This window comes from Durio zibethinus, chromosome 8 (genome assembly GCF_047325235.1).
Source record: "Durio zibethinus cultivar Kanyao isolate XHJ-2024 chromosome 8, ASM4732523v1, whole genome shotgun sequence".
Taxonomy (NCBI): domain Eukaryota; kingdom Viridiplantae; phylum Streptophyta; class Magnoliopsida; order Malvales; family Malvaceae; genus Durio; species Durio zibethinus.
Window position 1 is genome coordinate 29,945,219 of NC_143169.1, and position 144,179 is coordinate 30,089,397.

The 144,179-nt window shown below is 26.3% G+C and overlaps 3 non-coding genes and 8 pseudogenes across 3 annotated transcripts; all 11 read right to left on the reverse strand.

Moving 5' to 3' along the window:
• Positions 1 to 59,208: 59,208 nt before the first annotated feature.
• LOC149517940 (25S ribosomal RNA) lies at positions 59,209 to 62,585 on the reverse strand. The gene has a single exon (XR_016344424.1). It is a non-coding gene; the product is annotated as a 25S ribosomal RNA (ribosomal RNA).
• Positions 62,586 to 62,814: 229 nt separating this feature from the next.
• Positions 62,815 to 62,970, reverse strand: LOC149517941 (5.8S ribosomal RNA). Its single transcript, XR_016344384.1, has one exon. It is a non-coding gene; the product is annotated as a 5.8S ribosomal RNA (ribosomal RNA).
• A 290-nt stretch (positions 62,971 to 63,260) lies between these two features.
• On the reverse strand, positions 63,261 to 65,057 carry LOC149517942 (18S ribosomal RNA; annotated as a pseudogene).
• A 7,140-nt stretch (positions 65,058 to 72,197) lies between these two features.
• On the reverse strand, positions 72,198 to 73,902 carry LOC149517943 (25S ribosomal RNA; annotated as a pseudogene).
• A 254-nt stretch (positions 73,903 to 74,156) lies between these two features.
• On the reverse strand, positions 74,157 to 74,311 carry LOC149517944 (5.8S ribosomal RNA; annotated as a pseudogene).
• Positions 74,312 to 74,610: 299 nt separating this feature from the next.
• On the reverse strand, positions 74,611 to 75,275 carry LOC149517945 (18S ribosomal RNA; annotated as a pseudogene; the record flags this gene model as incomplete).
• A 1,209-nt stretch (positions 75,276 to 76,484) lies between these two features.
• On the reverse strand, positions 76,485 to 77,588 carry LOC149517946 (18S ribosomal RNA; annotated as a pseudogene).
• A 4,523-nt stretch (positions 77,589 to 82,111) lies between these two features.
• On the reverse strand, positions 82,112 to 90,629 carry LOC149517947 (25S ribosomal RNA; annotated as a pseudogene).
• A 233-nt stretch (positions 90,630 to 90,862) lies between these two features.
• LOC149517948 (5.8S ribosomal RNA) lies at positions 90,863 to 91,017 on the reverse strand. The gene has a single exon (XR_016344363.1). It is a non-coding gene; the product is annotated as a 5.8S ribosomal RNA (ribosomal RNA).
• Positions 91,018 to 91,305: 288 nt separating this feature from the next.
• LOC149517949 (18S ribosomal RNA) lies at positions 91,306 to 93,108 on the reverse strand (annotated as a pseudogene).
• Positions 93,109 to 99,460: 6,352 nt separating this feature from the next.
• Positions 99,461 to 101,891, reverse strand: LOC149517950 (25S ribosomal RNA; annotated as a pseudogene).
• Between the last annotated feature and the right edge of the window lie 42,288 nt (positions 101,892 to 144,179).

Sequence of the window (144,179 nt, forward strand, 5' to 3'; positions counted from 1 at the left end):
AAGGGGAGTTTTTCCATGCAATATTTAAGGGAGAGTTTTCCAAAATGTCTTTCAAAATCTTAAATGTTTCAAAGAAAGTTTTTCATCAAGCAAATTTATCTTTAAGTTTTGTCATATCAAAAAGGGGGAGATTGTTAGCCTTGAATTGATCCTTATTTTGAAATGACAAAACATTAAGCTAAATAAGCTTGATCAAGATTTTGAAAAAGATTTATTTAGTATATGTTTTTAAGTTTTATATTTTGGTACTAAATAAATAATATGATTTTCAAAGCTTAAACAAGCCTTTCTTTGTTTTCATATTTCTCAAACCAAATCTACCTTTAAAGATTATTTATTTGAGCTTATATGAAAGTCCAATTGTTTTTTTTAAAGTGAATTTATTCAATTGGACTTAATACAATTTTAATAATATTGGTTTTGAGAAATAGATTAACTTAAGAAAGTTGTTTTACAAGAACAAAGTTTTCCAACATTGAATTTGTTTCATTTTTTTGTATTAATTCACATAGTTTTAATATTTGAATTTTATACGGTTGGAAAGTTCTTTGAGTCTACTTTCTAATGGATCAAACAAAATCAAAATCCAAATTTTCTAAGAAAAGATTTTGAATTTTTACTAGACACTCTATAGTTGTCTAAAAACTACATAAGGGGTAAATTTGAAAATTCACTATAATTCGTACATAGTGAATTAGGTGATAAACTTTATACGAATAGAAAGCACTTTAATATAGTTTCTAAATCTTCAAACAGTTTGTAATTTGGATTTGTATAACTAAAGATATGATCAAATTAGTGAGTAGAGTGCAAAATAGGAGACAACCAGTTAGCCATTGATAGGATCGATCCCCTCATGAAAGGGATTTATTGGGTTGTTCTTTTTAAGCATGAAATGGCATGAAACTTGAACCAATTGATGCCTTCAAGGAAGGGATAGATCGGGTATGGGTAGAATCACACCAACAGCTATTTTTTCATGCTTTCAATAGCCATTTTCTTCTCCCAAGCATCCCCAACGGCTACTCCTTCAATTTCTCTATAAATTGGGCACTCCAACACACCAAGAAGAATGATGAATCAAAAGAACAAGAGCCAATAAGCCATATTTTCATTCTCTCAAAGAATCAAGAGTTTTTAGAGCTTCAAAGTGCTTATCTTTGTATTTATTGTATCCAAATTATTTTTGTTGTTCATTCATCATTTTCTTGTACTTAAACTTAGCAAACACTTAACCTTAGAGAGTGTGTTCTATTGTTTGCAAAATTACCTTTGATATACAAAGGTGAAAGAGAACAGGAGGTGAGGTATCATCTTGAGAGCTTTGTAGTGAGATTGGGTAAAATACTACAAATGGTAGAGGTTTTTATCTTAAGCCTTAGAAAGAAAAAGATAGGTTGTATTTTCAATTCAAGAATAGTGGATTAAAGCCTTGGTGTGGACAACCAAGAAGAGATGATGTAGGTGCCTTGTAGAGAATGACCGAACCTCTATAAATCATTGTGTTTGATTTCTCTATCCCAATCTCCTTACAATTTATTGTTGTTTATATTTGATTTTAGGTTCATTAATTGTTATTGCTTGCATTATATTTTCATGAAAGTGCTTATTGTTTTAATTTCCATTCAACTATATTGAAATCATTGTTTGGGAAGAATTTGGAGAAATCCAATTCACCCCCTCTCTTGGATCACCATCTCACCTAAAAAGCTAACACTTAATAATTTTCAAAATATTAATAAATTAATGTTATTTTATTCTAAACAAACTTATATGAAGAAAAGCATTTGTTTTATGACAAAACAAAAGGTCATAACGATTTGAAATAGATAATTATTCATACAGCCTTTACTATTTGAACAGGTTTGGCAAACAAATTTATTTTTAGAATCTCTTAGTTATTAATTTTCATAATATTATTAGATTAGTATTATTTTATTTCGAATAAGCTTGTATGAACATAAATAAATGTTTTATGACAAAACAAAAGGTTATAATGATTTAAAATATATAATTGTTCAAATAGTCATAACTATTTGAACTAGTTTGCTAAACAGATTTATTTTTTAAATCTCTTACTCATTAATTTTTGAAATATTATTAAATTAGTATCATTTTATTTTGAATAGGCTTATATGATGAAAAACAATTGTTTAATGACAAAACAAAAGTTCATAACATTTTGAAATAGATAATTGTTCAAATGGCCACAATTATTTGAACTGATTCAATAAATTGATTTATTTTTTAAATCTCCAACTTCTCAATTTTTAAAATATTAATAAAGTAATATTATTTTATTTTGAATAAGCTTTTATGAACTAAAACATTTGTTTTATTATAAAATAAAATGTCATAATGATTTTAAATAGATAACTGTTCAAATAGTCATAACTATTTGAATTTGTTCAGTAAGCATATTTATTTTTTAAAATTTCTTGCTTATTAGTTTTTTGAATGTTAATAAAATAATATTATTTTATTTCAAATAAGCATTTACGAACTGAAACAATTATTTTATAACTAAACAAAAAGTGAAAATGATTTGAAATAGATAACTATTTTAATATTCTTAACTATTTGAACTGGTTCAACAAACACATTTACTTTTTAAATCTATTACTTATTAATTTTAGAATATTATTATTTTAGCAATATTTTTCTTCGAATAAGCTTGTATGAATAGAAACAATTATTTTATGACAAAACAAAGATCATAATGATTTGAGATAGATAATTTTTCAAATAATCATACCAATTTGAACTAGTTTGGTCAATAGATTTAGTTTTTAAATCATTTATTAATTTTTGAAATATTAATAAATTAGCATTATTTTATTTTGAATAATTTTGTATGAATAAAAATAATTTTTTTACGATAAAACAAAATGTCATAACGATTTAAAATAGATAATAATTCAAATGGATGTGACTATTTGAATTTGTTTGGTAAATAGATTAATTTCTTAAGTCTCCAACTCATTAATTTTATTATATTAATAAATTGGTATTGTTTTATTCCAAATAAACTTGTATGAATAGAAACAACTATTTTATGACAAAAATAAAAGTTTATAATGATTTGAAATAAATAATTGTTCAAATAGTTATAACTATTTAAACTCACTCGGTAAATAGATTTATTTTTTAAATCTTTTACTTATTAACTTTTGGAATTTTAATAAATTAGTGTTATTTTATTACGAATAGAAACAATTGGTTTATGACAAACAAAAGGTCATATCTGTTCATTAAAAATTATTTAGACTAAAATAATACTGATCTATTAATATTTTAGAAACTCATAAGAGATTTAAAAATTAAATTTGTTCACAAAAGTTTAAATAGTTATGACTATTTGAATAATTACCTATCTCAAATCGTTATGATCTTTATTTTGTCATAAAACAATTGTTTCTTTTCATACAAGCTTATTCAAATTAAAATAATACTAATTTAATAATTTTCCAAAAATTAATAAGAGATTAAAAATAATAAGTGTTTGTTGAATTAGTTCAAATAGTTAAGACTATTAAAACAATTTTCTATTTTAAATCATTCTAACCTTCTTTTTAGTCATAAAACAATTATTTCAGTTTATGCAAGCTTATTTAAAATATAATAATACTAATTTATTAACATTTGAAAAATTAATGAGCAAGAGATTTAAAAACATAAATCTATTTACTGAACAAGTTCAAATAGATTTGACTATTTGAATAATTTTCTCTTTAAAGACATTACGAACTTTTGTTTTGTTAAAAAATAATTGTTTCAGTTCATAAAAAATTATTCAAAATAAAATAATACTACTTTACTAATATTTCAAAAATTAATAAGCAAGAGATTTAAAAACTAAATCTGTTTATGAAACTAGTTCAAATAGTTATGATTATTTAAATAATTATCTATCTCAAATCGTTATGATCTTTGTTTTGTCATAGAACAATTGTTTCCATCCATACAAGCTTATTTGGAGTAAAATATTGCTAAACTAATAATATTCTAAAATTAATAAGTAAGAGATTAAAAAAATAAATGTTTTTGCCGAACTCGTCTAAATAGTTAAGACCATTAGAACAATTATCTATTTCAAATTGTTCTAACCTTTTATTTAATCATAAAATAATTGTTTTAGTTCATACAAGCTTATTTGAACTAAAATAATACTATTTTATTAACATTTAGAAAACTAATAAGCAAGAAATTTAAAAAAATAAATCTATTTACCAAACAAATTCAAATAGTTATGACTATTTGAAAAATTATCTATTTAAAATCATTATGACCTTTTGTTTTATAATAAAACAATTGTTTAAGTTTTTAAAAGTTTATCCAAAATAACATAATATTAATTTATTAATATTTCAAAAATTGAGAAGTTAGAGATTTAAAAAATAAATCAATTTATCAAATCAGTTCAAATAATTATGACAATTTAAACAATTATCTATTTCAAATCGTTATGAACATTTATTCTGCCATAAAACAATTGTTTTTCATTATAAAGCCTATTTGGAATAAAATAATACTAATTTATTAATATTTCATATTAATATTTCAAAAATTAATGAGTAAGAGATTTAAAAAATAAATCTGTTTATCAAACTAGCTAAAATAGTTATGACTATTTGAACTATTATATATTTCAAATCGTTATAACCTTTTATTTTGTCATAAAACAATTATTTATGTTCATACAAGCTTATTCGGAATAAAATAATACTAATCTAAAAATATTATGAAAAGTAGTATCTAAGAGATTTAAAAAATAAATTTGTTTGCCGAACTAGTTCAAATAGTTAAGGCTATATGAATAATTATCTATTTCAAATCATTATGACATTTTGCTTTGTCATAAAACAAATGTTTTTGTTCATATAAGTTTGTTCAGAATAAAATAATATTAATTTATTAATATTTTAAAAATTAATGAGAGATTTAAAAAATAAATCTATTTACTAAACCAGTTCAATTAGTTATAACAATTTTGAACAGTTATTTATTGCAAATCATTATGACCATTTGTTTCGTCATAAAATAATTTTTTCTATTAATACAATCTCATTCAGAATAAAGTAATGCTAATTAATTAATATTCTAAAAATTAATAAGTAACAGATTTAAAAAATTAATCTGTTGGCTTGACCAGTGCAAATAGTTTTGATTGTTTGAACAATTATCTATTTCAAATCATTATGACCTTTTGTTTTGTCACAACAATTGTTTCTATTCCTATAAGCTTATTCGGAATAACATAATTCTAATTTATTAATATTCTAAAAATTAATAAGAGATTTAAAAACTGAATTTGTTTATTGAATAAGTCCAAATAGTTATGACTATTTGAGTGATTACCTATTTTAAATTGCTATAACCTTTGGTTTTGCCATAAAATAATTTTTTTCTATTCATACAAGCTTATTTTAATTAAAACAATACAAATTTATTAATAGTCAGACAATTAATAAGTAAAAGATTTAAAAAACAACTCTATTTACTGAATAAATTCAAATAGTTATGACTATTTGAACAATTATTTATTTCAAATCATTATGACTTTTCGTTTTGTCAAAAAACAAATTTTTTTGTTCATAGAAGCTTATTTGGATTAAAATAATATTATTTATTAATATTTCAACAATTAATGAGTAAAAGATTTTAAAAATAAATATGTTTACTGTACAAGTTCAAATAGTCATAACTATTTGAATAATTATCTATTTCAAATCGTTATGACATTTTGTTTCATCATAAAAACAATTATATCTATTAATATAGGCTTATTCAAAATAAAAAAAATACTAATTTATTAATATTCCAAAAATTAATGAGCAAGAGATTTAAAAAATGAATCTATTTTCTAAAAAGTTTGAATAGTTATGACTATTTGAACAATTTTTTATTTCAAATCATTATGACATTTTGTTTTGTCATAAAATAATTGTTTCTGTTCATATAAGCTTATTCCAAATAAAATAATATAAATTTATTAATATTCCAAAAAATTAATAAGTAAAAATTTTAAAAATAAATCTATTTTCTGAACACATTCAAATAGTTATGACTGTTTGAACAATTATCTATTTCAAATAGTTATGAGCTTTTGTTTTGTCATAAGCCAATTGTTTCTATTCATACAAGCATATTTGAAATAAAATAATACTAGTTTATTAATATTTCAAAAATTAATAAGATTTAAAAAAATAAATCTATTTACTGAGCAAGTTTAAATAGTTATTATGCCTATTTGAACAATTATTTATTTCAAATAGTTATGATCTTTTGTTTTGTCATAAAATAATTGTTTCTATCCATATAAGTTTATTTGAAATAAAATAATACTAATTTATTAATATTCTAAAAATTAATAGGTAGGAGATTTAAAAGTAAATCTACTTACCAAACAAATTCAAATAGTCATGTCCATTTGAATAATTATTTATTTCAAATCTTTATGACCTTTTGTTTTTTAATAAAACAATTGTTTCTGTTCATGCAAAATTATTCACAACAAAATAATACTGATCTATTAAAATTTTGAAAATTAACAAGAGATTTAAAAACTAAATTTGTTTACAGAAATAGTTTAAATAGTTATGACTATATTAACAATTGTCTATCTTAAATCATTATGATCTTTATTTCATCATAAAACAATTGTTTCTTTTCATATAAGCTTATTCGGATTAAAATAATACTAATTTAATAATATTCCAAAAATTAATAAGAGATTTAAAAAATAAATGTATTTATCGAACCGATTCAAATAGCTAGGACTATTAGAACAATTATCTACTTCAAATCGTTTTGACCTGTTGTTTAGTTATAAAACAATTATTTTAATTCATACAATCCTATTTAGAATGAAATAATACTAATTTAATAACATTCAAAAAATTAATGAGCAAGAGATTTAAAAAAAAATCTATTTATCGAACAAGTTCAAATAGATTTAACTATTTGAACAATTATCTATTTAAAGTCATTAGACCTTTTGTTTTATCATAAAACAATTATTTCAGTTCATAAAAACTTATCTAAAATAAAATAATACTACTTTATTAATTTTCAAAAATTAAAAAGCAAGTTATGACTATTTGAATAAATATCAATCTTAAATCATTATGATCTTTGTTTTCTCATAAAATAATTATTTTTGATCATACAAGCTTATTCAGATAAAAATAATACTAATTTATTAGTATTCTAAAACTTAGTAAGAGACTTAAAAAAATAAATGTGTTTGTTGAACCAGTTCGAATAGTTAAGACTATTAGAATAATTTTTAATTTCAAATCATTTTAACATTTTGTTTAGTCATACAATAATTGTTTTAGTTCATACAAGCTTACTTGAAATAAAATAATACTAATTTATTAACATTCAAAAAATTAAAAAGCAAGAGATTTGAAAAAATAAATTTGTTTATTAAACAAATTTGAATAGTTATGATGATTTGAACAATTATCAATTTAAAATCATTATGACTTTTTGTTTTGCCGTAAACAATTGTTTTAGTTCATAAAAGCTTATTCAAAATAAAATAATACTATTGTATTAATATTTCAAAAGTTAATAAGACATTTAAAAAATAAATCAATTCAAATAATTATGGCCATTTAAACAACTATCTATTTCAAATTGTTATTACTTTTGGTTTTCTCCTAAAACAATTGCTTTTCAATATAGAAGCCTATTCAAAATAAAATAATACTAATTTAATAATATTTCAAGAATTAATAATAGATTTAAAAAATAAATCTGTTTACCAAACCAGTTCAAATAGTTATGACTATCTGAACAATATCTATTTCAAATTGTTATAACCTTTTGTTCTATCATAAAACAATTGTTTTTGTTCATATAAGCATATTCGGAATAAAGTAATACTAATTTAGTAATATTCTAAAAATTAATAACTAAGGAATTTAAAAAATAAATCTATTTGCTAAACTAGTTCAAATAGTTAAGACTACATGAACAATTATTTATTTCAAATTGTTATGACCTTTTGTTTTCTCATAAAGCAATTGTCTTCATTAATATAAGTTTATTCGAAAAAAAATAATACTAATTTATTAATATTTTATAAAATTAATCAGTAAGAGATTTAAAAGTAAATCTATTTACTAAACCACTTCAAATAGTTTTGACTATTTGAATAACTATCTATATCTAATCATTTTAACTTCTTATTTTGTCATCAAACAATTGGTCCTGTTCATACTATTTTATTTAAAATAAAATAATACTAATTTAAGAATATTCTAAAAGTAATAACCAAGAAAATTAAAAAATAAATCTAATTGTCAAACCAGTTCAAATAGTTAAAACTATATGAACAATTATCTGTTTCAAAGTGTTTGACCTTTTTTCTTTTGTCGTAAAACAATTGTTTTATTCATACAACCTTTTTTTTATTAAATTAATGCAAATTTAATAATATTTTGAAAATTAATAAATAAGATATTTAAAAAATAAATTTTTTTGTCAAATCAATTGAAATGGTTAAGATTATTAGAACAATTATCTATTTGAAATCATTCTAACATTTTGTTTTGTCATAAAACAATTGTTCAGTTCAACAAGCCTATTTAGAATAAATTAATACTAATTTATTAACATTCAAAAATTAATAAGAAAGAGATTTAAAAAATAAATCTATTTAACGAACAAGTTCAAATAGTTATTACTATTTGAACAAATGTCTATTTAAAATCGTTATAACTTTTTCATTAGTCATAAAACAATTGTTTTAGTTAATACAAGCTTAGATGGAATAAAATAATACTAATTTATTAATACTTACTAAAATAATAAGTAAGAAATTTAAAAAATAAATCTGTTTACCGAATTAGTTAAATAGTTGTTTGAATGATTATCTATTTTAAATCATTATGACCTTTTGTTTTGTCATAAAACAATTGTTTTTGATCATACAAGATTATATGAAATAAAATAATACTAATTTATTAAAATTTCAAAAATTAATAAGTAAAAGATTTAAAAAATAAAAATATTTATTGAACCAGTTTAAATAGTTATGACTATTTGAACAATTATTAATCTCAAGTCGTTAAGATATTTGTTTTGTCAAAAACAATTGATTTTTATCATAGAAGCTTATTTGGTTAAAAATAATACTAATTTAAGAATATTTCAAAGATTAATAAGAAATTTACAAAATAAATGTGTTTATTGAGCTAATTCAAATAGTTAAAGCTATTAGAATAATTATTAATTTCGAATCATTTTGACCTTTTGTGTAGTCATAAAATATTTGTTTCATATCTTACAAGCTTATTCGAAATAAAATAATCTAAATTTATTAATATTCAAAAAATAAAAAAGGAAATGATTTGGAAAAATAAATCTGTTTATCAAACAAGTTCAAATAGTGATGACTATTTGAACAATTATTTATTTAAAATCATTATGACCTTTTGTGTTGACATAAAACAATTGTTTCAGTTCATAAAAGCTTATCTAAAATAAAATAATACTAATTTATTAATAATTCAAAAATTAATAAGCAAGGGTTTAAAATAAATTTGTTTACTAAACAAATTCAAATTGTTATGACTATTTGAACAATTGTCTATTTAAATCGTTATGACCTTTTATTTTGTGATAAAATAATTATCTGAATCCATACAAGCTTAGTCAAAATAAAATAATACTATTTTATCAACATTCCAAAAATTAATAAGTAAGTGATTTAAAAAGTGAATATGTTTACTGAATCAGTTCAAATAATTAATGTCATTTCAACAATTATCAATTTCAAATTGTTTGTTTGGTCATATAACAATTGTTTTTTATTATATATTTTTATTTGAAATAAAATAATAATAATTTATTAATCTTTCAAAAATTAATAAGTAAGAGATTTAAAAATTAAATTTGTTTATCGAACCAGTTTAAATAGTTATGACTATTTGAATAATTGCATACTAAAAATCATTATAACCTTTTGTTCTAGCATAAAACAATTATTTTTGTTCATATAAGTTTATTCGAAATAAAATAATATTAATATAAAAATATTCCAAAAATTAATAATTAAGAGATTTAAAAAACAAATTTGTTTGCCAAACTAGTTTAAATAATTAAGACTATATGAACAATTATCTATTTCAAATTGTTTTTGTTTTGTCATAAAGCAATTTTTTCAATTCATACTAGCTTATTCAGAATAAAATAAAATGAATTTATTAATATTTCAAAAATTAATATGTAAGAGATTTAAAAAATAATTCTGTTTGCCTAACTAGTTCAAATAATTATGACTATTTGAGCAATTTTCTATTTCAAATCACTATGACCTTTTGTTTTGTCATAAAACAAATGTTTTTGTCCATATAAGTTTGTTCAAAATAAAATAAAACTAATCCATTAATATTTCAAAAATCACTAATAGATTTAAAAAATAAATATGCTTATCAAACTAGTTCAAAAAGTTATAACTATTTGAGCAATTATTTATTTCAAATTGTTATTATTTTTTCTTTTGTTACAAAACAATAATTTATGTTCATAAAAACGTTTTCAAATTAAAGTAATACTATTTTATTAATATTTTGATAATTAATAAGTAAAAAGTTTAAAAAATAAATATGTTTACTGAATTAGATCAAATAGTCATGCTTATTTGTAAAAGTATTTATTTAAAATCATTATAACCTTTTTTTCTTATAAAAAAATTATTTTAGTTCATATCAGCCTATTCAAAATCTATAATAAGTTATTAATATTCTAAAAATTAATGATTAAGAGATTTAAAAAATGAATCTATTTATCAAACAAGCTTAAATAATTATGACTATTTGAACAATTATCTATTTCAAATTGCTATAACCTTTTGTTTTATTGCCAAATGATCTTTTCTGTTCATATAAGCTTACTTCAAATAAAATAATACAATTTATTAATATTAAGACAATTAATAGGTAAAAGATTTAAAAAATAAATATGTTTTTCGAACACGTTCAAATATTTGTTACTATTTGAATAATTATCTATTTCAAATAATTACGATTTTTTGTTTTGTCATAAACTAATTGTTTTTGTTCGTAAAAGCTTATTCAAAATAAAATAATACTAATTTATTAAAATTCCAAAAATTAATAAGTAAAAGATTTAAAAAAAATAAATTTATTTACCGAGTGAGTTCAAGTAGTTATGACTCTTTGAACAATTATTTATTTCAAATCGTTATGATCTTTTGTTTTGTTATAAAAAAATTATTTCTATTTATGCAATTTTATTTGAGATAAAATAACACTAATTTATTAATATTCCAAAAATTAATAAGTTGGAGATTTAAAAAATAAATCTATTCACCGAACAAGTTCAAATAGTCATGTCCATTTGAGCTATTATCTATTTCAAATGGTTATAACATTTTGTTTTGTCATAAAATAATTATTTATATTTATACAAAATTATTCAAAATAAAATAATACTAATTTATTAATATTTCAAAAGTTAATAAGAGATTTAAAAATTAAATCTATTTATTAAACCAGTTCAAATAGTTATGACTACTTCAACAATTATCTATCTCAAATTGTTATGATCTTTGTTTTGTCATAAAACAATTGTTTCGAAGTAAAATATTGCTAAATTAATAATATTCTAAAAATTAATAAGTAAGAGATTTAAAAAATAAATGTGTTTGTCGAGCTAGTTCAAATAGTTAAGACTATTAGAATAATTATCTATTTCAAAATGTTCTAACATTTTGTTTAGTCATAAAATAATTTTTTCAGTTCATACATGCTTATTTGAAGTAAAATAATACTAATTTATTAACATTCAAAAAATTAATAAACAAAAAATTTTAAAAAATAAATCTGTTTACAAAAAAGTTCAAATAGTTATGACTATTTGAACAATTATATATTTATAAGAAGTATGACCTTTTGTTTTGTCATAGAACGATTGTTTCAGTTCATAAAAGCTTATGTGAAATAAAATAATATTGCTTTATTAATGTTTCAAAAATTGAAAAGATAAAGATTTAAAAAATAAGTTAGTTTATCGAATCGCTTCAAATAATTATGGCCATTTAAACAATTATCTATTTCAAATCGTTATAAACTTTTATTTTGTCCTAAAACAATTGTTTTTCATCATACAAGCCTATTCAGAATTAAATAATAATAATTTATTAATATTTCAAAAATTAATAAGTAAGAGATTTAATAAATAAATCTATTTATTGAACCAATTTTTATTTAAACAATTATCTATTTCAAATCATTATAACCTTTTGTTCTGTTATAAAATAATTGTTTTAGTTCATATAAGCTTTTTTGGAATAAAATAATACTAATTTAATAATATTCCAAAAATTGATAATTAAGAGATTTAAAAAACAAATCTGTTTGTCGAAGTGGTTCAAATAATTAAGACTATATGAATAATTATCTATTTATCAAAAATTATGGCCTTTTGTTTGGTCATATAACAACCTTTTTTTATCATTCAAGCCTATTTGGAATAAAATAATACTAATTTATTAATCTTTAAAAAATTAATAAGTAAGAGATTTAAAAAATAAATCTGTTTACCAAACTAGTTTAAATACGTAACTATTTGAACAACTGTAAACTTCAAATCATTATAATCTTTTGTTCTATCATAAAACAATTATTTTTGTTCGTATAATCTTATTCAAAATAAAATAATACTAATCTAATAATATTCTGAAAATTAATAACTAAGAGAATTAAAAAATAAATTTCTTTGTCGAACGAGTTTAAATATTTAAAACTATATGAACAATTATCTATTTCAAATCATTATGACCTTTTGTTTTAGCATAACATAAGTTTTTTTGAATTTATACTAGCTTATTTGGAATAAAATCAAATGAATTTATTAATATTTTAAAAATTAACAAGAGATTTAAAAAATAATTCTATTTACCTAACCAGTTCAAATAACTATGACTATTTGAACAATTATCTATTTCAAATAGTTATATCTTTTGTTTTGTCATAAAACAAATAATTTTGTTCATATAAGTTTGTTTGGAATAAAATAATACTAATCTATTAATATTTTAAAAATTAATAAGAGATTTAAAAAATAAATCTATTTATGAAATGAGTTGAAATAGTTATGACTATTTGAGCAATTATTTATTTTAAATAGTTATGACTATTGTTTTGTTATAAAACAACTATTTCTATTCATACAAGCTTATTCAGAATAATACTAATTTATTAATATTTCAATAATTAATAAGTAAGAAATTTAAAAAATAAATATGTTTATTGAACTAAATTAAATAGTAATGACTATTTGAATAATTATTTATTTCAAATTATTATGACCTTTTGTTTTGACATATAAGCTTATTCAAAATAAAATAATACTAAGCTATTAATATTACAAAAATTAATAAGTAAGAGATTTAAAAAATAAATCTGTTTGTCGAGCAACTTTAAATAATTATGACTTATTCCAATAATTTTCTTTTTGAAATTGCTATAACATTTTGTTTTGTCATAAAATGATTTTTTTTGTTTATATAAGTTTATTGAAAATAAAATAACAAAAATTTATTAATATAAAGATACTTAATATGTAAAACATTTAAAAAATAAATTTGTTTACCGAATAAGTTCAAATCTTATTACTATTTGAATAATTATTTATTTCAAATTCTTATGACTTTCTGTTTTGTCATAAAACAATTGTTTCTGTTCATACAAGCTTATTCAAATTACAATAATATTAATTTATTAATATTTTGACAATTAATAAGTAAAAGATTTAGGTAAAAAATATGTTTTTCAAACAAGTTCAAATAGCTCCAAATATTTGAATAATTATCTATTTAAAATCATTATGACCTTTTTTTTTTGTAATAAAACAATTATTTTATTCATATAAGCTTATTTGAAATAAAATAATACCAATTTATTAATATTCCAAAAAATAACGAGTAAGAGAATAAAAAAATGAATTTGTTTATTGAACATGTTTAAATAGTTATGACTATCTAAATAATTATATATTTCAAAACATTATGACATTTTGTTTTGTCATAAAATAATTGGTTCTATTCATGTAAGCTTATTTCAAATAAAATATTATAAATTTATTAATATTTGAAAAATCAATAAGTAAAAATTTTAAAAATAAATAAGTTTTTTTTAACACGTTCAAATAGTTATAACTATTTGAATAATTATCTATTTCAAATTGTTATGACCTTTTGTTTTGTCATAAACCAATTGTTTCTATTCATAAAAGCTTATTTGGAATACAATAATACTAATTTATTAAAATTCCAAAAATTAATAAGTAAAAGATTTAAAAAATAAATCTAGTTACCAAGCGAGTTCAAATAGTTATGACTATTTGAATAATTATTTATTTCAAATCGCTATGATCTTTTGTTTTGTCATGAAACAATTGTTTCTATTCATATAAGTTTATTCGAAACAAAATAATACTAACTTATTAATGTTCTTAAAATTAATAAGTTGGAGATTTAAAAAATAAATTTATTCACCGAAAAAGTTCAAATAGTCATATCATTTGAGCTATTATCTATTTCAAATCATTATGACATTTTGTTTTGTTGTAAAACAATTGTTTCTATTCATATAAAATTATTCAAAATAAAATAATAAAATTTATCAATATTTTGAAAATTAAGAAGAGATTTAAAAACTAAATCTATTTATCGAACCCATTCTAATAGTTATGATTATTTGAACAATTATCTATCTCAAAACGTTATGATTTTTGTTTTGTCATAAAACAATTGTTTATATTCATACAAGCTTATTTGCAGTAAATTATTGCTAAATTAATAGTATTATAAAATTAATAACAGATTTAAAAAATAAATGTGTTTGCCGAACCAATTCAAATGATTAAGACTATTAGAATAATTATCTATTTCAAATCGTTATGACCTTTTGTTTAGTCATAAAATAATTTTTTCAGTTCACACATGCTTATTCAAAATAAAATAATATTAATTTATTAACATTCAAAAATTAATAAACAACAAATTTTAAAAAATAAATTTGTTTACGAATAAGTTCAAATAGTTATGGCTATTTGAACAATTATCTATTTATTATAAATATGACCTTTTGTTTTATCATAAAACAATTGTTTCAATTCATAAATGCTTATCCAAAATAAAATAATATTACTTTATTAATATTTCAAAAATTGATAAGTTAGAGATTTAAAAAATAAGTTACTTTATTGAATTGGTTCAAATAATTTTAGCCATTTGAACAATTATCTATTTCAAATTGTAACAAACTTTTGTTTTGTTATAAAATAATTGTTTTTCATCATACAAGCCTATTCAGAACAAAATAATATTAATTTATTAATTTTCAAAAATTAAAAAGTAAGAGATTTAAAAAATAAATCTATTTACCGAACCAACTCCTATTTGAACAATTATCTATTTCAAATTGTTATAACCTTTTGTTTTGTCATAAAATAATTGTTGTAGTTCATATAAACTTATTCAGAATAAAATAATACTAATTTAATAATATTTCAAAAATTAATAACTAAGAGATTTAAAAAATTAATATGTTTATCGAAGCAATTCAAACAATTAAGACTATATGAATAGCTATCTATTTCAAATCATTAAGACCTTTTGTTTTGTCATAAAATAATTGTTTCAGTTCATACAAGCTTATTCAAAATAAAATAATAATAATTTATTAATGTTTTGAAAATTAATAAGTGATTTAAAAAGTAAACCTATTTACCGAATTAGTTCAAATAATTATAGCCATGCCAACAATTATCTATTTCAAATCGATATTACCTTTTTTTGGTCATATAACAGTTATATTTGAAAATTCAAGCTTATTTGGAATAAAATAATACAACTTTATTAATCTTTCAAAAATTAATAACTAAGAGATTTAAAAAATAAACCTATTTGCTGAACTATCTCAAATAGTTTAACTATTTGAACAATTGTAAACTTCAAATCCTTATAACCTTTTGTATTGTTATAAAACAATTATTTTTGTTCATACAACCTTATTTGAAATAAAATAATACTAATCTACCAATATTCCAAAATTTAATAACTAAGAGAATTAAAAAAAATTTGTTCTCCGAATTAGTTCAAATATTTAAGACTATATGAACAATTATCTATTTCAAATTGTTATGACCTTTTATTTTGTCATAAAATATGTTTTTTTAATTCATATTAGCTTATTTGGAATAAAATAAAATGAATTTATTAATATTTCAAAAATTAATAAGTAAGTGATTTAAAAAATAATTTTATTTACCTAACTAGTTAAATAATTATGACTATTTAAACAATTATATATTTCAAATCATTATGACCTTTTATTTTGTCATAAAGCAAATGTTTTTGTTCATATAAGTTTGTTCGAAATAAAGTAATACAATTCTATTAATATTTTGAATATTAATCAAAGATTTAAAAAATAAATCTATTTATCAAACTAGTTTAAATAGTTAAGACTATTTGAGCAATCATTTATTTCAAATTGTTATGACTTTTTGTTTTATTATAAAACAATTGTTTTTGTTTATACAAGCTTATTCAGATTAAAACAATACTAATTTATTAATATTTCAACAATTAATAAGTAAAGAATTTTAAAAATAAATATGTTTGTCGAACTAAATCAAATAATCATGATTATTTGAATAATTATTTATTTCAAATCGTTATGACATTTTATTTTGTCATAAAAAATTGTTCCAGTTCATATATGCTTATTGGGAATAAAATAATACTAATTTATTAATAATCCAAAAATTAATAATAAAGAGATTTAAAAAATAAATTTGTTTATTAAACATATTTAAATAATTATGACTATTTGAACAATTATCTATTTGAAATCGCTATAACCTTTTGTTTTGTTATAAAAGAATTTTTTTTGTTCATACAAGCTTATTTAAAAAATAATAATACAAATTTATTAATATTAAGACAATTAATAAGTAAATGATTTAAAAAATAAATTTCTTTACTGAATAAGTTCAAATCATTATGACTATATGTACAATTATTTATTTCAACTTGTTATGATTTTTTGTTTTGTCATAAAACAATTGTTTCTATTCATACAAGTTTATTCAGATTAAAATAATACTAATTTATTAATATTTCAACAATTAATAAGTAAAAGTTTTTTAAAAAATAAATATGTTTACAGAACAAATTCAAATAGTCATGACTATTTGAATAATTATCTACTTCAAATCATAATGACCTTTTTTCTTTTGTAATAAAACAATTGTTTCAGTTCATGTAAGTTTGCTTGAACTAAAATAATACTAATTTACTAATATTCCAAAAATTAATGAGTAAAAGAATTAAAAAAGAATCTATTTACTAAAAAAGTTCAAATAGTTTTGACTATCTAAACAATTATCTATTTCAAAACATTATGACTTTTTGTTTTATCATAAAACAATTGGTTTTGTTCATGCAAGCTTATTCCGAATAAAATAATTTAAATTTATCAATATTCCAAAAATTAGTAAGTAAAAATTTTAAAAATAAATCTATTTTCTGAACACATTCAAATAGTTATGATTATTTGAACAATAATCTATTTTCAAATCGTTATGACTTTTTATGTTGTCATAAAGCCATTGATCTTGTTCATAAAAGCTTATTTGGAATAAAATAATACTAATTTATTAAACTTCCAAAAAATTAATAAGTAAAAGATTTAAAAATAAATTTATTTACCGAGCGAGTTCAAATAGTTATGATTATTTAAATAATTATTTATTTCAAATTGTTATAATCTTTTGTTTTGTCATAAAATAATTGTTTCTATTCATACAAGTTTATTTGAAATAAAATAATACTAATTTATTAATGTTTTAAAAATTAGTAATTTGGAGATCTAAAAAATAAATCTATTTACCGAATAAATTTAAACAGTCATGTCCATTTGTACTATTATCTATTTGAAATCATTATGACATTTTATTTTTGCATAAAACAATTGTTTTTATTCATGCAAAATTATTCAAAATAAAATAATACTAATTTATTAATATTTCAAAAATTAAGAAGAGGTTTAAAAACTAAATTTGTATACAAAATTAGTTTAAATAGTTATGACTATTTGAACAATTATTTATCTCAAATCATTAGGATCTTTGTTTTGTTATAACATAATTGTTTCTATTCATACAAGCTTATTCAAAGTAAAATATTGCTAAACTAATAATATTTTAAAAATTAATAAGTAAGAGATTTAAAAAATCAATGTGTTTACTGAACCAATTGAAATAGTTAAGACTAATAAAACAATTATCTATTTCAAATCATTCTGACCTTTTGTTGAATCATAAAATAATTGTTTCAGTTCATACATGCTTATTCGCAACAAAATAATACTCTTGTATTAACATTCAAAAAATTAATAAGCAAGAAGTTTGAAGAAATAAATATGTTTATCAGATAAGTTCAAATAGTTATGACTATTTCAACAATTATCTATTTAAAATTGTTATAACCTTTTGTTTTATCATAAAATATTTTTTTTAATTCATAAAAGCCTATCCAAAATAAAAATAATATTACTTTATTAATATTTCAAAAATTGAGAAGTTAAAGATTTAAAAAAATAAATCAGTTTATTGAAGCAGTTCAAATAATTATTGCCATTTGAACAATTATCTATTTCCAATCTTTATGATCTTTTGTTTTGTCATAAAACAACTATTTTTTTTATCATACAAGCCTATTCTAAATAAAATAATGCTAATTTATTAATATTTCAAAAATTAATAAATAAATATGCTCACAGAACTAGTTCAAATAGCTATGACTATTTGAACAATTATATATTTCAAATGATTATAACCTTTTGTTTTGTCATAAAACAATTATCTATGTTCATACAAGTTTATTCAGAATACAATAATACTAATATAATAATATTATGAAAATTAATAACTAAGAGATTTAAAAAACAAATTTTTTTACCAAACCAATTCAAATAGTTAAGGCTATATGAATAATTATCTATTTCAAACCAATATGACCTTTTGTTTTGACTTAAAACAAATGTTTTTGCTCATATAAGTTTGTTCAAAATAAAATAATATTAATTTATTAATATTTTAAAAATTAATAAGAGATTTAAAAAGTAAATCTATTTACCAAATCAATTCAAATAGTTATAACAATTTGAACAATTATTTATTTCAAATCATTATAACCATTTTTTTGTCATAAAATAAATTTTTCTACTGATACTATCTTATTCGAAATAAAGTAATGCTAATTTATTAATATCCTAAAAATTAACAAGTAATGGATTTAAAAAATGAATCTGTTGGCCTAACCAATACAAATAGTTATAATTGTTTAAACAATTATTTGTTTCAAAGTGTTATAACCTTTTGTTTGTTACAAAACAATTGTTTTTGTTCGTACAAGCTGACTTGGAATAAAATAAATCTAATTTATTAATATTCCAAAAATTAATAAGTAAGAGATTTAAAAACTGAATCTGTTTATCGATTAAGTTCAAATAGTTATGACTCTTTGAACAATTATTTATTTCAAATTACTATAACCTTTTATTTTGTCACAAAATAATGTTTTCTATTCATACAAGCTTATTTCAATTAAAATAATACAAATTTATTAATATTTAGACAACTAATTAGTAAAAGATTTAAAAAATAAATTTGTTTACCAAATAAGTTTAAATAGTTATGACTATTTGAACAATTATTTATTTCAAATCATTATGATTTTTTGTTTTGTCATAAAACTATTGTTTTTGTTCATAGAAGCTTATTCGGATTAAAATAATATTAATTTATTAAAATTTTGCCAATTAATAAGTGAAAGATTTTAAAAATAAATATATTTACCGAATAAGTTTTAATAGTTATAACTACTTGAATAATTATCTATTTCAAATGTTATGACCTTTTGTTTCATCATAAAACAATTGTATCAATTCATATAGCCTTATTCAAAATAAAATAATTCTAATTTATTAATATTCCAAAAATTAATGAGTAAGAGATTTAAAATATGAATCTATTTACTGAATAAGCTCAAATAGTTATGATTGTTTGAACAATTATTTATTTCAAATAGTTATGATCTTCTATTTTGGCATAAAACAATTGTTTCTATTCATAAAAGTTTATTCGAAATAAAATAATACTAATTTATTAATATTCTAAAAGTTAATAGGTAGGAGACTTAAAAAATAAATATGTTTACCAAATAAATTCAAATAGTCATATTCATTTGAAAAATTATCTATTTCAAATTGTTATGACCTTTTATTTTGTCGTAAAACAATTGTTTTCATTCATACAGAATTATTCAGAATAAAATAATACCGATTCATTAAGATTTTGAAATTAATAAGATATTAAAAACTAAATTTGTTTATCGAACTAGTTCAAATAGTTCTGACTTTTTGAACAATTATATATCTCAAATCATTATGATCTTTATTTTGTCATAGAACAATTGTTTCTTTTCATATAAGCCTATTCAAATTAAGATAATACTAATTTAATAATAAAAAATAAATGAGTTTTTCCAAACCAATTCAAATAAATAAAACTATTAGAACAATTATTTATTTCAAATCGTTCTAACCTTTTGTTTAGTCAACAAAAAATTATTTCAGTTTATACAAGCCTATTTGGAATAAAATAATACTAATTTATTAAAATTCAAAAAATTGATAAGCAAGAGATTTAAAAAAAATGTTTATCAAACAAGCTTAAATAGATATGGCCATCTCAACAATTATCTGTTTCAAATTGTTATTACTTTTTGTTTAGTCATATAAGAATTGTTTTTTATTGTACAAGGTTGATCAAAATAAAAGAATACTAATTGATTAATCTTTCAAAAATTAATAAGTAAGAGATTTAAAAAATAAATCGATTTACCAAACCAGTTCAAATAGTTGAACAATTGTATACTTCAAATCAATTATTTTAAAAAATAAACCTTTTGTTTTGTCATAAAAACAATTATTTATGTTTGTACAAGCTTATTTGAAATAAAATAATAGTAATCTGATAATATTCTGAAAATTAATAACTAAGAGATTTAAAAATTAAATTTGTTTGTCGAACCAGTTTAAATAGTTAAGACTATATGAACAATTATCTATTTCAAATCATTATGACCTTTTCTTTTGTCATAAAACAATTTTTTCAATTCATAGTAACTTATTCAGAATAAAGTAAAATGAATTTATTAATATTTAAAAAATCAATAAGTAAGAGATTTAAAAAATAATTCTATTTACCTAACCAATTCTAATAATTATGACTATTTGTACACTATCACCTTTGGTTTTGTCATAAAACAAATGTTTTTATTCATATAAGTTTGTTTGGAATAAAATAATGCTAATATATTAATATTACAAAAATTAATAAGAGATTTAAAAAATAAATCTTTTTATCAAACCTGTTCAACAATTATCTATTTTAAATTGTTATGACCTTTTATTTTGTCATAAACAATTGTTTTAGTTCATAAAAGCTTATCTAAAATAAAATAAAGTTGTATTAATATTTCAAAAGTTAATAAGTAAGAGATTTAAAAAATAAATCAGTTTACTAAATTAGTTCAAATAATTATGGCCATTTAAACAACTATCTATTTCAAATTGTTGTTATCTTTTGTTTTCTCATAAAGCAATTGCTTTTCAATATAGAAGCTTATTTGAAATAAAATAATACTAATTTACTAATATTTCAATAATTAATAAGAGATTTAAAAAATAAAATATGTTTACCAAACCAGTTCAAATAGTTATGACTATTTGAACAATTCTCTATTTCAAATTGTTATAACCTTTTGTTCTATCATAAAACAATTGTTTTCTGTTTATATAAGCTTATTTGAAATAAAATAATACTAATTTAGTAATATTCTAAAAATTAATAATTAAGAGATTTAAAAAATAAATCTATTTGCTGAACTAGTTCAGATAGTTAAACTATATGAACAATTATTTATTTCAAATTGTTGTGACCTTTTGTTTTGTCATAAAACAATTGCTTTTTCTTAATATAAGTTTGTTTGAAAGAAAATAATCCTAAGTTATTAATATTTTAGAAAATTAATTAGTAAGAGATTTAAAAAGTAAATCTGTTTGCTAAGCAATTTCAAATAGTTTTGACAATTTGAATAATTATCTATTTTAAATCATTATAACTTTTTGTTTTGTCATCAAATAATTGGTCCTATTCATACTATTTTGTTTAGAATAAAATAATACTAATTTAACAATATTCCAAAACTTAATAACCAGGAAAATTAAAAAAATAAATATAATTGTTGAGCCAGTTCAAATAGTTAAGACTATATGAACAATTATCGATTCCAAATCGTTATGACCTTTTTCATTTGTCGTAAAATAATTGTTTTATTCATGCAAGCTTATTCTGATTAAAATAATGCTAATTTAATAATATTTCAAAAATTAATAACTAAGAGATTTAAAAAATAAATTTATTTACTGAATCAGTTTAATAGTTAAGATTATTAGAACAATTATCTATTTGAAATCGTTTTGATATTTTGTTTAGTCATAAAACAATTGTTTCCATTCATACAAGCTTATTCAGAATAAATTAATACTAATTTATTAACATTCAAAAAATTAATAAGAAATAGATTTAAAAAAATAAATCTGTCTATCGAACAAGTTTGAATAGTTATTACTATTTTAACAATTATTAATTTAAAATCGTTATAACTTTTTGATTTCTCATAAAACATTTGTTTCAATTAATACAAGCTTAGATGGATTAAAATAATACTAATTTATTAATACTTACAAAAATAATAAGTAAGAAACTTAAAAAATAAATCAGTTTATTGAATTAGTTAAAATAATTATAGCCATTTGAATGATTATCTATTTCAAATCGTTATGACTTTTTGTTTTTTCATAAAACAATTTTTTTATCACACAAGCTTATTCGAAATAAAATAATATTAATTTATTAATATTTCAAAAATTAATAAGTAAGAGATTTAAAAAATAAATATGTTTATCAAACCAGTTCAAATAGTTATGACTATGTAAACAATTATTAATCTCAAATCGTTAAGATCTATATTTTATCATAAAACAATTGTTTCTGATCATAGAAACTTATTTCGTTAAAAATAATACTAATCTAATAATATTTCAAAATTTAATAAGTAAGAGATTTAAAAAATAAATGTGTTTGTCGAGTCAATTCGAATAGTTAAAACTATTAGAATAATTATCTATTTTAAATAATTCTGACCTTTTTTTTAGTCATAAAAATATTTGTTTCATATTTTACAACTTTATTCGGAGTAAAATAATCTAAATTTATTAACATTCAAAAAATTAAAAAGGAAATGATATGAAAAAATAAATCTATTTACCAAACAAATTCAAATAGTGATGACTATTTAAACTATTATTTATTTAAAATCATTATGACTAGTTGTTTTAACATAAAACAATTGTTTTAGTTCATAAAAGCTTATCCAAAATAAAATAATACTAATTTTTTAATAATTCAAAAATTAATAAGCAAGAGTTTAAAATAAATTTGTTTATCGAACATATTCAAATAATTATGACTATTTGAACAATTGTCTATTTAAAATCATGATGACCTTTTGTTTTGTCATAAAACAATTGTTTGAATTTATACAAGCTTAGTTAAAATAAAATAATACTAATTTATTAATATTTCAATAATCAATAAGTAAGTGATTTAAAAAGTGAATTTGTTTACCGAATCAGGTCAAATAATTATGGCCATTTCAATAATTATCTATTTCAAATCATTATTACCTTTTATTTGGTCATATAACAATTTTTTTTAATCATATATGTTTATTCAAAATAAAATAATATTAATTTATTAATCTTTCAAAAATTAATAAGTAAGAGATTTTAAAAAATAAATCTATTTATCGAACTGGTTTAAATAGTTATGACAATTTGAACAATTGTATACTTCAAATCATTATAACCTTTTGTTCTATCATAAAACAATTATTTCTATTCATACAAGCTTATTTGAAATAAAATAATACTAATATAAAAATATTCCAAAAATTAATAACTAAGAGATTTAAAAACAAAATTTGTTTGTCAAACTAGTACAAATAGTTAAGACTATATGAACAATTATCTATTTCAAATTGTTTTTGTTTTGTCATAAAATAATTTTTTCACTTCATACTAGCTTATTCAGAATAAAATAAAATAAAGTTATTAACATTTCAAAAATTAATATGTAAGAGATTTAAAAAAAATATATATTTACCTGACCAGTTCAAATAATTATGACTATTTGAATAATTATTTATTTCAAATTGCTATGACCTTTTGTTTTGTCATAAAACAAATGTTTTTATTCATATAAGTTTGTTTAGAATAAAATAATACTAATCTATTAATATTTCAAAAATTAATAATGGATTTTAAAAATAAATCTATTTATCAAACTAGTTTAAAAAGTTATGACTATTTGAGTAATTATTTATTTAAAATTGTTTCAATTTTTTGTTCTATTACAAAAAAATAATTTCTATTCATAAAAATTTATTCATATTAAAATAATACTAATTTATTAATATTTTGACAATTAATAAGCAAAATTTTAAAAAATAAATTGTTTATCAAACTAGATCAAATAGTTATGACTATTTGAATAAGTATTTATTTCGAATCGTTATAACCTTTTGTTTTGTTATAAAAAAATTATTTTAGTTCATATCAACTTATTTGAAATAAAATAATACTAAGTTATTAATATTTTGAAAATTAATAATTAAGAGATTTTAAAAACGAATCTATTTACTGAACAAGTTTAAATAATTATGACTATTTGAATAATTATCTATTTCAAATTGCTATAACTTTTTATTTTTTCACCAAATGATTTTTTCTATTCATACAAGCTTATTATGAATAAAATAATACAATTTATTAATATTAAGACAATTAATAGGTAAAAGAGTTAAAAAATAAATTTGTTTGCTAAACAAGTTCAAATCCTTATGACTAATTGAACAATTATTTATTTCAAATTGTTATGACTTTTTGTTTTGTCATAAAACAATTTTTTTCTATTCACACAAGCTTTTTCATATTAAAATAATATTAATTTATAAATATTTCAACAACTAATAAGTAAAAGATTTAAAAAATAAATATGTTTATTGAACAAGTTCAAATAGTCTTGACTATTTGAATAATTATCTATTTCAAATCATTGTGACATTTTATTTTGTAATAAAACAATTGTTTCAGTTCATATAAGCTTATTTGAAATAAAATAATACTAATTCATGAATATTCTAAAATTAATGAGTAAGAGAATTAAAAAATTAATTTGTTTATCAAACATTTCCAAATAGTTATGACTATCTGAATAATTATCTATTTCAAAACATTATGACCTTTTGTTTTGTCATAAAACAATTGGTTCTATTCATGTAAGCTTATTTCAAATAAAATAATATAAATTTATTAATATTCCAAAAATTAATAAGTAAAATTTTAAAAAATAAATATGTTTTCTTAACACGTTCAAATAGTTATGACTATTTGAACAATTATCTATTTCAAATTGTTATGACCTTTCATTTTGTGATAAATCAATTGTTTCTATTTATAAAAGCTTATTCAGAATAAAATAATACTTATTTATTAAACTTTCAAAAATTAATAAATAAAAGATTTAAAAAAATAGTTCTGACTCTTTGAACAATTATTTATTTCAAATGTTATGATCTTTTTGTTTTGTCATAAAACAATTGTTTCTATTCATATAATTTTATTCGAAAGAAAATAATACTAATTTATTAATATTCTAAAAATTAATAAATTAGAGATTTAAAAAATAAATCTATGCACCAAACAAGTACAAATAGTCATGTCCATTTGAGTTATTATCTATTTCAAATAGTTATGATATTTTGTTTTGTCATAAAATAATTATTTCTATTTATACGAAATTATTAAGAACAAAATAGTACTAATTTATTAATATTTTAAAAATTAATGAGAGATTTAAAAACTAAATCTATTTATCAAACCAATTCAAATAGTTTGACTATTTTAATAATTATCTATCTCAAATTGTTATGATCTTCGTTTTGTCATAAAACAATTATTTCTATTCATATAAGCTTATTCGAATTAAAATATTACAAAATTAATAATATTCTAAAAATTAATAAGTAAGAGATTTAAAAAACAAATGTGTTTGTTGAACAAGTTTAAATAGTTAAGACTATTAGAATAATTACTAATTTCAAATCATTTTGACCTTTTGTTTAGTCTTAAAATAATTTTTTCAGTTCATACATGGTTATTTGAAATAAAATAATACTAATTTATTATCATTCAAAAAATTAATAAGCAAGAAATTTTAAAAAATAAATTTGTTTACTAAACAAGTTTAAATAGTTATGACTATTTGAACAATTATCTATTTATAAGAAGTATAACCTTTTATTTTATCATAAAACGATTGTTTCAATTCATAAAAGTATATCCAAAATAAAATAATATTACTTTATTAATATTTCAAAAATTAAAAAGTTAAAGATTTAAAAGTAAGTCAATTAATTGAATCGCTTCAAATAATTATTGCCATTTAAATAATTATCTATTTCAAATTGTTACAAACTTTTATTTTGTCATAAAATAATTGTTTTTCATCATACAAGCCTATTTAGAATAAAGTAATATTAATTTATTGATATTTCAAAAATTAATAAGAGATTTAAAAAATAATTTTTTTTACCGAACCAATTTTTATATGAACAATTATCTATTTTCAATCATTATAACATTTTATTCTATTATAAAATAATTGTTTCAGTTCATATAAGCTTTTTTGGAATAAAATAATACTAATTTAATAATATTCCAAAAATTGATAACTAAAAGATGTAAAAAATAAATCTATTTGCGAAAGCAGTTCAAACAATTAAGACTATATGAACAATTATCTGTTTATCAAAAATTATGGCTTTTTGTTTCATCGTATAACAATTGTTTTTGATCATTCAAGCCTATTTGAAATAAAATAATACTAATTTGTTAATCTTTCAAAAATTAATAAGTAAGAGATTTTAAAAATAAATCTGTTTACTAAACTAATTCAAATATATAACTATTTGAACAATTGTAAACTTCAAATCATTATATCCTTTTCTTCTATCACAAAACAATTATTTTTGTTCATACAAGCTTATTCAAAATAAAATAATACTAATCGAATAATATTCCAAAAATTAATAACTAAGAGAATTAAAAAACAAATTTGTTTGTAGAACCAGTTCAAACATTTAAGACTATATGAACAATTATCTATTTCAAATCATCATGACCTTTTGTTTTGTCATAAAATAAGTTTTTTTCAATTCACACTAACTTATTTGGAATAAAATAAAATGAATTTATTAATATTTCAAAAATTAATAAGAGATTTAAAAATAATTTTATTTACCTAACCAATTTAAATAATTATGACTATTTGAATGATTATCTATTCCAAATTGTTATGACCTTTTGTCTTATCATAAAACAAAATGTTTTTGTTTATATAAGTTTGTTTGGAATAAAGTAATACTAATATATTAATATTCAAAAATTAGTAAGAGATTTAAAAAATAAATCTATTTATCAAATGAGTTCAAATAGTTATGACTATTTAAGCAGTTATTTATTTCAAATCATTATGACTTTTTGTTTTGTTATAAAATAGTTGTTTCCATTCATACAAGCCTATCTAGATTAAAATAATACTAATTTATTAATATTTCACCAATTAATAAGTAGAAAAAATAAAAAATAAATATGTTCACTAAACTAGATCAAATAGTCATGACTATTTGAATAATTATTTATTTCAAATCATTATGACCTTTTGTTTTATCATAAAAAATTATTTTAGTAAATATAAGCTTATTCGAAATAAAATAATACTAAGTTATTAATATTACAAAAATTAATAATTAAAAGATTTAAAAAATGAATATGTTTGTTGAACAAGTTTGAATAATTATGACTATTTCAACAATTATCTTTTTGAAATTGCTATAACCTTTTGTTTTGTCATAAAATGATTTTTTCTATTCATACAAGCTTATTTTGAATAAAATAATACAAATTTATTAATATAAAGAAAATTAATTAAAAAACATTTAAAAAATAAATTTGTCTACTGAACAAGTTCAAATTTTATGACTATTTGAACAATTATTTACTTCAAATTCTTATGACTTCTTGTTTTGTCATAAAACAATTGTTTGTTATTCAAATTACAATAATGTTAATTTATTAATATTTTGACAATTAATAAGTAAAAGATTTAAGAAATAAATATGTTTTTTGAACAAGTTCAAATAGTCCTGACTATTTGAATAATTATCTATTTTAATCATTGTGACCTTTTGTTTTGTAATAAAACAATTGTTTCAATTCATATAAGCTTATTTGAAATAAAATAATACTAATTTATTAATATTCAAAAAATTAATGAGTAAGAGAATTAAAAAATGAATATGTTTGCTGAACATGAATATGTTTGCTGAACATGTTCAAATAGTTATGACTATCTAAACAATTATCTATTTCAAAACATTATGACATTTTGTTTTGTCATAAAAAAATTGGTTCTATTCATGCAAGCCTTTTTTGAATAAAATAATATAAATTTATTAACATTTTGAAAAATTAATAAGTAAAAATTTTAAAAATAAATATGTTTTCTAAACACGTTCAAATAGCTATGACTATTTGAACAATTATCTATTTCAAATCATTATGACTTTTTGTTTTGTTATAAACCAATTGTTTCTATTCATAAAAACTTGTTTAGAATAAAATAATACTAATTTATTAAAATTCCAAAAATTAGTAAGTAAAAGATTTAACAAAATAAATATGTTTACTAAACGAGTTCAGCTATTTATGACTATTTGAACAATTATTTATTCCAAATCACTATGATCTTTTATTTTGCCATAAAACAATTGTTTCTATTCATATAAGTTTATTCCAAAATAAAATAATACTAATTTATTAATATTCTAAAATTTATAAGTTGAAGATTTAAAAAATAAATTTGTTCACCAAACAAGTTCTAATAGTCATATCCATTTGAGCTATTATCTATTTCAAATCATTATGACAATATATTTTGTTGTAAAATAATTGTTTCTATTCATACAAAATTATTCAAAATAAAATAATACCAATTTATTAATATTTTGAAAATTGATAAGAGATTTAAAAACTAAATTTGTTTATCAAACCAGTTCTAATAGTTATGATTATGTGAACAATTATCTATCTCAAATTGTTATAATCTTTGTTTCATCATAAAACAATTGTTTATATTCATGCAAGCTTATTCAGAGTAAAATATTGCTAATTTGATGGTATTCTAAAAATTAATAAGTAAGAAATTTAAAAAATAAATATGTTTGCCGAACTAGTTCAAATAATTAAGACTATTAGAATAATTATCTGTTTCAAATTGTTCTGACCTTTTGTTTAGTCATAAAATAATTTTTTCAATTCATACATGCCTATTCAAAATAAAATAATACTAATTTATTAACATTCAAAAAATTAATAAACTACAAATTTCAAAAAATAAATCTATTTGCCTAACAAGTTCAAATAGTTATGGCTATTTGAACCATTACCTATTTAAAATAAATATGACCTTTTCTTTTATTATAAAACAATTATTTCAATTCATAAAAAGCTTATCTGAAATAAATAATATTACTTTATTAATATTTCAAAAATTGATAAGTTAGAGATTTAAATAATATGTCAATTTATCACATTGGTTCAAATAATTTTGGCCATTTGAACAATTATCTATTTCAATTCATTACAAACTTTTGCTTTATTATAAAACAATTGTTTTCCATCATACAAGCCTATTCAAAATAAAATAATATTAATTTATTAATATTTCAAAAATTAATAAATAAGAGATTTAAAAAATAAATTTGTTTACCAAACCAGTTCTTATTTGAACAATTATCAATTTCAAATTGTTATAACTTTTTGTTCTGTTATAAAATAATTATTTTAGTTCATATAAAATTATTCAAAATAAAATAAAACTAATTTAATAATATTCCAAAAATTAATAACTAAGAGATTTAAAAAATTAATCTGTTTGTCGAAGCTGTTGAAACAGTTAAGACTGTATGATTAATTATCTATTTCAAATTGTTATGACCTTTTTGTTTTGTCATAAAACAATTGTTTCAGTTCATACAAACTTATTCAAAATAAAATAATAATAATTTTTTAATATTTCAAAAAGTAAAAAGTAAGTGATTTAAAAAATAAATCTGTTTACCTAATAAGTTTAAATAATTTTAGCCATGCCAATAATTAACTATTTCAAATAGTTATTACCTTTTTGTTTGGTCATATAACAATTGTATTTGAACATTCAAGCTTATTCAGAATAAAATAATACTAATTAATCTTTCAAAAATTAATATGTAAAAGATTTAAAAATAAATCTATTTACCGAACTAGTTCAAATAGTTATGACTATTTGAACAATTGTAAACTTCAAATCCTTATAACCTTTTTGTATTGTCATAAAACAATTATTTTTGTTCATATAAGCTTATTTGGAATAAAATAATACTAATATAATAATATTCCAACAATTAATAACTAAAAGAATTAAAAAATAAATTTGTCTGTCGAACCAGTTCAAATATTTAAAACTATATGAACAATTATCTATTTCAAATCATTATAACCTTTTGTTTTGTCATAAAATAAGTTTTTTTTTTGAATTTATACTAGCTTATTTGGAATAACATAAAATGAATTTACTAATATTTTAAAAATTAATATGTAAGAGATTTAAAAAATAATTCTGTTTACCTAACCAGTCCAAAATAATTATAACTATTTGAACAATTATCTATTTCAAATCATTATGACTATTTGTTTTATCATAAAATAAATGTTTTTGTTCATATAAGTTTGTTAAAAAAAAAGTAATACTAATCTATTAATATTTCTAATATTAATAACAGATTTAAAAAATAAATCTATTTATCAAACTAGTTTAAATAGTTATGACTATATGAGCAATTATTTATTTCAAATTGTTATGACTTTCTGTTTTGTTATAAAAACAATTGTTTATGTTCATACAAGCTTATTTAGACTAAAACAATACTAATTTATTAATATTTCAACAATTAATAAGTAAAAATTTTAAAAAATAAATATGTTTACCAAACTAGATCAAATAATCATGATTATTTAAATAATTATTTATTTCAAATTGTTATGACATTTTATTTTATCATAAAAGAATTGTTTCAGTTCATATAAGCTTATTGGGAGTAAAATAATACTAATTTATTAATAATCCAAAAATTAATAATAAAGAGATTTAAAAAAATAATCATTTACTAAACAAGTTTAAATAATTATGACTATTTAAACAATTATATATTTGAAATCGCTATAACCTTTTGTTTTTCTATAAAAGAATTTTTTTTATTCATACAAGCTCATTTCAAATAAAACAATACAAATTTATTAATATTAAGACAATTTATAAGTAAAATATTTAATAAATAAATATGTTTACCGAATAAGTTCAAATCGTTATGACTATTTTGTGCAATTATTTATTTCAACTTGTTAGGACTTTTTGTTTTGTAATAAAACAATTGTTTCTATTCATACAAGTTTATTCAGATTAGAATAATACTAATTTATTAATATTTTGACAATTAATAAGTAAAAGATTTTAAAAAATAAATATGTTTACTAAACAAGTTCAAATAGTCATGACTATTTGAATAATTATCTATTTCAGATCACAATGATCTTTTTTTTTGTAATAAAACAATTGTTTTAGCTCTTATAAGTTTGTTTAAACTAAAATAATACTAATTTATTAATATGCTAAAAATTAATGAATAAGAGAAATAAAAAATGAATCTATTTACCGAATAAGTTCAAATAGTTATGACTAGCTAAACAATAATTTATTTCAAAACATTATCACCTTTTGTTTTGACATAAAACAATTGATTCTGTTCAATCAAGCTTATTTTGAATAAAATAATTTAAATTTATTAATATTCCAAAAATTAATAAGTAAAAATTTTAAAAATAAATTTGTTTTATGAACACGTTCAAATAGTTGACTATTTGAACAATTATCTATTTCAAATCATTATGACCTTTTGTTTTGTCAAAAACCCATTGTTTTTACTCATAAAAGCTTAATCGAAATAAAATAATACTAATTTATTAAAATTCCAAAAATTAATAAGTAAAAGATTTAAAAAATAAATCTGTTTACTAAGCGAGTTCAAATAGTTATGACTATTTAAATAATTATTTATTTCAAATTGTTATAATCTTTTGTTTTGTCATAAAATAATTGTTTCTATTCATAAAATTTTATTTGAAATAAAATAATACTAATTTATTAATATTCTAAAAATTAATAATTTGGAGATTTAAAAAATAAATTTGTTTACCAAATAAGTTTAAACAATCATGTCCAATTAATCTATTATCTATTTCAAATCGTTATAACATTTTATTTTATCGTAAAACAATTGTTTTTATTCATGCAAAATTATTCAAAATAAAATAATACTAATTTATTAATATTTCAAAAATTAAAAAGAGATTTAAAAACTAAATTTGTTTACAAAATTATTTCAATTAGTTATGACTATTTGATCAATTATCTATCTCAAATCACTATGATCTTCATTTTGTCATAAAACAATTGTTTCTATTCATACAAGCTTATTTAGAGTAAAATATTGCTAAACTAATAATATTTTAAAAATTAATAAGTAAGAGATTTAAAAAATCAATGTGTTTATTAAACCAGTTCAAATAGTTATGACTATTGGAACAATTATCTATTTCAAATCATTCTGACCTTTTATTTAGTCATAAAATAATTGTTTCAGTTCATACATGCTTATTCAAAATAAATAATACTCTTTTATTAACATTCAGAAAATTAATAAGCAAGAAGTTTAAAAAAATAAATTTGTTTACTGAACAAGTTCAAATAGTTATGACTATTTGAACAATTATCTATTTAAAATCATTATGACCCTTTTGTTTTATCATAAAACAATTGTTTTAGTTCATAAAAGCTTATCCAAAATAAAATAATATTAGTTTATTAATATTTCAAAAATTGAGAAGTTGAAGATTTAAAAAATAAATCAGTTTATTAAATCAGTTCAAATAATTTCGCCATTTGAATAATTATCTATTTCAAATATATTATGATCTTTTGTTTTGTCATAAACAAATGTTTTCATCATACAAGCTTATTTCGAATAAAATAATACTAATGCATTAATATTTCAAAAAATAATAAGTAGGAGATTTAAAAAAGAAATATGCTTACCAAACAAGTTCAAATAGTTATGACTATTTGAATAATTATATATTTCAAATCATTATAACCTTTTGTTTTATCATAAAACAATTATTTATGTTCATACAAGCTTATTTGGAATACAATATTACTAATTTAATAATATTATAAAAATTAATAACCAAGAGATTTAAAAAATAAATTTTTTTGCTGAACCAATACAAATAGTTAAGGCTATATGAATATTTATCTATTTCAAACCGTTATGACCTTTTGTTTTGTCGTAAAACAAATGTTTTCATTCATATAAGTTTGTTCAAAATAAAATAATATTAATTTATTAATATTTTGAAAATTAATAAGAGATTTAAAAGGTAAGTCCATTTACCAAACCAGTTTAAATAGTTATAATAATTTGAACAATTATTTATTTCAAATTATTGTAATCATTTGTTTTGTCATAAAACAATTGTTTCTATTGATACAGTCTTATTCAAAATAAAGTAATGCTAATTTGTTAATATCCTAAAAATTAATAAGTAACGGATTTAAAAAATGAATCTATTAGACTGACCAATACAAATGGTTATAACTGTTTGAACAATATCTATTTTAAAGTGTTATAACCTTTTGTTTTATTAGAAAATAATTGTTTCTATTTGTACAAGCTGACTTGAAATAACATAAATCTAATTTATTAATATTTCAAAAATTAATAAGTAAGAGATTTAAAAACTAAATCTATTTATCGATCAAGTTAAAATAGTTACTACTCTTTGAATAATTATCTATTTCAAATCGCTATAACCTTTTGTTTGGTCATAAAATAATTTTTTCTATTCATACAAGCTTATTTCAATTAAAATAATACAAATTTATTAATATTTAGACAACTAATTATTAAAAGATTTAAAAGATAAATTTGTTTATCGAATAAGTTCAAGTAGTTATGACTACTTGAACAATTATTTTTTTCAAATCGTTATGACTTTTTCTTTTTCATAAAATAATTGTTTTGTTCATACAAGCTTATTCAGATTAAAATAATATTAATTAATTAATATTTTGACAATTAAGGAGTAAAAGATTTTAAATATAAATATGTTTACCGAACAAGTTCTAATTGTCATAACTACTTTAGTAATTATCTATTTCAAATCATTATGACCATTTGTTTCATCATAAAACAATTGTATCAATTCATATAGGCTTACTGAACAAGCTCAAATAGTTATGACTGTTTGAACAATTATTTATTTCAAATAGTTATGATCTTTTATTTTATCATAAAACAATTTTTTCTATTCATACAAGTTTATTCAGAATAAACTAATACTAATTTATTAATATTCTAGAAATTAATAGGTAGGAGATTTAAAAAATAAATTTGTTTACCAAATAAGTTCAAATAGTCATGTTCATTTGAATAATTATCTATTTCAAATCATTATGACCTTTTATTTTATAATAAAACAATTGTTTCTATTCATACATAATTATTTAGAATAAAATAATATTGATTCATTAAGATTTTGAAAATTAATAAGAGTATTAAAAACTAAATCTGTTTATCAAACTAGCTCAAATAGTTATGACTTTTTGAACAATTATATATCTCAAATCATTATGATCTTTATTTTGCTATAGAACAATTGTTTTTTTTTTCATATAAGCTTATTCAGATTAAGATAATACTAATTTAATAATAAAAAATAAATTTGTTTTGCTGAACTAGTTCAAATAGTTAAAACTATTAGAACAATTATCTATTTCAAATTGTTATGACATTTTGTTTAGTCATAAAACAATTATTTCAATTCATACAACCTTATTCAGAATAAAATAATACTAATTTACTAAAACTCAAAAAATTAATAAGTGAGAGATTTAAAAAAATAAATATGTTTATTGAACAAGCTCAAATAGATATGACTATTTGAATAATTATCTATTTAAAATCATTATGACCTTTTTCTTTTGTCATAAAACAATTGTTTTAGTTTATAAAAACTTGTCCAAACTAAAATAAAACTACTTTATTAATATTTCAAAAATTATTAAGTAAGAGATTTAAAAACTAAACCTATATTCCGAACCAGTTCAAGTAGTTACAACCATTTGAACAAATATCAATCTCAAATTTTATGATCTTTGTTTTGTCAAAAAAATTTGTTTCTGATCATATAAGCTTATTCAAATAAAAATAATATTAATTTAATAATATTTCAAAAATTAATAAGCAAGAGATTTAAAAAATAAATATGTTTGCCAAATCAGTTGAAACGGTTAAGGCTATTAGAATAATTATCTATTTCAAGTTGTTTTAACTTTTTGTTTAGCCATAAAACTATTGTTTTAGTTCATAAAAGCTTATTCGGAATAAAAATTAATTTATTAACATTCAAACAATTAATAAGCAAAAGATTTGAAAAAATAAATTTGTTTACTGAACAAGTTCAAATAGTTATGATTATTTGAACAATTTTATTTGAAATTATTACGAACTTTTGTTTTATCATAAAATAATTGTTTCAGTTCATAAACGCTTATCCAAAATAAAATAATACTACTTTTTTTAATATTTCAAAAATTAGTAAGTAATAAATTTAACAAAATAAATTAGTTTACCAAATCAGTTCAAATAATTATAGCCATTTGAACAAAATTGTTAATACTTTTCGTTTTGTCTTAAAACAATTGTTTGTCAACATACAAACTTATTTAAAATAAAATAATATCAATTTATTAATATTTCAAGAATTAGTAATTGATTTAAAAATTAAATCTATTTACCGAACTAGTTTAAATAATTATGACTATTTGAACAATTATCTATTTCAAATTGTTATAACCTTTTGTTTTGCATAAAAAAATTATTTCTGTTCACACAAGTTTATTCAAAATAAAATAATACTAATGTAATAATATTTTGAAAATTCATAACTAAGAGATTTAAAAAATAAATCTGTTTGTCAAACTAGTTCAAACAGTTAAAACTATATAAACAATCATCTATTTTATATCATTATGACCTTTTATTTTGTTTTAAGACAATTATTTCAGCTCATATAAGTTTACTTGGAATAAAATAAAACTAATTTGTTAATATTTCAAAATTTTATAACTAAGAGATATAAAAAATAATTCTATTTACCAAACCAGTTCAAATAATTATAACTATTTAAACAGTTACCTATTTCAAATCGTTATTACTTTTTGTTTTGTCATAAAATAAATTTTTTTATTCATATAAGTTTGTTTGAAATAAAATAATACTAATTTATTAATATTTAGAAAATTAATCAGTAAGAGATTTAAAAAGTAAATATGTTTACCAAATTATTTCAAATAGTTTTGACTATTTGTAATAATTATCTATTTTAAATCGTTATAACCTTTCGTTTTGTCATCAAACAATTGGTTCTATTCATACTATTTTATTCATAATGAAATAATACTAATTTAATAATATTTTAAAACTTAATAACGAAGAAAATTTAAAAATTAATCTAATTACTGAACCAGTTCAAATAATTAAGTCTATATGAATGATTATCAATTTCAAATCTTTATGACCTTTTGTTTTATCATAAAACAAAATTTTTTTTTCGTACAAGCTTATTTGGTTTAAAATAATACAAATTTAATAATATTTTAAAAATTAATAAGAGATTTAAAAAATATATTTATTTACCAAACTGGTTCATAGGTTAAGACTATTAGAACAATTATCTATTTCAAATCGTTTTGACCTTTTGTTTAGTTATAAAACAATTGTTTTAGTTCATACAAGTTTATTTGGAATTTATTAATAAGAGATTTAAAAAATAAATTTGTTTTCGAATAGTTAAAACTATTAGAATAATTATATATTTCAAATCGTTTGACCTTGTTTTAGTCATAAAATATTTGTTTCACATCATACAAGCTTATTCAAAATAAAATAATCCTAATATATTAACATTTGAAAAATTAATAAGCAAGAGATTTGAAAAAATAAATCTGTTTACCAAATAAGCTCAAATAGTTATGACTATTTGAACAATTACTTATTTAAAATCATTATGACCTTTTGTTTTGTCATAAAACAATTGTTTTAGTTAATACAAGCTTATGCGAAATAAAATAATACTAATCTATTAACATTTCTAAAATTAATAAAAGATTTAAAAAATAAATTTGTCTACTAAATCAATTGAAATAATTTTGGCCATTTGAACAATTATTTATTTCAAATCGTAATGACCTTTTGTTTTGTCATAAAACCATTGCTTCAGTTCTTACAAGCTTATTTGAAATAAAATAATAATAATAATAATAATAATTTATAATATTCCTAAAATTAATAAGTAAGTGATTTAAAAAGTGAATCTGTTTATCAAATTAGTTCAAATAATTTTGGCCATTTCAACAATTATCTATTTCAAATCATTATGAACTTTTGCTTTGTCATAAAACAATTATTTTTCATCATACAAACCTATTTGGAATAAAATAATACTAATTTATTAATATTTCAAAAATTAATAAGAAGGAGATTTAAAAAATAAATCTGTTTATCGAACCAATTCCTATTTGAATAATTACCTATTTCAAATCGTCATAATCTTTTGTTCTACTATAAAATAATTGTTTCAGTTCACATATGCTTATTCAAAATTAAATAATATTAATTTAATAATATTTCAAAAATTAATAACTAAGAAATTTAAATAAATAAATATGTTTGCTGAAGTAGTTCAAACATTTAAGATTATATGAACAATTATCTATTTCAAATTATTTTAACCTTTTTTTTTGTCATAAAACAATAATTTTAGTTCATATAAGCTTATTTGAAATAAAATAATACAAATGTATTAATATTTCAAAAATTAATAAGTATGTGATTTAAAAAATGAATCTGTTTATCAAATCATTTCAAATAATTAGGGCATTTCAACAATTATCTATTTCAAATCATTATTACCTTTTGTTTGGTCATATAACAAATGTCTTTGATCATTCAAGCTTATTCGAAATAAAATAATACTAATTTACTAATATTTCAAAAATTAATATGTAAAAAATTTAAAAAATAAATCTATTTACCAAACCATTTCAAATAGTTATGACTATTTGAACAATTATATATTTCAAATTATTATAACCTTTTGTTATGTCATAAAACAATTATTTCTATTCACACAAGTTTATTCAGAATAAAATAATACTAATGTAATAATATTGTAAAAATTAATAACTAAAAGATTTAAAAAAAAATTTGTTTGCCAAACCAGTTCAAATAGTTAAGGTTATATGAACAATTCTTTATTTCAAATTGTAATGACCTTTTGTTTTGCTGTAGAACAATTTTTTATTTCTTAGTAACTTATTCATAATAAAATAAAATAAATTTATTAATATTTCAAAAATTAATAAGTGGGAGATTTAAAAAATAATTCTGTTTGCCAAGCTAGTTCAAATAATTATATCTATTTGAACAATTATTTAGTTTTAGATCATTCTGACATAAAACAAATGTTTTTGTTCATTCATAAAACAAAATGTTTTTTTTTCATATAAGTTTGTTTGAAATAAAACAAGATTAATTTATTAATATTTTGAAAATTAAAAAGTAAAAGATTTAAAAAATAAAATCTATTACTAAACCAGTTCAATTAGTTATAACTATTTGAACAATTATTTATTTCAAATCATTATGACCATTTGTTTTGTCATAAAATAATTGTTTCTATGCATATAGTCTTATTCGGAATAAAATAATGCAATTTATGAATATTCTAAAAGTTAATAAGCAATGGATTTAAAAAACAAATCTATTAGCTTGACCAGTACATATAGTTATGATTGTTTGAATAATTATCTATTTTAAATCATTATGACCTTTTGTTTTATCACAAAAATAATTGTTTCTATTTGTACAAGCATATTCGAAATAATATAATTCTAATTTATTAATATTCCAAAAATTAATAAGTAAGAGATTTAAAAAATTAATCTATTTACTAAACAAGTTCAAATAGTTATGACTATTTGAACAATTATCTATGTCAAATTGCTATCACCTTTTTATTTTGTTATAAAAATTTTTTTTTCTATTCATGCAAGCTTATTTCAAATAAAATTAATAAGTAAAATATTAAAAAAAAATCTTTTTACCTAATAAGTTCAAATAGTTATGACTATTTGAAAAATTATTTATTTCAAATTGTTATAACTTTTTGTTTTATTATAAAACAATTGTTTTTCTTTACACAAACTTATTTGGATTAAAATAATATGAATTTATTAATATTTTACCAATTAATAAGTAAAAGATTTTAAAATAAATTTGTTTATCGAACAAGTTCAAATAGTCATAACTATTTAAATAATTATCTACTTCAAATCGTTATGACTTTTTGTTTTATTATGAAACAATTGTATCAGTTTATATAGGCTTATTCTAAATAAAATACAACTAATTTATTAATATTCTAAAATTTAACAAGTAAGAGATTTAAGAAAATGAATCTACTTACTGAACAAGTTCAATTAGTTATGATTATTTGAACAATTATATATTTCAAATCATTATGACCTTTTATTTTGTCATAAAGCAATTGTTTCCATTCATAAAAGCTTATTCTGAATAAAATAATTAAATTTGTCAATATTCCAAAAATTAATAAGTCAAAATAAAAAAATAAATCTATTTTTGAACCTATTCAAATAATTATGACATTTATCTATTTGAATATTTATCTATTTCAAATAGTTATGACCTTTTGTTTTGTCATAAACCAATTGTTTCTATTCATACAAGCTTATTCAAAATAAAAATAATACTAATTTATTAATATTCCAAAAATTAATAAGTTAAATATTTTAAAAAATAAATATGTTTATTGAGCAAGTTAAAATAGTTATGACTACTTGAACAATTATTTTTTTCAAACAGTTATGCTATTTTGTTTTATCATAAAACAATTATTTCTATTCAAACAAGTTTATTCTGAATAAAATTATACTAATTTATTAATATTTTGCAATTTAATAGGTAGGAGATTTTAAAAAATAAATTTGTTTAACGAACAAGTTCAAATAGTCCAATGCACTTGAACAGTTATCTATTTAAAATTGTTATGAACTTTTGTTTTGTCATAGAAAAAGTATTTCTATTCATACATATTCTGCAATTTAATAGGTAGGAGATTTAAAAAATAAATCTGTTTACCAAGCAAGTTGACATAGTGATGTCCACTTAAACAATTATCTATTTCAAATTGTTATGACCTTTTGTTTTGTCATAAAAAAGTTGTTTATGTTCATACAGAATTATTGAAAATAAAATAATACTGATTTATTAATATTTTGAAAATTTATAAGAGATTTAAAATCTAAATCTGTTTATCTAACCAGTTCAAATAGTTATGATTGTTTGAACAATTATCTATCGCAAATTGTTGTGAACTTTATTTTGTCATAGAACAATTGTTTCTTTTCATACAAGCATTTCAGATTAAAATAATACTGATTTAATAATATTCCAAAACTTAATAAGTATGAGATTTAAAAAATAAATACATTTGCTAAACCAATTCAAATAGTTAGGACTATTAGAATAATTATCTATTTCAAATCATTTTGAACTTTTGTTTAGTCATAAAACAATTATTTCAGTTTATATAAGTTTATTTAGAATAAAATATTACTAATTTATTAACTTTCAAAAAGTTAGTAACCAAGAAATTTTAAAAAATAAATCTGTTTACTAAATAAGTTCAAATAGATAAGACTATTTGAACAATTATCTATTTAAAATTGTTAAAACCTTTTGTTTTGTAATAAAACAATTGTTTCGGTTCATAAAAACTTACTTGAAATAAAATAATACTATTTTACTAATATTTCAAAAATTATTAAGTAAGAAATTTAAAAACTAAAGCTATTTTTTAACCAATTCAAATAGTTATGACTATTTAAACAAATATCAATCTTAAATCATTATGATAATTGTTTTGTCATAAAGTAATTGTTTTTTATCATATAAGCTGATTCAGATAAAAATAATATTAATTTAATAATATTTCAAAAATTAATAAGTAAAAGATTTAAAAAATAAATGTGTTTACTGAATTAGTTTGAATAGTTAAGGCTATGAGAATAATTATCTATTTCAACTCATTCTAACCTTTTATTTAGTTATAAAATAATTGTTTTAGTTCATACAAGCTTATTTGGAAGAAAATAATACTAATTTATTAACTTTTGAAAAATTCATAAGCAAGAAATTTGAAAAAATAAATCTGTTTACCGAACAGGTTCAAATAGTTATAACTATTTGAACAATTATCTATCTCAAATCATTATGATCTTTATTTTTTCATAAAAAAATTGTTTCTTTTCATACAAGCATATTTGGATTAAAATAATATTAATTTAATAATATTCCAAAAATTAATAAGTAAGAGATTTAGAATTAAATATGTTTGTCGAACTAGTTCAAATAGTTAGGACTATAAGAATAATTATCTATTTCAAATCATTTTGATCTTTCATTTAGTCATAAAATAATTATTTCAGTTCATACAAGCTTATTTGGAATAAAATAATACTAACTTATTAACTTTCAAAAAATTAATAAGCAAAAAATTTTAAAAATTAAATATGTTTACTGAACAAGTTCAAATAAATATAACTATTTAAACAATTATCTATTTAAAATTACTATGACTTTTTGTTTTATCATAAAACAATTGTTTCAGCTCATAAAAACTTATTCAAAATAAAATAATAGTACTTTATTAATATTTCAAAAATTATTAAACAAGAGATTTAAAAACTAAAGCTATTTTTTGAACCAGTTCAAATAGTTATGACTATTTAAATAAATATCAATCTCAGATGATTATGATTTTTTTTTGTCATAAAATAATTGTTTCTGATCATACAAGTTGATTCGGATAAAAATAATACTAATTTAATATTATTTTGAAAATTAATAAGAGATTTAAAAAATAAATATGTTTACCAAATCAGTTCAAATAGTTAACACTATTAGAATAATTATCTATTTCAAATCGTTCTAACCATTTGTTTAGTCATAAAATAATTGTTTCAATTCAAACAAGCTTATTTGGAAGAAAATAATACTAATTTATTAACTTTTGAAAAATTAATATGCAAGAGATTTGAAAAAATAAATCGATTTACCAAATAGGTTCAAATAGTTATGACTATTTGAACAATTATCTATTTAAAATCGTTATGAACTTTTGTTTTATCATAAAACAATTGTTTCAGTTCTTAAAAATTTATCCAAAATAAAATAATATTACTTTATTAATATTTTTAAGATCAATAAGTAAAGGATTTAAAAATAAAACAGTTTATTGAATTACTTCAAATGATTATAACTAGTTGAATAATTATCTATTTCAAATCGTTATTACCTTTCGTTTTGTCATAAAACAATTGTTTTGAACAAAGAAGCTTATTTTATAAAAAATAATACTAATTTATTAATATTTCAAGAATTAGTATGAGATTGAAAAAATAAATTTGTTTACTAAACCAGTTCAAATAGTTATGACTATTTTGAACAATTTTCTATTTCAAATTATTATAATCTTTTGTTCTGTCATAAAATAATTATTTTCGTTCATATAAGTTTATTCGAAATAAAGTAATACAAAATTAAAAATATTCTAAAAATCATAACTAAGAGATTTAAAAAATAAATTAGTTTGCCGAACCAGTTAAAACAATTAAAACTATATGAAGAATTATGTATTTTAAATTGTTATTACCTTTTGTTTTGTCATAAAGAAATTATTTCATCTCATCCAAGTTTTTTTGTAATAAAATAAAACTAATTTTTTAATATTTCAAAATTTTAAAAGTTAAAGATTTAAAAAAAAATTATTTACTGAACCAGTTCAAATAATTATAACTATTTGAACAATTATACATTTCAAATCATTATAACCTTTTGTTTTGTCATAAAATAATTATTTTTTTCATACAAGCTTATTTGAAATAAAATAATACTAATCTAATAAGATTCTGACAATTAATAACTAAGAGATTTAAAAAATAAATTTTTTTGCCAAACCACTTTAAATAGTTAAGGATGTATGAATAATTATCTATTGCAAATTGTTATGGCCTTTTAGTTTGTCGTAAAATAAATTTTTAGTGCTTACTAACCTATTTGGAATAAAACAAAACAAATTTACTAATATTTCAAACATTATTAAGTAAGAGATTTAAAAAATAATTATGTTTGTCAAACCAGTTCAAATAATTATGATTATTTGAACAATTATCTATTTCAAATCATTAATACCTTTTTTTTTGTCATAAAACAAATGTTTTTGTTCATATAAGTTTGTTTGGAATCAAATAATATTAATTTATAATATTTTAAAAATTAATAAGAGATTTAAAAAAGAAATTTGTTTATCAAACCGGTTCAATTAGTTATAACTATTTGAACAATTATTTATTTCAAATCATTATGATCATTTGTTTTGTCATAAAACAATTGTTTCTATTCATATAGTCTTATTCGAAATAAAGTAATGCTAATTTATTAATATTTTGAAAATTAATAAGTAAAGGATTTAGGAAATGTATTTGTTGGCCTGACCAATGCAAATAATTATGGCTGTTTGAATAATTATCTATTTCAAATCATTATGACCTTTTGTTTTGTCACAAAACAATTGTTGCTGTTCGTACAAGCTTATTCAGAATAATATAATTCTAATTTATTAATCTTCCAAAAATTAATAAGTAAGAGATTTAAAAAATGAATCTATTTATCGAACAAGTTCAAATAGTTATAACTATTTGAACAATTATCTATTTCAAATTGTTATAACCTTTTGTTTTGTTATAAAACAATTGTTTCTATTTATACAAGCTTATTTCGAATAAAATAATATAAATTGACTAATAATCCAACAATTAACAAAAATTTAAAAATAAATCTATTTTTTGAACACGTTCAAATATTTCTGACTATTGAATAATTATCTATTTCAAATTGTTATGACCTTTTAGTTTGTCATAAACCAATTGTTTTTGTTCATAAAAGCTTACTCAAAATAAAATAATATTAATTTATTAAAATTCCAAAAATTAATAAGTAAAATATTTAAAAAATAAATCTATTTACCGAGTGAGTCCAAATAATTATGACTATTTATATAATTATTTATTTCAAATTGTTATGATCGTTTGTTTTGTCATAAAACAATTATTTCTATTCATACAAGTTTATTCGAAATAAAATAATACTAATTTATTAATATTAAAAAAATTAGTTGGAAGTTTAAAACAATTGTTTCTATTCATACAAAATTATTTAGAATAAAATAATACTAATTTATTAATATTTCAAAAATTAATAAGCTTAAAACCCAAATCTATTTACTGGACCGATTTAAATAGTTATAATTATTTGAACAATTATCTATCTCAAATTGGTATGAGCTTTGTTTTATCATGAAACAATTGGTTCTATTCATACAAACTTATTTGGAGTAAATATTGCTAAACTAATAATATTCTAAAAATTAATAAGTAAGAGATTTAAAAATAAATGTGTTTGACGAACTAGTTTAAATAGTTAAGACTATTAGAATAATTATCTATTTCAAATTGTTCTGACTTTTTGTTTAGTTATAAAATAATTATTTCAGTTCATACATGCTTATTTGAAATAAAATAATACTATTTTATTAACATCCAAGAAATTAATACGTAAGGAATTAAAAAAAAATCTACAGCCAAACAAGTTCAAATAGTTATGACTATTTAAACAATTATCTATTTAAAATTGTTATGGCCTTTTGCTTATCATAAAACAATTATTCAGTTCATAAAAGCTTATCCAAAATTAAATAATAATACTTTATTAATATTTCAAAAATTGAGAAGTTGGAGATTTAAAAAATAAATTAGTTTATCGAATCAACTCAAATAGTTATGGCTGTTTGAACAATTATCTAATTCAAATCATTATGAACTTTTGTTTTGTCATCAAACAATTGTTTTTCATCAAACAAGCCTATTTGGAATAAAATAATACTAATTCATTAATATTTCAAAAATTACTAAGTAGGAGATTATCTATTTACTGAACCAGTTTAAATAGTTATAACTATTTGAATAATTATCTATTTCAAATCGTTATGACACTTTGTTTTGTTGTAAAATAATTGTTTCTATTGAAACAATCTTATTTGGAATAAAGTAATGCTAATTTATTAATATTCTAAAAATTAATAAGTAACGATTTTAAAAACTGAATCTGTTGTCTTGACCAATACAAATTGTTATGATTGTTTGAAACATTATTTATTTCAAATTATTATGAACTTTTGTTTTGTCACAAAACAATTTTTCTTTCGTATAAGCTTATTCAGAATAACATAACTCTAATTTATTAATATTCAAAAAATTAATAAATAAGTGAGTTAAAAATTGAATCTATTTATCAAACAAGTTGTAATAGTTATGACTATTTAAATAATTCCCTATTTCAAATCGCTATAACCTTTCGTTTTGTCATTAAATTATTTTTTCTATTCGTACAAGTCTATTTCAATTAAAATAATACAAATTTATTAATATTCAGATGACTAATAAATAAAAGATTTAAAAAATAAATCTGTTTATTGAATAAGTTCAAATAGCTATGACTATTTGAGCAATTATTTATTTCAAATTCTTATGACTTTTTATTTTGTCATAAAACAGTTGTTTTTATTTATACAAGCTTATTCGGATTAAAATAATATTAATTTATTAATATTTTGACAATTAATAAACAAAAGATTTTAAAATATCCATTTCAAATCATTGTGAGCTTTTGTTTCATAATAAAACAATTGTATCAATTTATATAGGCTTATTCAAAATAAAATAATACTAATTTATTAATATTATGAAAATTAATGAGTAAGAGATTTAAAAAATGATTCTATTTTTGAATCAAGTTCAAATAGTTATGACTATTTGAACAATTATCTATTTCAAATTATTATGTCCTTTTGTTTTTATCATAAAATAATTTTTTCTATTCATAAAAGCTTAGTCTGAATAAAATAATATAAATTTATTAATATTCTATAAATTAATAAGTCAAAATTTAAAAAAGAAATCTATTTTTTGAACACATTCAAATAGTTATGATAATTTGAATAATTATCTATTTCAAATAGTTATGACCTTTTGTTTTGTCGTAATCCAATTGTTTCTATTCATACAAGCATATTTGAAATAAAATAATACTAATTTATTAATATTCCAAAAATAAATAAGTAAAAGATTTAAAAAATAAATCTATTTACTGAGTAAGTTCAAATAGTTATCACTGTTTGAACAATTATTTGTTTCAAATAGTTATTATATTTTGTTTTGTTATAAAATAATTGTTTCTATTCATATAAGTTTATTCAGAATAAAATAATACTGATTTATAAATATTTTGAAAATTAATAGGTAGGAGATTTAAAAATTAATATATTTGCTGAACAAGTTCAAATAGTCATGTTCATTTGAATAATTATCTAGTTCAAATCATTATGACCTCCTATTTTGTCATAAAACAATTATTTCTATTCATGCAAAATTATTTAGAATAAAATAATACTAATCTATTAATATTTTGAAGATTCAGCTTGTACAAACAGAAATAATTATTTTCTGACAAAATGAAGGTCATTACGACTTGAAATAGATAATTGTTCAAACTAATATAACTATTTGTATGTGTCAAACCAATGGATTCATTTTTTTGAAATCTGTTACTTATTAATTGTTAGAATACTAATAAATTAGCATTGCTTTATTTTGAATAATACTGTATCAATAGAAATAATTGTTTTATGACAAAACAAATGGTCATAAAGATTTGAGATAAATAATTGTTCAAATTGTTATAACTAATTGAACTAGTTTGGTAAACATAATATTTTTAAACCTCTTATTAATTTTCAAAATATTAATAAATTAATATTATTTTATTTTGAACAAACTTAATATTTGTTTTACAACAAAATAAAAAGTCATAACGATTTGAAATAGAAAATTATTCATATAGCCTTAATTATTTAAATTGGTTCAGCAAACAAATTTATTTCTTAAATATCTTAGTTATTAATTTTCATAATATTATTAGATTAGTATTATTTTATTCTGAATAAGCTTCTTTAAACATAAATAATTGTTTTATGACAAAACAAAAAGGTTATAATGATTTTATCTATTTCAAATCGTTATTACCTTTTTTTTATCATAAACTAATTGTTTCTATTCATAAAAGCTTATTTGGAATAAAATAATACTAATTTATTAAAATTTCAAAAATTAATAAGTAAAAAATTAAAAAAATAAATCTATTTGCCTAGCAAGTTAAAATAGTCATGAATATTTAAACAATTATTTATTTCAAATCGTTATGATCTCTTGTTTGTCATAAAGCATATGTTTCTGTTCATACAAGTTTATTTGAAATAAAATAATACTAATTTATTAATATTCCAAAAATTAATAAGTTGAAAATTTAAAAAATAAATCTATTTACTGAATAAGTTCAAATAATCATGTCTATTGGAACTATTATCTATTTCAAATCGTTATGACATTTTGTTTACAAATTGTTTTTATTCATACAAAATTATTCAAAATAAAATAATACTATTTATTGATATTTCAAAAATTAATAAGAGATTTAAAAACTAAATCTGCTTCTTGAATCAATTCAAATAGTTATGACTATTTAAACAATTATTTATCTCAAATCATTATGACTTTTGTTTCGTCATAAAAAAAATGTTTCTGTTTATACAAGCTTATTTGGAGTAAAATATTGCTAAAATAATAATATTTTAAAAATTGATAACCAAGAGATTTAAAAAATAAATATGTTTGTAGAACTAGTTTAAATAGTTAAGATTATTTGAACAATTTTCTATTTCAAATCGTTATGGCCTTTTGTTTAGTCATAAAATAATTGTTTTAGTTCATATATACTTATTTCAAATAAAATAATACTATTTTATTAACATTCAAAAAATTAATAAGCAAGAAATTAAAAAAAAATCTATTTATCGAACATTAATTTTATCATAAAACAATTGTTTTAGTTCATAATAGCTTATCCAACATAAAATAATATTACTTTATTAATATTTCAAAAATTGAAAAGTTAGAGATTTAAAAAATAAATCAGTTTAAATAATTATAGCCATTTTGTTAGCCTTGAATTGATCCTTATTTTGAAATGACAAAACATTAAAGATAAAAAAACTTGATCAAAATTTTGGAAAAGATTTATTTAGTACATATTCTTAAGTTTTATATTTTGGTACTAAATAAATAATATGGTTTTTAAAGTTTAAACAAACCTTTCTTGGTTTCATATTTCTCAAACCAAATATATCTTTAAAGACTATTTATTTGAGCTTAAATGAAAGTCCAATTGTTGTTTTTAAAGTGAATTTATTTATTTTGGACTTAATACAATTTTGATAAGATTGGTTTTGAGAAAAAGATTAACTTAAGAAAGCTGTTTTACCAGAACAAAGTTTTCCAACATTGAATTTATTTTATTTTTTTGTATTAATTCACAAAGTTTTAATATTTAAATTTTATATGGTTCGAAAGCTCTTTGAGTCTACTTTCTAATGGATTAAACAAAATCAAAATCCAAATTTTCTAAGAAAAGATTTTGAATTTTTAATAGACACTCTGCAGTTATTAGAAAAACTGCACAAGGGGTAACTTTGAAAATTCACTATAATTCGTACTCAATGAATTAGGTGGTGAATTTTATATGGATAGAAAGCCCTTTAAATATAGTTTCTAAATCTTCAAACTTTTTATGATTCAGATTTATATAACTCAAGGTATGATCAAATTAGTAAGTAGAGTGCAAAATAGGAGATAACCACCCAGCCATTGATAGGATCGATCCCCTCATGGAAAGGATTGATCGGGTTGTGTTTTTTAAGCATGAAATGGCATAAAACTTGAACCAATTGATCCCCTTAAGGAAGAGATCAATCATGTCTGGGCGGAATCACACCAACGGCTATTTTTTTCATGCATTCAATGGCTACTTTCACTTCCCAAGCTTCCCCAATGGCTACTTCTTCAATTTCTCTATAAATTAGGCACTCCAACACACCAAGAGGATTGATAAATCAATAGAGCAAGAGCCAACGAGCTATATTTTCATTCTATAAAAAAATCAAGAGTTTTTAGAGCTTCAAAGTCCATATCTTTGTATTTATTGTATCCAATTTTTATTGGTTGTTCATTCATCATTTTCTTGTACTTAAACTTAGCAAACACTTAGCCTTAGAGAAGTTGTTCTATTGTTTGCAAAATTACCTTTGATATACAAGGGTGGAAGAGAACAAGAGGTGAGGTATCCTCTTGAGAGCTTTGTAGTGAGATTGGGTAAAATACTACAAAGGGTAGAGGTTTCTATCTTAAGCCTTAGAAAGAAAAAGATAGGTTGTATTTTCAATTCAAGAATAGTGGAGTGAAGCCTTGGTATAGACAACCTAGAAGAGAAGACATAGGTGCCTTGTGAAAAATGACCAAACCTCTATAAATCATTGTGTTTGATTTCTCTATCCCTATTTGTTTACAATTTATTATTGCTTATATTTGATTTTTGGTTCATTAATTGTTATTGTTTGCATTATATTTTCATCAAAAGTGCTTAGTGTTTTAATTTTCATTCAACTAAATTGAAATCATTGTTTGGGAAGAATTTGGAGAAATCCAATTCACCCCCTCTCTTGGTCATCATCTCACCTATAAACCTAACACATTTTAACAATTATCTATTTCAAACCATTATGAACTTTTGTTTTGTCATAAAACAATTGTTCTTCATCATACAAACCAATTCAAAATAAAATAATACTAATTTATTAATATTTCAAAATTTTATATGTATGAGATTTAAAAAATAAATATGCTTATTGAACCAGTTCAAATAATTATAACTATTTAAACAATTATATATTTCAAATAGTTATAATCTTTTGTTTCGTCATAAAATAATTATTTATGTTCATACAAGTTTATTTGAAATAAAGTAATCTAATCTAATAATATTATGAAAATTAATAACTAAGAGATTTAACTGCCATGTGAACAATTCTCTATTTCAAATCGTTATGACCTTTTGTTTTATCATAAAACAAATGTTTTTATTCATATAAGTTTATTTATAATAAAATAATATGAATTTATTAATATTTTGATAATTAATAAGAGATTTAAAAAATAAATCTGTATAAAATTAGTTCAATTAGTTATAACAATTTGAACAATTATTTATTTCAAACTGTTATGACCATTTGTTTTGTCATAAAACAAATTTTCTATTGATAAAATCCTATTTGGAATAAAGTAATGCTAATTTATTAATATTCTAAAAATTAATAAATAATGGATTTAAAAAATGAATCTATTGGCATGACCGGTACAAATAGTTATAATTGTTTGAACAATTATCTATTTCAAATCATTATAACCTTTTGTTTTGTCACAAAACAATTGTTTTGTTCATACAACTGATTAGGAATAACATAATTTTAATTTATTAATATTTCAAAAATTAATAAGTAAGAGATTTAAAAACTAAATTTGTTTATCAAACAAGTTCAAATAGTTATGACTATTTAAATAGTTATCTATTTCAAATCGCTATAACCTTTTGTTTTGTTATAAAATATTTTTTTTGTATTCATAAACGCTTGTTTCAATTAAAATAATACAAATTTATTAATAATTTGACAACTAATAAGTAAATGATTTAAAATATGAATTTGTTTACCAAATAAGTTTAAATAGTTATGACTATTTGAACAATTATATAATTCAAATTGTTATGACTTTTGTTTTGTCAAACAGTCATAACTATTTGAGCTTGCTCGATAAATAAATTTATTTTTTAAATCTTTTATTTATTAATATTTGGAATATTAGTAGATTAGTATTATTTTATATCAAATAAGTTTATATGAACAGAAACAATTGGTTTATGACAAAACAAAAAGTCATAGCTATTTGAAATAGATAATTGTTCAAATAGTTATAACTATTTGAATGTGTTCAGAAAATAGATTTATTTTTTAAATTTCTACTTAGTAATTTTTGAAATATTAATAAATTTATATTATTTTATTTGAAATAAGCTTGAATGAACAAAAACAATTGTTTTATGATAAAACAAAAGGTCATAATGATTTGAAATAGATAATTGTTCAATTAGTTATAACTATTTGAACTTGTACGGTAAATAGATTCATTTTTTAAATCTCTTACTAATTAATTTGGGAATATTAATAAATCAGTATTATTTTATTTTGAATAAGTTTATATGAATTGATACAATTGTTTTATGGCAAAACAAAAGGTCGTAACGATTTGAAATAAATAATTACTCAAATAGTTGTGACTATTTGAACTTGTTTAGTAAACATATTTATTTAAAATTTTTTTCTTATTAATTGTCGAAATATTAATAAATTAATATTATTTTAATATGAATAAGCTTGTATGAACAAAAACAATTGTTATATGAGAAAACTAAAAGTCATAACGATTTAAAATAAATAATTATTAAATAATCATAACTGTTTAAACTTATTCGATAAATAGATCTAGTTTTTAAATCTTTTACTTATTAATTGTTTAAATATTAATAGGCTAAAGCACTAGGGACAGTTGCAAGGGTTGACGCAATAAGCATGAGAGAAATGTCCAGACTGCCCAGCCAGGACCAAGCTTGCAACATGCCCTCACTGCACCTAGGTGGACCCAGGGGAGATTGGCAGATCCAGAATCTTCTAGAGGTATCCAGGATTAGTAGCATTCAGTGGGAGGATCTGGTCAACCCTAAGAATCAAGAGGGGGTGCTTAGAATCAGGATTTTATTTGTGTATTAATGTGTAAATCCCTTAATTCTTGGAATCATATAATCTTTTGATTTTAGGAAGTAGCCATAATTAGTACTAGGGCCTCAACTATAAATAGAGGGTCACCCCACCCTTAGTTGTACATCATCAGACACATTTTGTCTACAGTAATATACAACATATTCCAACATTCTCTTATTTTCTCAAACTTGCATATTCTGCCTTTCTGTTTGGTTTAGTGCCCGCATGCTTGGTTCATAGGCTGACTCAGACATAAGGAGCTCATTCCTAGTCTAAGGCTATATGGATTTTGGTTTAAAGGTCCAAGCCTATGATAGTTGGTATCAGAGTAGGTTCTGTGTAGGTTCTATTCGGTGATGTTTAGATCACACTCAAGGCATTTGCAAAAATGGCATCCCAAAGTAATGTTGCTAGCCAACAACCAGAGGCCTGGGAGTAAGGCTGTGGAAGGGGGAAGAAAGCTAGTTCGAAGGACATCTAGTCTACCATGGATAAGAGGCTGTCTAAGGTGGAGGTGACAGTGGGCGATGTGAAGGAGAAGCTTGACAAGGTTGAAACTCACATCGAGGCATTGGACTCTATGGAGGAAAAGCTCAAAAATGAGTTGCAAGCGGTTCTGGATGAGGCCATTGACATGAACACCTAGAGGAATGAAGCCTTGGAGGCTCAGGTGGAGACCATGCACAAGGAGATGGAGGAGCCTAAAGGGGAGTTTGCTGCTTGCAAGATAGCCATTAGGAATGGCATGATTATTAGAGTGTCTAATACCTGTGTGGAGATTCCTAAGCCTAAGGAGTTCAAGGGGACTAAGATAGCCAAGAAAGTAGACAATTATCTATGGAGGATGGAGTAGTACTTCTAGGCCATGAGTATACAGGACGATGCTACTAAGGTAAGCACCATTTTGATGTATCTTACTGATATTGCCTTATTAAGGTGGAGGCATAGGTGACACTGACCCTGAAGATGGATGGTTTGTTGAAGAAAGGGTAATGGCCTAGACATGAGCATGGACACCCTGCACTTGTGCACTGTACACCTAAAATGGCCCATTAAGTGCGAGAAGAGGGTAAAGACCACATGGTGTAGAGAGGAGGGTAATGGCATTAGGCATAGAGGCGCTGCATGGTTCAATAAGGTAGGACCACAAAAGCCTATGTGATGTAAGTGCTGCATGCCCCAAAGGGCCAATTAAGCATGAAGAGAGGATAATGACATGTCACCAACTAAGGCACTACTTAATTTGACAAGCATTGGTTTCATAGGAACCATATTAGGATTATGACCAGAATAAAGGATGACTATGATGTTGTACTAAGAACCATCATGTACCAAGAACCATTGTATGCCAAAGACCACCAAGACGAGAATGGGACATCAATCTGATAAGTGCGAGAGAATGTCATGGTCTGCACACAAAGTCCTAAGCCAAGTTAGTTGATAGACTTAGCTTTTTCAAGTTGGTGTAGGTGAAAGACCTAGAAAGATTGAGACCAAGGTCTTAAGGGCACATACTAGGCTCAGTGCAAAAGTATGGTGAGGTGAGCAGCCTAGTACCGAGAATAGGGATTACTCATTAGAAAGATTTGGAATGCCTCAAAAGAATGGCATGAGAAGGTAGGCACAAAAGGCTTTAGATTAGCCTAAAGATAGGCTAGGCATAGAAGTGCAGAAAAGGCTAGAGAAGCCTAGAGGTAGGCCACGTACATAGCCATTTAAGGTTCTAGAAGGGCCATGTGTAGGAATAGCAATAGGTACTTTAGTGCCCAGATGAAGAAGCTTTGGAAGGCCCTAGCTCTAAGTAAAACAATGATTAAATGGGAAATGTTCTAGAACCCGCTAGGCATGGGCACTCAACTAGTGTGCTCAGACATTTCCAAACATGAGGCTCAACAGGGAGCCTAGAACTAGCTAGATTTTGCAAAGGCCTTAGCCAACCTAGGAAGTGTCTAAGGACTATACAATGGACTAAAAGCATATGATGGCCACACACTTGGATCAATAAAGGCCATAAGTGCTAAAGAGACTTAAGTATAAATAAGGGTTTTTCTTCTCATTTGTAAGAAGTTAGCAACAATAAGAAAGAAGTTAAAAGAACCAAGTTTTAAACTTATCCATACATAGAGATTTAGGGATATACGTAGGAGTCATTGTAAGGACAATGAGTAATTCCTAGCTTTATCTCTCTTTCCTAGCTTTATCTCAAGCTATTAGAGAGCCAATGGAGTGATAGCACAAACGTTCAGCATAAAGTTGGAAAAAAAGGCAAACTTAGGTAGATGAAAGTTAGTTTCCAACCTAAGGTTGTACGGGTGCTAAACTTTAGCCCCCTACCCATGATACATGTATTAGCTTGGCTACACTAAGGCATTTTTATGGTTAATGAGAAGGGACCACGAGGTTGCCAAATACCCAAAAGACTTGGCTAGACCAAGCTTGCAACCACTGCTTTTACTTGCACCACCTTAAAAAGCCATTACCCAATTTAGGGGCTTAGTCTAGGGTCTAGGGCAACATCAGCTATAGGCATGGGTATGAACTTGGCAGAGCTAAGCCTGTTTCACATGCATGCCAATCGATTAGGGTGATGGACAGTTACAGGTCACTGAAGCAATCGGTTACCTAACAACATAGCTAGAAGGCATGCATGGCTTGGATTTTGCTCCAAGGATGTTGTCGTGGATGTATGTAATGATAATCTCATCACATACACCTTTTCCCTTCATGGGGAGGAGAGTGGGGCCTAAACAATCAACCTCTAAAAAGCATGAGAGATTTTACAAATATTTTAATAGTAGACATTAAAGTGTCTAAAATAGAGACACTTTTTCAAATAGGCATATCCTGCACTAAGGGTCCATAGGTGCCAATAGTGGTCGAGGCATGTGTTTGTACCAAGGCCTAATATGTGCCGATAGTGTTCAAGGTAACTGCTTGTACCAAGGGCTATCCTGTGCTGATGCTGATCAAGGTATATGTTTGTACCAAATCTAAATTATGCCAATGCTAATCGAGGAATGTGACTGCACCAAGGGCCAGATCGATGCATGTACCTATACTAAGGGCCAGCATACGTCAATGGTGATCAAGGCAAGTGCCCATACCAAGGGCCAGCTTATGCTAATGGTGATCAAGGCAAGTGCCCGTAGCAATGGCCAACTTGTGCTGGTGATGGTTAAGGCATGTGCCCACACCATGTAGTAGCATGTGTTATTGATGGTTGAGGCCTTAGCCAAAGTTTGATTTTAGGCCACGATGCACATGTTAGGCTTAGGCATGTGATGGCACTACATTCTTTTGTCTATAACACCATCACTAAAGCATGATCAAAGAACTTGATCGGTGGCATTGGGGGTTCTAATAATTAGGGGTGGTGGGCTAGAAGGTGAGTGCATGATGTGTGATGGGTGCTGTCCGCAGCCCTTATATTGGCCCCTTATCCCCTAAGGAACCTTGACAACTCTCCCCCCTTAATAAGCATAAGAGCTTTTACAAGTTCACATCTAATAACAATTCAAATGTCTGAAATGGGGATGTTTTTTTTCAAATGGTCACAAAATCTTCCATATTTTGATTTTTTGGCTAAATTGTTTTGTAGATGCCAACAAAAATACAAAGATCATGTATACCAAAATTTGGGCCAAAATCTTAAAATAATTTCAAAAAATCCTAAATCATAAATAATTTTAAAAATCATGAAAAATAGAAAATGGTTCATTTTGCCATGAAACTTCTTATGAAGGCTTTGGAGACCATTATATGAATTTACAAGCCATAAAAATGGCATTGGCATGGCAAAAATATAAAGATGTGCATGAACCTACCTACTATCTGATCTTGGTTTGTATGGTACGTAGCCTAAGAAACTGCCATCTACATGCCTAGCTATTGTGTGGCCTTAGGTAGGAAACTATCATCCGTATGCCTAAGTCAGCCCTTAATTGACTCTTTGTGCTATGCATTTATGCTGAAACTCGACAAACCTCTCAGGAGTTTAGGAGAAAGCTAGGAAGGAAATGGTTAAGGCAAGAGTAATTTATTTACTTGATGGGGTATGTACACTTACTCTTAGAACACAGTCCTTATGTGTTCTCTACAAAGGCTCTCAAGGCCTAACTCCCTAATGCTTTATACTCTTGCTTCTCTTATTGTTACTTGATTATGGCTTATGAACAAATTAGGGGGAGCTCACCTATTTATACTTAAGCCACCTTAGCATTTATGGTTAGAATTAATCCAAGTGTATGTCCATTAAAGGCCTTCTAGATAGTTATAGGGTGCCCAGGCTTTAATAAGGTTGACTAAGGCCTTTCTAGAGATCTGTTAGTTTCAGTTTCCTTGTTGAGCCCCTTGGTTTGGAAAAGTTCAATCACTTTCCTTGAGTGCTCCTACTTAGCTAGTTTTAGAGCCTTCTCTATTTGGTGCCACTCTACCTGCAACTAGAGTTTTCTAAAGGCTTCCTCATCTAGGCTCTATACTGCTCATCATTGTGCGTGTGCCTAATCCTTCTGAAACCTTTAGTGCCCTTACACTTCGCTTGCCTCCAAGCTTCTTTAGCCCTTTCATGCCCACCCATTTGACCTATCTCCAAGTTGATCTAAAAGATTCCATACACATAAGCCTAGCCTATCTCTAGGTGGTTCTAGGCCTTTTTGTGCCTGACTGCTTGTGCCACATCTTAGGGCTTTCTAGAAACTTCCAATGAGTAGCCTTTATCCTTATCACTGTGCAACTTACCTTGAGTGCACTCATACACTCTAGCTTTGGCTTAACCCACACATTTGGGTAAAGTAAGTGCCTTTACAACCTTTATTTCAATCCTTCCTAGTGCCCATATCATCATAAACAAGTCTCATCACATGACCCTCTTGGTCTTAAACTTTTGCGTGATCTGTGACACATGCATCAAGGGTCATTTGATGTTGATGCTGGTTGAGGCATGTGCATGTGTCATGGTCTGCAAGGTAGTCTAGGTCCAAGGGTTCTCTTTGAGTAGGGGAGCAGTCCCTATTCTTATGTGATGGGGTCTAATAGCCATAGGGACCAGGCCTTAAGGCTTAATGAGGCCTAAGTCATAAGGAACTAGCGCAGAATAATGGTATAGGTAGTGTTCAAGACTCTAAAGGCTTAGGCATAATGTTCATGTATGAAAAAATTGAGCCAGGCCTAAGTGTGGTTGCTAATGAGTGCTTATATGAATTTACAAGCCATAAAAATGGCATTGGCATGGTAGAAATATAAAGATGTGCTTGAACCCACCAACTGCTTGATCATGGTATGAAAGGTGCATGGCTTGGGTTTAGGATACTCTCGCATGGTGCATAACCCAACATGTGCTAGTGGTGGTCAAAACATATGTCGAGACCAATGGCTAACATGTCCCAACGATGGTTGAGGCATGTGCATGTGTCACAGTCTGCAAGTTGGTCTAGGCCTAGGGATTTTTTCTAAGTCATGGAACAGTTTTAACTCTAACGAGATAGGTTTCGACAATTAAGAGGACCAAGCCTTGAGGCCTGTAGGAGGCACAAGTCATAGGGAACCAACCCAAAATAGTGGTATGGGTAGTGATCAAGACTCTGGAGGCTCGGGCATGGTGTTCATGTTTGGCAAAATTGAGCTTAGCCTTAGTGTGGGTATTGGTGAGTGCCTATATGAATTTACGAGCCATAAAAATGTCATTAGGATAGTAGAAATTTGAAGATATGCTTGACCCTACCTACTACCCGGTAGTGGTGCGCATGGTGCATGGCTTGGGCACAGGATAACCTTACATAGTGCATAGCCCACATGTTGCAATTGTGTTTAAGTGAACTACCTACATAAAAGAGCAACATTTGCCGTTGATGGTTGAAGCATGCACTAAGACCAAGGAACTAGCATAAAATAGTGGTATGAGCAGTGATCAAGACTCCAAAGGCTTATACACAGTGTTCAAATTTGGCAAAATTAAGCCATGCCCAAGTGCGGGCATTGATGAGCGATGCATAGGCACACAGTCAGAACCAGGTGCGGGCATTGATGACCGAGGTGTGAGTGCATGGTCAGGCCTAGGTGGGGGTGCATGGTCATACCTAGGTATGCGTCCACTTGAACATAGTCCTAGGAGGATCATATTTGAGGGCTTCTAGAAGGCCTAACATAGCAAAACAATCTTTGACAAGCTAGAATTATGCTGAGTAATTGAGTTTTGTAGGCTGACTTAGGTAGATGGGGTCAATCTGCATAGAGTTTAGCTTGAGATTGGAGCTTATAACCCATACACCAAGCATCATTTAGTGTCAATGGTAATCGAGGGGCCTTGGGTGGGAGGTTCATGGTATACATGCTACACCAAGTGTCAGCATTTACCAAAGAGGTGTTTAAGGCAACAACCCACAACAAAGGCCCACTTATATCAATGATGGTTAAGGCAAGTGCCAACATCTAGCTTTGGTGTCTAAGGTAACATCTCACACCTAGGGCCTAGCAGCTACAGATGGTGTTGGATGCGATTGCCTGCACCAACCAAGAGCTAAATGCTATTGATGGTCTCGAGGCAACAACTTGCATTGGGGCCAACATGTGCCAATGAAGTTCAAGGCAAGTGCCTGCACCAAAAGTGAGCCCATCACTGTAATAAATACCAAGAGCATTCAATTATTGTTTACTTGTATGCTCAAGGAAGGGACATCATCACCTGACTAAATCAATTGCAATAGAGAACACCATTCATCCTCAAACCTAGTGAGGTATGGTGTAAAAAAAAATAAAGTCAGAGGACTTCAGTGGCTATGGTGGGGGGAGGGGTGAATCAAAGCAACAAAAAGGTTGAATCTTAGTGGATCATGGCAACAAGGCCACTATGCCACTTACAACACCCTATCTTGTATTTAAGTCATCTACAAAGGATTTTTCCCACCATTCGATGGGCATTGAGCTCCAAGGAGGCCCATATGGCTTGTTTGCTATGTCATAGGTGCACCTATGACATGTACCCTTCAAGGCATAGGCCTCTACTATTGGTCGATAGTTGGGCAACAGATGCATGTGTCCTTTCTAACCTAGATTCTAATGTAGAGGCATTCAATCATAATCAAATGCATGGTAGCTTCATGCCACTAGCTTTTCAACCAAGTGGGATAACCAAATGCATGAATCAACGATTCCTCTCGTATTAGGTTGAATTATTTTTGTGATGCTACCATTAGTATGGTAAAACTAACCTATCTCATGATGGTGTAAACCTAGGTCACATTCCTTATTGGTGGGTGAACAATCCAACACTTGGCGAATTTTGCTTCACAATGATAGGAAGAGCCAACATTGAAGGATAAAAAAGCAACATCACTATGAACACTTGTCTATAATAAGCCAGTTATCCTTCTGATAACTTTTTTGACACCTTTAGCTTCAAATTCTGAAGGTCTACAGGATTAAGAAGCCATACTTTCATAGTTTATTCCTACTAGAAATCAAAATCAAATAAGCTTTTATCCTTTTGTTCCATATAAGATTTCTATTCTCGTTGAGCTCATCTTAGGACACCTGCATTATCTTTTAATAGATGTGTTACCCTAGCCAAACTCCCCACCTGACAATGTCTTTTACCCTAATCGATCAATCAAGGTTGGCCTTAGGCCAAATAAAAGGGGTTATGCCCTACCTCTGATTCATGAATAAGTAAAATAATGTTAAAAGTTGTGGTATTTCAATTTTGACTTAGGGTTCCCACTTATCCTACACCTCTCAATTCATTTCAAAATGTTGGACTAAAGTCAAGCTGAATAGGGTCTTCTTTCCCTGTTGATTCTACCAAGCTCATTCTTTTGATTATGGTTTCATTGGATAGTAGATAGGGACAATGGGAATTGTGTTAATCCATTCATGTGCTCACTAATTAGATGACGAGGCATTTGGCTACCATAAGAGAGTCATAGCTAGTCCTGTCATTTACCCTCACTTCGTTGAGTTCTTCACTTTGACATTTAGAGCACTGGGTAGAAATCACATTACATAAGTATTTGTAGGGACCATTGTAATGCTTTGTTTAATTAAATAGTTAGATTCCCCTTATCCGTATCAATTCTAAGTTGACTATTCATTGCCTAGGGAAAGCCTTCAAGGAAGCCTTTCCAAGTCCATCCTTGATCAACACACAATGACCCATTGTTACCATGAGAGTAGCTCAAATAGTGCATCAATAGCCAATGAGTTTGGGATTAGGACCCCATGCTTGGCCTTCAAAGCCAGTCTATTTCTTGAGGTTATGGATCCATTTTGCTGACTTCCCTTGCCTATATTGTTCCATTGACTAGAGGTTGTTCTCTTTGGAGAGTGATGCGATTATGAATATGACCGGGCATGGAGAGCACTTAGTCTTCTAGATTTTCAAGGGTCACTGAGGGTACACCAAACATCATGTGACTTGTGATGCTCCTTCGATTCCTAGACCTTACCTCTGGCTGAGTCATTTCTAGGGTGGGCTGGCTATAAATAAAAAAGATAACTTTTCCCAAGACCTTCTCCAACACCTTTAGACTACCTAATATTGCTGTCAGCCTATGCATCCTAGTTCAAGAATTTTACCTTAATTCCCTTTTAAAGCTCACATTGGACGTATTATTGGATAGGCTTCCCCCATCTCTTAGGATTGACTAACCCATGTGCAAGTGCAATTCACATGGAACCTTTCCCCTTTTTAGCATTTAATGTTCTTATTTGAATATTTGTTACTACCACCAAGATTTGCACTGAGGCTACTCCATGGGGCTCATGCCCCTGGCTTTGCAGTGACCATCATGCCCTTCTACTCATTAGGGCCTGGCGTTTGCCTTTACTCTGATAGTTGTATATAGGTCACACATTTAAATGCCATCTATTTTTTAGGCTAGTTGATTTGATAAGTAAGTTGTTACACACTTATTGGATTTCAACTTTCATGAACCCTATCCAACTATCTTAATCGACCAACACCCTTTATAGGTTCTAGGTCAGCATGCAGTTGGGCACCATAACTCAGCTTTCAGTTCATCCCTTATTGCCAGTTTTGTTTACCAAAAATGGCCCACTTAGAGCTCTCGATTCTGTGGCATGACTCAATGAAGTAGCTGCACCATCCTACCTATTTAAAGTTTGAGAGTATGTTGAAGGCATTGCACCCTTGATGCCTCTAATAATTGGCTTTACCCGATAGAACTTGCTAAGGGCTCCTACTATCTTGAGGTAAACTTCAGAGGGAAATAGCTACTAGATGGTTTGATTAGTCTTTCAACCTTAAACCCTAGTCAGATGAATGATTTGCATGTTAATATCACTGAAGGCCTCTATTAGATTTTTCTCTAACTTTACCTTACTCGAGCATAGTTCACCATCTTTTTAGTGCCAATAGGCATGCTTACACTCGAACCCTTCTCAGAAGATCAAGGTCAGTCAGTGGTGCATTCATGAGGGATCTCACCAATTAGCTTTCTTGCACCTTATGGGTTATCTAGCTTGTTGACTTGCACACATGTCAGACTCCTTGGTTCATGTTTCAAGATAGGCCGGATGGGGAGCCTACAGGCCAATGTCAGGAGCATGCGAGTGCCAAGGCACACTGAAATGACTTGTGTTGCATTCCACAATTACAAAAATGACATCTTCATAGGCATATCAAAAGCCTAGGCTTAGGTCACCACATGACCTGCATTGGTCCATGCTTCGAGTCGATCTACAGACTGACTCTCGCCATTCCATGTCTAACCAAAGTGCATAGCCAACCCCCATTTACTTCCTTCATAACAATTTCAAGCACTATTTAAATCTATTTTCAAAGACTTTTTCATCTTTCCTTTATGGTACTTTTTTGCTATTGGTCACTCATCTGCATTTAGCGTTGGATAAAATTTACTGCTCGATTTGGGTTGCATTCCCAAGCAACCTGACTTACAGACTGCACCTCATTGTGGGATAGGGTCTAGGCACAATAGGGCTCTTACCTATTTTGGTGCCCCTTTCCAAGGGACTTAGGCCTCGTCTACCACTAAAGATGCTTCTATAGACTACAATTCGGATACTAGGGGTGCCTGATTCTCAAGCTAGGCTCTTTCTAGTTTGCTTGCCATTACTAGGGGAATCCTGGTAAGTTTTTTTTCCACCACTTATTGATATGCTTAAACTCAATAGGTAACCTCACCTGACCTAGGGTGGTGATGCAAGCATTAACTGAGTGATGCAAGGGGCCTGATGGGGTCTAGATAGACAATGAGTGCATGTCATAGGAGATGGGGCACATCAAGAGCTTTACCACTGATGGTTGGTGCTATCATTGCCAAAGACTCACTTTTGGGCCAACCATGATCGATAAGATCATGGGAGACCATCTTCTACGCCTTCACCAAAAAGCCCAATGGGTAAGGGGTGTAAGGGCAACAGTGCATGGCACCCAGGTAGACATGCCCTTGGCTTAATGGAATGGGAAGCAACTTGCATTCAAAGATTCAATGATTTATGGGATTCTGTAATTCACACCAAGTATCGCATTTTGCTACATTCTTCATTGATGAAAGAACCAATATATCTATTACAAATAGTCATTTTGGTTTTTCATGATAGAAAGAGTCATGGTGTCGCCCTCACAAACATCGTAAATGGGATGGCAATGGCACACATGCTCTTTTTCATTAGGGTTCCTTGGTGTGATTCATGTCAGGGGTTCATTATTCAGCCATAGGCAATGATACCAATCATGTTGCCCACTTAGAAGGCAAAACAAATCAACCGCTACATATGCATGAGGCTAAAAGGGGTTTAGGGCATAAAGGCACCCTCATCTCTAGGTGTTTCATTAATGCATTTGCAGGTCATTCGATGAATAGGTTTCGACAATGATCCTTTTATATTTCACCTATGAAAACCTTGATATGACTTTTCCTTCCTCTAGATGATAAGATTCAATAGACTTCTTACAACATCTTTGGCAACGAAGCATCCATATCACCATGATCCAAACACTTCACCGGACCATTTAATCGGTAAGAGCAATAGGTGGTGTCTACAAAGGCAAGAACATAGTCAACATGAGCTGAATACTCACACTTACTAGGAATTTCTTGTTGAAACTAACAATTGCAATGAACTATCCCCATCATGACAAAATTTCAAAGATTACCCGAGTGTGTCAACCAAGGCTATAGACTTGTTTAATACATCAGTGTAGTGTATGAGTAGCCTAGAACATCTATGGGTGTCATAGACCTATTATTCCCTCAAACTTCCTTAGCCTAAACAGCCATAGTCCCTCTAAGAAGCTAGCCATGAAGAATCAACTCTGCGTTGCTAGTTAGTAGGTTGAGATCTTGTTCATTAACAGAATTAACTAGACAAATCACTCCACCAACTAAGAACGGCCATGCACCACCACCCATAGAATCAATAAAAAGCTCTCAATTTGTCAATCCTTACTATGTGTAGACCAGGTTAGTTTCCCTATGTTGACTAAAATTAAGCTATAGGCTCTACTCCTAATAGTGCCCTTCTATCAATTCTTTTAAGTTTTAGCCCTACGACCATATTCCTTTTGAAACCCAAAGACTTTGATTTCTCATAAGGTACTAGTAGAGTCCTAAAAATAACATCCATTGATCCCTAGTCGGCATCATTTATGGTAGAGACTAGGATGTTATCTGATCATGTTTTAGCCCTCAACTTTCATTCTTGATTAATAAAAATATCAATGGTAAATGCTTTTGTAGTTGTTCATCTCTTATAAATCTAAGAATTTCACCTTGGACTATGAAATACAAATGCCCCTGATCGTCTCTGTTAATCATTACTCTGATCTTGAAGGCCAATGCAATAGGACTAAAATCCTATGATGTTATCCCATGCTAATGCATACAAGCAAGGGCCTGCTTTAAGCACTCTGATTTCTTCAAAGTAGCAGTGTCAGAGGAATGACCCAGTAGTTAAGGCCAAGGGCACATTGCCAATGGTAGGGACAAGTAAATCGATGCGTATTGTGAGGCAAACCAGATGACTTAACCCTAGCTCTAACTATGAGCTTTTTAACTGCAACAACTTAAATTTGTGCTATTGGAGCTAGAATTACTATGGCTACTGGCACTAGACTTGCCCTCGCTAAGGGATTTGGATTGTACTCATTCCAATTGCTAGACTCATAAAGCTCAATATTATTATTTATTGTCACTAACTCCCTATGTCAAGATTGGGTAATTTCTGCTCCTATTGCCTTTCTTGGATGTGGTAGCTATTTCTCAAGCTCTCTCTCCATAATCAAACCCTAACTCTCTATCACCCATCACCACCATAATAGACCACAATCCTAGCATTGAAACTTCATAAGGCAAAAATTTGAATGATGTGTTGCTAGCACAGCACAAAGGCCATGCAATCCATGAAGTTATCATGAATCATCAAAATAATGGGCAAAGCTCGCGTTGACCTTTTATCTAATAAATGCATCCCTTTTAGAAGTTGGGGTTTCTGCACGTATTAGCTCTAGTATTACTATGGTTATCTGAGTAGTAGATATGATCAAATAAACTATAACTAATTTAATAAGCCATTCGCAGTTTCACAATATAAATTAGTTCATAACACCACATAGGCCTCAATGCACCAATTAAGCAGCAAAGAGAGCCAACATGGAGCACAAATGTCTTGCATGTTAAACACATAAAATGCATAGCATTAAATGAGCAAGGTCGAGAGCCCATGCCCACAAAATGTTCCACATCTAAGAGCACTATCGAACACCAGTGCATCAATATAGCCATGGCGGTTTGGGTGGCATAATTGGGTCACGAGGCATGATTGAGTTCTGACTCGTAGCCTCTAAGGACATACGATTGATGAGGGATGGCAAGACATCCTGTTTCCATTGATTTAGTATACGGCATAGGATCCTAATAGCACCCCGAAGGTATGATGACCATATAGGGATAGATTGAAATGGATGATGGGTCAATAGTTTGATGCATCAAGCTTGGAGCCTGCCAACATGCACAACCATAGCACCACTCTTATGCCTATTACTACAAGGTAGCATCTACACACACTAGTCTATAACCCACCCAATCGATTATTCGATGAGCAAGAAGATGAAACAATGCACGAGGCCATGCCAAAATTGCTTAGCATGGGAAAAACACAAGCAATGTCCATGAGATTGCCCCTACTATCCAATAGGCAATAATGGCATAATTGGGTCATGAGTTATGATTGAGGTCTGACTCATAGCCCCTAAGGACATAAGATTAATGAGGGATGACAAGATATTCGATTTCCATTGATTTCAGCATACGGCATAGAATCCTAATTGCACCCCCAAGGTATGATGACCACATAAGGGTAGATTGAAATGGATGATTGGTCAACAATTTGATGCATAAAGCTCAAAGCTTGCCAACATGCACAACCATAGCACCACTTTTATGCCTATTACTATAAGTGGTAGCATCCATGCACGCTGGTCTATAACCACCCAATCAATTATTCGATGAGCGAGCAGATGAAACAACGTATGAGGCCATGGCACAATTGCTTGGCATGGGAAAAGCACAAGCAATGCTCGTGAGACTGCCCCTGCCATCCAATAGGCTACAATGGCATGCATCCCTAATGCTTAGTCTGGCCAAGACTGTACACACAAACTCTGTTGTCACCATCCAAAAAAGACATTGGCTGATTCATAAACTTGTTCCTAGGGCCTTGGGTAGCATCAGCTGTATGCATAGGCTCGATTAGCCTAGGCATTTTTGTGATCGATAAAAAAAGACCATGATATTGCCAAATACCTGATAGACTAGGCTAGACCAAGCCTGCAACCGTAGCTTCTGCTTGCACTAACCCAAAGTGCCATTACCTAATTCAAAGCTTGGTTTGGGGTTTAAGGTAGCATCAACTATAGGCATAGGCTTGAGCTTGGCATAACCAAGCCTTTTTTACGTATGCATGCCAATCGATCAAGGCCATGGGTGCCTACGAGTCACCAAAGCAACCAGTCATCAGACAACATGGCCAAAAGGCATGCATGGCCTAGATTTTCCTCTAAGGATGTTGCCGTAAACATATATAATGATAGGCCCATCATGAACACCTAAAGAGCGTGAGAGATTTTATAGTTGTACTGGTAGTAAACACTAAAAGGTCTAAAATAGGGGTACTTTTTTCAAACAGGCATATCCTAAACCAAAGGTCTGTATGTGTCGATGGTGGTCAAGGCATGTGCCTTCACCAAGACCTAGCATATGCTAATGGTGTTTGAAGCAAGTGCCAGTAACAAGGGCCAACATGTGCCGATGGTGTTCGAGGTAACTGCCTACACTAAGGGCCATCTTCTACCAATGCCAATTAAGGCATGTGCTCACATTTAGTCCAGATTGTGCCAATGCTAATCAAGGTATATGCTTGCACCAAGGGTTGGCATGTGCTCACACCTAGAGCTAGCATGTGCCAATAGTGGTCAAGGCAATGCCCATACCAAAGGCCTCTAGCCAACTTTAGTGGAGCCATGCAATATAGGCCTCTAGCTAGTAGCTTAACTATTAGGAGAAGCTTAATCTCATGGTCCATTGATCTTCAAAGAGATAAGACCTTGGAAAATTGCTCTAGCATCACATTCTCAAACTTTTCTAATACTTTCTACACCCATCAAGTATCAATTCTAGCTTAATCCCATCATTGTAAATTTGTATGGCCACATAAAAGGGCTTCTCTCTCTTTACCTCTTTCTTGAATTGTATGCTGAAATCATTTTCTTCCCACTCTTCCCACTCTTAGGGAAGATCGTGACTAGCACAATATGCGACCACTCCTCAAAGAATAATAAAAAACTAGCAGTGGGGATTGAGATTGCTTGAGCCAATATCATAAAGTCCAATCCTAGGACAACATCAAAGTCATCTATGAGGATACTATGAAGTCTACATTTCCTTTTTATGGCCTTAACTTGGTCATCACACTCTTAGAGCTTCCACTAATTGCAAAGGTTGGTGAGTTAACCACTTTCATTTGCCAATAGTCTTTATTAACCTTGAAACCACACCTTTTATGCTTCCTCTGATGTGATAAAGGTATTAGTTGCACCCTTATCTATCATGGCCTTTGTGGTTTTACCATCGAGTACTAGGTCCACATACATCAGACCTCTCTCAAGTTTTTTTTTTATCATGTTTAGTTGGGTACAATGAGCACTAAGAAACCATATTGAGCCCATCCTTACAGGTTCCTCCTCAACTTTTTTGATAGTTTTAGGCACTTTGAAAGACTTTTGAAAAAGGATCTTAGAGTATTAAGGGCATCTCTATATGGGCATTTAGCCACCTAATGTGGCTTTTAGCATAGGAAGCAAGCTAGTGGTTGCTTCAACTTGAAATTCAATGAATTGTTTACCTTGGGTTGGGTATTGTCTCGACTAGGAGGCCTCTTATCTGATCCCCCATAGAAGGGTTAGTCCATTTTGGCCATCTTTCCCTGATTTCCAAAGTTAGAGTTACTACCACCTGATGGAAGGTTCATTCATTTTTAGTGGCAGCCATCACTATGGCCACATCTTGCACCTTTTGTGTTTGCAATTCTATCTTGGCCTAAGGTTTAAGGTCTTCAAGGAAATAAAACATCTTGTCTTTTTTAGAGATGTCTTTAATGTCCAACATTAGGGTAGGAAAGCTCCTCACAAACTCTTGTACCATTCTATTTGCACAAATTCTTAAAGCTTCATTTGGGCTATATACTTCACATTCTCAAGAAAGAATTGGTTTTTCAACTCTTGCTTAAGATCCACCCAAGTTTTGATAGGGCATTCATCATTTACAAATTTTGAATGCCAACATAGCTTGGCATCCCTATCAAGGTACATGAAGCCATTGCAACCTTATCCTTCTTTGATTTTATGTGTACATTTCAAAATTATTTTTCTATGTCAAATAGGAAGTTTGCAAGCTCTTTGGCATCTCTTGGCCCCTTGTAACATTAAGGCTCCAACACTTTGGCCCTTAACCTAGCCATAGCCATTTGTAGCACACTCACTTGGGCCCTAAGCTTCTCAAATTCTCTCTAAAGGACACTCAAGGCATCTCTGGTCTCCTCACCCAATCTATGTAGAGTATTAGAGAACTTCCATTGGGATGTCTCAATCTACCTCAGTCAACCATAAGTTACCACATTAGGTTTAAAGGTAACCATTGTGGCTTTAAGCTCTTCAATCCTTTGTCAGTCATTAAATCCACCACTGGTAGCCATCTCTAGCACTTTTCAACAGTGCTCTAATACCACATGTCATAGACTAAGCTTTCTTTCAATGAAGCAATAGACCATACAACACTTGGATGGATGTTTCCACACAAGTCAACCAAGGATAGTTCAATATCCTAGCCAATGATATAGCCTAGTAATATGCCAACTGCTCACCCTCTTTAAAGAGCTTAAGAGATTTTATAGCTATGCTACCTAGAACCATTACAATGTTTGAAATGGGGACATTTTTCCTAGCACATGAAATCTAACCTCCTCTTTGGCACATCCTATGCTTGGTCATGGCCCTATATTTGGGTGGCTCATGACATCCTATGCCTAGTTATGGCCCTCTACAAGGTTGAATCATGATATACGAGCAGTGGTCAAGACTTTATAGGCTTAGGCACAGTGTTCAAGTTTGGCAAAAATGATCCAGGCCTATGTGCAGACGCTAGTGAGCACTAATATGAATTTACAAGCCATAAAAAAGGTATTGGCTTTGTAAAATTATGAAAATGCACTTGATCCCACCTATAGCTCAATCGTGGTGTACAATAAAGGGCTAGGATACCTATTCATGGTGCATGGCCTAGCATGTGCCAAAGGTGTTCAAGGGAACTACCGCATAAAGTGCCAGCATGTACCAATGGAGGGTCAAAGCATATGTCAAGACCAAGGGCCAACAGGTCTTGATGGTGGTTGAGGCATGTGCATGTGTCATAGTCTACACATTGGTCTAGGCCTAGGGGTTCTCTTCGAGTTAAAGAGCCATTCTAGTTCTAGTAGGACAAGGTCCAACAGCTATTGAACCAGGCCTTAAGGCCTACTAGAGGCTCAAGTCATGGGGAACTAGCCCAAAATAGTGGTATGGGTAGCAATCAAGACTCCAAAGGTTCTGGCACATTATTCATGTTTAGTAGAATTGAGCCAGGCCCAAGTTTGAGCACTGGTGAGCACTTCTATGAATTTACAAACCATAAAAATGGCATTAGCATGGCAAAAATATAACCTAAACCCACCTACAGCCCGGGCCCAAGATACCTGTGGTAGTGCACAGCCTATCATATGCTGATGGTCATTGAAACATGTGCCAAGACCAAGGGCCAACATGTCGTAATGGTGCTCGAGGCATTTGCATGTGTCATGGTCCATAAGTTGGTCTAAGCCCTGAGGTTCTCTCTAACTTAATGAGTAGTTCCAGCTCTAGCAAGACAAGGTTTGACAACCAAAAAGACTAGGCCTTGAAGCCTAGTAGTGGCCCAAGTCATGGGAAACTAGCTTAGAACAATGGTATGGGTAGTGATCAAGACTCTAGAGGCTTAGGCATGGTGTTCATGTTTGGCATAATTGAGCCAAGCCTAGGTGCAGGTACTGATGAACTCTTATATTAATTTACAAGCCAGAAAAATAGCATTGGCATTGCAAAAATAAGAAGATGTGCATAAACCCACCCATTATCAAGTTATGGTAGACATGGTGTGTTGCCCGAGGCTGGGATACCCACATGTGATGCACGGCTCAACATGTGCCGATGGTGGTCCAAGTATATGCCAAGACCAAGGGCCAACATGTCTCGATGATGGTCGAGGCATGTGCATATGTCACAGTCTGCAAGCAGGTCTAGGCTTGAGGGTTTTTTCCAAGTTAAAAAATAGTTCTAGCTCTAGTGGCTTAAGGTCTAACAGCTATAAGGACTAGGCCTTGAGGCTTATTAGAGGCTTAGGTCTTAGGGGACTAGCCCAAAACAATGGTATGGGTAGTGATCAAGACTCCAAAGGCTCAGGCATGATGTTAAGGCTTGGCAGAATTGAGCCAGGACTATGTGTGGGCACTGGTGAAGGATGCGTGGGCACACAATCAGACCCAGGTGTTGGCACTAATGATCAAGGTGCAGGTGCATGGTCAAACCTAAATGTAGGCACTGATGACTAAGTGACGAGTGCACATTTAGAACCACATGTGTGCACACTTGAACATAGTCTTGGGAGGATCAAAGTTGTGGGCTTCTTGAAGGCCCAGTACTTTAGCATAATTTTTCACAAGCTAGAATTATGCTAAGCACTAGAGTTTTATAGGTTGAGTTTGGCAGATGAAATCAATTCCTTGTCCAAGGTCGCATAAAGTTTGACTTAAGACCAAAGCCAGTGACACATACACCAAGTGTCATTTGGTGCTGATGGTGATCGAGGGGTAGACAAGTGCCTTGGGTGAGAGGTTCATGGTACATATGCTGTACCAAATGCTAGCATCTACCAAAAAGGTGTCCGAGGCAACAATCCGTACCAAGGGCTTGCTTATGCTAATAGTGGTTGAGGCAAGTGCTGGCATTTGGTGATGGTGTCTAAGGCAACATCCCACATTAAGGGGCTAGCATCTACTGATGGTGTTCAAGGCAGCAATGGGCCAGCATTTGTTAATGGTGTTGGATGCAATTGCCTGCACCAACCAAGGGCCAGATGCTGTCGATGGTGTTTAAGGCAATAACCTGGACCAAGGGCTAGGGTGTGCCAATGGAGTTCAAGGCAAGTGCTCGCACCAAGGTAAGCCTGTCACTATAACAAATACCAAGGGCATTTAGTTATCATGTACTTAGATGCTTAAGGGAGGAATGTCATCACCTGACTAAATCAGATGCAATGGAGAACACCATTCATCCCTAACCTTAGAGGGGTATGGTGTAAAAAAATCAAGTGAGAGGACTTCAGTGAGTGTCATTGGGGGAGAGATGAATCAAAGTGACAAAGGGTTGAATCTCAATGGATTATGGTTGCAAGGCCACTTGGCTGCTTACAACACCCCATCACATATTTAAGTCATTTGCAAAGACCACACTTTCTGTTCTAGTTGAGCTCATCTTAGGGCACTTGCATTATCTTTTAACAAATGTGCCACCCTAGCCAAACTCCCCACCTGACAATGTCTTTTGCCCATATTGATCAATTAAGGCTGACCTTGGGTCCAAAAGAAAAGGTTGTGCCAAGCCTTCAATTCATGAAATATGTAAAATAATATTAAAAGTAGTTGAATTTCAATTTTTCCTAAAAGATCCCACTTGTACTACACCTCTTAAGTCATTCAGAAAGTCATATTAGAGTCAAGCTCAATATGGTCTTCTCTTCTAGTAGATTTTTCCAAGCCCATTCCCTTGGCTATGGCTTCACTAGATAGTAGACAGGGATAGTGGGAATCTTGTTAATCCATTCATGTATGTCACTAATTAGATGACAAGGCATTTGGCTACCTTAAAAGAGTCATAGTTACTCCCACCATTTAGCCACATTTGGTTGAATTTTTTTGCTTTAACGTTCATAGCATTAGGCAAAAATTACATTCTGTGAGCATCTACAGAGACCATCACAATGCTTTATTTTAATTAAACAGTTAGATTCCCCTTGTCTATACTAGCTCTGAATCGATTATTTGTCATTCGATAAGCAGCTCAAGTAGTGTACCAGTAGTCACTGGGTTCGAGACTAGGACCCCTATGCCTAGCCTTCAGACCTAATCTTTTTCCCAAGGTTATGAATCCATTTTGCTGACTTCCCTTGCCTACATTATTCTAACTACCAAAGGTTGTTCACCTTGGAGACCTAATACTGTTATGAGTATGATAGGGCATGAATGGCACTTACTCTTTTGAATTTTCATGGGCCACCAATGGTGTACTGGACATCGCATGATGTGCAGTGCTCTTCTAGCTACTAGACCTTATCTTTGGTTGAGCTATTTTTAGGGTGGGTAGGTCATTAAATAAAAAAGATAACTCTTATCGAGGCCTCTACCAACATCTTCAAACTTTTTAACATTATTGTAAGCCATTGTGTCCCAATTCAAGAATTTTAACCTAATTCCCTTTCGAAGCTCGCACTGAACACGCTATCAAATGGGCTTCCCCCATCTCTTAGGTTTGACTAACCCATGTACAAGTGTCGTTCACTTGGAACCTTTCCCTTTTTTAGCCTTCAAAGTTCTCATTTGAATATTCACTACTACCACCAAGATCTGCACTGATGGCCACTCCATCTACACTTACACCTTGGGTTTTGTGATAGTTCTACTGTCTTAATCAACCAACACCCTTTGCAGGTTCTAGGTTGGCATGCAATTAGGCACCATAACCTGGATTTCGATTCATCCTGCATCGACAATTTTGCTTACCAAAATTGGCTCCCTTTGAGCTCTCAATTTCATGGCATGGCTCAACGAAGCAGCCGTGCTATTTTACCTATTTAAAGTTTAAGAATATGTCAAGGGCATTATGCACCCGATGCCTCTAATCATTGGCTTTTCCCAATAGAATTCACTAAGGGCTCTAGCTATCTTGAAGGAAACTTTGGAGGGAAACAACTACTAGACAATTCGATTAGTCTTTTGTCCTTATACTCAAGTTAGGTGAACAATTGACACGTTAATATCACTATAGGCCTCCATTAGAGTTTTCTTTGGCTTTGCCTTGCTTAAGCATAGTTCACCTTCTTTTGGGTCCTAACAGGCATGTTCACACTCAAACCTTTCTCTGAAGATCAAGGTCAATTGGTAATGCACCCATAAGGGATCTTGCCAATCAACTTCCTTTGCCTTATAGGTTTTCTAGCCCATTGACTCACACACATATCAGACTTTTTAGCTTGTGTTTCAAGATGGGCCAGATAGGGAGCTCATAGGCCAATGTCAAGAGCACATAGGTGATGAGCTATGTCAAGATAGTGCATGCTACATTCCATGATCGTAGTGACAATGTCTTTGTGGGCATATCAAAACTCTGAGCTTAGGCCACCATCGTGACTTGCATTAGTCCACACTTAGAGCCAATCAGTGGACCAACTCTTACCTTTCTACATCCAATTGGAGTGTATCACTAGTTCCCATCCATTTCCCTTTTAACAATTTCAAGCACTCTTTGACTCTTTTTCCAAAGTCCTTTTCATCTTTCCCTAATGGTACTTGTTTGCTATCGATCTCTCACCAATATTTAGCCTTGGATAAAATTTATTGCCTGATTAAGGTTGTAGTCCTAAATAACCCAACTCATTGACAGTGCCTTGTGGTGCAATAAGGTCTAGGCACAACGAGGCTCTCACCCTCTCTGACATCCATTTCCAAGGGAGTTAGGCCTAGTCCACTGGTGAGGATGGTTCTCTAGACTACAATTCGGATGTCGTGAGTGCCTAATTCTTAAGCTGGTCTCTTTCTGATTTGGTCGTCGTTTTTAGGAAAATCTTGGTAAATTTCTTTTCCTCTACTTATTGATATGCTTAAACTTACTGTGTAATCTTGCTTGACTTAGGGTCACAATACAAGCATTGATCGAGAGATGTAGGTGGTCTAATGGGGTCAAATGGACAACAAGCACATGTCACTAGAGACGAGGCACCTCAAGAGCTTTACCATCGATGGTCACAGTGCTATCATTGTCGGGGACTTACTTTTGGGCCAACTATCACCGATGAGATCACGAAAGGTTATTTTTCACCCCTCTGACTGAAGCCCAATGGGTGAGGGGTTGGAAAGGGAGACGATGCATGACACCCAGGTAAACATGCTTTTAGCCTAATGGCTTGGGTGCAACTTGTGTTCAAAGACTTGATGGTTTACAAGATTCTGTAATTAACATCGAGTATCACATTTTGTTACATTTTTCATCAATGCAAAAGCTAAGATATCCATTGCTAAGAGTCATTTTGGTTTTTTAGGACAAAAGGAGTCACGGTGTCACCTACATACACACTATGAATAGGATGTTGATGGCATATGCTCTCTTTTTTGTTTCAATTTCATGGTGCGATTCGTGCTAAAGGTTTGTTATTTAGCTACAAGTGATGATACTGATCATTTCACCTATTTGAGAGGCTAAACAAATCAATCGTCATGCACGCCCAGGGTCAGAAGGGGCTTAAGGCACAAAGGCACCCTTGCCCCCTTAGTGTTTTGTTAATGCATTTGTGGGTTGTTCATTGAGCAAGTTTATACAATGATCTTTCCATAGGTTCACCTAAAGAAACCTTGTTATGACTTTTCCTTCCTCTAAATGATAAGGTTTAGTAGATTTCTTATAACATTATGAGCAATGAACCATCCACATAGCCATGATCCAAACACTTCACTGAACCATTCAATTAGTAAGAGTGATGGGTGATGTGTACAAAGGGTAAGGACATAGTCAACGTGAGCTAATGACTCACACTTACTAGGAATTCCTTGTTCAAGACCAACAATTACAATGATCTATCCCCATCATGATAATATTTCAAAGATTACCTCTCATTGAATACATTAGTCTAGCGTGAATGCAGCCCAAAACATCTAAGGGCAACACAAACCTATTATTGCCTCAAACTTCCTTGGCCTAAGTGGCCATAGTCATTCTAAGAAGCTATCCACAAAGGATCACCTTTATGTAGCTAGTTAGCAAGTTGAGGTCTCGTTCTTTAATGGAATTAACAAGACAAATCACTCTACCAACTAAGAATGGCCATGCAACACCACCCATAAAATTAAGAAAGATCTTTTGATCTATCAATCCTTGCTATGTATGGACCTAGTAAGTTTTTTTATGTTGAGTCAAATTAAGCTACAAGCTCCACTCTTAGTGGTGCCCTTCCATCAATTCCTTTAAGTTTTAGCCTTGCGAACATACTCCCTTCAAAACCCAAAGACTTTGATTTCTCATAAGGTGTCGGTAGAGTCCTAAAAGTAACATCCATCGATCCATAGTCAACATCATTTATGGTTGACACTAGGATGGTATTTGATCATCTTTAAGCTCCCAACTTTCATTCTTGATTAATGAAGACATCATTGGTAAATGCTTTCATAGTTGTTCGTCTTTCATAAATCCAAGAATTTCACCTCTGATTGTGAAATATGAATGCCCCTGACTGTCCCTATTAATCATTACTCTGATGTCAAAGGCCAACACAATAGGATTGAAATCCTATGATGTTACCTTATGCTAATGTATACAAGTGTAGGCTTACTTGAGCACTTTGATTTTTTCAAAGTAACAGTGCCATAGGAATGACCCGGTCAAATAAGGCCAAGATCACATTATTGATAATAGGGATGAGTAAATCGTTGCTCATCGTGAGGTAAGCTAGATGACCTAACCCTAGTTTAGCTATAAGCTTTTTAACTACAACAACTTAAATATATACTATTGGAGCTAGAATTACCATAGCTGCTGGCATTAGACTTACCTTCCAATAGATCCTCACTAAGGAATTTAGATTATACTCATTTTAATTGCCAAACTCATAGAGCCCAATATTGTTCTTTATTGTTTTTACCTCCCTATTTTTTAACACTTTGCCATAACATTTAATTGGTAGGAGCAACAAGTGATGTGTACAAAGGGTAGGGATGTAGTCAATGCAAGGTGATGACTCATGATCACTAGGAATTCCCCATTGAAGACCAACATTTACAATGATCTATCCCCATCATGATTAAATTTCAAGGATTACCTAGCTTGTTGGCCAATGCTATGGACTCGTTGGTGTAGCACACATGTGGCTTGGAACATCTAAGGGCATTGTAGACTATTATTGCCTCAAACTTCCTTGGCCTAAGTGACCATAGTCCCTCTAAGAAGCTAACCATGAAGGATCACCTCTATGTAGCTAGTTAGCAAGCTGTGATCTCGTTTGTTAATGGAATTAACTAGACAAATTGCTCTATGAACTAAGAATGGCCATGCACCACCACCAATAGAGTCAAGAAAGAGCTCTTAATCCATCAATCCTTAGTATGTCTAGACCTAGTAAGTTTCCCTATATTAAACTGTAGGCTCCACTCTTGGTGGTGTCCTTTCATTAATCACTTTAAGTTTCAAACTCACAACCATACTCTCTTTAGATCCCAAAGAGTTTGATTCTTATAAAGTGCTGGCATAGTCCCAAAAGTAATATTTGCCAATCCCTAGTTAACATCATTTATGGTTGAGATTAGGATAGTAGCTGATCATCTTTAAGCACCTAACTTTCGTTCTTGATTGTTGAAAACATTTTTGGTAAATGCTTTCATAGTTGTTATCTTTCTTAAATTCAATAATTTCACCTCTGACTATGAAATATGAATGCCCTTGATTATCTTTATTAATCATTACTCCGATCCTGAAGGTTAACACAATAGGATAAAAATCCTATGATGTTATCCCATGCTAATGTATACAAGTGTAGGCCTACTTTGAGAACTCTAATTTCTTCAAAGTAATAGTGCCAGATGAATAACTTTACCAAATAAGGTTAGGAGTGCATCACCGATAGTAGGGACAAGTATATCAATGCTCACTGTGAGGCAGACCAAATGACCTAACCTTAGTTTTAACTACTAGCTTTTTAACTGCAACAACTTAAATAAATGCTATTGGAGATAGAATTACTGTAGCTACTAGCTCCAGACTTGCCCTCTAATTGATCATCGTTAAGGGATTTAGATTGTACTCATTCTAGTTACTAGACTCATAAATCCTAATATTGTTATTTATTTTCACTACCTCTCCATGTTAGGATTAGGTAATTTATGCACTTGTTGCCTTTTTAGATGTGGTAGCCATTTCTTAGGCTCCCTCTCTAGAATTGAACCCTAATTCTCTATCACCCATCACCACCATAGTAGGCCACTATCCTACCATTGAAAGTTGATAGGGCAAAATTTTGAATGATGCATCATTGGCATAAAGGCTATGCGATTTGTCAAGTTATCATGAATTATCAAAGCAATAGGCAAAGCCCGCTTCGACCTTTTTTCTAATAAATGCATCCTTTTCAAAAGTTAAGGTTTGTTGCACATATTAGCACTAGAATTACTATGCTTATCCGAGTAATAGATACCATCAAACAAACTATAATTGATTTAATAAACCATTCACAATTACACAATCTGAATTAGTTAATAGTTTCACATGCATGGCTTAATCTTTGAGATAAGCATATTACTACTAGCCAAATCAACTAGGTAGCATTCTTTCAAGATGTTGGCACTGCATGGGCCTCAACACACCAATTTAGTAGTGGAAATAGCCAACATAGAGCATAAGCATCATGCATGTCGAGCACGTAAAATGCATAGCATCGAATGAATAGAGGCCAAGAGCTTGTGCCCACAAAACGTTACATATCTAAGAGCACAATTGAACACCAGTGCACCAATGTGGCCACGAAGGTTTATGATGCACGCTTAGGACATAGGGCATAATTAAGGTTTGACCCATAACCCTTAAGGACACAAGATGGATGTAGGATTGAAAGATGTCATGTTTTTATTGATTTAGGTATGTAGCACAAGATCCTAATTGTGCCCCCAAGGTATGATGACCACATGGTGGAAGATTGAAGAGGATGATAGGTCAACAGTTTTATGCATTGAGCATGAAGCATGCCTACACATACAACCATAGTAGCACTCATATGCCCATTATGTACAAGTGGCAACATCCATGCACATCAATCCAAAACTTCTTTTAAAAAAATTTTCAAAAAATCTTGAACTATGAAAAATTCTAAAAATCATGAAAAATAAAAAGCAAGTCATCATGCCATGAAACTGCACAAGAAGGCTTGGGGGACAGTTATATGAATTTACAAGCCATAAAAATGGCATTGGCATAGCAAAAATATGAAGATGCACATGAACCCACCTATTGCTCGGTCGTGCAAAAGTGCATAACCTAAGACCAGGGTACCCATGGATGGTGCATGGCTCAACATATGCAGTTAGTGCTCGAGGGAACTATCCATACCAGGGGCTAGCATGTGTCAATTATGGTCGAAGCATGTGTCAGGACCAAGGGCCAACATGTCCTAATGACAGTCAAGGCATGTGCATGTGTCATGGTCCATATACTAGTCTAGGTGTAGAGGTTCTTTTCAAGTCGAGGAGTAGTTCTAGCTCTAGCAAAACAGGGTCTGACAACCAAGGATACTAGGCTTGGAGGCATACTAGAGGTCCAAGTCATGAGTAACTAGCCAAGAATAATGGTACAAGCAGTGATCAAGACTCTAGTGGCTCAAACCCAGTGTTTAGGTTTGATAGAATTAAGCCAAGCCTAGGTATGAGTGCTAGTGAGCGTTATATGAATTTACAAGCCATAAAAATGGCATTGGCATGGTAGAAATATGAAGATGTGCTTGAACTCACCTACCACCCAGTCATTGTGTGCATGGTGCATGGCTCAGGCCTAGGATAACTGCGCTTGGTGCATGACCTAGCATGTACTGATGGTGTTCGGTGGAACTGCCTGCACAAAGGGCCAACATGTATGGATGGTGGTTAAAGCATATGCCAAGACCAAGGGCCAACATCTCCTGATGGTTTTTTAGGTATGTCCATGTGCTATGGACAACAAGTTGTCTAAGCCTAGGGCTCTTTTAAGTTGAAGATCAGTTCTAGTTCTAGCAGGATAGAGTCGATAGCCAAAGGGATTAAGACTTAAGGCATACTAAAGGTCTAAGTCATAAGAAACTAGCCCAAAATAGTAGCATGGGTAGTGATCAAGACTTCAGTATCTCAAGCATAATGTTTAAGTTTAATAGAATTAAGCCAAGCCTAGATGCGGGCGCTAGTGAGCATTATATAAATTTACAAGCTATAAAAATGGCATTAGCATGGCAGAAATATAAAGATGTGCCTGAACCTACCTACTGTCTAGTCTAGGTGCACACAGTGCGTAGTCCGAGCCCAAGATACCCATTCTTGGTATGCAGCCCAGCATATTGTTGATGATGTTTGAAGAAACTACCCACATAAAGGGCTAGCATGTGCCAATGGTAGTCAAACCTTGTGCGGAGACCAAGGCCAACATGTCTCAATAGTGGTCGAGGCATGTGCATGAGTCATAGTCCACAAACTAGTCTATGCCCAAAGGTTCTCTTTGAGTCAAAGAGCAGTTCTAGTTTAAGTGGAAAAAGGTTTGATTGCTAGAGGGACTAGGTCTTGAGGCCTAATGGAGGCCCAGGTCATGGGGAACTAGCCTGAAACCATCGTATGGGCAGTGATCAAGACTTCAGAGGCTCAGGCACAGTGTTCAACTTTGGCAGAATTGAACTAGGCCCAAGTGCGGGCATTGGTAAGCATTTATGTGAATTTATAGGCTATAAAAATGGCATTGCCATGGCAGGAATATGATGTGCCTAAACCCACCTACTACCCAATCACGTATGGTGTGTAGCCTAGCAAATATCAATGATGATTGATGTAACTACCTGGACGAAGGGTAAACATGTGCCGATGGTGGTTGAAGTATGTGCTGAGACTAAGGGCCAACATGTCCTGATGGTTGTTAAGGATGGGCTTACATTAGAGTCTGCAAGCTAGTCCAAGCCTTAGGGTTCTCTCTGAGTCAAGAAACAGTTCTAGTTCTAGTAGGATAGGGCTTGAATGGCAAGGGGACTAGGCCTTAAGGCCTACTTGAGGCCCAAGCTATGGGGAACTAGCCCAAAATAATGGTATGAGCAGTGAACAAAACTCCAGAGGCTTAGGTATGGCATTTAGGTTTGGCAAAATTGAGCTAGGACTAAGTGCTGGCACTAGTGAGGCCTTATATGAATTTACAAGCCATAAAAATGGCATTGACATGGCAAAAATATGAAGATGTGCCTAAACCCACCTATTACCTAGTCATGGTGTGCATGGTGCATGGCCCAAGCCTAGGATACCCATGCTTGGTGTATGACCTAGCATATGCCAACGGTGGTTGAAACATGTGCTAAGACTAAGGGGCAACATGTTTCAATGGCATTCGAGGCATGTGCATGTTCCATGGTTAACAAATTGGTCTAGGCCTATAGGTTTTTTTTGAGTGAAAAGAGCTATTCCAGTTCAAGTAGGACATAGTTTGATAGCTTAAGAGACCATGCCTTGAGGCATATTAGAGGTCCAGGTCATAGGGAACTAGCCTAAAATAGTGGTATAGGAAATGATCAAGACTTCAGCGACTCAGGCACGATGTTTAGGTTTGGCAAAATTGAGCCAAACCTAGGTGCGGGCACTGGTGAGCATTATATGAATTTACAAGCCATAAAAATGGCATTGGCAAAGTAGAAATATGAGGATGTGCCTGAACCTACCTCCTGCTTGATCATGGTATGCATAATACATGGTTCAAACCTAAGATACCTATGCTTGGTGCACATTTTAGCATGTGCCAATGGTGTTCAAGGGTGCTACCCACACAAAGGGCCAGCATGTGCCAATGGTGTTCAAGGGTGGTCGAATCATGTGTGAAGACCATGGTTCAACATGTCCCAATGGTGGTCAAGGCATATACATGTGTTACCCGCAAGCTAGTCTAAGCTTAAGGGTCTTTTCTAAGTCAAGGAATAGTATTAGTTCTAGTAGGAAATGGTTTGATTGCCAGGTGGACCAGGCTTTGAGGCCTACTAGAGGCCCAGGCCATAGGGAATTAGCCCAGAATAGTGGTATGGGTAGTGATCAAAACTTAAGAGGGTTAAGCACGATGTTCAGGTTTAGTAGAATTGAGCCAGGCTAGGTGTAGGCCCTAGTGAGTGCTTATGTGAATTTATAAAACATAAAAATGGCATTCACATTGCAAAAATATGAATATGGGGCTAAACCCACCTATTGCCTAATCATGGTGTGCATTGTACGCAGCCCAAGGCCAGGATACTCGTGTGTGGTGCATGGCCTGGCATGTGTTGATGGTGTTTAAGGAAGCTACCCACACAAAGGGCTAGCATGTGCTGATGGTGGTTGAAGCATGTATAGAGACCAAGGGCTAACATGTCTTGATGGTGATTGAGGTATGTGCTTGTGTCATAATTTGCAAGTTGGTCCAAGCCCATTAGTTTAATTTGAGTCAAGGAGCAATTCCTATTCTAGCAAGAAAGGGTTCGATTGCCACGGGGACTAGGCCTTGAGGCCTATTAGATGCCTAGGTCATAAGGCACTAGCCTAAAACAATGGTATGGGCAGTGATCAAGACTTCAGAGGCTTAGGCACAATGTTCAAGTTCAGTGGAATTAAGCTAAGCCCAAGTATGGGTGCTAGTGAGCACTTAGATGAATTGACAAGCCATAAAAATGGCATTGGCATGGAAGAAAAAATAAGATGTGCTAGAACCCTCCTACTTTTCAATCATGGTGTACAAGGTGAGCAGCCTGAGCCTAGGATACCTACACATGGTGTGCATCTCGACATGTGCCAATGGTGTTCGAGGGAACTACCCACATAAAGGACCAACATGTGTCGATGGTGGTCAAAGCATGTGCCAAGACTAAGGCCAACATGTCCCAAAGGTGGTCGAGACATGTGCATGTGTCACAGTCTACTAGCTGGTCCAAGCCTAGGGGTTTTCTCTAGGTCAGAGAGCATTCTAGTAAGACATGGTCCAACAACAAAAGGGATCAGACCTTAAGGCCTGCTAGAGGCCCAGGTCATGGGGAACTAGCCTAAAACAATGGTACAGGTAGTGATCGAGACACCAAAGTCTTAGGCATATTGTTTAGTTTTAACTAAATTAAGCCAGGCCTAGGTGCAAGTGCTAGTGAGTGCTTATATGAATTTAAAAGCCATAAAAATGGCATTGGCATAATAGATGTGCCTGAACCCACCTACTACTAGATCATGGGGTGCATGGTGTCCAACCCAACATGTGTTGATGGTGTTTAAGGTAACTACTCACACAAAGGGCTAGCAAGTGTCCCTATGATGGGTCGACAATTAAGTGATGGGCACATGTGTCACTTCCAGCTCAAATTTTGACTTAGAGTCATTCAATTATAATCCAATGCATGGTAGCTTTGTGCCACTAGCTCTTTAACCAAGCACAATGACCAATTGTGTAAATCAACGGTTCTTTTCATACTAGGTTGAATTACTAGTGCGATGCTGCCATTAGTAGGGTAAAATTAACTTGCCTCATGATAGTCTGAACCCAGCATTCCCTAGTGGTGGGTGAACAATCCAACACTTGGTGAATTTTGCTTTACAATGATAGGAATAGCTGACATCAAAGGATCAAAAAGCAATATCGTTATAAATGCTTAGCTGCCACAAACTAGTTGTACCTATGGTAACTTTTTTTACACCTCTAGCTTCAAATTCTGAAGGTCTAAAGGATCTATAATCCATGCTTTCATGGTTCATTTTGTACTAGAAATTAAAATCAAATGAGCCTTTATCCTTTTGTTCCATGTGAGATTTTTGTTCTTGTTGAGCTCATCTTGGGACACTTGTGTTATCTTTTAATAGATGTGCTACCCTAGCCAAAATCCCCACTTGACAATGTCTTATGCCTAGATTGATTGATTGGCTATGGTTTTGATGGATAGTAGACAGGGATAGTGGGAATCTCATTAATCCATTCATCTAAAACACTAATTAGATGATGAGACATTTGGCTACATTAAAAGGGTCATAGTTACTCTTGTCATTTACTCATGCTTGTTTGAATTTCTTCACTTTGACATTTAGAACACTGGGTAGAAATCACATTACATGAGCATATGCAGAAACCATTGCATTGATTTGTTTTAATTAAATAGTTTGATTCCCTTTGTCTATACCAATTCTAATTTGACTGCTCTCGCCTAGAAAAGGCCCCCGAGAGAGCAATTCTCAGTCCCTTTGACCAGCACATGTCAACCTACTCTCACCATAAGAGTAGATTGAGCAATGTATCAATAGTTGATGAGTTTTAGATTGGGACCCTCATGCCCAACCCTTAGAGCCAGCCTTTTTCGCAAGGTTATGGATCTATTTTGTGACTTCCCTTACCTATATTGTTCCATCGACTAGAAGCTATTCACCTTAGAGACCTGATGTAGTTATAAGTACGACTAGGCATGGATGGTACTTGGTCCTGTAGGTGTTCAAGGGCCACCAAGGGCACACTTGACACTATAAGATGTGTGGTGCTCTTTTGGTTGTTGGACCCTACCTCTAACTAAGCCATTTTCAGGGTAGGCAAGCCATTAAACAAAAAAGATAACAATTCTTAAGGCCCCCATCGACCTCTCAAAACTCCCTAATGTTGTCATTAGCTACTACATCCTGATTAAGGAATTTTAACCTAAATCCCTTTTGAAACTCATGCTAGACATGCTATTAAATGAGCTTTCCTTTTCTCTTAGGATCGACTAACCCATGTGCAAGTGCCATTCACATGGAACCTTTCTCCTCTTCGGCCTTCAAAGTTCTCATTTGAATATTGGCTACTACCACCAAGATCTGCATCGATGGTCACTCCATCTAGGTTCACACCCTAGGTTTTGTGGCAACTGCTATGTCCTCTTACTCATCGAGGCTTGGCCCTTGCCCCAATAGTTGGGTATAGGTTGCGTGCTTAAGTGCCATCCATTTTTTGGGTTAGTTAAATCAGCAGGTGACTTGTTTCACATTCCTTAGTGGATTTTCACTTCCATGACCACCATCCTACTGTCTTAATCTACCAACACCCCTTATGGGTTCTAGGTTAGAGCATAATTGGGCACCATAACTTGGCTTCCAGTTCATCTCGTATCACCAATTTTGCTTACCAAAAATGGCCTACTTAGAGCTCTCGATTCTATGGCACGGCTAAATGAAGCAACCACGCTGTCATGAGCCAACGTTGTATAAGGCCATGACCAAGCATAGGATGTCATGAGCCACCCATGTATAAGGCCATGATTAGGTAGAGGTGCCAAGGTGGAAGGTAAATCTCATAGGCTAGGAAAAAGTGTCCCTATTTCAAACTTTGTAATGGTTCATGGTAGCATAGGTGTAAAATCTCTTTAGCTCTTTAGAGGGGTAAGCAATCAACGTATTGTTAGGCTATCTCACTAGTAAGGTATGTGCTAGACCACCTATTTAGGGCTACCCCTCTAAACTCGACGATAGTGGGAAGACTCAATGCTTTTTTTGTACTTATTGTACTATTCTTGATATTAATAAAACATTTTTTTCTTATGAGAACATTGAGGGTTACCTTGGTGTGCTCCCATTATACACCGATATATTGTTGTGTAATCTTGAGATTAACTTATGGTTTGTTGGTTGCCTATTCATATATCAAACTATCCTTGGCTAACTTATGTGGAAGTATCCATCCAAGTGCCACATAGTCTATTGCTTCATTGAGAGAAAGCTTAGCCTATGACATGTGGTATTAGAGCACAATTGAGAAGTGCTAGAGAATTGATAAAATGGCTACGAGTGGTGGATTTAATGATCAACAAAGGATTAAGGAGCTTGAGGCCCTTGTGGCTACCCCAAAAGCTCATATGGTAACTCATAATCCACTGAAAGGGATCAAGATATCCTAGTGGGAGTTGTCTAATACTCTACATAGCTTGGGTGAGAGACCAAAGATGCCTTGAGTGTCCTCTAGAAAGAGTTTGAGGAGCTTAGGGCCCAAGTGAGTATGCTACAAATGGCTATGGCCAGGTTAAGTTTTAGCTCGTAGAGAAAGGGAAAAGGGCCAAAGTGCCAGAGCCTTGATGTAATAAGGGGGCAAAAGATGTTAAAGAGCTTGAGAACTTCTTGTTTGACATAGAACAATTCTTTTAAGCTGTGCACACATAATTAGAGGAGGATAAGGTTGCAATGGCTTCAATATACCTTACCATGGATGCCAAGCTATAGTGGTGTTCAAAATTTGTAAGTAATGAATGACTTATTAAAACTTGGGCAAATCTTAAGCAAGAATTGAAAAATGAGTTCTTCTTTGAGAATGTGGAGTATATGGCCCGAATGATGCTTCCAAAATTAGTGTAAACAAGAATAATGTGAGAGTTTGTAAGGAGCTTCTCTACCTTGATGTTGGACATTAGAGACAAGTCTAAAAAATACAAGATGTTCTAATTCCTTGAGGCCCTCAAACCTTGGGCTAGGATGGGATTACAAAGATAAAAGGTGCAAGATGTGGCAATGACCATGGCTGTCACCAAACGTCTTAATGACTATAACAATGCCCCCTCAAAATGAAAAAACCCTCTATTAGGTGGCAATAACTCCAACTTTAGAAATGGTAGAAAGATGGTCAAAGTAGATAGACCCTTCAATGAAGGATTAGATAAGATGCCTTCTAGTTGAGACAATACCCAACCTAAGGCGAACAATATATCGAATTTCAATCTAAAGCAACTGCTAGCTTGTTTCTTATGCAATGGGTCACATCAGGTGGCCAAATGCCCACGTAGAAGTGCCTTTAATGCTTTGAGAGCCTCCTTTCAATAGTCATTCAAAGTAGTCAAAACTATTGAAAAAGTTAAATAAGAGCCATCATGGATGGGCTCAATATGGTTCCTTAATGACTTTTATACCCAACTAAACATGATAAAGAAAGAATCTGTGAGAGGTTTGATGTATGTGGACCTAGTACTCAATGGTAAAACCACAAAAGCCATGGTAGATATAGGTGCAATTGATACCTTCATCACACCAGAGAAAGCAAAAAGGTGTGGTCTCTAGGTTAATAAACATTGTGGGCAAATGAAAGTGGTTAACTCATCAGCCTTTGTGATTAGTGGAAGCTCCAAGAGTGTGATGACCAAGTTAGGGCCATGGGATGGAAATGTAGACTTCATGATTTCCTTCATGGATGACTTTGATGTTGTCTTAGAATTGGGCTTCATGATGTTAGCTTAGGGAATCCCAATCTCTACTACTAGTTGTTGATTATTTTTAGGGGAAAGCTTATGTGTTGTGTTAACCACAATCCTCCACAAGAGTAGGAAGAAAATGATTTCAACATTACAATTCAAAAAATGAGTAAAGAGAAGGGAGCCTTCTTATGTGGCTATGCCAATTTACAAAGATGGGATTAATGAGAGTTTGTGGTTATGTATAGACTATAGGGCATTGAACAATGTCACTATGAGAAACAAATATCCTATTCCTCTTATTGCAGATTTGTTTGATCAACTAAGCTAGGCCAAGTGCTTCTCCAAATTAGACTTAAGATCTGGCTATCATCAAGTTAGAATTGCTAAAAGAGGTAAGCCAAAAACCGCTTGTGTAACGTAGTATGGTGCATTTGAATTTCTTGTTATGCTTTTTGGATTGACTAATGCCCCTGCCATGTTTTGTACCTTGATGAATCAAGTGTTTCATGACTATCTTAACAAGTTTGTGGTCATCTATTTAGATGACATACTGGTCTATAGTTCTACCTTGGAAGAGCACCAAGAGCACCCACATCTTATGTTTCAAATACTACAAGACCATCAGTTGTATGTTAAAAGATAAAAAAGTGCATTAACTCAAACATGAATTCACTACTTAGGCTATAATGTTGAACAAGGCCACATTCAAATGGACATAGAAAAAGTTAAGGCTATCAAGGATTGGGCAACACCAAAGAATGTTAGGTGAACTCCACTCATTTTTAGGGTTAGTCAACTATTATAGGAGATTTATGGAAGGATACTCTCATAGAATCATGGCTCTCATGGAGCTATTGAAAAATGAGCATAAATGGTGTTGGACAAGTGAATGTCAAGGGGCTTTTGAGGGCTTGAAGCTTACATTAAAAAGCCTTTTGAAGTTCAAACAAATGCATCTAATTTCGCTATTGGGGGAGTGCTTTTACAAGAATGGCACCTTATAGCATTTGAAAATCAAAAGTTAAGCGAAGCTAAAAAGTAATATATGGCTCAAAAGAAGGAACTTCTAATGGTAATCAATTGTTTGAAACCATGGCGACATTATTTGTTAGGTTCACAATTTGTAGTTAAGATAGACAATACAATGGTTAGTCATTTTCTCACCCAACTGAGGCTCATGGCTAAGCAAGCTAGATGGTAGAGTTTCTAGCCAAATTTGAATTTTTTTTTTAGCACACAACTAGAATAACCAATCAAGTGGTAGACACACTGAATAAATAGGCAAAGCTAGTTACCCTTAGGAGAATTGCCCTGATGGTAGCTAGTAAAGTCACAACAGATATTCGTAAGCTAATTGAAGATAATTTGAAGAAAGACCCACAGGCCAGTGCCATATTGGAGCTAGTAAAAAAAGGCAAGTCCAAGTACTTTTGGCAAGAAAATGGGGTCTTATTGATAAAAGGTCCTTGGTTGTTTGTGCCAAAAGTAGGAGGTCTAAGATAGATGCTAAGGAATGCCATGATACACCATAGGCAGGTCATCTTGGTTGGTAATGTACTTTGGCTTTACTAAAACAAAGCTATTATTGGCCTCACATATGGCAAGATGTGATGGACTATACGAAGACTTGCCTCATTTGCCAATAAGATAAAGTTGGAAAGAAGAAATCGATAGGCATACTTGAACCATTACTTATGCCCACAAGACTTTAGGTAAGTTTTTCCCTTGACTTCATATTGGGCCTTCCTAAGGTTGGTGATCTTGTGTCTATTCTAGTAGTGATTGACCATTTCTTTAAATATGCTACATTGATTCTCGCCCAAAGTATAACATCATGGAAGATATGGCCTGAATAATATTTAAACATGTAATCAAGTATTATAGCCTCTCTTAAAACATTGTTAGTGACAGGGATCCAAGATTTGGGATCTAAGATTTACAAGGTCATTCTCGAGAGAATTTTTCAAGATCTTGGTATCTCAGCTCAACATCTTTTCAAGTTATCACTTGCAAGCTAATGGTCAAACTAAATGATTTAATAGGTTATTGGAGGAGTACTTAAGAACTTTGTTCAAGCTAATCAAAAAAATTAGCCTTTACTATTAGATGTAGCTCAGCTTTGTTTTAATTCCAACAAGTGTTCTTCCACAAACAAAAGTCCGTTTAAAGTGGTCACTGAACAACTACGAAGACCACTACATGCATCCCTTGAGCCATATCGAGGGAAGAATCCACGAGCTTTCAACCTTAGCAAAAAAATAATACAAAACATAGAAATTATGCAAGCAGACTTAGAGAAGGCATCGAACCACATGAAGAAATGGGCAGATAAGAGTCGAAAGGCATAGTAATTCAAAGTTGGTGATCTTGTTCTTGTCAGATTAGTGCCCAAACAAATCAGGTTCCTAAAGAAGTAGGATCATAGGTTGAAGCATAAGTATGAGGGTCTAATGAAGATCCTTTCCAAAGTTGGGAATGCCTCTTATAAAATCGACCCACCAAAATGGATGAAGGTGCACCCAGTGTTCCATGTGAACAACTTAAAGCCCTATTATGCAAACCCACATATACAAGTTAAGGTGAATCAACTAGAGTTGCCATTACTATGAAGCCACCATCAGAACATCAAGTTAAAGAGATTTTAGTTGACAAGGTATCTTAAGTATCTTGAAGAACAGTTCACGAATATTTAGTGGAGTGGAAGAGCTTAAGACTAGAATAAACTAGTTGGGAGAGAGATCATGTCCTCCAAGCATTTAAGCAAAAGATTGAAGAATTCTATGCCAACAAGTCAATGAGGTCATCGACAAAATAGGTGGGGGAGGATGTCATGAGCCAACCTTATATTGGGCCACAACCGAGCATAGGATGTAATGAGCCACCCATGTATAGGGCCATGACTAAGTAAAGGTGCCAAAAAGGATGGTTGATCTCATTGGCTTGGAGAAAGTGTCCCCATTTCAAACTTTGTAATGGTTCTTAGTAGCATTGGTATAAAATCTCTTAATCTCTTTTAAGGGGTTAAGCAATCAAAATATTATTGGGCTACCTCACTGACTAAGGTACATGTTAGACCACCCATCTAGGGCTGCCTCTCTAGCCCCGACGATGGTGGGAAGACTTAGTGCTCTTTTTATACTTGTTGTACTTTTTTTTATATTAATAAAATAATTTTTTTCTTATGGGAACATCAAAGGTTGCCTTGGTTTGCTCCTAATATGGCCCAATATATTGTTATATATTCTTGAGATTAATTTGTGGCTTGTTGGTTGCCTATTTAGATATCAAACTATCCTTGGCTACTTGTGGGGAAGCATCCATCCAAATACCACATGGTCTATTGCTTCATTAAGAGAAAGCTTAGCTAGTGATGCATGCCATCTTGCCTATTTAAAGTTTGAGAATAGATCGAGGGAGTTGTCCATCCAATGCCTCTAATTATTGGCTTTACCCTATAGAACATGCCAAGGGCTCTAACTATCCTAAAGGAAACTTCAGAGGGAACCAGCTATAAATGGTTCGGTTAGTCTTTCACTTATATACCCAAGTCATACAAATGATTTGCACATCATTATCATTGTAGGCCTCCATCAAAGTTTCATTTGGCTTTGCCTGTTTAGGCATAGTTCATAATCTTTTGGGTTCTAACAAGTAGCTCACACTCAAACCTTTCGTAAAAAAGTTCAAGGTTAGTCGATGGTGCACCCATGAGAGATCCCGCCAATCAACTTCCTTACATCTTATGGGTTTTTTTAGCTTATTGACTAGCACACATGTTAGACTCCTTGGTCTGTGTTTCAAAATGGGTCAAATGGTGAGACCACAGGCTAATGCCTAAAGCATGCCGATGTCAAGGCACACCAAGATGATGTGTGCTGCATTCCATGATCACGACAATAACAACTCTATAGGCATATCAAAAGCCTAGGCTTGGGCCACCATCATGACCCATGATGATCTATGCCTTAAGCTGATCAGCAAATCGGCTATCACTATTCCACATCTAATCAAGGTGCATTATCGACCCCCATTTACTTCCCTTTCGATAATTTTAAGCACTTTTTGACTCTTTATTCAAAGTCTTTTTCATCTTTCCCTTATGGTACTTGTTTGTTACCGATCTCTCACCCATATTTAGCCTTGGATAGAATTTACCCCTTGATTAGGGTTGCATTCCCAAACAACCCAACTCACATACAATGCCTAGTGCTATGAAAGGGTCTAGGCACAATAGGACTCTCACCCTTTTGGCACCTCTTTTTAAGGTACTTGGGCCCAGTCTACCATTGAAGACGTTTCTCCAGACTACAATTTGGACACTGAAGGTGTCTAATTCTCAAGCTAGGCTATTCTCGGTTTGCTCGCCACTACTAGAGGAATCTTGGTTAATTTCATTTCCTTCACTTATTGATATGCTTAAACTTAGTGGCTAATCTCGCCTAACCTAAGGTCATGATGCAATCATCAACCAAGTGATGCAGGGGATCTAATAGGGTTTAGGTGGATAACAAGTACATGTCATCAAAGATAAGGCACATTAGGGGCTTTACCACTGATGGTCACAGCGTTATCGTTGCCAGGGTCTCACTTTTGGGCCAACCATGACTGACAAGATCACAAAAGGCCATCTTCCATGCCCTTCACCTAGAGCTCGATGGGCAGGGGTTTAGAAGGGGTGGCAGTGCATGACACCCAGGTAAGTGTGCCCTCGGCCTAATGGCTTAGGGCATAACTTGCATTCAAAGACTTGATGGTTCACGAGATTTTGCAATCACACCAAGTATTGCATTTCACTACATTCTTCTTCAATGTAAGAGTTGAGATATCCATTATCGAGAGTCATTTTTATTTTTCATGGCAAAAGGAGTCATAATGTCGACTATGCACACATCACAAATAGGATGGTTATGGCACGTGCATTCTTTTTCATTTTGGTTCTTTGGCACAATTCACACTCAGTCGTAGGCAGCAACACCAATCATTTTGCCCCTTCGAGAGGTAGAATGAAGTGTCACACCCGCCTAAGGCTAAAAGGGGCTCAAGGTATGAAGGCACCCTCACCCTTTTGGTGTTTCGTTAATGTGTTCATGAGTCATTCGTTAAGTGGGTTTTAACAATGATCCTTTGGACAATGATCCTTTTGTATGTTCACCTACTGAAACCTTGTTACGACTTCTCCTTCCTTTAAATGATAACATTCAGTAGACTGCTCATGATGTCACAAGTAGTGAATTGTCCATGTCACCATGATTCAAACACTTTATCAAACCATTCAATTGGTAGGAGCAATGGGTGTTGTACAAAGGGTAGGGATGTACTCAACATAAGTTGATGACTTACTCTTACTAGGAATTCCTTGTTAAAGACCAACAATTACAATGATCTATCATCATCATGATGAAATTTCAAAGATTACCCAGGCTTGTCAGCCAAGGCTATAAACTCTTTGAATACATCAATGTAGCAAGTGGGTGGCCAAGAAGATCTAAGGGCATAACAGACCTATTATTGCCTCAAAATTCCTTGGCCTAAGTGGCCATAGTCCCTCTAAGAAGCTAGCCACAAAGGATCACCTCAATGTACCTAGTTAGCAGGCTAAGGTCTTATTCTTTAATGAAGTTAACTAGACAAATCACTTCACCAACTAAGAACGGCCATGCACCACCACCCATAGAATAAAAAAAAAGCTCTCAATCTATCAATCCTTACTATGTCTGGACCTAGTAAGTTTTCTTTTCTTAAGTTAAATTAAGCCACACGTTCTACTCTTGGTGATGCCCTTTTGTCAATTTCTTTAAGTTTCAACCTTGCGACCATACTCCCCCGAAACCCAAAGACTTTGATTTTTCACAAGGTGCTGGTGGAGTTCTAAAAGTAATATCCATCGATCCCTAGCCGACATCATTTATGGTTGAGACTAGGATGATATTTGATCATCTTTGAACCCTAACTTTCATTATTGATTAATGAAAACATCCTCGGCAAATGCTTTTGTAGTTGTTCATGTTTCATAAATCCAAAAATTTCACCTTTAACTATGAAATTTGAATGCCCCTAATTGTCTCTATTAGTCATTACTCTTATCTCGAAGGCTAACACATTAAGATTGAAATCCTATGATGTTATCCCATGCTAATATATACAAACACAAGCCTACTTTTAGCACTCTAATTTCTTCAAAGTAACAATGTTAGAGGAATTACTTGGCCAATTAAGGCTAGGAGTGCCTCACCAATAGTAGGGAAGAGTAGCTTAGTGCTCACTATGAGGTGGATCGAACAACCCAATCCTAGTTTCAACTATAAGCTTTTTAACTGTAACAACTTAAATATATGCTATTGGAGCTGGAATTACCACAGGCTAGCACTAGACTTACCTTCTAATGGATCCCCATTAAGGGATTTAGATTGTACTTATTCCAATTACCAAACTCATAAAGCTTGGTATTGTTATTTATTTTCACTACCTCCCTATGTTAGGATTGGGTAATTTATGCACCTACTGCCTTCCTTGGAAGTGGTAGACATTTCTCAGGCTCTCTTTTTGGAATCAATCCCTAATTCTCCATCACCTATCACCACCATAGTAGGCCATTATCCTACTATCAAAAGTTGATAGGGCAAAATTTTGAATGATGCGTCTCCGACATATAGGCTGTGTGATCTATCTAGTTATCATGAATCATCAGAGTAATGGGTAAAGCCTGTGTAGACCTTTTATCTAATGAATGCATCCCTTCCAAAAGTTAGGGTTTGTTGCACATATTAGCTCTTGAATTACTACAGTTATCCTAGTAGTAGATACCATCAAATAACATATAATTGATTTAATAAGCTATTCATAGTTCCACTGTCTAAATTAGTTTAAACTTACATAAACATGGCTTAATCTTTGAGACAAGCATATGACTACTTAGCAGGATCAACCAAGTAGCATTCCTTTAGGATGTTGGCACTGTATGGGCCTCAATGCACTAACTAACCAACAGAGATAGCCAACATAAAGCACAAGCATCATGCATGTCAAGCTCGTAAAATGCATAGCAATAAATGCGCAAGGGTCAAGAGCCTATACCCACAAAATATTCCACATCCAATAGCACAATCTAATACTAGTGCACCAATGTGGCTATAGAGGTTTGGGTGGCACACTTAAGACACAACACATGATTGAGGTTTGACCCATAGCCCTTAATGATATAAGAAGAATTATGGATTACAAGACATCCTATTACCATCGATTTAGGTATGTAGCATAGGATCCCGATTGCACCCCCAAGTTATGATGACCACATAAGAGGAGATTGAAAAGGTTGATGGGTTGACAATTTGATGCATCAAGTATAGAGCCTGCCAACATGCATAATCATAACATCACTCATATGCCTTTTGCATACAAATGGCAGCATCCATGCACACTAGTCCATAACCCAACCAATTAATTACTCAATGAGCGAGAGGAGGAAATAATGTACGAGGCCATGCCATAACTACTTGGCATGGAAAAAACACAAGAAAGGGCCATAAGACTACCCTTGCCATCCAATAGGCAACAATGGCATGACACCACCAATGCTTGGTCTAGCCGAGACAACACATGAAATCTCCATAGCCATCACCCTAAAGGGATGTTACTTGATTTAGGGATTTGTTCCTAGGGTCTTTGGTAGCATAGGCTACATACACGGGCTTGGCAAATCCAAGGGATTTTTATGGTCGATGATAAGGGACCACGGGACTACCAAATACTCAAAAGACTTAGCCAAACTAAGCCAGTGACTAGAGCTTCTACTTGCACCATGTTAAGAAGTTGTTGCCTGATTTAGAGGCTTGGCCTAGGGTTTAGGGCGGCATCAATCATAGGCATGGGCTTGAGCTTAGCATAACTGAGACCTTTTTCCATATACATACTAACCAGTTAAGGCCATGAGCTCCTACAGGTCACCAAAGCAACTAGTTGTTTGACAATATGACCAGAAGGCATGCATGGCCTAGATTTTGCTCTACGGACATTGCCATGGATGTTTGCAACAACAAGCCTATCATGCACACCCACTCCCTCATGGGGGTAAAAAGGGGACCAGACAATCACCCTTAAAAGGCATGATAGATTTTACAAATATGTTAGCAGTAGTCATTAAAGTATCTATAATGAGGAACTCAAATAGGCGTATCTTGAATGAAGGTTTGTAGGTGTTGATGGTGGTTTAGGCATGTGCTGATGGTGTTCGAGGTAAGTGTTTGTAGCAAGGGCCAGTATATGCCAATGGTGTTTGAGGTAACTACCTACGCCAAAGGCCATTTTCTATCGGTATTGATCAAGGCATATGCCTTTATCGAGGGCTAGTATGTACCAATGGTAGTCAAGTCAATTGCCCATACCAAAGCCAGCTAGTGTCGGTGGTGGTCGAGGTAGGTGCCCTTACCACATGCCAGCTTATGCTGATGATGGTCAAGGCATGTACCCATACCATGTGTCAGCATATGTTGATGATAATCGAGGCCTTGGCTAAAGTTTGATTATGGGCCCTAATGCATATGCTAGGCTCAGGCATGTATTGGTGCCCATTTTTTGCCTAGGGCACCATCACCGAAAGATTGTTGGAGAACCTAGTCAATGGTATTGAAGGTTCCAACAATTGGGGAAATGGGCCAGGGGGTGTGTGCACATGATTTATAATGGGTGCTAGTCCTTAGCCCTTTTATTGGCCCCTTATTCCCTAAAGAACCTCAACAACTTACAACCTCTTAAAAAAGTATAAGAGCTTTTACAGGTTTGTAACCAGTAGCCATTCAAGTGTCTAAAATAAAGATACTTTTTTTAAATGGCCATAATATCTTCTACACTTCGAGTTCTTAGCTAAATTTTTTTATGGATGCCTACAATAATACAAGGATCATGTACTAAATTTAGGGCCAAAAATCCTTTTAAAAGAATTTAAAAAAATCCCAAACCATGAAAAATTTTAAAAATCATGAAAAATAAAAAATGAGTCATCTTGCCATGAAACTTCACATGAAGGCATAGGGGACTGTTATATGAATTTACAAGCCATAAAAATGGTATTGGCATGGCAAAAATATGAAGATGTGCCTGAACCCAACTATTGCCCAGTCATGGTCTGCATGATACACGGCCCAACATGTGCCAATAATATTTGAGGGAATTACCTACACCAAGGGCCAACCTGTGTCGATGGTAATCAAAGCATGTGCCAAGACTAAGGGCCAACATGTCTTGATGATAGTTGAGGCAGGTGCATATGTGACAGTCTACAAGCTGGTCCAAAACCAAGAGTTTTTTTCGAGTAAAAAAATAGTTCCAGTTCTAGTAGGACAAGGTCTGAAAGCTAGAGAGACCAAGCCTTGAGGTGTATTAAAGGTCTAGGTAATGGGGAACTAGCCTAGAACAATGGAATGGTAGTGATCAAGACTTTAGAATCTTAGGCTTGCTGTTCGGGTTTGATAGAATTGAGCTAGGCCTAGGGGGTATAGGTGTCTTGGTTAGCATTTTATGAATTTACAGGCAGTGATCAAGACTCTAGAGGATTAGGCCCGATGTTCAAGTTTGGAAAAATTAAGCCAAGCCTAGGTGTGGGTGTTGGTTAGCATTTTATGAATTTACAAGCCAAAAAAATGGCATTTGCATGTCAAAAATATGAAGATGTGCTTGTGTCACTGGTCGAGACTCAAGCTTCAAGCTTCCACAACTCCAGGACACAAGAATGGACTCTTCTAAATCTCAAATTAGCCTAACATAAGAAACAGTACATAGACACTTTAGACTACAAGGCTTGGCCACCTAGTAAGTTACGAAATGGAAGACCACAACAAGTGCTTGCAGAAAGGCTAACAAAAGAATAAAATAAAGTTTAAGGCAAAAGTAAGGATATTATTACTCAATGGTTTTAGTGTGTGTACAATGAGGATGAGAATCTCTCTATTTATAGCTGAGTTCCCCTTACAATTAGTGCCAAGATATATTTCTAAACTTTAAGGATTACACTAGCTTAAATCTTATGATTTTAGGAGATAAGATACAATTCTTGATTCTAAGGGATTAGTGTTGCTGCACAATCTTTAACTTGTTGAAATCATGCTGATTATCAAGCCTTCTAGAAGCCTCAAAAATTGATCCTTCCAAGATTGTGTTCAGGTGTGCCCACACCTAGGCTCGATCATGTACCTACTTTTTAACCATCAATGCTCTTACTTGGGTTTGATTGGATGCTCATGCAATGCTCACCAATGCCTACCCCTAGGCCTAGCTCAATCTTACCCAACCTAAACACCTTTCCTAAGCCTCTAGAGTCTTTATCACTACCTATCCCATTGTTTTAGGCTAGTTCCCCATGACCTAGACATCTAGTGAACCTCAAGGACTAGTCCCCTTAGATGTCAAACTCTATCTCGCTAGAACTTGAACTGTTACTCAACTTGGAGAGAACCCTTTAGCTTGTACTAGCTTATAAACCATGACACTTGAACCCACCTACTACTTGGTTATGGTGCACATGGTGCATGACTATAGCCTAAGATACCTGTACTTGGTGCACGGCCTAACATGTGCCAATGGTATTTGAGGGAATTACTCGTATAGAGGGCCAGCATGTGGCAATGATAGTCGAAGCAAGTGCTAAGACCAAAGGCCAACACGTCTCGATGGCAGTTAAGGTATGTGCATGTGCCATGGTTTGCAAGCTAGTCTAGGCCTATACGCTCTTTTTTAGTCGAGCAACAATTCCAATTCTAGCAAGACAAAGTTTGATAGCCAAGAAGACTAGGCCTTAAGGCATACTAAAAGTTTAGGTCATAAGGAAGTAGCCCAGAATAGTGGTAAGGGCAGTGATCAAGACTCTAACGGTTCAAGCACGATGTTCAAGTTTAGTGGAAATGAGCCAAGCCAAGGTGCAGGAGCTAGTAAGCATTATATGAATTTACAAGCCAAAAAAATGGCATTAGCATGAAAAAAATATAAAGATATGCCTGAACCCATCTACTACTCGATCGTGGTGTGCATAGTATGTGACCTAAGCTTAGGATACCTATGCTTGGTGTATGGCCTAGCATGTGCCATTGGTGTTCAAAGGAACTGCTTGCACAAAGGGCTAGCATGTGCCAATAGTGGTCGAAGCATGCACGAAGGCCAAGGCCAGCATCTTTTAATGATGGTCAAGGCATATGTATGTGTCACAATTTATAAGTTGATCCAGGCCTAGGGTTCTCTTTGAGTCAAGGAGCAATTCTAGTTCTAATAAGAAAAAGGGTTTGATTGCAAGAGGGACTAGGCCTTAAAGCCTATTGGAGGCCCAGGTCATAAGGAACTAGCCCAAAATAGTAGTACGAGCAGTGATCAAGACTCTAGAGGCTTAAGCATGGTGTTCAGGTCTGGCAAAATTGAGCCAAGCCTAAGTGCGGGCACTAGTGAGTGCTTATGTGAGTTTATGGGCCATAAAAATGGCATTGGCATGGTAGAAATGTGAAGATGTGTAGGAACCCAGCGACTGCCCAATCATGGTATGCATTATACAAGGCTTGGGCCCAGTATACTCATGTGTGGTGCATGACCTAGTATGTGTCGATGGTGTTCAAGGAAACTGCTCTCACAAAGGGCCAACATGTGCTATTGATGGTCGAAGTATGTGCCAAGACTAAAGGCCAACATATCCTAATAGTAGTCAAGGCATGTACTTATGTCATGGTTTGCAAGCTAGTCCAGGCCCAAAGGTTCTCTCTAAGTTGAGGAATAGTTCAAATTCTAGCAGAAAAGGGTCTGACTATTAGGGGGACTAGGCCTTGAAACCTACTAGAGGCCCAGGTTATGGGGCACTAGCGAAGAATAATGGTATGGGCAGTGATAAAAACTCCAAAGGCTCAAGCACGATGTTCGGGTTCCAAGAAATTGAGCTAGCCCTAGGTGCAAGCGCTAGTGAACGCTTAGATGAATTGACAAGCCATTAAAATGGCATTCGCATGGCAAAAATGTGAAGATGTGCCTGAACCCACCAACTGCTTGATAGTAGTGTGCATGGTATGTGGTCTAGGCCTAGGATATCACACTCGATGTGTGGCCCAGCATATGCCAATGGTGTTCAAGGGAACTATTTATACAAAAGGCTAGCATGTGTCAATAGAGGTCAAAGCATGTGCAAAGACTAAGGGCCAACATGTTTCAATAGTGGTCAAGGTAAGTGCATATGTCATGGTCTAAACGCTGGACCATGCCTAAATGTTCTCTTTGAGTCGAGAAGTAGTTCCAGTTCTAATAGGAAAGGGTCTGATTGCCAAGGGGACCAAGCCTTAAGGCCTACTAGAGGCCCAGGTTGAGGGGCACTAGTCTAGAATAGTGGTATGGGTAGTGATCCAGACTCTAGAGGCTTAAGCACAGTGTTTAAGTTTTATAAAATTGAGCCATGCTCAGGTGTAGGCATTGGTGAGTAGTTAGATGAATTGAGGCATGTGTATGTGTCATGGTCCGCAAGCTAGTCCCCCAAGGGTTCTCTTTAAGTTGAAAAACAGTCTCAATTCTAATAAGATAGGGTTCAACTACCAAGCAAACCAAGCCATAAGGCTTATTAGAGTCTTAGGTCATAGGGAACTACCAAAAATAATGGTATGGATAGTAATCAAGACTCTAGAGACACAAGCAAGGTTTTCAAGTTTGGTAAAATTAAGCTAGGTCTAGGTATATGCACTTGTGAGCAATGTGCGGTCACACAGTCAGACCCAAGTGCATGCACTGATGATCAAGGTGTGAGCACACGATCAAACCCATGTGCGGGATTGCCTAAACATAGTCCTAAGAAGATCAGATTTGTGGGCTTCTAGAATGCCTAAAACTATAGCATAATCTTTGACAAGCTAGAATTATGCTAAGCACTTGAGTTTCATAGGTTGATAATTTTTTACAAGTGCCAGCATCTAGCGATGGTGTTCAAGGTAGCATCTTGAACTAAAGGGCCAACATTTGCTGATGGTATTCGATGAAATAATAGGCCAACATCTGCCAATGGTGTTGGATACGATTGCCCACACAAACCAAGGGCCAAGTGCTGTCAATGGTGTACAGGCAGAACTGATCCAAGGGCCAGCCACGCCAAGGGTGAGCTTGTTCCTATAACAAATACCAAAGGCATTTGGTTATCATTTACTTGGATGCTTAAGGTAGGGATGTCATCCACCAGCCCGATCGATTGCAATGGAGAACACCATTCATCCCCTACCCCAAAGAGGTACGATTTAAAAAAATAAAGTGACTAGACTTTAATGGGTGTGAGGAGAAGGGATGAATTGAAGCAACAAAGGGCTAAATCTTAGTGGATCATGGCAAAGTGGTAGTAAGGCGACTCTACCACTTATAGTACTCTATCACATAATTAAGTCATCTGCAAAGGATTCTACCTACCGTTTTGTGGGAATTAAGCTCTAAAAAGGCCCGCATAATTTGTTCAACTCAGAGGCTGCACCTATAACATGTACCTTTGGGGGCGATAGGCTTCTACTGTGGGTTGACAATCGGGTGACAAGTGCATATGTCGCTTCTAGCCCAGATTCTAACTTAAAGGTGTTCAGTCATATTCTAATGCATGGTAGCTTTGCACCATTGACTTTTAACCAAGCACGATGACCAATTGTGTGAATCAACAGTTCCTCTTTACTAGGTTGAATTACTATTGCGACACTACCATCAATAAGATAAAACTAACCTATCTCATGATAGTCTAAACCTAACTCATGTTCTCTATTAGTGGGTGAACAATCCAACACTTGGTGAATTCAACTTCACAATGATAGGAAAAGTTGGCATCGAAGGATCAAAAAGCAATGTTGCTATGCATGCTTAGTTACCACTAGCCAATTATCCCTATGGTAACTTTTCTGACACCCTTAGCTTCAAATTCCAAAGGTATAAAAGATTGATATGCCTTGCTTTCATAATTCATATCTGTACTGAAAATCAGAATCAAATGAGCTTTTACGTTTTTGTTCCACATATGTTTTCTATTCTCATTGAGCTCATCTTAGGATACCTGCATTATCTTTTAACAAATTTGCCTTCCTAGCCAAACTCCCCACCTAAGAATGTTTTTTGCCTAGATTGACTAACTGAGGCCGGCCTTGGGTCCAAAAAAAAGGTCGTGCCCTACTTTTGATTTACAGAATAAGTAAAATAACGTTAAAAATAGTGGTATTTCAATTTCATTCAAGGTCTCCCACTTATTCTACACCTCTCAAGTCATTTTACAAAGTTAGACTAAAGTTAACTTAATAAGGTCTTCTCTCTCTGTTGATTCTACCAAGCCCGTTCCCTTGGCTGTGGTTTCGCTAGATGGTAGACAAGGACAGTGGGAATCTCATTAATCCATTAATGTGCATCACTAATTAGATAACAAGGCATTTGGCTACTTTAAGAGAGTCATAGTTACTTCCACCGTTTACCCATGCTTGGTTGAATTTCTTCACATTGACACTCAAAGCACTAGTTAGAAATCACATTGCATAAACATCTGTAATAACCATCACAATGCTTTTGTTTTAATTAAACAATCAAATTCCCCTTGTCTATATTAGTTTTGAGTCAACTGTTCATCACCTGAGAAAAGCCCTTGAGGGAGCCTTTCCCAATCCATCCCTTGGTCGGCATGCAGTGACCTACTCTCGTCATGGAAGCAACTCAAGTAGTGCTCTAGTAGCTGATGGGTTTGACACTGGGACCCTAGTGCCTAGCCCTTAGAGCCAATCCTTTTCTCGAGGTTATAGATCCATTTTGTCAATTTCTCTTGCCTACATTGTTCCATCGACCAGAGGCTATTCACTTTGGAAACCTAATGGGGTTATAAGTACAACTGGGCATGATAGCATGATCCTTTAGATTTTTAAGGGCCGTTGAGGGTGCACTAGACACCATGTGACATGTGGTGCTCTTTCGACCACTGGACCCTACCTCCAGTTGAGCCATTTCTAGGGTGGGTAGGCAGTTAAACCAAAAAGATAACTCTTTCCGAGGCCCCTGCCGATGACTCCAAACTTCCTAACGTTGCCATTAGCCTTGGCGTTCTGGCTTAGGAATTTTAACTCGATTCCTTTTCAAAGCTCGCACTCAATGCGCTGTTAGACTAACTCCCCCCATCACTTAGGATCGACTAATCCATGTTCAAGTGTTGTTCACATGGAACCTTTCCCCCCTTCCGCCTTCAAAGTTCTCATTTGAATATTTGCTATTTATTTCAAATAGTTATGACCTTTTGTTTTGTGATAAACAAATTGTTTCTATCCATACAAGCTTATTTGAAATAAAATAATACTAGTTTATTAATATTTCAAAAACTAATAAGTAAAAGATTTATAAAATAAATCTGTTTATTGAGTAAGCTCAAATTATTATGACTGTTTGAGCAATTTTTTATTTCAAATAGTTAGGATCTTTTGTTTTGTCATAAAAAAATTGTTTTTATTCATACAAGTTTATTCAGAATAAAATAATACTACTTTATTAATATTTTGCAAGTTAATACGTAGGAGATCTAAAAATATATATGTTTATCGAACAAGTTCAAATAGTTATGTCAATTTGAACAATTATCTATTTTAAATTATTATGACCTTTTGTTTTGTGGTAAAACAATTGTTTCTATTTATACAGAATTATTCAAAATAAAATAATACAAATTTATTAATATTTTGAAAATTAATAAGTGATTTAAAAACTAAATCTATTTACTGAACTAGTTCAAATAATTATAACTATTTGAACAATTATCTATCTCAAATCGTAATGATCTTTATTTTGTCATACAACAATTGTTTCTTTTCGCATAAGCTTATTCGATTAAAATGATACTAATTTAATAATATTCTAAAAATTAATAAGTAAGAGATTTAAAAAATATATATGTTTGTCAAACCAGTTTAAATAGTTAAGACTATTTGAACAATTATCTATTTCAAATTGTTCTAACCTTTTGTTTAGTCATAAAACTATTATTTTAGTTCATACAAACTTATTTGGAATAAAATAATACTAATGTATTAACATTCAAAAAATTAATAAGCAAGAGATTTAAAAAAAATAAATCTATTTACTGAACAATTTTAATTAGATATGACTATTTGAACAATTAGCTATTTAAAATTATTTTAACTTTTTGTCTTGTCATAAAATAATTGTTTCAATTAATAACGTATCTGAAATAAAATAATACTACTTTATTAATATTTTAAAAATTATTAAGCAAGAGATTTAAAAACTAAAGCTATTTTCTAAGCAATTCTAATAGTTACGACTATTTGGACAAATATTAATCTCAAATCATTATGATCTTTATTTTGTCATAAAACAATTGTTTCTGATCATACAAGTTAATTCAGATAAAAAGAATACTAATTTAATAATATTTTCAAAATTAATAAATAATTTAAAAAATAAATATGTTTGCTGAATCAATTCAAATAGTTAAGATTATTAGAATAATTATCTATTTCAAATCATTTTGACCTTTTGTTTAGTCATAAAATAATTTTTTAGTTCAAACAAGCTTATTCGAAAGAAAATAATACTAATTTATTAACCTTCCAAAAATTAATAAGCAAGAGATTTGAAAAAATAAATCTATTTACTGAACAAGTTCAAATAGCTATAACTATTTAAATAATTATTTATTTGAAATCGATATGAACTTTTGTTTTGTCATAAAACAATTGTTTTAGTTCACAAAAGTTTATCCAAAAAAAATAATACCAGTTTATTAATATTTTAAAAATTAATAAGAGATTTAAAAAATAAATCAGTTTACTGAATCAATTTAAATAATTATGGATATTTAAATAATTATCTATTTCAAATCGTTATTACCTTTCATTTTGTCATAAAACAATTGTTTTTCAACATACAAGCCTATTTGAAATAAAATTGTCAATACTTTTCGTTTTGTCATAAAACAATAATTTTGAACATGCAAGTTTATTTGAAATAAAATAATACTAATTGATTAATATTTCAAGAATTAGTATGAGATTCAAAAAATAAATCTATTTACTGAATAAGTTTAAACAGTTATGACTATTTGAATACTTATCTATTTCAAATTGTTACAACCTTTTTGTTCTGTCATAAAATAATTATTTGTGTTCATATAAATTTATTTGGAATAAAACAATACTAAATTAATAATATTCTAACAATTCATAACTAAGAGATTTAAAAAATAAATTTGTTTATCGAACCAATTCAAATAGTTAAGACTATATGAATAATTATCTATTATTTTAAATCGTTATAACCTTTTGTTTTGTTATAAAACAATTATTTCAACTCATCCAAGTTTATTCATAATAAAATAAAACTAATTTATTAATATTTTAAAATTTTATAAGAGATTTAAAAAATAATGTTATTTATGGAACCACTTCAAATAATTATACTTATTTGAACAATTATATATTTTAATTTGTTATAATCTTTTGTTTCCTCATAAAATAATTATTTCTATTCATACAAGCTTATTTAGAATAAAATAATACTAATCTAATAATAGTTTGACAATTAATAACTAAGAGATTTAAAAAAATAAATTTTTTTAACTATTTGTACTAGTCAGGCCAGTAGATTAATTTTTTAAATCCGTTATTTATTAATTTTTTGAATATCAATAAATTAGCATACTTTATTCTAAATAAGACTATATCAATAGAAACAATTGTTTTATGACAAAACAAATGGTCATAATGATTTGAAATAAATAATTATTCAAATTGTTATAACTACTTGAATTGGTTTGGTAAATAGATTTTTTTTAAATCTCTTATTAATTTTCAAAATATTAAAAAATAAATGTTATTTTATTCAAAACAAACTTATATGAATAGAAATATTTGTTTTACGACAAAACAAAAAGTTATAACAATTTGAAATAGATAATTATTCATATAGCCTTAACTATTTGAATTAGTTCGACAAACAAAATTTTTTTTTAAATCTGTTAGTTATTGATTTTTATAATATTAGTAGATAAGTTTTATTTTATTCTGAATAAGCTTGTGTGAACATAAATAATTATTTTATGATTTGAAATATATAATTATTCAAATAGTAATAACTCTTTAAACTAGTTTGGTAAGTATATTTATTTTTTAATTCTCCTACTTATTAGTTTTTGAAATATTAATAAATTAATATTATTTTATTCCAAATAAACCTGTATGATGAAAAATAATTGTTTTATAACAAAATAAAAAGTTCATAGCGATTTAAAATAGATCATTGTTCAAATGGCCATAATTATTTGAACTAATTCGATAAACTGATTTATATTTTAAATCTCCAACTTCTCAATTTTTGAAATATTAATAAAGTAATATTATTTTATTTTGGATAAGTTTTATTAAACTAAAATAATTATTTTATGATAAAACAAAAGTTTATAACAATTTTAAATAGATAATTGTTCAAATAGTCATAACTATTTGAACTTATTCAGTAAACAGATTTATTTTTTTAAATTTCATGCTTATTAATTTTTTGAATGTTAATAAAATTATATTATTTTATTTCAAATTATCTTGTATGAACTGAAAAAAAAATTTTGACAAAACAAAAGGTCAGAATGATTTGAAATAGACAATTATTCTAATAGTCTTAACTATTATAACTGGTTTGGCAAGCACATTTATTTTTTAAATCTCTTACTTATTAACTTTTAGAATATTATTAGTTTAGCATTATTTTATTCAGAGTAAGCTTGCATGAACAGAAACAATTTGTTTTATGACAAAACAAAGATCATACTATTTGAGATAGGTAATTGTTGAAATAGTCATAACTATTTAAACTAGTTTGGTAAACAGATTTAGCTTTTAAATGTCTTATTAATTTTTGAAATATTAATAAATTAGTATTACTTGATTTTGAATAATTTTGTATGAATAAAACAATTGTTTTACAACAAAACAAAAAGCCATAATGATTTAAAATAGATAATAGTTCAAATGGATATGACTATTTGAATTTGTTCGGCAAACATATTTATTTTTTAAATCTCCAACTTATTAATTTTTAGAATATTAATAAATTAGTATTATTTTATTTTGAATAAACTTGTATGAATAGAAATAATTATTTTATGACAAAAAAAATATCATAATGATTTGAAATAAATAATCGTTCAAATAGTCATAACTATTTGAACTCGCTCATTAAACAGATTTATTTTTAAATCTTTTACTTATTAATTTTTAGAATTTTAATAATTTAGTATTATTTCTATTCCGAATAAGTTTTTGTGAGCAAAAACAATTAGTTTATGATGAAACAAAAGATCATATGATTTGAAATAGATAATTGCTCAAATAGTCATAACTATTTGAATGTGTTCAAAAAATATGTTTTTTTCTTATTAATTTTTGAAATATTAATAAATTTAAATTATTTTATTCAAAATAAGCTTGCATGAACAAAACCAATTATTTTGTGGCAAAACGAAAGGTCATAATGTTTTAAAACAGATAATTGTTCATATAATCATAACTATTTGAACTTATTTGGTAAATGGATTCTTTTTTTTGTTCTCTTACTCATTAATTTTTGGAATATTAATAGATTAGTATTATTTTACTTCAAATAAAAATTATATGAATTGAAACAATTGTTTTATTACAAAAGAAAAAGTCATAATGATTTGAAATAGATAATTATTTAAATAGTCATGACTATTTGAACTTATTTGGTAAACATATTTATTTTTTTAAATCTTTTACTTATTAATTGTCAAAATATTAATAAATTAATATTATTTTAATCTAAATAAACTTGTATGAATAGAAACAATTGTTTTATGATAAAACAAAAAGGCATAACAAGTTGAAATAAATAATTACACAAAAAGTCATAATGATTTGAACTTGTTTGGTAGACAAATTTATTTTTTAAATCTTTTACATTTTTAATTCTCTTAATATTAATAAATTTGAATTATATTATTTGAAATAAGATTGTATGAATAGATAAAATTCTTTTGTGACAAAACAAAAGGTTATAGCAATTTCAAATAGATAATTGTTCAAATAGTCATAATTATTTACACTTTTTTAGTAAACAGATTCATCTTTTTAAATTTTTTTATTATTAATTTTTGAATTACTAATAAATTAGTATTGTTTTATTTCGAATAAGCTTATATGAACTGAAACATTTCTTTTATGACAAAACAAAAGGTCATAACGATTTGAAATAGATAATTATTCAAAAAATCATGATTATTTGATCTAGTTCAGTAAATATATTTATTTTTTAAATTTTACTTATCAATTGCTGAAATATTAATAAATTAGTATTATTTTAGTCCAAATAGGCATGTATGAATAGAAACAATTTTTTTATAACAGAACAAAAAGTCATAAGATTTAAAATAAATAATTGCTCAAATAGTCAAAACTATTTGAAATAGTTCAATAAATAGATTTATTTTTTAAATCTCTTATTAATATTTGAAATATTAATAGATTAGTATTATTTTATTTTGAACAAATTTATATGAACAAAAGCATTTGTTTTATGACAAAACAAAAGGTCATAATGACTTGGAATAGATAATTGTTCAAATAATCATAATTATTTAAACTGGATAGGTAAATAGAATTATTTTTTAAATCTCTTACTTATTTATTTTTGAAAAATTAATAAATTCATTTTATTTTATTCCAAGTAAGTTATTATGAATTCAAAAACCTTATTTTATGACAAAACAAAAGGCCATAACGATTTGAAATAGATAATTGTTCATACAATCTTAAATATTGGAACTGATTCGGTAATAAATTTATTTTTTAATTCTCTTAGCCTTTAATTTTCATAATATTATTACATTAGTATTATTTTATTTCAAATAAGCTTGTATGAACAAAAATAACTGTTTTATGACAAAACAAAAAGGTTATAACAATTTGAAGTTTATAATTGTTCAAATAGTCATTGCTGTTTAAACTAGTTCGATAAATAGATTTCTTTTTTAAATATCTTACTTATTAATTTTTAAAAGATTAATAAATAGTATTATTGTATTCCGAATAAAATTGAATGCTCAAATACAATTGTTATATGACAAAACAAAAGGTAATAACAATTTGAAATAGATAATTGATAACATGATCATAATTATTTGAATTGATTCGATAAACAAATTCACTTTTTAAATAACTTATTAATTTTTGGAATATTAATAAATTAGTATTATTTTATTTTGAATAAGCTTCTATGACCTGAAACAATTGTTTTATGATAAAACAAATGGTTATAATGATTTCAAATATATAATCGTTCATATAGCCTTAACTGTTTAAGCTACTTTGGCAAACAGATTTATTTTTTAAATCTCTTAGTTATTAATTTTTGGAATATTATTAAATTAGTATTATTTTATTTCAAATAAGCTTATATGAATTGAAACAATTATTTTACGATAGAACAAAAGGTTACAACAATTTAAAATAGATAATTATTTAAATAGAAATTGATTCAGTAAATAGATGTATTTTTTAAATCTCCTTCCTATTAATTTTTGAAATTTTAATAAATTAATACTATTTTATTCCAAATAGGCTTGTATGATGAAAAATAATTATTTTATGAAAAAAAAAGTTTGTAATGATTTGAAATATATAATTGTTCAAATGGCCATAATTATTTGAACTAGTTCAATGTATTTTTTAAATCTCTAATATATCAATTTTTGAAGTATTAATAAAGTAATTTATTTTATTTCAGATAAGCTTTTATAAATTGAAAAAATTGTTTTATGATACAACAAATGGTCATATTTATTTTAAATAGATAATTGTTCAAATAGTCATAACTATTTCAACTTGTTTGATAAACAAATTTATTTTTTAAAATTTTGTTGTTTATTAATTTTCTGAATGCTAATAAATTAGTATTATTTTATTTTGAATAAGCATGCATGAACTAAAAATACTATTTTATGACAAGCAAAAGGTCAAAACGATTTGAAATAGATAATTGTTCTAATTTTCTTATCTATTTGAATTAGTTTGGCAAACACATTTATTTTTTAAATCTTTTATTAGAATATTATTAATTTATCAATATTTTGCTCCAAATAAGCTTGTATGAACAAAAACAATTACTTTATGACAAAAAAATATCATAATTATTTGAGATAGATAATTGTTCAAAAAATCATAATTATTTGAATTGGTTCAATATAAAGATTTAGTTTTTAAATCTTTTATTAATTTTTGAAATATTAATAAATTAGTATTATTTTATTTTGAATAATTTTGTATGAATAGAAACAATTATTTTTTTACAAAACAAACTATAATAACATTTTGATATAGATAATAGTTCAAATGGACATGACTATTTAAGCTTGTTTGGTGAATAAATTTATTTTTTAAATTTTCAACTTATTAATTTTTAAAATATTAATAAATTAGTATTATTTTATTTCGAATAAACTTGTATGAATAGAAACAATTGTTTTATGACAAAACAAAAGATCATAATGATTTGAAATAAATAATTGTTCAAATAGTCATAACTATTTGAACTTGCTCAATAAACAAATTTATTTTTTAAATCTTTTACTTATTAATTTTTGGAATTTTAATAAGTTAATATTATTTCATTTCAAAGAAGCTTTTATGAACAGAAACAATTGGTTTATGACAAAACAAAATCTCATAACAATTTTAAATAAATAATTGTTTAAATAGTCATAACTATTTGAAAATGTTTAGAAAATATATTTATTTTTAAATTTTTACTTATTAATTTTTGAAATATTAATAAATTTTTATTATTTTATTCGAAATATGCTTGCATGAATAGAACCAAATGTTTTATGAGAAAACAAAATGTCAAAATATTTTAAAATAGATAATTATTCAAATAGTCATAACTATTTGAACATGTTTGGTAACAATATTTATTTTTTAATTCTCTTTCTCATTAATTTCTAGAATATTAATAAATTAGTATTATTTTATTTCAAATAAGCTTATATGAACTAAAACAATTGTTTTATTACAAAACAAAAGATCACAATGATTTGAAATAGATAATAATTCAAATAGTCATAACTATTTGAACATGTTAGGTAACAAGATTCCTTTTTTAATTCTCTTTCTCATTAATTTTTGGAATATTAAAAAATTAGTATTATTTTATTTCAAATAAGCTTATATGAGCTAAAATAATTGTTTTATTACAAAACAAAAGGTCACAATGATTTGAAATAGATAATTATTTAAATAATTATGACTAGTTGAACTTGTTCAAAAAACATATTTATTTTTTAAATATTCTACTTATTAATTGTCAAAATATTAATAAATTATTATTTTGTTAATTGAAATAAACATGTATGACAGAAACAATTATTTTATGATAAAACAAAAAGTCATACCAATTTGAAATAAATAATTTTTCAAATAGTCATAAAGATTTGATATTGTTCAATAAATAGATTTATTTTTTAAATCTTTTACTTATTAATTGGCTTTATATTAATAAATTTGTATTATTTTATTCAAAATAAGCTTGTTTGAATAGAAAAAATCATTTTATGAAAAAACAAAAGGTTATAGTGATTTCAAATAGATAATTGTCAAAATAGTCAAAATTATTTAAACTTGTTCGACAAACAGATTCATTTTTTTAATCTCTTAATTATTAATTTTCATAATATTAATAACTTAGTATTATTTTATTTCAAATAAGCTTTTATGAATTGAAATAATTTTTTTATGACAAAAGAAAATTTCATAACCATTTGAAATAGATAATTAGTCAAATAGTCATGACTATTTGATCTAGTTCGGTAAGCGTATTTATTTTTTAAATTTTTTACTTATTAATTGTTGAAATATTAATAAATTGGTATTATTTTCGTCTGAATAAGCTTATATGAACAAAAACTATTGTCTTATAAAAAAAAAAAGGTCATAACAATTTGAAATAAATAATTGCACAAATAGTCATAATGATTTGAACTTGTTCGGTAAACAAATTTATTTTTAAAATTTTTTACTTATTAATTGTCTTAATATTAATAAATTTGTATTATTTTGTTTGAAATAAGTTTGTATGAACAGAAAAAAATCATTTTATGACAAAACAAAAGGTTATAGCAATTTCAAATAGATAATTATTCAAATAGTCATAATTATTTAAACTTGTTTCTTAAATAGATTCATTTTTTAAATTGATAAACAGATTTAATTCTTAAATTTCTTATTAATTTTTGAAATATTAATAAAATAATATTATTTTATTCTAAAAAATTTTGTATGAATAGAAACAGTCATTTTATGACAAAACAAAATGTCCTAAAGATTTGAAATGGATAATAACTCAAATGACATGACTATTTTAACTTGTTCAGTAAGCATATTTATTTTTTAAATCTCCATCTTATTAATTTTAGAATATTAATAAATTAGTATTATTTTATTTTAAATAAAATCGTATGAATAGAAACAATTGTTTTATGAAAAAATTAAAGATCAAAATGATTTGAAATAAATAATTATTTGAATGGTCATAACTATTCGAACTCATTTAGTAAACAAATTTATTACTTAAATCTTTTACTTATTAATTTTTGGAATTTTAATAAATTTATATTATTTTATTTTGACTAAGCTTTTATGAATGAAACAATTGGCTTATGACAAAACTAAAGGTCATAACAATTTGAAATGGATAATTGTTCAAATAGTCATAACTATTTGAACATGTTCAGAAAACATATTTATTTTTAAAATTTTTACTTATTAATTTTTAGAATATTAATAAATTTATATTATTTTATTCAAAATAAGCCTGCATGAACATAACCAATTTTTTATGACAAAACAAAAGGTCATAATGTTTTGAAATAGATAATTGTTCAGATAGTCATAACTATTTGAACATGATTGGTAAATAGATTAATTTTTTAATTCTCTTACTCATTAATTTTTAAAATATTAATAAATTAGTATTATTTTATTTCAAATAAGCTTATATAAACTGAAACAATTGTTTTATTATAAAATAAAAGGTCACAATGATTTGAAATAATTAATTATTCAAATACTCATGACCATTTGAACTTGTTCGATAAACATATTTATTTTTTAAATCTTTTACTTATTACTTGTAGAAATATTAATAAATTAATTTTTTTTAATCCAAATAAGCTTGTATGAACAGAAATAATTGTTTTATGACAAAACAAAAGATCATAACAATTTGAAATAAATAATTGTTCAAATAGTCATAAAGATTTGAACTTGGTCGGGTAGATTTATTAGATTTTTTACTTATTAATTGTCTTAATATTAATAAATTTGTCTTATTTTATTAATAATAAGCTTGTATGAATAGAAAAAAAATCATTTTATGACAAAACAAAATGTTATAACGATTTCAAATAAATAATTGTTCAAACAGTCATAATTATTTAAACTTGTTCGTTAAACAAATTCATTTTTTGAATCTCTTAATTATTAATTTTTGGAATATTGATAACTTAATATTATTTTATTTTGAATAAGCTTATATGAACTGAAATGATTTTTTTATGACAAAACAAAAGGTCATAACGATTTGAAATAGATAATTATTCAAATAGTCATGACTATTTGATCTAGTTCGGTAAAAATATTTTTGTTTTAAATTTTTTAGTTATTAATTGTTGAAATATTAATAAATTGGTATTATTTTAATCCAAATAAGCTTGTATGAACAAACCATTATTTTATAACACAACAAAAAGCCATAACAATTTGAAATAAATAAATGCTCAAATAGTCATAACTATTTGAACTGGTTTGATAAATATTAATAAATTAGTATTATTTTATTTTGAACAAACTTATATTAACAAAAAAAATATTGTTTTATTACAAAATAAAAAGTAATAATGATTTGAAATAGATAATTGTTTAAATAGTTATAATTATTTGAACTGATTCTGTAAATAGAATTATTTTCTAAATCTCTTATAAAATTTTGAAATATTAATAAATTAGTTTCACTATATTCCAAATAAATTTCTATAAGCTAAAATAATTATTTTATGACAAAACAAAAGGTCATAACAATTTGAGTTAAATAATTGTTCATATAGTCTTAACTGTTTGAATTGGTTCAGCAAACATATTTATTTTTTAAATTTCTTAGTTATTAATTTTCATAATATTACTAAATTAGTATTATTTTATTTCGAATAAGCTTGTATGAATAGAAACAATTGTTTTATTATAGAATAAAATGTTATAACAATATGAAATAGATAATTGTTCAAATAGTTATAACTATTTGCACTGGTTTAGTAAAAAGATCTATTTTTTAAAAACAATTGTTTTATGACAGACAAAAGGTAATAATAATTTGAAATAAATAGTTGTTTAAATGGCCATAATTATTTGAACTTATTTAGTCAACTGATTTATTTTTTAAATCTCTTAGTTATTAACTTTCAAAATAATAATAAAGTAGTGTTATTTTCTTTTGGATAAGCTTTTATGAACTAAAACAATTGTTTATGACAAAACAAAAGGTCATAATGATTTTAAATTGATAATTGTTCAAATAGTCATAACTCTTTGAACTTATTCGATAAACACATTTATCTTTTCGAATCTCTTGCTTATTAATTTTTGAAATGTTAATAAACTAGTATTATTTTATTCCAAATAAGCGTGTATAAACTGAAACAATTATTATAGGACTAAATAAAAGTTTAGAATGATTTGAAATAGATAATTATTCTAATAGTCTTAACTATTTGAACTGGTTCAGTAAATATATTTATTTTTAAAATCTCTCACTAATATTTGGAATATTATTAAATTAGTATTATTTTGTCCATATAAGTTTGTATGATCAAAAAAGATTGTTTTATGAGAAAACAAAGATCATAATGATTTGAGATTGATATTTGTTCAAATATTCATAACTATTGGAACTATTTCAAAAAAACAACTTTAGTTTTAAATCTTTTGTTTATTAATTTTTTAAATATTAATAAAGTAGTATTATTTTATTTCGAATAAGTTTTTATGAAATGAAACAATTTTTTTTATTATAAAACAAAAGGTCATAACGACTTTAATTAGATAGTTGTTCAAATAGTCAAATCTATTTGAACTTGTTTGATAAATAAATTTATAGTTTTTAAATCTCTTGCTCATTAATTTTTCAAATGTTAATAAATTACAATTATTTTATTCTGAATAAATTTGTATGAACTGAAATAATTGTTTTATAACTAAACAAAAGGTCATAACAATTTGAAATAGATAATTGTTATAATAGTCTTAACTATTTAAACTGGTTTAACAAACACATTTATTTTTCAAAGCTCTTACTAATTTTTGGAATATTATTAAATTAGTATTATTTTAATTTGAATAAGCTTGTATGAAAAGAAACAATTTTTTTATGACAAAATAAACATCATAACGATTTGAGATAGATAATCATTCAAATAGTAATAACTATTTAAACTATTTCGGTAAATAGATTTCGGTAAACGGATTTATTTTTTAAATCTCCTATCTATTAATTTTCAAAATATTAATAAATTAGTATTATTTTAGTTTGAATAAACTTGCATGAATATAAACAATTGTTTTATGATAAAACAAAAGATCATAACTATTTGAAATAAATAATTGTTCAAACAAGCATAACTATTTGAACTTGCTCGGTAAATAGATTTATTTTTAAATCTTTTACTTATTAATTTTTGGAATATTAACAAACTAGCATTACTTATTTTGAATACACTTGTATGAATATAAACAATTGGTTTATGACAAAACAAAAGGTCATAATTATTTAAAATAGATAATTATTCAAATAATCATAACTATTTGAACGTATTCAGAAAACATATTTTATTTTTTAAAATTTTACTTATTAATTTTTGGAATATTAATAAATTTATATTATTTTATTTTAAATAAGCTTATATGAATAGAAATAATTATTTTATAATAAAACAAAATATCATAATGATTTGAAATAGAAAATTATTTATATAGCCATAACAATTGGAACTTGTTTGGTAAATAAATTTATTTTTTAAATCTCTTACTCATTAATTTTTGAAATATTAATAAATTAGTATTATTTTATTTTGAATTAGCCTATATGAACTGATATAATTTTTTTATGATGAAATAAAAAGGTCATAACAATTTGAAATAGATAATTATTCAAATAGTTATGACTATCGAAACTTTTCAATAAACATATTTATGTTTAAAATCTGTTACTTATTAATTGTCAAAATATTAATAAATTAATATTATTTTAATTAGAATAAGCTTGTATGAACAAAAAAATTATTTTATGACAAAACAAAAAAGTCATAATGATTTGAAATAAATAATTGTTCAAATATTCATAACTATTTGAATTTATTCGGTAAACATAGTTATTTTTTAAATCTTTTATTTATTAATTATCTTAATATTAATAAATTTGTATTATTTTAATTGAAATAAGGTTGTATCAATAGAAAAAATTATTTTGTGACAAAACAAAAGGTTATAGCAATTTGACATAGGTAATTGTTCAAGTAATCGTAATTATTTGAACTTGTTCAATAAACAGATTTAGTTTTTAAATCTCTTACTTATAAATTTTTGAAATATTAATAAATTAGAATTATGCTATTATGAATAAGCTTGTATGAATAGAAGCAATTGTTTTGTGACAAAATAGAAGGTCATAACGATTTGAAATAGATAATTGTTCAAACAGATATAACTATTTGCATTGGTCAAGCCAACAGATTCATTTTTTAAATCCGTTACTTATTAATTTTTAGAATATTAATAAATTAGCATTATTTTATTCCAAATAAAATTGTATCAATAGAAATAATTGCTTTATGACAAAACAAATGGTCATAACGATTTAAAATAAATAATTACTCAAATTGTTATAACTAATTGAACTAGTTTGGTAAACAGATTTATATTTTAAATCTCTTAATAATTTTCAAAATATTAATAAATTAATATTATTTTATTCCAAACAAACTTATATGAACAAAAAAATTTGTTTTATGACAAAACAAAAGTTCATAACAATTCGAAATAGATAATTATTCATACAGCCTTTACTATTTGAACTGGTTTGGCAAACAAATTTCTTTTTAAAATCTCTTAGTTATTAATTTTCATAATATTATTAGATTAGTATTATTTTATTTTGAATAAGCTTGTATGAACATAAATAATTGTTATATAACAAAAGAAAAGGTTATAACGATTTGAAATATATAATTGTTCAAATAGTTATAACTATTTGAACTAGTTCGCTTAAGAGATTTTATTTTTTAAATCTCCTACTCATTAATTTTTGAAATATTAATAAATTAGTATTATTTCATTTCAAATAGGCTTATGTGATGAAAAACAATTATTTTATGACAAAATAAAAGTTCATAACAATTTGAAATAGATAATTGTTCAAATGGCCACAATTATTTGAACTGATTCGATGATTTTTTTTAAAATCTCCAACTTCTCAATTTTTAAAATATTAATAAAGTAATATTATTTTATTTTGGATAAGCTTTTATGAATTAAAACAAATGTTTTATTATAAAAGAAAGGGTCATAATGATTTTAAATTGATAATTGTTCAAATAGTCATAACTATTTGAATTTGATTGGTAAACATATTAATTTTTTAAATTTTTTGCTTATTAACTTTTTGAATGTTAATAAAATAATATTATTTTACTTCGAATAAGCATTTATGAACTAAAACAATTATTTTATGACCAAACAAAAGGTCAGAATGATTTGAAATAGATAGTTGTTCTAATATTCTTAACTATTTGAACTGGTTCAACAAACACATTTACTTTTTAAATCTATTGCTTATTAATTTTAGAATATTATTAGTTTAACAATATTTTACTTCGAATAAGCTTGTATGGATGGAAACAATTGTTTTATAACAAAACAAAGATCATAATGGTTTGAGATAAATAATTGTTCACATAGTCATAATAATTTGAATTAGTTTGGTTAACAGATTTAGTTTTTTAATCTCTTATTAATTTTTGAAATATTAATAAATTAGTATTATTTTATTCTGAATAATATTGTATGAATAAAAACAATTTTTTTACAACCAAACAAAGTGTCATAATGATTTGAAATAAATAATAGTTCAAATGGATGTGATTATTTGTACTTATTCAGTAAATAGATTAATTTTTTAAGTCTCCAACTAATTAATTTTATTATATTAATAATTAGTATTATTTTATTTCGAATAAACTTGTATGAATAGAAACAATTATTTTATGACAAAAACAAAAGTTCATAATGATTTGAAATAAATAGCTATTCAAATAGTATAACTATTTAAACTTGTCTGGTAAACAAATTTATTTTTTAAATTTTTTACTTATTACCTTTTGAAATTTTAATAAATTAATATTATTTTATTATGAATAAGCTTGTATGAATAGAAACTATTGGTTTATGACAAAACATAGGGTTATAACGATTTGAAATAAATAATTGTTCAAAAAGTCATAAATTTTTAAGCAAGTTAAGAAAATAAATTTATTTTTAAAATTTTAACTTATTAATTTCTAAAATATTAATAAATTTATATTATGTTATTTGAAATAAGCTTACATGAACAGAACCAATTGTTTTAAGATAAAACAAAAAGCCATAATGTTTTGAAATAGGTAATTGTTTAGATAGTCATAACTATTTGAACTTATTTGATACACAAATTCCTTTTTCAATTTTCTTACTCATTAATTTTTAAAATATTAATAAATCAGTATTATTTTACTTCAAATAAGCTCATATGAACTAAAACAATTATTTTATTACAAAAGAAAAGGTCATAATGATTTGAAATAGATAATTATTCAAATAGTCATAACTATTTGAACTTGTTCGATAAACATATTTATTTTTTAAATCTTTTAGATATTAATTGTCAAAATATTAATAAATTAAAATTATTTTAATTTGAATAAGTTTGAATGAGCAAAAACAATTATTTTATGATAAAACAAAAAGTCATAATAAGTTAAAATAAATAATTGCTCAAATAGTCATAACGATTTGAACTTATTCGATAAACATATTTATTTTTTAAATCTTTGACTAATTAATTATCTTAATATTAATAAATTTATATTATTTTATTCAAAATAAGCTTGTATTAACTGAAAATTTATTTTATGGCAAGTCAAAATGTTTTAAAGCTTCTAAATAGGCAATTGTTCAAATTGTAATAATTATTTGAACTTGTTTGATAAATAGATTTATTTTTTTAAATCTCTTTCCTATTAATTTTTTGAATGTTAATAAATTAGTATTAATTTATTCTGAATAAGCTTATACGAACTGTAACAATTGTTTTATGTATAAATAAAAGGTTAAAACAATTTGAAATAGATAATTATTCTAATAGTCTTAACCATTTGAGCTGATCTGGTAAACAAATGTATTTTTTAAATCTCTTATTTATTTTTGAACTATTATTAAATTAGTATTATTTTAATCCGAATAAGCTTGTACAAACAAAATAATTATTTTAGGAGAAACCAAAAGGTCATAATGATTTGATATAAATAATCATTCATTTAGTCTTAACTATTTGAACTTGTTTGGCTATTAGATTTATTTTTTAATTTCTTGGTTATTAAGTTTCAAAATATTATTAAATTATTATTATTTTATTTCAAATAAAATAGTACCAACAGAACCAATTGTTTGTTGATAAAATAAAAGTTTATAATGATTTGGAATAAATAATTATTCAAATAGTTAAAACTATTTAAAATGGTTTGGTAAATAGATTTACTTTTTAAATCTCTTATTGATTAATTTTCTAAATATTAATAAATTAGTAATAATGATTTGAAATTGATAATTATTCAAATAGTCATAATTATTTGAACTAGTTCAGTAAATAAAATTATTTTCTAAATCTCTTACAAAATTTTGAACAATTAATAAATTAGTTTTATTCTATTTTGAATAAGCTTGTATAAGCTGAAATAATTGCTTCATGACAAAACAAAAAGTCATAACAATTTGAAATAAATAATTGTACATATAGTCTTAACTGTTTGAACTAGTTTGGCAAATAGATTTATTTTTTAAAATCTCTTAGTTATTAATTTTTAGAATACTACTAAATTAGTATTATTTTTTTTAAGAAGCCTATAGGAACAAAAATAATTGTTTTCTGATAGAACAAAAGGTTATAAAAATTTGAAATAGATAATTATTCAAATAGTCAAAACTATTTGAACTTGTTTGGTAAATAGATTTATTTTTTAAATCTCTTATTAATTCTTGAAATATTAATAAATTAGTTTTATTTTATTTTGAATAAGCTTGAATGTTGAAAATCAATTGTTTTAAGATAAAACAAAAGGTAATAATGATTCGAAATAGGTAGTTGTTCAATGGCCATACTTATTTGAACTATTTCAGTAAACTGATTTATTTTTTAAATCCCTTATTAACTTTTGAAATATTAATGAAGTAATATTATTTTTTTTGGGATAAGCTTATATGAGCTGAAATAATTATTTTATAATAAAGCAAAAGGTCATAACAATTGGAAATAAATAATTGTTTATATAGTCTTAATTGTTTGAACTAATTGGGTAAACAGATTTATTTTTAAATCTCTTACTTATTAATTTTATGAATATTACTAAATTAGTATTATTTTATTCTAAATAAGTCTGTATAAATAGAAATATTTATTTTATGATAAAACAATAGGTTATAACGATTTGAAATAGATAATTGTTCAAATAGTAATAACTATTTAAACTAGTTTGGTAAATAGATTTATTTTTTAAATCTCTTATTAATTAGTGAAATATTAATAAATTAGTTTTATTTTATTTCAAATAAGATTGTATATTGAAAAACAATTGTTTTAAGACAAAATAAAAAGCAATAACAATTTGAAATAGGTAGCTGCTCAAATGGCCATAATTATTTGAACTATTTTGGTAAATTGATTTATTTTTTAAATCTCTTATTAACTTTTGAAATATTAATAAAATAGTGTTATTTTGTTTTGGATAAGTTTTTATGAACTAAAAAAATGGTTTTATGACAAAATAAAAAGGTCACAACGATTTTAAATAGATAATTGTTCAAATAGTCATAACTATTTAAACTTGTTTAGTAAACAGATTTAATTTTTCAAATCTTTTGCTTATTAATTTTTCAAATATTAATAAATTAGTACTATTTTATTTTGATTAAGCTTGTATAAACTGAAGCAATTATTATATGACTAAACCAAAGGTCAAAACGATTTGAAATAGATAATTATTCTAGTAGTCTTAACTATTTGAACTGGTTCGACAAACATATTTTTTTTTTAAATCTCTTATTTATTTTTGGAATATTATTAAATTAATATTATTTTTATCTAAAAAACCTTGTATGATTAGAAACAATTGTTTTATGACAAAATAAGGATCATAACTATTTAAGATTGATATTTGTTCAAATAGTCATAACTATTTGAATTGGTGCAAAAAACAACTTTAGTTTTTAAATCTCTTGCTTACTAATTTTCAAATATTAGTGAAGTAGTATTATTTGATTTCGGATAAGTTTTTTTGAACTAAAACAAATGTTTTATGACAAAACAAAAGGTCGTAATGACTTTAAATAGATAATTGTTTAAATAGTCAAATCTATTTCAACTTGTTTGATAAACATTTTTTTTTAATCTCTTACTCATTAATTTTTCAAATGTTAATAAATTGCTATTATTTTGTTTTGAATAAGCTTGTATGAATTGAAATAATTATTTTATGACTAAACAAAAGGTCAGAACAATTTGAAAGAAATAATTGTTCTAATAGTCTTAACTATTTGAATTGATTCAACAAACACATTTATTTTTAAATCTTTTATTAATTTTTGGAATATTATTAATTTAATATTATTTTAATCTGAATAAGCTTGTATAAAAAGAAACAAACTATTTTATGACAAAATAAAGATCATAATTATTTAAGATAAATAATTGTTTAAATAATCATAACAGTTTGAACTGTTTCCATAAACATATTTAGTTTTTAAATCTCTTATAAATTTTCAAAATATTAATAGATTAGTATTATTTTATTCTAAATAATTTTACACAAATAGAAACAATTGTTTTATGATAAAACAAAAGATCATAATGATTTAAATAGATAATTGTTCAAATGGACATAACTATTTGATCTTGTTCAATAAATAGATTTATTTTTTAAATCTCCTACCTATTAATTTTTAGAATATTAATAAATTAGTATTTTTTATTCCCAATAAACTTGTATGAATAGAAATAATTGTTTTATGACAAAACAAAAGATCATAACTATTTTAAATAAACAATTGTTCAACAGTCATAACTATTTAAAGTTGCTCGCTAAACGAATTTATTTTTTAAATCTTTTACTTATCAATTTTTTGAATATTAATAAACTAGTATTATTTTATTTCAAATAGGCTTGCATGAACAGAAACAATTGGTTTCTGACAAAATAAAAGGTCATAACTATTTGAAATAGATAATTGATCAAATAGTCATAACTATTTGAATGTGTTCAAAAAACTTTTTTTTTAATTTTTACTTATTAATTTTTGGAATATTAAAAAATTTGTATTATTTTATTTAAAATAAGCTTGTATGAATAAAAAAATTGTTTTATAACAAAACAAAAAGTTATAGCAATTTGATATAGATAATTGTTCAAACAATCATAACTATTTGAACTTGTTTAGTAAACAAATTCATTTTTTAAATCTCTTGCTTATTAATTTTTGGAATATTAATAAATTAGAATTATCTTATTTTAGATAAGCATGTACGAATAGAAACAATTGTTTTGCAATAAAACAAATGGTCATAATAATTTGAAATAGATAATTATTCAGACAGTCATAACTATTTGCACTCATCATGCTAACAAATTCATTTTTTAAATCCATTACTTTTTAATTTTTAGAATGTTAATAAATTAGCATTACTTTATTTTGAATAAGACTGTATGAATAGAAACAATTTTTTTATGACAAAACAAATAGTCATCATGATTTAAAGTAAATAATGGTTCAAATAGTTATAACTAATTGAACTATTTAGTAAACAAATTTATTTTTTAAATCTCTTACTTCTTAATTTTCAAAATATTAATAAATTAATATTATTTTATTCCAAATAAACTTATATGAACAAAAGCATTTGTTTTATGACAAAACAAAAGGTTATAATAATTTGAAGTTTATAATTGTTCAAATGGTTATTGCTGTTTAAACTAGTTCGATAAATAGATTTATTTTTTAAATCTCTTATTAATTTTTAAAAGATTAATAAATAGTATTATTGTATTCTGAATAAAATTGAATGCTCAAATACAATTGTTATATGACAAAACAAAAGGTAACAACAATTTGAAATAGATAATTGATAACATGATCATAATTATTTGAATTAATTTGATAAACAGATTCACTTTTTAAATAACTTATTAATTTTTGGAATATTAATAAATTAGTATTATTTTATTTTGAATATTTGAACTTATTTGGCAAACATATTTATTTTTTAAATCTTTTACTTATTAATTGTCAAAATATTAATAAATTAATATTATTTTAATCTAAATAAACTTGTATGAATAGAAACAATTGTTTTATGATAAAACAAAAAGCCATAACAAGTTGACATAAATAATTACACAAAATAGTCATAATGATTTGAACTTGTTAGGTAGACAAATTTATTTTTTAAATCTTTTACATTTTTAATTGTCTTAATATTAATAAATTTGAATTATATTATTTGAAATAAGATTGTATGAATAGATAAAATTCTTTTGTGACAAAACAAAAGGTTATAGCAATTTCAAATAGATAATTATTCAAATAGTCATAATTATTTAAAATTTTTCAGTAAACAGATTCATCTTTTTAAATTTTTTTATTATTAATTTTTGAATTACTAATAAATTAGTATTGTTTTATTTCGAATAAGCTTATATGAACTGAAACATTTCTTTTATGACAGGTCATAATGATTTGAAATAGATAATTATTCAAAAAATCATGATTATTTGATCTAGTTCAGTAAACATATTTATTTTTTAAATTTTACTTATCAATTGCTAAAATATTCATAAATTAGTATTATTTTAGTCCAAATAAGCATGTATGAATAGAAACAATTATTTTATAATAGAACAAAAAAGTCATAAGATTTAAAATAAATAATTACTCAAATAGTCAAAAATATTTGAAATAGTTCGATAAATAGATTTATTTTTTAAATCTCTTATTAATATTTGAAATATTAATAGATTAGTATTACTTTATTCCGAACAAATTTATATGAACAAAAGCATTTGTTTTATGACAAAAGAAAAGGTCATAATGATTTGGAATAGATAATTGTTCAAATAATCATAATTATTTGAACTGGATAGGTAAATAGAATTATTTTTTAAATCTCTTACTTATTTATTTTTGAAATATTAATAAATTCATTTTATTTTATTCCAAGTAAGCTATTATGAATTCAAAAAACCTTATTTTATGACAAAACAAAAGGTCATAACGATTTGAACTAGATAATTGTTCATATAGTCTTAAATATCGGAACTGATTTGGCAAATAAATTTATTTTTTAATTCTCTTAGCTTTTAATTTTCATAATATTATTATATTAGTATTATTTTATTTTGAATAAGCTTGTATAAACAAAAATAATTGTTTTATGACAAAACAAAAGGTTATAACAATTTGAAGTTTATAATTGTTCAAATAGTCATTGCTGTTTAAACTAGTTCAATAAATAGATTTTATTTTTTAATCTCTTATTAATTTTTAAAAGATTAATAAATAGTATTATTGTATTCCGAATAAAATTGAATGCTCAAATACAATTGTTATATGACAAAACAAAAGGTAATAACAATTTGAAATAGATAATTGATAACATGATCATAATTATTTGAATTGGCTCGATAAACAAATTCACTTTTTAAATAACTTATTAATTTTTGGAATATTAATAAATTAGTATTATTTTATTTTGAATAAGCTTCTATGACCTGAAACAATTATTTTATGATAAAACAAATGGTCATAATGATTTCAAATAGATAATTGTTCATATAGTCTTAACTGTTTAACCTACTTCAACAAACAGATTTATTTTTTAAATCTCTTAGTTATTAATTTTGTGAATATTATTAAATTAGTATTATTTTATTCCAAATAAGCTTATATGAATTGAAACAATTATTTCACGATAGAACAAAAGGTTACAACAATTTAAAATAGATAATTATTTAAATAGGAACTGATTCAGTAAATAGATATATTTTTTAAATCTCTTTCCTATTAATTTTTGAAATTTTAATAAATTAATATTATTTTATTTCAGATAAGCTTTTATAAATTGAAAAAATTGTTTTATGATACAACAAATGGTCATATTTATTTTAAATAGATAATTGTTCAAATAGTCATAACTATTTCAACTTGTTTGATAAACAAATTTATTTTTTAAAATTTGTTGTTTATTAATTTTCTGAATGCTAATAAATTAGTATTATTTTATTTTGAATAAGCATGCATGAACTGAAAATACTATTTTATGCCAAGCAAAAGGTCAAAACGATTTGAAATACATAATTGTTCTAATTTTCTTATCTATTTGAATTAGTTTGGCAAACACATTTATTTTTTAAATCTTTTATTAGAATATTATTAATTTATCAATATTTTACTCCAAATAAGCTTGTATGAACAAAAACAATTGCTTTATGACAAAAAAATATCATAATGATTTGAGATAGATAATTGTTCAAAAAATCATAATTATTTGAATTAGTTCAATATAAAGATTTAGTTTTTAAATCTTTTATTAATTTTTGAAATATTAATAAATTAGTATTATTTTATTTTGAATAATTTTGTATGAATAGAAACAATTATTTTATTACAAAAAAAACTATAATAACATTTTGATATAGATAATAGTTTAAATGGACATTACTATTTAAGCTTGTTTGGTGAACAAATTTATTTTTTAAATTTTCAACTTATTAATTTTAAAAATATTAATAAATTAGTATTATTTTATTTCAAATAAACTTGTATGAATAGAAACAATTGTTTTATGACAGAACAAAAGATCATAATGATTTGAAATAAATAATTGTTCAAATAGTCATAACTATTTGAACTTGCTCAATAAACAAATTTATTTTTTAAATCTTTTACTTATTAATTTTTGGAATTTTAATAAGTTAGTATTATTTCATTTCAAATAAGCTTTTATGAACAGAAACAATTGGTTTATGACAAAACAAAATGTCATAACAATTTTAAATAGATAATTGTTTAAATAGTCATAACTGTTTGAAAATGTTTAGAAAATATATTTGTTTTTAAATTTTTACTTATTAATTTTTGAAATATTAATAAATTTTTATTATTTTATTCGAAATATGCTTGCATGAATAGAAGCAAATGTTTTATGAGAAAACAAAATGTCATAATATTTTAATATAGATAATTGTTCAAATAGTCATAACTATTTGAACATGTTTGGTAACAAGATTTATTTTTAATTCTCTTTCTCATTCATTTCTAGAATATTAATAAATTAGTATTATTTTATTTCAAATAAGCTTATATGAACTAAAACAATTGTTTTATTACAAAAGAAAAGGTCACAATGATTTGAAATAGATAATAATTCAAATAGTCATAACTATTTGAACATGTTAGGTAACAAGATTTCTTTTTTAATTCTCTTTCTCATTAATTTTTGGAATATTAAAAAATTAGTATTATTTTATTTCAAATAAGCTTATGTGAGCTAAAATAATTGTTTTATTACAAAACAAAAGGTCACAATGATATGAAATAGATAATTATTCAAATAATTATGACTAGTTGAACTTGTTCAAAAAACATATTTATTTTTTAAATATTCTACTTATTAATTGTCAAAATATTAATAAATTATTATTTTGTTAATCGAAATAAACATGTATGACAGAAACAATTATTTTATGATAAAACAAAAAGTCATACCAGTTTGAAATAAATAATTTTTCAAATAGTCATAAAGATTTGAACATGTTCAGAAAACATATTTTTTTTAAAATTTTTACTTTTTAATTTTTAGAATATTAATAAATTTCTATTATTTTATTCAAAATAAGCTTGTATGAACAAAACAAATCATTTTATGACAAACAAAAGGTTATAGTGATTTTAAACAGATAATTATCAAAATAGTCAAAATTATTTAAACTTGTTCGACAAACAAATTCATTTTTTTAATCTCTTAATTTTTAATTTTCATAATATTAATAACTTAGTATTATTTTATTCAAATAGGCTTTTATGAATTGAAATAATTTTTTTATGACAAAAGAAAATGTCATAACCATTTGAAATAGATAATTAGTCAAATAGTCATGACTATTTGATCTAGTTCTATAACCATATTTATTTTTTAAATTTCTTACTTATTAATTGTTGAAATATTAATAAATTGGTATTATTTTCATCCAAATAAGCTTATATGAACAAAAACTATTGTCTTATAACAAAAAAAAAGGTCATAACAATTTGAAATAAATAATTGCACAAATAGTCATAATGATTTGAACTTGTTTGGTAAACAAATTTATTTTTTAAATATTTTACTTATTAATTTTCTTAATATTAATAAATTTGTATTATTTTATTCAAAATAAGTTTGTATGAATAGAAAAAAAATCATTTTATGACAAAACAAAAGGTTATAGCAATTTCAAATAGATAATTGTTCAAATAGTCATAATTATTTAAACTTGTTTCTTAAATAGATTCATTTTTTCAATCCATAAACAGATTTAATTCTTAAATTTCTTATTAATTTTTGAAATATCAATAAACTAATATTATTTTATTTTGAATAATTTTGTATGAATAGAAATAGTCATTTTATGACAAAACAATGTCATAAAGATTTGAAATGGATAATAACTCAAATAGACATGACTATTTGAACTTGTTCAGTAAGCATATTTATTTTTTAAATCTCCAACTTATTAATTTTGTAGTATTAATAAATTAGTATTATTTTATTTTAAATAAAATCATATGAATAGAAACAATTGTTTTATGACGAAACTAAAGATCAAAATGATTTGAAATAAATAATTATTTGAATGGTCATAACTATTCGAACTAGCTCAATAAATAAATTTATTTTTTAAATCTTTTACTTATTAATTTTTGGAATTTTAATAAATTTGTATTATTTTATTCTGAATAAGCTTTTATGAATGAAACAATTGGCTTATGACAAAACTAAAGGTCATAACAATTTGAAATGAATAATTGTTCAAATAGTCATAACTATTTGAACGTGTTCAGAAAACATATTTATTTTTCAAATTTTTGCTTATTAATTTTTAGAATATTAATAAATTTATATTATTTTATTCAAAATAAGCTTGCGTGAATAGAACCAATTGTTTTATGACAAAACAAAAGGTCATAATATGTTCAGATAGTCATAACTATTTGAACATGATTGGCAAATAAATTAATTTTTTAATTCTCTTACTCATTAATTTTTAGGATATTAATAATTTAGTATTATTTTATTTCAAATAAGCTTATATAAACTAAAACAATTTTTTTATTACAAAACAAAAGGTTACAATGATTTGAAATAATTAATTATTCAAATACTCATGACCATTTGAACTTGTTCGATAAACATATTTATTTTTTAAATCTTTTACTTATTACTTGTAGAAATATTAATAAATTAATATTTTTTAATCCAAATAAGCTTGTATGAACAGAAATAACTGTTTTATAACAAAACAAAAGATCATAACAATTTGAAATAAATAATTGTTCAAATAGTCATAAAGATTTGAACTTGGTCGGGTAGATTTATTAGATCTTTTACTTATTAATTGTCTTAATATTAATAAATTTGTCTTATTTTATTCATAATAAGCTTGTATGAATAGAAAAAAAAATCATTTTATGACAAAACAAAAGGTTATAACGATTTCAAATAGATAATTGTTCAAACAGTCATAATTATTTAAACTTGTTCGTTAAACAAATTCATTTTTTGAATATCTTAATTATTAATTTTCAAAATATTGATAACTTAATATTATTTTATTTTGAATAAGCTTATATGAACCAAAATGATTTTTTTATGACAAAACAAAAGGTCATAACGATTTGAAATAGATAATTATTCAAATAGTCATGACTATTTAATCTGGTTCGGTAAGAATATTTATGTTTTAAATTTTTTGGTTATTAATTGTTGAAATATTAGTAAATTGGTATTATTTTAATCCAAATAAGCTTGTATGAACAAAAACCATTGTTTTATAACACAACAAAAAGTCATAACAATTTGAAATAAATAAATGCTCAAATAGTCATAACTATTTGAACTGGTTTGATAAATATTAAGAAATTAGTATTATTTTATTTTGAACAAACTTATATTAACAAAAAAAAAATTGTTTTATTACAAAATAAAAAGTAATAATGATTTGAAATAGATAATTGTTTAAATAGTTATAATTATTTGAACTGATTCTGTAAATAGAATTATTTTCTAAATCTCTTATAAATTTTTGAAATATTAATAAATTAGTTTTACTATATTCTGAATAAATTTCTACAAGCTAAAATAATTATTTTATGACAAAACAAAATGTCATAACAATTTGAGTTAAATAATTGTTTATATAGTCTTAACTGTTTAAATTGGTTCAGCAAACATATTTATTTTTTAAATTTCTTAGTTATTAATTTTCATAATATTACTAAATTAGTATTATTTTATTTCGAATAAGCTTGTATGAATAGAAACAATTGTTTTATTATAGAATAAAATGTTATAATAATATGAAATAGATAATTGTTTAAATAGTTATAACTATTTGAACTAGTTTGGTAAAAAGATTTATTTTTTAAAAACAATGGTTTTATGATAGACAAAAGGCAATAATAATTTGAAATAAATAGTTGTTTAAATGGCCATAATTATTTGAACTTATTTAGTCAACTGATTTATTTTTTAAATCTCTTAGTTATTAACTTTCAAAATAATAATAAAGTAGTATTATTTTCTTTTGGATAAGCTTTTATGAACTAAAACAATTGTTTATGACAAAACAAAAGGTCATAATGATTTTAAATTGATAATTGTTCAAATAGTCATAACTCTTCGAACTTATTCAATAAACACATTTATCTTTTCGAATCTCTTGCTTATTAATTTTTGAAATGTTAATAAATTAGTATTATTTTATTCCAAGTGTGCGTGTATAAACTGAAACAATTATTATAGGACTAAATAAAAGGTTAGAATGATTTGAAATAGATAATTATTCTAATAGTCTTAACTATTTGAACTGGTTCAGCGAATATATTTATTTTTTAAATCTCTCACTAATGTTTGGAATATTATTAAATTAGTATTACTTTGTCCATATAAGTTTGTATGATAAAAAAAGATTGTTTTATGAGAAAAAAAAGGTCATAATGATTTGAGATTGATATTTGTTCAAATATTCATAACTATTTGAACTAGTTCAAAAAAACAACTTTAGTTTTAAATCTTTTGTTTATTAATTTTTTAAATATTAATAAAGTAGTATTATTTTATTTCGAATAAGTTTTTATGAAATGAAACAATTGTTTTATGACAAAACAATGACAACTTTAAATAGATAATTATTCAAATAGTCAAATCTATTTGAATTTGTTCGATAAATAAATTTATATTTTTTAAATCTCTTGCTCATTAATTTTTCAAATGTTAATAAATTACAATTATTTTATTCTGAATAAGTTTGTATGAACTGAAATAATTGTTTTATAACTAAACAAAGGTTATAATGATTTGAAATAGATAATTGTTATAATAGTCTTAACTATTTAAACTGGTTCAACAAACACATTTATTTTTCAAAGCTCTTATTAATTTTTGGAATATTATTAAATTAGTATTATTTTAATTTGAATAAACTTGTGTGAAAAGAAACAATTGTTTTATGACAAAATAAACATCGTAACGATTTGAGATAGATAATCATTCAAATAGTAATAACTATTTAAACTATTTCGGTAAATAGATTTAGTATTTAAATCTCTTATTAATTTTCAAAATATTAATAAATTAGTATTATTTTATTTTGAATAATTTTGCATGAATAGAAACAATTATTTTATGACAAAACAAAAAAGGTCATAATGTTTTGAAATAGATAATTATTCATATAGATATGACTATTTAAACTTATTTGGTAAACAGATTTATTTTTTAAATCTCCTACCTATTAATTTTCAAAATATTAATAAATTAGTATTATTTTAGTTTGAATAAACTTGCATGAATAGAAACAATTATTTTATGATAAAACAAAAGATCATAACTATTTGAAATAAATAATTGTTCAAACAAGCATAACTATTTGGACTTGCTCGGTAAATAGATTTATTTTTAAATCTTTTTCTTATTAATTTTTGGAATATTAATAGACTAGCATTACTTATTTTGAATACACTTGTATGAATATAAACAATTGGTTTATGACAAAACAAAAGGTCATAATTATTTAAAATAGATAATTATTCAGATAATCATAACTATTTGAATGTATTCAGAAAACATATTTTATTTTTTAAAATTTTACTTATTAATTTTTGGAATATTAATAAATTTATATTATTTTATTTTAAATAAGCTTATATGAACAGAAATAATTATTTTATAATAAAACAAAATATCATAATGATTTGAAATAGAAAATTATTTATATAGCCATAACAATTGGAACTTGTTTGGTAAATAAATTTATTTTTTAAATCTCTTACTCATTAATTTTTGAAATATTAATAAATTAGTATTATTTTATTTTGAATTAGCCTATATGAACTGATATAATTGTTTTATGATGAAATAAAAGGTCATAACAATTTGAAATAGATAATTATTCAAATAGTTATGACTATCGAAACTTTTCAATAAACATATTTATTTTTAAAATTTGTTACTTATTAATTGTCAAAATATTAATAAATTAATATTATTTTAATTCGAATAAGCTTGTAGAACAAAAAATTATTTTATGACAAAACAAAAAAGTCATAATGATTTGAAATAAATAATTGTTCAAATAGTCGCAACTATTTGAATTTATTCGGTAAACATAGTTATTTTTTAAATCTTTTATTTATTAATTATCTTAATATTAATAAATTTGTATTATTTTAATTGAAATAAGGTTGTATCAATAGAAAAAATTATTTTGTGACAAAACAAAAGGTTATAGCAATTTGAAATAGGTAATTGTTTAAGTAATCGTAATTGTTTGAACTTGTTCAATAAACAGATTTAGTTTTTAAATCTCTTACTTATTAATTTTTGAAATATTAATAAATTAGAATTATGCTATTCTGAATAAGCTTGTATGAATAGAAACAATTGTTTTGTGAAAAAATAAAAGGTCATAACGATTTGAAATAGATAATTGTTCAAACAGATATAACTATTTACATTGGTCAAGCCAACAGATTCATTTTTTAAATCCGTTACTTATTAATTTTTAGAATATTAATAAATTAGCATTATTTTATTCCAAATAAAATTGTATCAATAGAAATAATTGTTTTATGACAAAACAAATGGTCATAATGATTTAAAATAAATAATTATTCAAATTGTTATAACTAATTAAACTAGTTTGGTAAACAAATTTATATTTTAAATCTCTTAATAATTTTCAAAATGTTAATAAATTAATATTATTTTATTTCAAACAAACTTATATGAACAAAAACATTTGTTTTATGAAAAAACAAAAGGTCATAATCATTCGAAATAGATAATTATTCATACAGCCTTTACTATTTGAACTGGTTTGGCAAACAAATTTTTTTTTAAAATCTCTTAGTTATTAATTTTCATAATATTATTAGATTAGTATTATTTTATTTTGAATAAGCTTGTTTTAACATAAATAATTGTTATATAACAAAAGAAAAGTTTATAACAATTTGAAATATATAATTGTTCAAATAGTTATAACTATTTGAACTAGTTCGCTTAACAGATTTTTTTTAAAAATCTCATACTCGTTAATTTTTGAAATATTAATAAATTAGTATTATTTCATTCATAATAGGCTTATATGATGAAAAACAATTGTTTTATGACAAAATAAAAGTTCATAACAATTTGAAATAGATAATTGTTCAAATGGCCACAATTATTTGAACTGATTGGATAAATTGATTTTTTTTTAAATCTCCAACTTCTCAATTTTTAAAATATTAATAAAGTAATATTATTTTATTTTGGATAAGCTTTTATGAATTGAAACAAATGTTTTATTATAAAACAAAAGGTCATAATGATTTTAAATTGATAATTGTTCAAATAGTCATAACTATTTGAATTTGTTCGGTAAACATATTTATTTTTTAAAATTTTTTGCTTATTAACTTTTTGAATGTTAATAAAATAATATTATTTTATTTCGAATAAGCATGTATGAACTAAAACAATTATTTTATGACTAAACAAAAGGTCAGAATGATTTGAAATAGATAATTGTTCTAATATTCTTAACTATTCGAACTAGTTCAACAAACACATTTACTTTTTGAATCTATTGTTTATTAATTTTAGAATATTATTAGTTTAACAATATTTTACTTCGAATAAGCTTGTTTGGATAGAAACAATTGTTTTATAACAAAACAAAGATCATAATGGTTTAAGATAGATAATTGTTCAAATAGTCATAATAATTTGAACTAGTTTGGTTAACAGATTTAGTTTTTAAATCTCTTATTAATTTTTGAAATATTAATAAATTAGTATTATTTTATTCTGAATAATATTGTATGAATAAAAACAATTTTTTTACAACCAAACAAAGTGTCATAATGATTTGAAATAGATAATAGTTCAAATGGATGTGATTATTTGAACTTATTTAGTAAACAGATTAATTTTTTAAGTCTCCAACTCATTAATTTTATTATATTAATAAATTAGTATTATTTTATTTTGAATAAACTTGTATGAATAGAAACAATTATTTTATGACAAAAACAAAAGTTTATAATGATTTGAAATAAATAGTTGTTGAAATAGTATAACTATTTAAACTTGTCTGGTAAACAAATTTATTTTTTAAATTTTTTACTTATTACCTTTTGAAATTTTAATAAATTAATATTATTTTATTATGAATAAGCTTGTATGAATAGAAACAATTGGTTTATGACAAAACAAAAGGGTCATAACGATTTGAAATAAATAATTGTTCAAAAAGTCAAATTTTTAAACAAGTTAAGAAAACGGATTTATTTTTTAAATTTTAACTTATTAATTTCTAAAATATTAATAAATTTATATTATTTTATTTGAAATAAGCTTACATGAACATAACCAATTGTTTTAAGATAAAACAAAGGGCCATAATGTTTTGAAATAGGTAATTGTTTAGATAGTCATAACTATTTGAATTTATTTGATAAACAGATTCTTTTTTCAATTTTCTTACTCATTAATTTTTAAAGTGTTAATAAATCAGTATTGTTTTACTTCAAATAAGCTCATATGAACTAAAACAATTATTTTATTACAAAAGAAAAGGTCATAATGATTTGAAATAGATAATTATTCAAATAGTCATGACTATTTGAACTTGTTCCATAAACATATTTATTTTTTAAATCTTTTACTTATTAATTGTCAAAATATTAATAAATTAAAATTATTTTAATCTGAATAAGTTTGAATGAACAGAAACAATTATTTTATGATAAAACAAAAAGTCATAATAAGTTAAAATAAATAATTGCTCAAATAGTCATAACGATTTGAACTTATTCGGTAAACATATTTATTTTTTAAATCTTTGACTAATTAGTTATCTTAATATTAATAAATTTATATTATTTTATTCAAAATAAGCTTGTATTAACTGAAAAATTATTTTATGGCAAGTCAAAAGGTTTTAAAGCTTTTAAATAGGCAATTGTTCAAATTGTAATAACTATTTGAACTTGTTTGATAAATAGATTTTATTTTTTTAAATCTCTTTCTTATTAATTTTTTGAATGTTAATAAATTAGTATTAATTTATTCTGAATAAGCTTATACGAACTGTAACAATTGTTTTATGACTAAACAAAGGGTCAAAACAATTTGAAATATATAATTATTCTAATAGTCTTAATCATTTGAGCTAATTTGGTAAACAAATTTATTTTTTAAATCTCTTATTTATTTTTAAACTATTATTAAATTAGTATTATTTTAATCCGAATAAGCTTGTACAAACAAAATAATTATTTTATGAGAAACCAAAAGGTCATAATGATTTGAAATAAATAATCATTCATTTAGGCTTAACTATTTGAACTTGTTTGGCTATTAGATTTATTTTTTAATTTCTTGGTTATTAAGTTTCAAAATATTATTAAATTATTATTATTTTATTTCAAATAAAATAGTACCAACAAAACCAATTGTTTGTTGACAAAATAAAAATTTATAATGATTAGGAATAAATAATTATTCAAATAGTTAAAACTATTTAAAATGGTTTGGTAAATAGATTTACTTTTTGAATCTCTTATGGATTAATTTTCTAAATATTAATAAATTAGTAATAATGATTTGAAATTGATAATTGTTCAAATAGTCATAATTATTTGAACCGATTCAGTAAATAAAATTATTTTCTAAATCTCGTACAAAGTTTTGAACAATTAATAAATTAGTTTTATTCTATTTTGAATAAGCTTGTATAAGCTGAAATAATTGCTTTATGACAAAACAAAAGGTCATAACAATTTGAAATAAATAATTGTACATATAGTCTTAAAGGTTTGAACTAGTTTGGCAAATAGATTTATTTTTTAAAATCTCTTAGTTATTAATTTTTAGAATACTACTAAATTAGTATTATTTTATTTCGAAGAAGCTTATAGGAACAAAAATAATTGTTTTATGATAGAACAAAAGGCTATAACGATTTGAAATAGATAATTATTCAAATAGTCAAAACTATTTGAACTTGTTTGGCAAATAGATTTACTTTTTAAATCTCTTATTAATTCTTCAAAGATTAATAAATTAGTTTTATTTTATTTTGAATAAGCTTGAATGTTGAAAATCAATTATTTTAAGATAAAACAAAATGTAATAACGATTCGAAATAGGTAGTTGTTCAAATGGCCATACTTATTTGAACTATTTCAGTAAATTGATTTATTTTTGAAATCCCTTATTAACTTTTGAAATATTAATAAAGTAATATTATTTTTTTTGGGATAAGCTTATATGAGCTGAAATAATTATTTTATAATAAAGCAAAAGGTCATAACAATTTGAAATAAATAATTGTTTATATAGTCTTAATTGTTTGAACTAATTGGGTAAACAGATTTTATTTTTAAATCTCTTACTTATTAATTTTATGAATATTACTAAATTAGTATTATTTTATTCTAAATAAGTCTGTATAAACAGAAATAATTATTTTATGATAAAATAATAGGTTATAACATTTGAAATAGATAATTGTTCAAATAGTAATAACTATTTAAACTAGTTCAGTAAATAGATTTATTTTTTAAATCTCTTATTAATTAGTGAAATATTAATAAATTAGTTTTATTTTATTTCAAATAACATTGAATATTGAAAAATAATTGTTTTAAGACAAAATAAAAAGCAATAACAATTTAAAATAGGTAGCTGTTCAAATGGCCATAATTATTTCAACATTTTGGTAACTTGATTTATTTTTTAAATCTCTTATTAAGTTTTGAAATATTAATAGTATATTGTTATTTTATTTTGGATAAGCTTTTATGAACTAAAACAATGGTTTTATGACAAAATAAAAGGTCATAACGATTTTAAGTAGATAATTGTTCAAATAGTCATAACTATTTAAACTTGTTTAGTAAATAGATTTAATTTTTCAAATCTTTTGCTTATTAATTTTTTGAATATTAATAAATTAGTATTATTTTATTTCGATTAAGCTTGTATAAACCGAATTATATGACTAAACCAAAGGTCAAAACGATTTGAACTAGATAATTATTCTAATAGTCTTACTATTTGAACTGGTTCGACAAACATATTTTTTTTTAAATCTCTTATTAATTTTTGGAATATTATTAAATTAATATTATTTTTATCTAAAAAACCTTGTATGATTAGAAACAATTGTTTTATGACAAAATAAGGATCATAACTATTTAAGATTGATATTTGTTAAAATAGTCATAACTATTTGGATTGGTGCAAAAAACAACTTTAGTTTTTAAATCTCTTGTTTACTAATTTTCAAAATATTAGTGAAGTAGTATTATTCGATTTCAGATAAGTTGTTTTGAACTGAAACAAATGTTTTATGCCAAAACAAAAGGTCGTAATGACTTTAAATAGATAATTGTTTAAATAGTCAATCTATTTCAACTTGTTTGATAAACATTTTTTTTAATCTCTTACTCATTAATTTTTCAAATGTTAATAAATTGCTATTGTTTTGTTTTGAATAAGCTTGTATGAACTGAAATAATTATTTTCTGACTAAATAAAAGGTTAGAACAATTTGAAATAAATAATTGCTCTAATAGTCTTAACTATTTGAATTGATTTGACGAACACATTTATTTTTAAATCTTTCATTAATTTTTGGAATATTATTAATTTAATATTATTTTAATCTGAATAAGCTTGTATAAAAAGAAACAAACTATTTTATGACAAAATAAAGATCATAATTATTTAAGATAAATAATTATTTAAATAATCATAATAGTTTGAACTGTTTCCATAAACATATTTAGTTTTTAAATATCTTATTAATTTTCAAAATATTAATAGATTAGTATTATTTTATTCTAAATAATTTTGCACAAATAGAAACAATTGTTTTATGACAAAACAAAAGATCATAATGATTTTAAATAGATAATTGCTCAAATGGACATGATTATTTGATCTTGTTCAGTAAATAGATTTATTTTTTAAATCTCCTACCTATTAATTTTTAGAATATTAATAAATTAGTATTGTTTTATTCCCAATAAACTTGTATGAATAGAAATAATTGTTTTATAACAAAACAAAAGATCATAACTATTTTAAATAAACAATTATTCAAACAGTCATAACTATTTGAAGTTGCTCGCTAAACGAATTTATTTTTAAATCTTTTACTTATCAATTTTTGGAATATTAATAAACTAGTATTATTTTATTTCAAATAGGCTTGTTTGAACAGAAACAATTGGTTTCTGACAAAATAAAAGGTCATAACTGTTTGAAATAGATAATTGATCAAATAGTCATAACTATTTGAATGTGTTCAAAAAACTTTTTTTAAAATTTTTACTCATTAATTTTTGGAATATTAAAAAATTTTGTATTATTTTATTTAAAATAAGCTGGTATGAATAAAAAAATTGTTTTATAACAAAACAAAAAGTTATAGCAATTTGATATAGATAATTGTTCAAACAATCATAACTATTTGAACTTGTTTAGTAAACAAATTCATTTTTTAAATCTCTTGCTTATTAAATTTTGGAATATTAATAAATTAGAATTATCTTATTTTAGATAAGCTTGTACGAATAGAAACAATTGTTTTGCAATAAAACAAATGGTCATAACAATTTGAAATAGATAATTGTTCAAACAGTTGTAACTATTTGCACTCATCAGGCTAACAAATTCATTTTTTAAATCCGTTACTTTTTAATTTTTGAAATGTTAATAAATTAGCATTACTTTATTCCAAATAAGACTCTATGAATAGAAACAATTTTTTTATGACAAAACAAATAGTCATCACGATTTAAAGTAAATAATGGTTCAAATAGTAATAACTAATTGAATTGTTCAGTAAACAAATTTATTTTTTAAATCTTTTACTTCTTAATTTTCAAAATATTAATATTATTTTATTCCAAATAAACTTATATGAACAAAAGCATTTGTTTTATGACAAAACAAAAGGTAATAATGATTTGGAATAGATAATTGTTCAAATAGTCATGATTTTTTGAATTGATTCGACAAACATAATTATTTTTTAAATCTCTTACTAATTTTTGAAATATTAATAAATTTATTTATTTTTACTCTGAATAAGTTACTAAAAACTGAAAAAATTGTTTTACGATAAAACAAAAAGTCCTAATGATTTAAAATAAATAATTGTTCATATAGTCTTAACTATTTGAACTGGTTTGGTAAATACATTTATTTTTTAAATCTCTTAGTTATTATTTTTTAGAATATTATTACGTTAGTATTATTTTATTTTGAATAAACTTTTATGAACAAAAATAATTGTTTTATGATATAACAAAAGATTATAACAATTTGAAATATATAATTGTTCAAATAGTCATAACTATTTGAACTGGTTTAGTAAACGATCAATAAAAATTCATAATGCTTTAAAATAGATAATTATTCAAATAGCCAAAATTATTTGAATTGATTCTATAAACTAATTTATTTTTTAAATCTCTAACTTATCAAATTTTGAAATATTAATAAGTAATATTATTTTATTTTGGATAAGCTTTTATGTACTGAAACAATTGTTTTTCAATAAAAATAAAAGGTCGTAATAATTTTAAATAGATAATTGTTCAAATAGTCATAACTATTTGAACTTTTTGGTAAACAGATTTATTTTTTTAATTTCTTGCTTATTAATTTTCTAAATGTTAATAAATTAGTATTATTTTATTTCGAATAAGCATGTATACATTAAAACAATTTTTTTATGACTAAACAAAAGGTCTGAACGATTTAAAATAGATAATTGTTCTCATAGGCTTAATTATTTAAACTAGTTCAGTAAACATATTAATTTTTTAAATCCTTATTAATTTTTGAAATAGCAATAAATTGGTATTATTTTATTCTAAATAATTTTGTATGAATAACAATTATTTTGAATAATTGGTATTATTTTATGATAAAACAAAATGTCATAATAGTTCGAAATAGATGATAGTTCAAATAGACATGACTATTTGAACTTTTTCGGTAAACAAATTTATTCTTTAAATCTCTAACTTATTAATTTTTAGAATATTAATAAATTAATATTATTTTATTCCAAATATACTTTCATGAATAGAAACAATTGTTTTATGATAAAACAAAAGATCATAATGATTTGAAATAAATAATTATTCAAATAGTCATAACTATTTGAACTCGCTTGGTAAAAAGATTTTTTTTTTAAATCTTCTGCTTATTATTTTTTAAAATTTTAATAAATTAATATTATTTTATTCCAAATAAGCTTGCATGAATAGAAACAATTGGTTTATGACAAAACAAATGATCATAACGATTTGAAATAAATAACTATTCAAATAGTCATAACCATTTGAACGTGTTCAATAAAAAAATTCATTTTTCAAATTTTTTCTTATTAACTTTTGGAATATTAATTAATTTATATTATTTTATTTGAAATAAGCTTGGATGAACAAGACCAATTGTTTTTTGACAAAACAAAAGGTCATAATATTTTTAAATAGATAATTGTTTAGATAGTCATAACTCTTTGAACTTGTTTACTAAACCGATTTATTTTTCTAGTTCTCTTACTCATTAATTTTTGGAATATTAATAAATTAGTATTATTTTACTTCAAATAAGCTTATGTTAACTGAAACAATTATTTTATTACAAAACAAAAGGTCACAATGATTTGAAATAGATAATTATTCAAATAGTCATTACTATTTGAAATTGTTCAGTAAACATATTTATGTTTTAATCTTTTGCTTATTAATTGTCAAAATATTAATAAATTAATATTATTTTAATTTGAATAAGTTTGTATGAACATAAATAATTATTTTATGACAAAATAAAAAGTTATAATAATTTGTTGTTCAAATAGTCATAACGAATTGAACTTTTGTGGTGAACAGATTTATTTTTTAAATCTTTTACTTATTAATTATCTTGTTAGTAATAAATATGAATTATTTTATCTAAAATAGGCTTGTACAAATAGATGAAATTTTTTATTATAAAACAAAAGGTTATAGCAATCCCAAATAGATAATTGTTCAGTAAATAGTTTTATTTTTTAAATCTCTTAATTATTAATTTTTGGAATATTAACAACTTAGTATTATTTTATTTTGAATAAGCTTATATGAACTGAAATAATTTTCTCATGACAAAACAAAGGTCATAATAATTTGAAATAGATAATTATTTAAATAGTCATGACTATTTGATCTAGTTTGGTAAACATATTTATGTTTTAAATTTTTTAATTATTAATTGTCAAAATAATAATAAATTAGTATTATTTTAATCTAAATAACTTGTACGAATAGAAACTATTGCTTTATAATGGAACAAAAAGTCAAAACGATTTGAAATAATTAATTGCTCAAATAGTTGTAACTATTTGAACTAGTTTGATAAAAAGATTTATTTTTAAAATCTCTTATGAATTTTTGTAATATTAATAGATTTGTATTATTTTATTCTAAACAAACTTATATGAACAAAAACATATTTAATGACAAAACAAAAGGTTATAACATTTTCAAATAGATAATTATTCAAATAGTCATAATTATTAGAACTGGTTAGGTAAACATAATTATTTTTTAAATCTCTTATTAATTTTTGCAATATTAATAAATTCCTTTTATTTTATTTCAAATAAGCTAGTATGAATTGAAAAAATTGTTTTATAACAAAACAAAAAATCATAACAATTTGAAATAGATAATTGTTTATATAGTCTTAACAAATTGAACTAGTTTGACAAACAAATTTAATTTTTAAATCTCTTAGTTATTAATTTTTGAAATATTATTAGATTAGTATTATTTTATTTTGAATAAGCATGTATGAACATAAATAATTATCTTATAATAGAACAAAAGGTTTATTTTGTAAATAATTGATTTGAAGTATACAATTCTTCAAATAGTCATAACTATTTAAACTGATTCAGTAGACAATTGTTTTTTAAATCTTTTACTTATTAATTTTTGAAAGATTAAGAAATTAGTATTATTTTATTCTGAATAAGCTTGTATGATATAAAACAATTGTTATATGACCAAACAAAAGGTAACAACGATTTGAAATAGATAATTATTGAAATGGCGATAATTATTTGAACTAATTTGGTAAACATATTCACTTTTTAAATCACTTATTAATTTTTGGAATATTAATAAATTAGTATTATTTTATTTCAAATAAGTTTATAGGAACTGAAGCAATTGTTTTATGACAAAACAAAAGGTCATAACAATTTTAAATAGATAATTATTTAAATAGTCATAACTATTTGAATTTGTTCAGTAAACAAATTTATTTTTTTAAACTCTTACTTATTAATTTTTAAAATATTAAGAAATTATTATTTTGTTTTGGATATGCTTTTATGAATTGAAACAATTGTTATATGTCAAAATGAAAGGTTATAACTATTTTAAATAAATAATTGTTCAAATAATTATAACTATTTGAACTTATTCAGTAAACAGATTTATTTTTTCAAATCTTTTGCTTTTTAATTTTCCAAATGTTAATAAATTTGGATTTTGTTATTTCAAATAAGCTTGTAAGATATGAAATAAATATTTTTTGACTTAACAAAATATCAAAGCAATTGATAATTATTCTAATGGTTTTAATTATTTGAACTGGTGCTGCAAGCACATTTAATTTTTAAATCTCTTATTAATTTTTGGAATATTATTAAATTAGTCATAACTATTTGAACTGGTTCAATAAATAAATTTAGTCTTTTAAATCTCTTCTTAATTTTTGAAATATTAATAAATTGGTACTACTTTATTCTAAATAATTTTGTATGAATAGAAACAATTGTTTTACAACAAAAAAAATAAAATAACAATTTGAAATAGCTAATAGTTCGAATAAACTTGACTATTTGAACTTGTTTAGTGAATAGATTTATTTTTTAAATCTCCAACTTATTAATTTTTAGAATATTAAAATTAGTATTATTCTATTTTGAATAAATTTGTATAAGTAGAAACAATTGTTTTATAAGAAGACAAAAGATCATAACAATTTGAAATAAATAATTGTTCAAATAGTCATAACTATTCAAACCCGCTCAGTAAACATATTTTATTTTTTAAAATCATTTACTTATTAATTTTTGAAATTTTAATAAATTAGTATTATTTTGTAGCAAATAAGCATTTTATGAACAAAAACAATTGGTTTATGACAAAACAAAAGATCATAACAATTTGAAATGGATAATTGTTCAAATAGATATAATTATTTGAATGTGTGTAGAAAATAGATTTATTTTTTAAATTTTTACTTATTAATTTTTGTAATATTAATCAATTTATATTATTTAATTTGAAATAAGCTTGCATGAATAGAACAATTGTTTTTTGACAAAACAAAAGTTCATAATGTTTCAAAATAAAATAACTATTTAGATAGTTAAAGCTATTTTGAGCTTATTCGGTAAACAAATTTATTTTTTAAGTCTCTTACTCATTAATTTAAGTAATATTAATAAATTAGTATTATTTTATTTCAAATAAGCTTATTTGAATTGAAACCATTGTTTTATTACAAAACAAAAGGTCATAATGATTTGAAATAGTTAATTATTCAAATAATCATGATTATTTCAATTTGTTTGGTAAACATATTTATTTTTTTAAATCTTTGACTTATTAATTGTAAAAATATTAATAATTAGTATTATTTTAATCCGAATAACCTTGTATGAACATAAACAATTGTTTTATAACAAAACAAATAGTCATAACAATTTAAAATAAATAATTGTTCAAACAGTCATAACATTTGAACTTGTTTGATAAACATGTTTATTTTTTAAATCTTTTACTTATTAATTGTCTTAATATTAATAATTTTGTATTATTTTATTCAAAATAAAATGTTATGAACAGAAAAAATTATTTTATGTCAAAATAAAATGTTATAGCGATTTCAAATAAATAATTGTTCAAATAGTCATAATCATTTAAACTTATTTGATAAACAAATTCTTTTTTAAGTCTCTTAATTATGAATTTTTGGAATATTAATAAAGTGGTATTATTTTATTTCGAATAAACTTATATGAACCGAAACAAATATTTTATGACAAAAGAAAGGGTCATAACGATTTGAAATAGATAATTATTCAAATAATCATGACCATTTAATCTAGTTCGATAAATATATTTATTTTTTAAAATTTTTACTTATTAATTGTTGAAATATTAATAAATTAATATTATTTTAATCTGAATAAGCATGTATGAACAGAAACAAATGTTTTATAACAGGACAAAAAGTCAGAACGATTTGAAATAAATAATTTGTCTAATAGTCATAACTATTTGAACTGGTTTGATAAATAGATTTATTTTTTAAATCTCTTATTAATTTTTGAAATATTAATAGATTAGTATTACTTTATTATGAACAAAAACATTTGTTTTATGACAGAACAAAAACATTTGTTTTATGACAAAACAAAAGGTTATAATGATTTGAAATAGATAATTGTTCAAATAGTCATAATTATTTGAATTGGTTAGGTAAACAGAAATATTTTTTTAAATATCTTACTTATTAATTTTTGCAATATTAATAAATTTATTTTATTTTATTTCAAATCAGCTAGTATGAATTGAAAATTTGCTTTATGACAAAGCAAAAGGTCATAACATTTTGAAATAGATAATTGTTCATATAGTCTTAAATATTTGAACTAGTTTGTCAAACAAATTTATTTTTAATTCTCTTAGTTATTAATTTTTAGAATATTATTATATTTGTATTATTTTATTCCAAATAAGCTTGTATGAATAGAAATAATTGTTTTCTGACAAAACAAAATGTTATAACAGTTTGAAGTATACAATCATTCAAATAGTCATAATTATTTGAACTAGTTTGATGAACAGATTTATTTTTTAAATCGCTTACTTATTAATTTTTGAAAGATTAATAAATTAGTATTATTGTATTCTAAATAAGCTTGAATGATCAAAAACACTTGTTATATGACCATACAAAAGGTAATAATGGTTTGAAATAGATAAATGTTGAAATGGCCATAATTATTTGAAATGATTCAGTAAATAGATTCACTTTTTAAATCACTTATTAATTTTTGGAATGTTAATAAATTTGTATTATTTTATTTCAAATAAGCTTCTATGAACTAAAAAAATTGTTTTATGACAAAACAAAATTTCATAACAATTTTAAATAGATAATTATTCATATTGTCTTAACTATTTAAACTGCTTCGACAAACAAATTTTATTTTTTAAATCCCATATTTATTAATTTTCATAATATTATTAAATTAGTATTATTTTATTTGAAATAAGCTTGTATGAACTGAAACAATTATTTAGAATAGAATAAAAAGTTATAATGTTTTGAAATAGGTAATTATTCAAATAAGAGCTGCTTCGATAAATAGATTTATTTTTTAAATCTTTTACTCATTAATTTTTGAAATATTAATAAATTAATATTATTTTATTCCAAACAGGCTTGTATGATGAAAAAAAATTGTTTTATGACAAAAAAATGTTCATAATGATTTGAAATAGATAATTGTTGAAATAACCATAATTATTTGAATTTATTTGGTAAACAGATTCACTTTTTAAATCACTTACTTATTAATTTTTGAAATGTTAATAAATTATTGTTATTTTATTTCAAATAAGCATTAATGAATTGAAACAATTGTTTTATGATAAAACAAAATACCATAATGATTTTAAATATACAATTGTTCAAATAGTCATAATTATTTGAATTTATTTAGAAAACACATTTA